The 144,179-nt window shown below is 42.2% G+C and overlaps 1 protein-coding gene and 1 non-coding gene across 2 annotated transcripts; one reads left to right on the top strand and one right to left on the bottom strand.

Annotated features, from left to right (window-relative positions):
- Positions 1-21,494: 21,494 nt before the first annotated feature.
- trnaa-ggc lies at positions 21,495-21,568 on the top strand. Its single transcript has one exon. It is a non-coding gene; the product is annotated as a tRNA-Ala (tRNA).
- A 28,368-nt stretch (positions 21,569-49,936) lies between these two features.
- On the bottom strand, positions 49,937-132,723 carry LOC103183751 (BTB/POZ domain-containing protein KCTD16). The gene is given in 5 exon segments (XM_042340049.1): positions 49,937-50,385; positions 130,691-131,165; positions 131,167-131,467; positions 131,532-131,645; positions 132,719-132,723. Coding segments are annotated over 5 exon segments (1,344 nt in total).
- Positions 132,724-144,179: the final 11,456 nt, after the last annotated feature.

The following is a 144,179-nucleotide window of genomic DNA, read 5'->3' as shown; positions in this document are numbered from 1 at the left end:
GACCCTGTTCATCTCCCTCTCAGGTTTGGTGATCAGACAAATGTTGAATTCTGTCAGAATGACCAGATTTTATCAGAGCAGTATGGTGAGCAAAACAAATGCGCGTAAAATGTACACACACTATAACCTGCAATCACTATTAATACAAGTAATCAATGTAGAGTCATTGTCTCTGGGTGAAAGACATGGAGAGTCTCGTGGAAAGCTGGCTCGCTTGCCAGAATTTCACGGAGGAGAGGAAAGTGCTGTAACGTACGTACCTACGGTATGTAAATGTTACTTTTATTCCATTCTCACGGGATAACGTGCCAGCTGACGTTTTCAGTTCTCTTTAGGTGTAGCGTTTCATCATCAGACAGTAAGGTAATATTCAATTTAGTGAGATCTCCTTCTCCGCAGGTCTCTGGCTGTGGTACCTCTCCCTAGCCACTCGGTGGCACAACTAATATCGCAGGTGCACACGACAGTCACAGCAATTCTCTTTGCCTTATTTTGGCTTTACGATGTAAACACAGCCAAGGTGGGGTCCTCTGCAAACAGAAATAAATTTGACAGCTTCAGTTCAGTGTTTTGAAGCGGCAATAGCTGCCGCAATTATAGTTTCCGTTTAGGAATTATTTGGTGATTGCTACGGAATGCAGACCGCAAGTTCAAGGCACAGCAGAAGACAGACTAGCCAACTGGCTCGCCTGCAGGACTTGAAGGGGTATAATATAATCCTTGCATTTGATATAGCACCTTATCACGTCTTCGAGACGTCTCAAAGCGCTGCACAGGATATTCTGTAACGTGAATTGACTGTGTGTTTCGTGGGCGAAAAGCGGGGTAGACCAGGGATGAAGATTCTTCCCACTCAGCTTCCATTAACCCTGCAGGACAAAGCCCTAGCGTGATATAGCGTGGTCCTGGCTGGACATGCAGCAGGAATCTTGCCAAACAGTGCTCTCAATGGTAAGCCTCGCAGTCTTGGCTGGTTAACCCTAGCAGTGCCCTAATGCTCACTCTGAGATCTCAAAGACTTGTTCCTCAGCGTCCTGCACCAAATGCTCTCCTCCAGGGCGAGATTCCATTCCAGACACAGGAGCCTGGTGATGGGTTTCTGCCTTTGCCAAACACCCTCAGACTACAACGAAAATCTCACAACTTCAAATGCAGAGCCTGAAGAATACGGCTGTGATGTGCAAACGGGGAGAGACTGTGTGAATATCGGTGATGTGTCTCCCACTGGATGCTCTCAAAATAACAGCATCGTAATAACTAGATCACCATATAAAACAGACAAAAGGCAACAAGAATATACAATGGTGCAGAACAAAACATTTCATAATGCAACATCAGCTGGGACAAGACATAAGCTGTCAGACATGGAGCCAGGAAATATAGCACAAACCCATGCATGTGCATCAGAGCAGAGCCCCAAAAAACTGTTCTACTCCGTCCCAGAGGCATTATCCTGAAGAAACAGTCACAGAATCCAAATGGTCTAAAATTAGTCCTTAAAACTCCGAAAAACAATTGTTCCACATTTAAGATTTCACAGGAACTGCACCTCCAATTTCCTGTTTTATCCTGATTCTAGCGAGGAAATATTCAGATAGAGAAGAGATGAACGGTCACAATAGGTGGACGCTCAGATGAATAGCAAAACGATCATCTTTTCTATTCCCATCTCCTGGGAAGTGGAACGACTGTTTAAAATGAAAGTGGCGTCTTCAGTGGCGGTGATTTCATTGAGAATTTCAGATTCCTGCACGAGACAGATAACTCGCTTCAAAAGGAATGAGCTCGAGCATGGAACGAGTTCTCAGGATTAAAATACTCTGGATCCCGGGTACTGTGTTTCATTGGCACAACAGAGCTGAAGCTGGCTGCAGGCAATTATGCTGTTTAAAATGGGAACTCGTTTCACCCACAAAATATACAGTTAATTCACTTTACAGTATATCCTGTGAAGCGCTTTGAGACGTCTCGAAGACGTGATAACGCACTACATCAAATGCAAGGATTATTATTATTATTATTATTATATGGTCTAACAGTGCAGATATGCATAGAGCACGACCCAAACTCGGCTGCAGAGACTAATAATCCTGCATCTTCCTTCAAAGTCAGGCAGCGGATGGAAGCAACAAACAGACCGGTTCATCACTAATGTGCTAGATTGGATTTAGTGCGAGAGGAAGTTGATGCATTTTTAAAATAAAAAGGAACGGTATTGATTAGTAGATACTTTGGGCATCTTTCCCAATCGTTGGTTCGCATTGGGTATCCAGGAGTCATACAAACTATCGAGTTCTTTGGCTTTGCGCTAAGGGAGGTACAAATGAGCTGCCCAAGGTTGGAACAGAGATGATTGGTTCCAATTATAATTATCTTAATTGTTATTATAATTATAATAATTATATTTATAATAATTATAATAATTACTGAACCAGCAATTATTGGTGTCTGGGCAAACTCAGAGATACTATAACAGTGGTTCATGTTGGAAATGGAAAAATCACACTGACCAAATAAATAGGTGCTATTCTGAGGATGAGGTGAAAGTCATCGAAAATACAAGAAATTTACCCATCGTCTCACCTGATCTGAGTACTGCAAGTTCACGCAATGCGTAACCAACAACAACAACAACAAAATTACATTTGTATAGAGCCTTTCACGTCAAGAGGACGTCCCAAAGCGCTGGAGAACCAATGTTGAACACCTGAGGTATCAACAACAACAACTTGCATTGATACAGCGTCCCAGAGCCCTGACTCACACCCCTAAATTCGAAGTTTTTTCCCAAAGAAAAAAAATTTCAGAAGAAACTCGTTTAAAAAAAAAAATCATTTTTCATGTTCAGCAACGTGAATTCAGTCCTTTTTTGAAGCAAAACATTTTGTTGCAAAAATCACAGTTCAGTTTCATCTGGAAGAAGTGACTGCACCTGTCAGGGATAGTTAAAGCAGATTAAACTTCATTATTTGTAAAGCTATCGTCGTGTCTCAGCTCCACTTGAGCGCATTGTTTTGCAAATAAAATATTTATTTTGCATTTAGAGATTTATGGAACTCAACGTCTAATTTATGTACTGAACCAGCCCCGACTGGGAGGTGGGAGTAGGCTGCAAGTAGATTGGTAGAGGTAGCCCAGAATGTTCAGTCCTACTCACGTGTGTTATCAGGTCATAATAATAATAATAATAATCCTTGCATTTGATATAGCGCTTTTCACGTCGGGAGGACGTCCCAAAGCGCTTCACAGAACACACTGTAAAGTGAATTGACTGTATATTTGTGGGCGAACGCGGCAGCCGATTGCGCACAGCAGCGTCCCCCACAAACAGCGGCAGATTAAAAATGACCAATTTATTATTGTTTTTGGTTTTGGAGGGATTATTATTAGGCTCTGTGTGGAGTAAGGAAACTTGCCCAACTTGCAAGCGTCAGGTAAGGATTTGAAGGCGATCCGAACTGCACTGAAAAGAAAAACAAAGGGTTTTCAAACAATGTCGTTACACGTGGAATTTGATTTGAAAAACCAAAGGTTTTGTGATCCGTACAGTGCGAGGAAGCAAGATGCTTCATTAAGCAGAAGCAAAGTGTTTGACACATCTCAAAGCTGGAGAGAGACAGTCACCTTTAAGCAGCGAATGACTGGTGAGATAAAATCTGGGCAGGATAAGATAAGAATAGCAAGACCTCTTTTACCATTTCATTTATCTCCAAATGTCAGGAGCCTGCTGAAGATTTTTTTTCACAAGGCATCTGCTGGTAGAGATTATAGAATTAAGGAGAAGGGAATTGGAGGCAGCGAGTTGAATAACTGTGCGTGACAAGAGGGTTGAACGTATTCTGGCAGGTTTAAGAACACGTCAGAACTGCAAACAGAAATCATTCACCGAATGGACATGGCTACAAAAAGTAGTAGTGCTCTGTCCTTCACCAATAGTTTTCAAATGAAACGCCTTCAGAAGAATTTAGGAAAAAACCTTCTTTGAAAAATCATGAAAGTGCCGTGCTTTAAGAATCCAGAGTAAAAGCCTGGAGACTATTTTTTAATTAAATGATAACACACCTATCCCTTCAAAAAAATAATAGTCATGATTTGGTCACTTCAATCCACGACCGTTTGTGGGGACGCTGCTGTGCGCAATTGGCTGCCGCGTTTCGCCCACAAAATATACAGTCACTACACTTTGCAGTATATCCTGTGAAGCTCTTGGAGACGACTCGAAGACGTGAGAAGGCGCTATACCAAATGCAAGGACGAAACCTTGGGCAAGTTTCCTTACTCCACACGCCTAATAATCCCTCCAAAACTAAAAACAATAATAAATTGGTCATTTTCAATCTACGATTGTTTGTGGGACATTGCTGTGCGCAATTGGCTGCCGCGTTCGCCCACAAATATACAGTCAATTCACTTTACAGTGTGTTCTGTGAAGCGCTTTGGGACGTCCTCCCGACGTGAAAAGCGCTATATCAAATGCAAGGATTATTATTATTATTATTATAAGGATTATGATTATTACTAACTGATACTCAAGCTGGAAACACTAGAAATGTATACTATTTTCTTCTTCAATATAATGAAGCTAAAATAGCTACATATTAAAAGCCATCTCCTCTGACTCCCATTATTTTACTCACAATGCATATGCATTTAAGCCATTAGTTTGGGAATGCTTCTCGTTATGTGTGCAATCTGGCTTTCGAGCACCCACGGTACCATATGGTGTCAGGAGCCACATTGATGTGAAAGCCTCTCTTGTGTGGCAACAGTACCAACCCACCTGAGGGAAGCGGAGAGTGTGCTGGGAAGTGATAAGAATTAGCATCAGGTCAAGCAAAGCTGCCTGAGTAAAATTCCGGAGCGTGGTTGCAGCTGGATAAATTGCACAAATTGCAGATTGGACTGTGCTAAATCTTCCTTTCTTTTAAAATAAAAATAAAAATAAAACCCGGCTGTTCGTGTCAACAAAGAATCCGAATCGAAATTCACCGCGGAAAATGATTTCTAAAGGTTCACATTCTCATTTGTAAATTTGCCTGAATCTGTTGCTAAGTTCGGAGCCTTGGCTGATGATCAGTGCTGTTTGTCACACAGGTGCATTGACTCTCTGAAGCTAACAAGCATCTCTGTGCCCACAATCCAGGAATAACTGAACTTTAAATCCCCCCTCCACAACCCTCATTTAAATGTGTTTTATTTATTACCCACCATGGCTGTTCGTGTGACATTGTCATCCACAAATTGACTGCCATGTTTGTGAGCAACGTGTACAGTCATTACAATGTAAATGAAGATACAGCATTTGCATTCAGACAGTGCCTCTCATGTCAGGATCATGTCCCAAAGCACCGTTGCTTTTCCAATGACAAGACCTGTAGCCAACCTTGTCCTCGACTCTGCTATTGTGATCCCAAACCTACTCCGCGGAGGTGAATGAAATCTGCCTGATAAAGAAAAGCAAGAATTGTGAGGGGGGAGAAAACGAATGCATTCCTGATTTCCTCTGCCGAAGCTGTTAAAATGGAGGGATAAAGGGACTGGAAACACCCGAGCTATCCTTGTGGATGAACAAACCAAGAGTCACAGTCGGGTGAACGACAGAAGTAAACTTCAGTCAAACTTACCGATCACATAATGAATTAACTCAATTAGCCTCACAATTAGATTCCCAGTTGTTGCCATAGTGATACGTGTATGGAACTGGAGTTTGATTGGAATTGTTAGCGAGAATTCTTTGAAATTGATGCACTTTTTTTTTCGTGGTTTTTAACACTTTGCTGGATTCACCCGTGTGTTCTCATACTCTGTCTATGCTGCCACTTTATTCCCAACAACAACAATAAAATTACATTTGTATAGAAAGAATCTTCTATACACCTTCTTTAAAGAAACTTCTTTACAAGAAACAGCACAGTGATGTGGTGAGGTAAACTTGCTTTACGCTGTCTGTCTACACAGTATTTTATTCGGTCAAAGAAACTGGATTGTGACCTTAAGATGGAGTTAGGAACAGGATTCATGTATTCTCAGTCCCCATTTTAAAAGAATTAAATAATAATAATTTGGTCACTCAATCCACGACTGTTTGTGGGACACTGCCGTGCGCAATTGGCTGTTGCGTTTGGTGCACAAAATGCACAGGCACTACACTTTCCAATATATTCTGTGAGGCTGACCCTTAAGCAACTCTTGCAACAACTTGCAACACCAGAATCTCGAGCCATTGATATCTCTATAAACCAATGCGGCTGAGATAAGTTATGAGATAAACTCTCCGTTCGAGAGAAACAAAAGATATATTAGGAGGTGGACGGTTCAATTAAATGTCATTGAACGGCAACATTTTGGAATGATCTTTGTTATTGATGTTTTGCCCCTGTAACGTTGATAAAGTAGGCTTGCACATTGAAAGGCTCAGTCAGCAAATTGTCTCTCAGTGAAATTGCCGCACTATTTTGCAAAGAACAAGCACATTCCAAGTCTGAGGGCATCACAGTTAGCAATTCCTTCCTAAAAATATTGTCCCAGGTTTGACAGGCATTCAGTCCTGTCTCTGCTGATAACTTTAGACATCAAACTGCGTTAAGAGACCATCTCTGTGGTGTGAAAGCACCTGAAGTAGGTCCCAAGGGTGATAGTTACACAGAGAGAGAGAGAGAGGGAGAGAGAGTTCAAGACTGAATCATTAATTGACTGGTGAAGCTGATATCAGCTGTTTGCTGATATATTTGCCTTGAAGCTGAAGTAGCATCCTTGTGAGATGAAAATCACCAGTCTTTGTTTGTAAAGGGATTTATTTCGACTCTAATTAACTTTGATTCTAATGAACCTAGGTTCTGTTGCATGTTTCCAACAAAAAGAAGCTGTTTGTTAATACAAATTAAAGGTGCAGTCTGGTTTCCGAATATCAGCCTGGGAATTATATAGCTCGAAATAATCTCCCAGCCACTCGAAAGAACCTGCAGTAAGACCTGTCCAAGTTTGGTCAGCTTGTTATAACAGAAATTCAAAAGGACATTTGCATTATCTATAATGTAGGAGACAGATAACACAATAGAAAAGGTGAAATTAAAGTTCAGACACATTGAAGGTGCTGGTCAGGACATGATTAAACCCATTTGCCACTTAAATTGGTCTAAGTCTGAGAGACTGACACATTCTGTTATTGACGTTGTGATTTACATGAAATTGTTTTTCGCTCACAGATTAGTCTCGTCAGCATTGCAGCATGAAAACTCTTCGCTTGTGCTTCAAACTTATCTGAAAATCAAACCAGCTTTCCTCTAGAGGTTATTTGTTCTCCCCCAAATGGCCTTAAGCCAAATCCCTGACTGTCCAGCGCCTTGGGATGTCCTCGCGACATGAAAGGCGCTATACAAATGTAATTTGTTGTTGTTATTTCCAGCTACAGTAGTAATGTGTTTTAAAAGTCCTTGAGAAAAATATATTTACAGAGCAACCTGCTTTATTTCTTTGGGAAAGCAGATTGTGATCTCGCAGTCTCGGCTGACACTCTTATGCAGCACCAGGGGTACGTTCCATTGAAAGAAGTGTCAGCCTTCAGTTGAGATGTTAAACTGAAGTCACAAATGTCTGTTTGGGTCAACTTTAAGATCCATAACATTATTCAGTGATTTGGGCCAACAATCGGACAAAATTGGTCGCTCACTTTTTTATGGGACATTGCTGTGTGCAAATTAACTGCTCGATCATCTACAAATACACAGTCATTTCACTTCAGAGTATTCCTGTGAAGTGTTTTGAGACATCTCGAAAACATAATAAGGCCTTATATCAAATGCAAGGATTATTAAGACCTGTAGAGTGATGAACAAGGGGCAGAATCGCATGTGATTTTAGTTTATTGAATCACCTTGTAAAGAAAAGGCAATCCCAGATCAATCAATACTTTAGGATGTATCATGAACATTTACCAGATGAGTTTCTTGAAGACCATACCTCTTTAAAGCCTTATTTTCTATTGATTTCTTCTTTTATATTTCTGTTGAAATAATTAAAGTATTAGACAATTAAGAGCACAGATGTTTAGTGGGCTGCCCTTTATAACAAGGACACAGACCTTGAATCAATCCAATCCTCGCTGTTGAGATGAAGGTCTTCCTTCTGCCGTTTACAAACCTTCCACAAATTCTCAGCAGATGCTGTTGGGACAATATCAGCAGCACAAAGCAGACTGTGCAAATCTGGGGCAAATTGGAAATCTCACTCAGAGAAGTCACAGAGATGGCTGGTATGGGATGTGGAAATGCAATTTAAGATCCCCCGACACTGATTTGAAAAGAGAAGGGACTTTTGCCCAGAATTGAAGGAGTGTTCCGAGTTTGGAAGTTAAGAAAACATGGAAAAGCTTCATGGGAAAACAGTATTGAAGGAGTTTTACTCTGCACCTCTCCTATGAAGGCACACTTGATCTGTGTTTGATGAGGCAGTGCCTCATCTTATGGGGACTGTAGAAAAATCTTTGGGTCAATACCATGCTGTGCCTTATCGAGGACTGTTTGATCCTGACAATGGATAGACTGCTCAGGCCCTAGAGGTGGTGCAGAGGAGAGGAACAAAGATGATCCCGGGTGTTAGAGAAATGATCTCTGAGCGACAATGAGACAAGCAAGGGCTCTTCAGCCTTAGAGAGGGCAACTCAGAGGACTCCTCATAGAGATGTACAACGTTTAATACGGGATTGAAAAAGCAATGTATCATGAAATTAGGACAAGAGGACATGGGGTTAGAGGTGTAAAGGGCAATTTCAGGACAGAGACCAGGAAGTGTTTCTTTACGGAGAGGATAATCAACCATTAAGCAAACAGATTACCAGGAAATGTGATTGAGGTCAGGACACTGGACTCATTTAAAAAAGCACCTTGATGCGGTGACGGGTGATACCTTGATGTAGGATGGGCATTTTCAAGCGCCCTAGGGCGCTACCCCTGTGTGAGGAGCGCTATATAAATGCAAGTTGTTGTTGTGTTCTGGAAACATTGAGATTGTTTAGGATAAAACGCCTTTTTCATCCAAATCAATCCTGTGATCTTATGACAATGCTCTATTGCCCAGGGCTAATGCCATGAACGTGAGATTATTCGCTATTTCACAAATCTAACTTGTGCTCTGTGACTCATTAGGTCTGTACAACATGTAACAACACAATGACATTCTCTAGAGGTTATCCCTCCTATCAGCTGCATCCAAATAGATTAAAATCTCTGTAAAAGATTAAAATATCTGTAAGTAGACGAAGGGACAATGGATGTTGGTCACTTTTATTAATTATTTGAAGATTTAAAATCTTGTGTTTGTTTAAAAAGGACTATAGTTTCTGATAATGTTTAGTAGGCTGTTTTATGATCATTATTTATTAATGCGGAACGAGAGACATCTTTTATTGGTTTTATGGTTTGAAGCGTCGGGTGGGAACATGATTTTATTTTCCAAAAACATTATATTCTGATCAGGGCTCCGAGTGGAGTTGAGATGGATTCGGGAAACAGGGGATGGTGCTAGCGCTGATCTGCTCACTGCTTCTGAGGTCCTACGGCACATATACACAGCTAGAGGCACAGGTTGAAGGTTGCTGATATTAACACGAAAGCTGTAGGTCCCAAATGTAAACCGCTATTTGATAAAAAACTGAAAATCACCAGCAGCACTAGGCTAATCATTTATTTACAGTTAGACTTCCTCCGTAGCTACCTTTGACTGAGGCACAAATAACTGAGCAGGCCTCTGCACACCGCGATTCTAATAATAATTATAAATAGATTTGTTTTTAGGACATTGGCTGAGTGATTGATATACCACGGTTCAGGATATCTCTTCATGACGTTTCTTCACGGCTTGAAATCCCTTTGGGAATTGCAGTGAAAGACATCACACCAATAGCTTGTAAATGATTGATTGCTATTACATTTCAGTAACCCCTCCAGGTTTTATCCCGTTCAAGTTCCTATCAGTCCCAGTACCACACAGACATCAAAACATAGCAATAACAGTTTGGGGAGAGTTTTAATCTGGAGTCCTGTAGCTCAGTGGTTAGAGCACTCGCCTCGCAAGTGAGAGACCAGGGTTTGATTGCCAGCAGGGAGAAACCTTGAGCAAGTTTCCTTACTCCACACGCCTGATAATAATGCCTCAAGAGAGAGAAAAAANTAATTTGTTCACTCAATCCACGACTGTTTGTGGGACGCTGCTGTGCGCAATCGGCTGCCACGTTTTGCCCACAAATATACAGTCAATTCACGTTACAGTATATCCTGTGAAGCGCTTTGAGACGTCTCGAAGACGTGATAAGGCGCCGTATCAAATGCCAGGATTATTAGGATTATTATTATTATTTGGAGTACTGAATGCAGTTTTGGGGCATGACACATTACTGCAGAGATTCACCAGATTGCTATCTGGATTGAAGGAGCTCAGCTATGAAGACAAATTGAGCAAACTGGGCTTGTACTCCCTTGAAAAGTGAAGGTTGATGGTTGATTTGATTAATGTGTTTAAGTCAGCCAAAGGAACTGAGAGAGTGGATAAGGAGAGATTCTTTCTATGATTGCAGAGTTCAGAACAAGAGGGAATAATCAAAAGTTAGAGTTAGACCTACTGACTGTGAAATTAGAAGATGTTTCTTTGCTCAGAGTTGGCGGATTATGTTGTCTACCAAAATCCCATGAAACAGTTTTCAGCAGGCCGGAGCATGGCTTTCAATGAATGAAAGTAATTCCTGGCTTTAAAAAAACCTCGCTCATAGCTGTCAAAGGCTTATATAGTTTATGATAATAATAATAATCCTTGCATTTGATATAGTGCCTTATTACATCTTCGAGACATCTCAAAGCGCTTCACAGGATTTACTGTAAAGTGAATTGACTGTATATTTTGTGGGCAAGCAGTGTCCCCACAAACAGTCATGGATTGAGTGACCAAGTTATTATTTTTTTTTTCGTGGCTGATAGCATCATTCCAAGTAAACCTTACAATCTTCTCCAAACCTTTACATTGCTTTAACACTGGTCACTGTGTAATCCTTACTGTGGGAGGACTGTACTCTAATCATATAAATGAGGTGTCTTGATATTTGTAGTCTTCAAACAGACTTTCTGTAGCTCATTGCCTTTATTCTGGGCTCCCATGTGGCGTCCGGCATCTATCAAAGGCCATAGGCATCTTCCTGACATCCTATTTGCATGTCATTATCTCAGTAGGATGCTCTCCTCTGTGACCGCCCCATTCTGTGGAAGCACATCTTCTAAGGTCATCAGTTTTATCATGTCTTATTGCACAGAAGGGTTGGGTCAAAGCAGTTAACCTAAAAATTTGCAGCTCGATCTATTACCGTCTGGTGTGCCTGGACCACAGCCAGCAGTGGTGATGTAGGAAGGATATGTGATGGGCATCCATGTTTATCCATGTCTGTAAATGACAGTGTACTTGTTTTTGATATATAATATGTGCTTTTTTAATGAAACTGCATATAAATCATATGAAGTGAAAAGCTCAAAAGTGCCGGTTATGTGTTTCTAAAGTGAGGTATAAACAACAGGAAAGAATTCACATTTTATAGAGTCTTATCACATCAAAATATCTCTAAGGGTTTTGCAGTAATTACTGTCAAGTGTAGTGTAATTTTTATTGACAGAAGTGGCATTGATTTGCGCGAAGTGTCCCACAAATGGTCAATGGCCAAATGACCAAATTCATCTGGAGGATGGTTGACAAACTTCCGAGGAGAAACTCCCTTTTCTTTCCAAATGGTTTCACGGGTTTGTTAAGGTTTAGCTGAATCAATCAAATAAAAAAATAATGAATTGGTCACTTCAATCCACGACTGTTTGTGGGACGCTGCCGTGTGCAATTGGCTGCTGCGTTTCGCAATATACAGTCAATTCATTTTACAGAGTATTCCGTGAAGCGCTTTGAGACATCTCGAAGACGTGATAAGCCGTTATATCAAATGCAAGGATTATTATTATACGAGAACTGCAGAAAATAGAAGCTTGTTAATTAGGACACTTTGATCAAAATGAAGTTTTCTCGGTCAAATAATGGCCGCAAGGCAAAATACATCAATGTTTCAATTGAAATGCATTGGAAATCAATGGACATCTGAAGCAACCTCTAACTAGGAATATCCCAGTTGGGTTAAATAGGAGGGAGTATTCCTGAATATTGAAATCACTTCTCCTCCTTTAACTAACTTCAATAAATGAAAAGTCCTTTGAAGATACATTGGGATTTGACGTAATTCAGAGCAGAATTATTCTCTCTGGGGATGCATACAATTTGAGCAGTAACTGGGTAGTAAGTACATATGGTTACCTTTCAACTGAGTCGCATTTTTCACATTCTCTCAAGAGAAATTCCCACCAATAATAAGCTAACTCAGGGAAATAAAAACATTTCGGTGATTGTTTTCTGTAGCTTAATTACATAAGTTAAGCTGCTTAACGGTAATTAATGATAATTAATTCCAAATCGTTCCATCAAAATAAATAGAAAATAATTTGGTCACTCAATCCACGGCTGTTTGTGGGACTCTGCCGTGCGCAATTGGCTGACTGATGCATTTCGCCCGCAAAATATACAGTCAATTCACTTGACAGTGTGTCCTGTGAAGCGCTTTGCGATGTCTCGAAGACGTGATAAGGCGCTGCATCAAATGCAAGGATTATTATTATTTAGCATTACATCACAACCCATTGCTGATTCCTCAAAAGAAGTTGCCTGAGGAGGAGTAGGAAGAACTGGAGAGGATCAATATCACTAACACTGCGGTATCAAGGTCATAACTCAGCCAGCAGAAGAGAAAGCTTATAGAATGAGTCCTAGGTTACAAGATCTGCCACAGGATCAGCTCATCAATCAAAGTCACCCCATGTGGCACCTTGAAAACACGAAGGATAGATGAAAAGTCTTATTCACACAAATAATAATCCTTGCATTTGACACGGCGCCTTATCATGTCTTCGAGATGTCTCAAAGCGCTTCACGGAACATACTGTAAAGTGAATCGACTGTATATTTTGTGCGAAACACAAAAACATAAATATTGATAACAATGTGAGACAAGGAATGTAAGAGAGCCTTGAGCGGGTATGCTGTTATTTTAGGAATTTTTTCTGCATTTAGTGGACACCAGTAAGTTGCACGACTTACGTTGAATCTTCTGGAAAAAAATAGTTTATTTTGCTATGCTTGACATTTTTTTACACAAAAAAGAACTATTCATCATTTCAATGGATGAGAAGTTGTTCAGTGATATAGCCTTGTGTTGGCTAAGCCGCAAAGGTGTTACACTGATACCAAGAAGTATAAAATTGATGCACATGTAAGCTTGCCTAGCTTGTTGGATTTCTGTGTAACAAACTGAAATCCTGTTGTTTTTGGCATGGGGGATGAGCTGAAAGATTGACTGATCCTGAGAGGGGGGGGGGTTGTGCCTGTGAAACAAGGCTGAACATTGCTCAGGGCTGGAGCTGAGCTCAAATCTGAAGGCGTAATGATCCCTGCAAGATATCCGTTGAGTTCCTATGGAGGATTAGGGTTGTTCGTGAACAAAGGCTTTGGCTGAAATACAATATAATGCAAAATTACATTTGTACAGTGTCTTTAACGTCAGGAGGGTTGTCCCAAGGCGCTGGAGGAATAAACCCAAGGAGTAAGGGGATAGGGCAAGTGAGGACTTGGAAACTATTCACAGAATCACAAGAGTGTTTTTTTTTAGGAAAAAGCCCCTTTGCTCCATTGGATCTCATCCCTCCAGAATATCCACCCATCACAAACCGTCAAGCTGTTTTTTTTAAATGAATCCAGTGTCCTGACCTCAACCATCCTTCCTGGCAATCTGTTCCAGTCGTTAATTACCTTATCATCCATAATGTGATAGGTTCTACCTGAATAAAGCTCCCCCTGGAATTTTCCATTGCTTGTGGAGAATCATTCCAGTCAATTTTATTTAATGGATTTTTAAAAAAATAATAATTTCAGATAAAGCGGGCCTGACATCAAAGACATAAATAAATGATGATATAGCTCTTAATTTTCAGATACTGGGATTAAGACATAAAACTGCATGAAACGCTCTCCTGTGCTGGTTTACGGATTAACTTAATTTTTGTCTCCTGGGAACTAGTGGGGAGAATAAACAAATGTCCAATTTGCAAGAACATATGGGCCACAGACTGCCTAGGGCAGAAGCGATATTCATTCAAATTGCCGTCTGAGGAAATGGATTTTCATTAACTAAAACACACTGATCATATTCATATTCACAATTCATATTCCTCACTTACTCTGAAAAAGATTAAAACCAGTCCCAGTGCCTTATCATAAAATAGTAATAATAATTCTTGCATTTGACATAGCATCTTATCATGTCGTTGAGACTTCTCAAAGCACTTCAGAAATAAATTGAATTCACTGTTTATTTTGTGGGCAAAGACGTGATAAAACACTATATTAAATGCAAGGATTATTATTATTATTATATTGATATAATAAGAGAAAATTATGACATTTATTGCCAGGAGCTGCACATCATCTATTTACAAAAAGTGAGCGCTCATCAAATAGCTACAGTACTTAAAAAGGAACATTAGTGCAAGGGTTCAGGAATTGTAAGTACTCAGACTGAGATAATTCCCTGCTAATTTAGGAATGTTGGAGGATGGGGAGGGGTGTCAATTAATTTACTTTTTAATTAGTCTGGTTTCTGAGATCCTCTGTGCCCTTTCTTTCTCCATTGAAGTCTATTTTAGCTGTTGAACAGTGAAGTAAGCGGATGTTCTGGATGAGATTCACCAAGTGGATCTGGTAGAATGCCTGAGTCTCTTTGAATTACTATCACTCCGGCTGATCTGTTTATAGACCTCCTGTTACTATGAGATACATCTCGAGTACATGGCATGAGGTGTATCTCTGGTGAATTGTACCAAATTGTACAAACATTTCATCCCCTGCACATCTCCAGCTCTCGGACACGTTATTTTATTAGGACGCAGTTCGTAATGTGGAGTCCTGTGGCTCAGTGGTTAGAGCACTCGCCTCGCGAGCGAGATACCTGGGTTCGATTCCCTGCCAGGGCGAAACCTTGGGCAAGTTTCCTTACTCCGTGCGCCTGACAATAATCCCTCAAGGAAATAAATAAAACAACAATTTGGTTACTCAATCCAGGACTGTTTGTGGGACACTACTGTACACAAGTGGCTGTTGTGTTTCGTCCCACAAAATATACAATTAATTCACTTTGTATCTTGCTGTATCTCAACGCAGGCTGATGTTTTACCTGTAAATTCACATTGATTGTGAAACATCGCAATCAACAACAAGAACAGCAACAAGATTTCATTTATAGAGCGCCTTTCACATCGGGAGGACGTCCCAAGGCGCTGTACAGTTGGGTCAGGACCCGAGCAGGAGGGAAATGGTCAGGGTGAGGGGAGGGAAGGGAGGGAGCGAGGAGGAGGGAAATGGTCAGGGTGAGGGGAGGGAAGGGAGGGAGCGAGGAGGGGGGAAATGGTCAGGGTGAGGGGAGCGAAGGGAGGGAGCGAGGAGGGGGTAGAGAGTCGAGAGGGGAGGTGAAGGCACAGTTGAAGACAAAAGTCGAGACCGGCCTTGAAGGAGGAGAGGGAGGAAGCGGCGAAGGCACTGGGGGATAGAGTTCCAGAGCCTCGGGGCTGAGAGGCTGAAAGCCACCGATGGTAGGGCGGTTGGGGCGGGGGATGTGGAGCAGACCGGAGCCGGAGGAACGGAGGGTACGGGCAGGTAGGTAGGGGGATAGTAAGTCGGAGAGGTAGGAGGGAGCGAGGCCGTGAATGGCCTTGTAGGTGAGGATGAGGATCTTGAATTCGATCCTCTGGGGGATGGGGAGCCAGTGAAGGCAAATGAGGGCGAGGGTGAGGGCGAGGGTGAGGGCGATGGTGTGAGTGATGTGTTCCCGAAGCCTGGTGCGGGACAATACATGAGCTGCAGAGTTCTGAATGACCTGCAATGTGGAGGGAGGGCCGGGAAGGCCGGCGAGGAGAGAGTTCCCATAGTCCGGCCTTGAGGTGATAAAGGCGTGGACCAGAGTTTCAGCCGCGTGAGGGGTGAGGTAGTGCCGTAGTCTGGCGATGTTCCGGAGGTAATGGAAGGCGGTGCCAGTTGTGGCGCGGATATGAGGGAGAAAGGACAGCTCAGGGTTGAACAGAACCCCGAGGTTCCTGATGGCTTTGAGAGGTGGAGAGTGCGGCCTTGGATGCTGACGCTGTCAGCGCCTGAGGTGCGGAGGCCCTGACGTGAGCCAATCAGGAGGGCCTCAGTTTTGCGCACGTTGAGCTGAAGAAAGTTGTCTCTCGTCCAGGACTCGATGTCGGACAGACAGCTGTCAGGACATCGGGGGTCGTGGAGTTGAGGGTAGAGGAGGAAAGGTAGAGTTGGGTGTCATCCGCATACATGTGGAAGTTAACCCCATGTCTGCGGATGATGCAGTTGGTCTAACGTGACAAAGTTAATTTACCCCAAATCAATTTTTGAGTCCATCTTCCTATCTTTTTATCTCTTACTATTGTTTTTGCCTGTTGCAGGAGATTTATATCAACCCTGTGACATAAATGGCTGATGCGAATCTCTTGTAAGTTTAATCTCGAAACTCGCAGCAGACTTTGAGCGCAGCAGGTTAATTTAATAACTCCAAGTGCGTGAGCAGACTCCAGATAGTTCTGCGTGAAAGTCTTGGGTAAAACCAGGGTCATCCAGACAGGACTCCATATATGAACAAAACACAAAATACCGCAGATGCTGGAAATCTGAAACAAAAACAGAGAGAGCTGGGGAAACTCAGCAGGTCAGGCAGCATCTATGGAGAAAGGTCATGGACCCGAAATGTTGACTCGCTTTCCTTTCTCCATAGATGCTGCCTGACCTGCTGAGTTTTCCCAGCGATCTCTGTTGTTGTTTCAGGACTCCATACATTCTCAGCGAGGTTGCAAGCATTAGGCAATGACATTTTCCTCACCAGAAGGGAGTAGTTTCTACTCCGTGTCTGATTCATCTCAGTAGCCCAAGGGAGGTGTGTCTAGTTGAATCACAACTTCCCGTCAACAACCTCTCACCCTGTGGGCTGTGAGAGGCAGAGATTCCCGAGATCCATCAATGGCAAGTCGATTCCTTGAAGTCCATCGCTCCGAGATGCTAACCTGCAGGAAACATGCAATATAAATGCAACTTGTTGTTGTCTTTCGCTCGCTTTTTTTTAATATACTTTCAATTTCTCTCTCTCTCTCTCTCTCTTTCCATCAGGACTCCCCAGTGATGACTATGGCTTAGGAGGTTGTCAGAAATGGGACTCCATTCCCACAAGAGGTAATTCAGCAAGTCAAACCCAACAAAACAACCACAGCCTTTGATTTAATTGCCCTCAGGGGCAAGCTGAAATATTTTCAACTCAATTAAGACGTTTTCCTTTGTAGAAACCCATTAAGTCTCTGAGGCCCTTTGCTTTGCTTGGCAACCTCGGAAATGTTTGTTTGACCCCGTCACCGCTATAGCAAGGATTCTGTGTGTGGTTCTGTTCCGGAGTTCGCGACTAGAATTGAGAAATTTATGGAAATGGCACTGAACGTTACATTAAATAAAATAAAATACGAAAATTTGTCAACGAAATTTCATCAGTCTCGCTCCATCGATTTTCTTCTTCCCATCTTCTGCCGAAAGGAATTTAATTATTTTTCCTCGCGCTGGAGTTCGGTGCCAAGGGAGGTATTCAACACAAGTGACCATTATTTATGTGTAACACTTGACAAAATATTTCTAACACAGAGGGATAATCAACAGCTGTATCCATTTATCAGGATGGTTAGTTTAATAATAATAATAATAATCCTTGCATTTGATATAGAGTCTCATCACATCGTCGAGATGTCTCAAAGTGCTTCACAGAATATAAAGTGAATATAAAAGGTTCATTTGAGGAGATAGATGGGACCTCAGTTTAATGTCTCATCGAAAGGAAGGCACCTGCAACAATACAATGTTCCCCCCAACACTGCTTTGGACTGTCAGCCCGAACGATGTGACTTCAATGTCCCGATGTGGGACTTGAGCCCTCAGCCTTCATCGCTCAGAGACAAGAGTGCTACCAAATGAGCCAGGCTGACATCTAAGAAAATGCACAGTCACTCCGCATTACAGTATATCCTGTGAAGCACTTTGAGACATCCTCCTGTTATGAAAAGCATTATATCAAGTATCAGGATTTTTATTATTATTTAAGAAACAGCCAGATGCAGCAATGGGAGGACAGTGGAGTTGGTATTCTGGATGAATGAAATCAAATGGAGCAAAGTGGCATCTTAATCCAAGCTCGTAGCAATTGTGATCATGCACTTCCAGCACAACATCATATTCTCTTCCTTGCACGGCACCACATAAATATAAATATAATAAGTTGTTGATATCGATCTCTCGTGGCTGAGCTGGTTGGGTAGTGGAAACAACAGCACCACAAATATTCCGCAGACAATTGACGATTTTTTGACGGGATTTGTGACTGAATCAGTCAGGACAGAACATCCGGTCTAAAATCTCCACTTCGGGTTCCGTCATGTTACACTGCTGGGTCAGTTTGCACGTAGCTCTCTGTGCAATGCAGCATAGTTAGTTTAGAGTGTACAGTGTAATTAAACTGACAATGTGATTAAAAGGAGCTTGCATCAATAACGGTATGTTCCGTCGTTTCAGACGCCTGTCTCTACAGGTTTACTCTTAAATAAGAACCAATTAAAAATTTCAAATAATTATTAAGTGAATTTGCTGCTACTTTGCAGCACAACCTCAAATCCCTCACACGCCAAAGCAGCTCTGTGCTACCGTCTCACAGTTGTTTATTGCTTGAGACTCTCAGTGGTGTTTGCTTGTCCTTATTCATATCTCTCTCCCTCTCTCTCTTTCTCTCGCTCCCTCTATCAGTCTCTCTCTCCTGTTTTTGCCCACCAACACACAGTCACTACACTTTACACTGTATCCTCTGGAGCGCTTTGAGACACCTCAAAGACGTGATAAGGCGCTGTATAAAACACAAGGATTATTATTATTATTATTGCCCTCAATCCACCCCACCATTTTGTGTTCTACATTCCCCAGATTTGACATCCACTTTGGTGATACTCAAACCTGAATTCCCTGTTGATTTTATTTAACCGTCTGGACCACGGAACCGCACAAATTCTCATCGCTGAAAGTTTGCTCAGATAATGTTCATTAAAATGCTGGAGTGAAGCCACTAATGTTGAAACAACTGTGTCGTTTAAGTATGGAAACGGGGTCATATACGGATAACATTATCAATAAATCATCATTTTCTTTTGGGAAAGGAACCCAGAGAGACCAGCGACTGACACTTTCCTCGCTAATCAAAATGTACGTTTGAATTCCAGGCCCATTTGCGAATACATGAATTGATCACATCTTCTGCATAACTTTGCAAAGCTGTCTTGCGAGGCTGGGTTTCATTTCCCTCCTGAAATGCAGGTAATAATAGTAATCCTAGGATTTCAGATTTGATATGATGCCTTTCACTTCAAAGTGCTTCACGGGGGTTTATTGTAAAGTGACTGTGTATTTTTTGTAGACGAACGCAGAGGCCCATTTGTGCACAGCCATGTCCCTCAAAACGCCAGGCAGTGGAAAAACACTCAGGATTTTGGAATTATTGTGTGCAACGCTATGCACTTTGTCTTCAAAGCAACATTGATGTATCGGAGACTGTTTAGAGAGATGATTTGAGCTCTCGTGCTATGAAGAGAGAGTTATAACAATGACGACAACAACTTGCCCCTCACACAGGGTAGGGTCCCAGAGCGCTTTTTAGAAAGTTTAAAGTTATAAAGTTGAACTGGTTTTGCAGTGGAGAAAACAAAAAGCGCTTGGGGACGTCCTCCCGACGTGAAAAGCGCTATATCAAATGCAAGGATTATTATTATTATTATTATTATAAAATGTGAGATGGTTATGATCTGAGCAGAAACCGAGGAAAGCCTAAACACAACTTGCATGGGTTTAAAATGAAATAGCCACAAAACAAGATTAGACATTGGAAGAATTTTTATCCCCACGGGTAATAAATATGTAAAGCGGACTCTTGGAAAAAGACAGTGGATTATTCAAGCAATTGTGTGTCAATTAAAGGGAAAGGAAAATTGATTTAGAAGGACTTTCTGCTCAAAGGTTCATCCCTCCCTGACATCCACATCCATGTTCCTCATCAAGACACTTCAAAGCACTTCATAGGATTTACTGTAGATTATAACAACCTACAAATATAGTCGTTACCCTCTACAGTAAATCCTAGGAAGTGCTTTGAGATGTTTCGATGGTATGATAAGATCTTCAGGCTTATGGATCGTGACAGGCTGTTTCAACTAGTTCAGAACAGACAAACCAGAGGACACAGCCTGCGATCGGAGTGGGGGGTAAATTCAGAACGAATCTACGCCAACACTATTTCAGGGAGCGAATAGTAACCCTGTGGAACAGGCTCCCCAGGGACACGGTTGAAGCAGGAAATGTTGATTCCTTCAAACACAAGTTAGACAGTTTTCTTTTAAGAAATGACATGATGGGATACAGTAACGTAGGTAGTTTGGGACCTATGTGCAAGTGACCGCCAGGAAGGTGGAAAGCGAACTAAATGGACGTGGGTCTTTCTTTCGGCTGTCATTTCTTATGTTCTTATGTTGCGATCAGAAGCATTATTCCTGGCAACTCATTCTGTCAACCCTCTCTGGCAAAGAGCAAGCAATCAATTCAGGACCTTCCTCGGCGAACACACACAGTGGGTGACACATTTTACCCAGAGATTCATTGGGGAAGGAGTCACAGACTTTATACATAAAAAAANTTGGCAAACCTTTATGTTTGTTTGCCAAACTGCTGACGTAATAGTGGAATCTGTAGCTGTGCCAGTGAATAAAATTGTAATCCCTTCACTTCCTCCTGAAATGAGCATGATAAAAGTTAGACATGACTGTTCCAATTTGCCTATCTCCCAACTGACAAACATTATGCTCCTTTAAAGTGAATTGGCACCAAGTGATAGGGCCCATGTTATATCAACCTGATTAATGTCAGAGCAGAAGTAGACTGTTTCACCTCTCAGACAGACTGCCTTTAAAATATTTATACAGTTGAGTACCCATATATATTTCCGCTGGGCTGCAGAAACCTTAATCTTTTAAATAAAATACAAAAACAACTAAATAGATCGTCTTTGAGTGCAAGACTGGAAGCTGCGTTGCGAAACATTGTTATTTTGATTAATAGTGATTTGAATGTTTTCAACCAGATAATGTTTCTGTATTTTTATTCACCGTGATTTGAATATCCTCTGCTGGATAATTGCACATTTTACTAATTACGGTTTGAATGTTTTCAACCACATGATATTTGTGTAATCAAGGAGTAGAATAATGACTGTATTATGCATTCGGTCCAGAGTTTGTTAGTGGAGCCCTGTAGCTCAGCGGTCAGAGCGCTCGCCTGGCAAGCGAGAGGATCTGGGTTCAATTCCCGGGCAGGGTGAAATGTTAGGCAAGCTTCCTTACTCCACACGCCTGTGTTTACCTAGCAGTAAGTAAGAACCCCGGGTATAATAATCCCTTCAAAAAATTCAGTCAGTTCACTTTACAGTATATTTTGTGAAACGCTTTGAGACATTTTGAAGATGTGATAAAGTGCTGTATCAAATTCGAGGATTATTATTACTACAGGGTGGGCAAACTGGGAGGATGAGAAGAAACGTAGCGAAGGGCTTTAATCCAAATTGATCTTGTGATCCCGTGAGGAATCCATTACCTCTCTCACCCTCAGTCAATCTCTTTGCACAATAGGATTGACAAAAAAGTACCGAGCAAAGCAATGGCAATGTTGTGGAGTCCTTAATGAGCTATTCTGACCGAGTGGAATTGTGGAGATAAGAAAAATAATAAGAATAATAATCCTTGCATTTGATATAGAGCCTTATCACGTCTTCGAGACGTCTCAAAGCGCTTCACAGAATATACTGTAAAGTGAATTGACTGTATATTTTGTGGGTGAAACGCAGCGGCCAATTTCGCATGGAGGCGTCCCCACAAACAGCCGTGGATTGAGTGAGCAAATTATTAATTTTTTAAGGATTAATATCCCCGGAAAAGCGATCGTCCAATCGACAAGCAACCGGGTTCCTACTTACTGCTCGGTAAACAGAGGTGTGTGTGTGGAGTAAGGAAACTTGCCCAACCTTTGGCCCTGCCTGGGGATCAAACCCAGGTCCTCTCACTTGCGAGGCCAGCGCTCTAACCACTGAGCTACAGGACTCCAGGAGGTAGGAGTTATTGTGTTGAACCCAGCACCGGACCGGATTCCAGTTTCTTACCTGGCAATCTGCTGGGTTGTCAGTTTGATGGATGTCGTTTGTAACTCTTTTTAGAGCTGTAACAACAGGGAGCTGCGAATCAGACACCTGAAATTATTAATCTTGCCAACTTCTCTCGCACTCCATCTCGTGACACGCGGTTAAAATAAGAGTTCCCTCGCAGCAAGTCAGGCTGCAGTAGAGAAACATTTGCGGTTTAATGGGATGGCAAGCTACAGTCTAATTTGGCTAATGGCCTGTGATCCACCCGTGAGCTATTTTCTCTCTTGCGAAGAGAGACAGCTACCCAATAATCTTCACAACTGCTCGGATCACGCCCTATTCTCCCCCAAACCTCTTTTATCGCACAAATTGACTCTGTGTCCTGAACATTTAAATCACTCTATCAGCAGGCTCCAGTGGGTGGATGTGTATTCAGACAGCTGTCAGCGCACTGAAGGGGATATATGACTTGCTTTTGTTCGTCTGTCAGAGTGAGCGGAGAATGGATAGCAATCACCAGTACCAATGATGCACCCGAGCTTCCCTTATACTGTTCTCATCCGCCTCCACATATGCAAACGTCAACACTTTGCATTTGATACAGCGCCTCATCACGTCTTCGAGACGTCTCAAAGTGCATCACAGGATACACTGTAAAGTGAATTGGCTGTGTATTTTGGGGGCGAAATATAAATTTTCACCAAAGTGAAACAAATTTGCTTTTAATCAATCGTCACATTGCTGTTTGCGGAATGGCCCAGATCGGATTCGCTGCTGTGTTTACCTGTGTAATGGTCGCTACGCTTCAAAATAACTCAGTGCGACTTTGAAATGCTTGAAAATCTTGCGAGATGCTAAGGTGTTCCCTCAAATGCAATGATTAGTATTTTGGTCTGGTACTAGATGATGTATTTGGTGCTTTTCTCTGTATGACCCAGAAATATCTGTTTATTTTGGTGATGTGTCCAGGGATAGCCTTGCATTTGAATTGCTGCTGATCTTAAGCACTGTTGGCTTCGGTCTCGGTTTCATTCTTACGGATTCTGTATATTGTTTGAGTTTCTCATTCGTTGAGTGAAATGGCTGATTTTTCCGTTTCCTGTTGGTTCAGTGGACTGTGGTATGTGTTTTCATATGGTTCATTGCAAGCGCTACTCGATTCCTGTTGATCCATCGAATCAATCTCCTTAACTTGGCTGGCGGAATTGGGAATAACAAGTTTAATGCAGTGCATCTGATTCCTGAATTAGGGGAGAAAGTTTGAATGGGAAACTCAAGTTCAAAGTAGTGATGTCAGGAGATTGCAATGAACTCCTTTTTACCAGCCTGATATTGAATGATTTTGAACGGTCCTGTTTGCATTATAAGCTGGATCTGATATGATTCAACGTAATAAATGTGATTCAGTGAAATACTCAAGGCATTTCCTGCGTGTGACAGGCATTATGTAATTGTATATTGTAATATACCACTCACTGCATCACACTGTAATGTAATAACCCATCATGGAGTTTTATTGGGTGATGTGATATAAATGCAGTAGCTCATCATGCGTTATCATAAACCACTAAAAATTTCACTCTGTCCATGTATCAATGTCACTCTCAATCCTGAAGTGCGTTGCTGTCTTGGAATGCACGAAAAAAAGCACATGTTATTCTTTTTTTTGATGGGCACAAACGATTTGTGTTGCTTTGCTTACTGTTTTTTTAATCATTTTACCGTTTTTCAACCCCACGAAAGGGTTGTCATGGCAAACAGCAATGAGCAACCAGAACACTTAAGTGAAATGTGAGTTTCAATCTGCAGGGACATTAGAATGATTTACCTGGATGGCACCAGGGAATATTACGGTTTGCATGTGACTCTCGCAAATTATTATCCAATCTGCAATGCCATTATATCTCCCGATGTCATATTTTTTAATCAGGTCATTCTTAACGTTCAGCAGCGTTCCGAGACTCTGTCCTGCCACCCAGGGCACGATACGAACGCAAGTTGTTGTGCTTAACGATCTGAAGCTTAGCAGCTTCCTCGTGACATCGAAACTGTTTTCGATTCATTTCAAAGTCATTTTCTTCATCCATTTACACAGCGATTCCTCACACAGGGTAGCGCCCCAGAGCACTTGACACTGGCGGAGCCTGGGGCAGAGCGAGGGGGGAGGTGACCGTAAAGCACAGTCACAAAGGAAGGTGTTTTAGGTGGGATTTGAAGGTGGGGAGGGAGGGGAGGGGGCAAGACGGAGGGATTGAGGGAGAGAGTTATCCTTGATAGCAATCAGGAGAGGTTGGGGGGGTGGGGTGGGGCGGTTAGGCTGGCAACTTGGCAATTGTATACTTCAAATGATGCATGCAGCCTCTTACTGCTGGTATATAAAAAAAACTAATTTACCTGTGGTTTGAATTATCACTTCATTAGACAGACTGTTCAGTAGAGGATAGAGTGAAAGCCAAGAGATGAGATCTTATGATAGTCTTCAGAGAGACGTGCCTTCTTTTGTCAAGTGTTCTGTTTGTTCTTGGAGATAATAATCCCACAATCTCAGGCAGTACTTTAATTTCATTCTGAAACGCAGTGACAAATACGACAGTCAATTTCACTGTGATATCATTCTGCTGACCGTTGAAATTGCTGTTCATTCTTTTGAAATAACATGCCGGTTAAACATATGTTGAAGTGTAACTGAGTATGACAATGGGATGGGTATACTTGGGGGAGTATGACATTTTAGCCAGACATTCTTTTTGTCTTGCGCTGAAGAAAGAAAAGAATAATAAACAATCCTTGCATTTGATATAGCGCCTTGTCGCGTCTTCAAGACGTCTCAAAGCGCTTCATAGAATATACTGTAAAGTGAACTGACTGTATGTTTTGTGGGCGAAACGAATAATTTAGCCACTGCTGTCTGCCAGACGGAAGGAAATTGGACTTCCCCATTTAACTCCAAACCTTATCGTTTGCCTCAATCTTACAAAACTACGTCTTTTAAAACCAACACAGTTCAATGACAGACACAAGTGTGCAATAATCCTTACGTTTGATATAGTGCTTTTCACATCAGGAAGACATCTCAAAATGCTTCACAAGAAATACTATAAAGTGTAGTGACTGCATTTCGTAGGCAAAATTGCCTTCGCTTTTAAGTACGTGTAAATCCTATAATTAGAGGGACACCTTCAAATTAACAAAATGGAAAGCAACAAAAATAATTCTGGGACTTGGAGCGGTAGATTTGGAAGGGACGCTCGCAGACTGAATTTACTTTATTTTTATTTCAAGACTTGATCAAGATTTTTAAACTTTAAGAGCCCCGCTGTTGTGTGTTTGTCAGGGTGATCCATCTCTGTGTCTGGGTGCCACAGATGTGCAATTCACATTCACAGCCTAACTTTCTGATTGAATTTCTGGTCTGGGATTGACAGGACCAATTCCACAAAGTAGCCTTCTCAATCCTCAATCTTACAGAGTCCAGGTAAATAAATGTATAAGAATTCGCTGGACAAAACAAGACTAAGGTCCGTCCAGTTCGCCTTCCACCATCCTGGCAGTCGCTTGCACATGTCATGTCCCAAACTATACACCGTATCCCAAGATATTATTCCCTAAAAGAAATCTATCTAATTTGCTTTTGAAAGAATCGACCCGTTCTGCTTCCACCATGTCCCGTGGGAGCCTGTTCCATACATTTACTACTTGCTCACTGAAATGGTGAAATAGAATACTGTAGTGTAGCTACAGACCTGTGAGTCTTGTTTCAAGACTGCAGTTACAACATTGTCTATATCTATATATATATATATATAAATGTGGTACCATTTTAAAAGGGGCCCCCACTTTAGTCAAGAAGCAAACAGAGAAAGGATTCCCCAGAAACACAATAACAGCACGGAAACAAATCCTCACAATGTCTGTACGTCTCGTCATTAGGGACAAAATGATCCCAAATTCTTAGTTGATCCAAGACCAAGAGAATGTTTCTTCGAGACATCTCAAAGCCCTTCCCACGACACACTGTAAAGTGAATCGACTGCATGTTTTGTGGGCGAATCGCTCTTCCGTCATTGGCCTCAGCTCAGCGCCAATTGTTGTTACTTTGGCTCTTTTTCGCTCTTTAACTAATTAGATTTATTTGGCTGAAATTATGCTATTAACTGCTTCGTATTAACATTGAGCTTCTCCACTTGGTGCTCACTCATTTATGAAATCTTTTGGTCATTACTCCATATCAACCGCTCTTTCTCATTGACTTTTTAATGCTTGCCTTCTGTCATTGCTGTTGCCCTAGTCCCCGTGACCTTCCCTCATTTGCTTTCTCTCATTAACATGCTATTACTAGAATTGGCAGCTTCTCATTGCTGGGGCACTCCTGCCATTCTATTGGCATTATCTTTCACAAACTGCTGCCGTTCAGAACGCTTTGTCTAAGCTCCTGACCGTCAGTTGGTTGAAACGCACAACTGTGTCGCAGTTAACTCTTTACTAGACTTGTCGAAAGGTGCTTTATCACCAAAAAAAACACCTGTTTCACTCTGCAACCATTGACATACATTGAGGCAGACGTCTCAAAGCGCTTCACAGAATACACTGTAAAGTGAATGGACTGTTATATTTTGTGGGCAAAACGTAACCTCGTGACTCAGAGGCAAGAGTGCTACCAAGTGAGCCAGTCTGAAACACGGACGCGAGTCTGATAACAGCAGAGAAATGGTTTAAAAGCAATGGAACAGACTCTAAAATGATCGTTCAAATCTGTGAACTCCTGTGTGCAACAGGATGTCCTGGCCTCCGACCCTTTGCATACTTTAAAGGGCAATTTGGATTGTCCTCTAGCATCATCTGACATGGCAGCCAAAGAGATGCTCTGCTTCTGCTCCTCCGCGAACACGAACATCATAAACCAAACTATAGAGAGAATAAATTCTCAGCTGCTGCTGCTGATGGTAAAATGAAACTACAATGCCACGCGAGCACAATGCGTTGGGTTTTTACATTGCCTGTGACTTGCTTATCAAATTGACTGCACAACGGAGCCCATTCTGCCCACCCCCCACCCCCCACCCCTGAGAGAGCAGGGTAAACATTTGCCTTTCCATTCATCCCTATTGAATCTAATGTTGGCACCAATGGAACTTGAGACTGAGAACTTGCCAAAATAAAAGCGTACAATGCATGCTGGTCTTGATTAGGCCACAGGGAGAACATGTTTTTGTTGGTGTAAACCTTGCAAACAACATTGGCAGGAGCTCAGGGGAGAATTTCACCCAGTAATCCAAAGCTTCTTGGTCATTAAATTACCTTTGGTGGCACTGAAACCTGGAACTCTCTCTCTCTCTTGCTCTCCCAAAAGGCTGTGGATTATGGTTGGATCCATTCACATCTTCAAGACTGTGGTGGATAGATATTTGTTAGGTCCGGGTATCAAGGAATACGGGCGCCAAGGGTGGGTAATTGGACTTGAGGTACAGATCAGCCATGATCTGAAAGAATGGCGGAACAGGCTCGAGGGGCTGAATGGCCTCCTCTTGTTTCTACTTAAAATCGGGGCACAAAGACGAAACCAAAACTGTTAAATCAGCACCGGAGAGCTAACTGGTTAACGGCTGCATGCGGTGAGGCTGTGATAGCTCAGTATTACCTTGTCGTGTGTTTATCTTTAATATTCTGAAGCACATGCTCTCTTACTTATATCAATCTGTCACATCTGGATCCTCCCTTGAGGCATTTTAAGTGCAATTTTCTTAATCATCTCTACAGAAGTAGATGAATAAATGACACATCTGTTCGTGAGATGTTTCACGATCCGCCCTGATGAATGTTTGGATTGGATGGCTGCGAAATGCGAGAGAAAAACATGCATTTCATTCTGGAAAATGTGCAACTGTGCAAATCAGATGAATGTAATAGCAACATTCACTTGTGGATAAGCATGAAAGCAGAAGGTTATTAAATTCAGACCCAGCCCACTTGTTTGCAGAGGGCATCATTAGCCTAACACTATCAGAATACTATGTTAAACATTCAGATCAATGGCACTTAGTTCTGATCTTCCCTTTCGGGCCTCAACAACTGCCTCTGAGGACCACTTTGAAAGCAGCGTGCGAAATAATAATAATAACATCAATGATAATGATAATAACAATATAATAATCCTGGCATTTGAAATAGGGCCTTGTCAACTCCGTCAAAACATTTGAAAGTGCTTCGCAGGTTTTAGTGTGGAGCAGAAGGACCGTGTATTTCTTTAGGTCGATCAGGCCAGCCAATTTGAGCACGGCAATGTCCAGCAAACGATGACCAATTGTATCTGGAGGATTGTTGGCCAGAACGTAGGGAGAAACTCCCTTCGCCTTTGAACATGGAAACTTTAGCTTCCACCTGACCAGACAAACGGGGCCTAGGTTTGACGTTTCATCTCTCTGGCACCTCTGACAATGCAATGCTCTCACTGCGCTAGAGTGTCAACCTACACCATGAGCTCAAAGTCAATCTCAAGCCTAGGGATTGCATCGTTTTTGCCACAAGTCTCTAAAGCCATTTATAGCCCATCTCACATTAGCAGGCATCAAAACACAGTATATCCTGTGAAGCGTTTGAGACGTTTTGAAGATGTGATAAGGTGCTATATCAACTGTAAAGATTATTATTAGTTTTATTAATAGGTCCATCCATTCGCAGGATTGAGGCACCTGTTTATACATAACTTTGTGAATCTTACTGTAGACCTTGGCATATGGTATGTTGCTGGGCAAACGTAAACCTTACAATTTCTCCAGAAAATATATTAACAATAACAACAACAAAATTACATTTATAGAGCGCCTTTCACGTCGGGAGGATGTCCCATATTGAGAGCCATAACTTTATTCACCGCCTTTCCTATCAATGTCTTGATTTAAAGAAACAATATCTGTAAGTTCTGAACAGTTCACAGAACTCTACATCACCTTAAATAAAACGTTTCGAGTTTGATATAAACCTGAGCTATTTACACAGTCCTGCCCACCTCCCATCGTTGTCTGATCAATATTACTTTGCCTCGCTCATTCCACTTTCTCATGGAAGTCATGTCAGTATTTACTTCCAATTCAATTCATAACAGGTTTAGAGAAACTGGTGATTTATTCCCAATTGTACCCTACAGCCCACATTGGCTGCTGCTCACATAACTTTCTGGGTTGTTAAATGTTTGCCATAAACTATTAAGTTCTTACTCACTTCATCTTCGTTAATCTTAAACATCATTGGGACACTGCTGTGCGCAATTGGCTGCCAAGTTTCGCCCACAGTCAATTTACTTTGTAGAATACTCTGTGAAGTGCTTTGGGACATCTCGAAGACGTGACAATGTCCCATTCCGAAGGCAAGGATTATTATTATTAACATCCCTCTTCCCTGTAGCTGCTTTTTCATCACCTTCTCATCCTGCCCACCCCGCTCTTCCTCTTCTCATCCTGTCTGTCGTTCTCCTCCTCTTTTCTCCTTCTTCAACCTGTCTGCCTTTCTTCTTGAAATCCTCTTTTGTTCCTATTCTCCGCCGTAAAATTCTAATGCATTCTATTGCGCTAGTGCATTCCCTATCAAACAAGAGTATTTGCACGTTGAACCTTTTTATATAGTAATAATCCTTGCATTTGATATAGCTCCTTATCACGTCTTCGAGACGTCTCAAAGTCCTTCACGGGATAAACTGTAAAGTGAATTGACTGTGTATTTTGTGGGCTAGTGTCCTGGATTAAATTAAAACTAGGTCGCAAAGGGGAAAGTGCCAGGATTGTACTTCACCATATTCTCTGGATAAATTTTAATCTGGGTCCCAACACGGGAAATGGACAGAATCTCACACCTTCTTTAATTCTTGAGCTGGGATTTGGACAGAGAGACTGAGGTGGAATGAACAGCGCAAAAATAACAACAACAATAATAATAATAATAATCCTTGCATTTGAGACGTCTCAAAGCTCTTCACAGAATATGCTGTAAAGTGAATTGACCGTATATTTGTGGGCGAAACGCGGCAGCCAATTGCGCACAGCAGTGTCCCCACAAACAGTCGTGGATTGAAAATGACCAATGTATTATTGTTTTTGTTTAGGAGGGATTATCATTACGCGTGGGGAGTAAGGAAACTTGCCCAAGGTTTCGCCCTGCCGGGAATTGAACCATCTTCAAGTTCATCAGTCATTAAACCTCCAACAGGGTGCAAACTGTTAACTCCTGCTGTCCTGCAGAACAGTTACGCAAACGCCTGAAATCCCACTAAATGTACAGCAGCAGAATTAGCTGAAACAGCACAAGACACGTGGCAGCAATATATAACATCTGGGAGAAAATGCTTCCAATAAATCTAGCTTTAATTGAACGTGGCTTCAAATGAATAAACTGAAATTGTGAAATGATTCTAATCATTGGAAGTATTGCCCGATTACAGATTCTATGTTTCAGTCACAATCTGTGCACCAGGCTATCGCGCTGACGGGTAATTGTGTTTCTGCGGGGTAGTTAACAAGATTTAAGACAACCACCCAGATCTTTTTTTCTCTTTACAATGCAACACAATGCAATTTGCATACACAATTTATATGTGCTGGCCTGGCACAGTTGGTAGTTCTCTTGCCTCTGAATCACAGGATTGTGGGTTCAAGCCCCTCTTTTTAACCAAATTCTTCTTGGTTATTTTTTTTATGAATTGATTGTTACTCCCAGAAAAGCGATCCGCCAATTGACTAACCACCGGTTTCCTACTCACTGCTGAGTAAACAGAGACGCGTGGAGTAAGGCAACTTGCCCAATGTTCCACGAGGCCGGGGAATCGAACCCAGGTTCCTCTCGCTTGTGAGGCAAGCGGTCCTCTGGCACCTCTGAGTAAGTGGGATTGCGCTCGGTGATTCTTTTAAGAGGAGGATGATTTTTATGGAGAGAAAAAAATCAGAATGAGGCATTCAGGATAATTCAGGATAATTATCTGTGTCAAGTCCAGTAGCTAGGATCACTCCACGTCCACTATGAACAGGGAGCAACGAAATATGGGCAAGAAAGGACTACAGACAAAAGGAAAATTGCACAGACCGATACATTCTTGATTTATCTAATGATTTTGTGTAGTCGAGAGCTGATCCTGTCCCACAGTAAGGGAACGTTAATACAGTTATTGTGTTACAGTGTCTGGGGAAAAGAGGCCAGTAGTTCGACCATTGCAATCATGTTTATCTAACCACAGAGGTATTCTCCCGCGAGATATTGCTTTCCGAAGAGATGTTTCCTTAAGATTACTCCATTTATAAGGTGGAGTGAGAGTAATGTGGACACTTTCAAGAGATCAGCGGGTGTGATGCTTTCTTGAAACCCATCTGTTTCAATTACAGAAGCGATTTGAGGCCAGCACTAACCCTATCTAATTCATATTGAAACGGCATCGCTGTGTACATTGTTAAAGACCTGTACCTCCTGCAGTGTATTATGTGAGTAATCCAACATTTGGGAATTTCACAGTTCGCTGGTGACATCGGCTCAAGTGAGTTGGCAAACATAGAGTGGCTTTGTGGGCGAAACGCGGCAGCCAATTGCGCACAGCAGCGTCCCCACAAACACTCGTGGATTGAGTGACCAATTTACTTTTTTTTAAAAGGAATTATTACTCCCGGAAAAGCGATCCACCAATCGACTAACAAGCGGGTTCCTACTTACTGCTGGGTAAACAGAGGCGTGTGGAGTAAGGAAACTTTTCGCCCTGCAGGGAATCAAACTCAATATCTCGCTTGCGAGGCGAATGGCCTCACCTCAAAGCTACAGGACTCCATTGTGTGATCTACCTATCAGTATATGTTCTGCAGCACAATCTTATCAAACTACTATCACATGACATCCAGCAGTCGTCCAAAGTAGACTGTACTAACTAGGCCAATAATAGCAGTAATAATAATAATAATCCTTGTCTCTCTGAAGACTCCCAAGTAATTGAAGTTATCAATAGTTTCTAGAGATTCAAAGCCTATTTAAAATCTCTTATTTAGAGCATTTTATGCCACGTGGGCAAATGCTTGTGGGTTACGTGTAACGACAATGGAAAGGTAGCAAGCCTCGGAGAACAATTTTAGCTAAGAGGAAGCCCTTAAAAACAAAATTATGGAAAACATTGGCACAAAGGGATTGAATCTATCTCTAAGCAAAGCAAGAGAATCAAAGAGCATCAGAGAACAGTATTTCTGCAGATATTGTTTATTCTTTTCCAATATGCGAGAGGTTGAAATACCAGACACGTATTTCTTTAAAGTATGAAATCTGTCAGAAGTTGTAAAATGTTTTCCGTGAGGGCTACCTGCGGCTAATTGATCTCCGAGGGGGAAAAAAAAAACCTTTTTAATCAAGGCATCTGCAGTCAGCCAATGTACGCTCTGGCTCCTGAAGGTTTGACCTTGAGTGTGTTCTGAGCAGGTGGGTCATGTTAGAGAGGCCGATGTTAAATTGATTAAAATTGAGCCCAAGCAAAAGAAATCACAAAAAGATGATGAAGCTGGTTTATAAACGGACTAGAACTCCCGGTTAGTGAAAGATAGAGTCGTCAGTGAGAGAAAATGACTTACAGGACGCACTTTAGCCTCATCTGTTTGTCAGACTCCGCCGCTGTCAAGCACTCTGGGATGCTATATCAAGGCAAGTTGTTGTTGTTGTTGTTTTCTATGGGAGCGCTGTGTAGTAACGATTTTAAATGATGGTGATTGGAATTTCAGGCGGAACGATGGATTTCCTGACACTTTGATAATCCCGGCGGCAATAATAATGATCCTCGCATTTGATACAGAGCAGACAGTGTTGAGAAAGTGCTTGCCAGAGTTTCTGCAAAGTGTAGTGACTATGTATTGGTAGCTGAACGCAACTGCCAATTGCCCCACAGCAGTGTCCCGCAAACAGCCAAGTTGAGTGACCAGTTTTATCTGGAGAAATTCCATTCTCTTTTCAAATAGTATGGATGGGGTCTTTAATGTCCACCAGTACAGGCTGATCAATGTCTCATCTGAGGGAAAGGCATCTCTGACAATGCAACGTTCCCTCCAACACTGCACTGGAATGTCAGCCAGGACTCGGGATGTGAACCTTCCGTTCCAGATGTAAGAGAACTACTCACTGAATCAGAAAATTTTCACTCCAGAAATTTAGATGAGGAAAGAGGAACAAGAAGCCTCCTATACAATAGGCCCTGTTGTTCCACAGTATCACAAAAAAGATCCTGATTACTGATATTCTATACACATTTCCTGCTAACCTGTGTTCCTATGCTCTCTGCTTCCTCTAAGACGTACCATTTGTTCTCTGGAGAATTGTTGCCTTCCCATCGGTACCTCTGCCTCCTTCATCAAACGCAACCACGTGCAATTAGACAGTCCCCTTGGCGTGGAGTAGCGTCCTGGAGCTCGGCCAAACCAGAGGGGCAGAATGGTTTTGGTGACAGGTTTCGTTAAACCGGGTTTGCCATCTGGAAGGTTCGATCTGTCCTCCTGTTGGTCAATGCTCCCTCCAGTGGCCCAAGTGAGAACTGATGACATTTTCTCAAATGGTCCCATTTACTTGAAGTTACCGAGTAACGAAACCTGGTTCCGTTTTCTTTTTGGTGCTTTAGCAGTTTGTTCACAATCCACTACATATTTTTCGTTTGTGCAGCCTGTTTCCCGTCGGGTTGATGTGTCCGAAGGTGCTTAACAATACTGGCTTGGCAGCCAACAACAGCAAAAAATGACATTTACGCATCGGGAGGATGTCCCGAGGTGCTGGGCCGTCAAGGATTTGGACTCGAGTGTGTTTGGGATCAGGTGGGGTGGAGAGCAGGGAGGGTAGGGGTAGGAGGGTGAATGAAGGCTCAGTCGAAAAGGAGGGTCTTGAGAGCAAAGGTGGATGGAGAGGGGAAGGATGTCTGAAACGGAGTCAAAGAGGTCCTGAGATGGACCGAGGTGAGAGAGGGAGCGAGTCAGAGGGACTATGTGTACAATATGTATGTACATATCATATGTATATGATTATATTGGATGTGCTTGTGCTTGCCTGACGTTTACAACACATGGGAATGGGGCTTAAATTTAGGCACATCACTTCTGAAGTGTTTGGAGAAAACGATAAGTTGCTTTACCTTTCTGGCTTGGGGTCAGTCTCTGCCACTGTCAAGCGCTCGTGAAGGGCGCTATATAAATGCAAGTTGTTGTTGTTCTTGCGCCAAACAAATGTTTGGAAAGTCTAGAATCGGGCATTATTCCTACACTTGTTGACAAATCTCACAATGACGTTAAAAGTATTCAGCAAAACATCACCTGCACCAATGTGGATCAGGCCTGGTGTAATCAGCTTCACTCATTAACCAGCTGTATTCAAACCGGTTCCCTCAAAAACATCAGCAATATAAATTAAGAGCAGAACAGGAGAACTAAATGACCTCTTGGAATGGTCACTGTAAACCTCTCCGCCGTAGGAAGTTTTAATGAAAGGTTCCACGTTCACAAAGTTAATGAGAATTTCGTAACAAATCAGAATGGTATGGTGGAATTATTTAGCAGCTGCTGTATTTGGTGATTAAGAGTTAAAGGAACGTGTTCATCAAAAATTTATTTCCAACTCTTGTGATATAAAAGTTCTGGCCTAAACCAGCAGATTAGGCCCCTTGAGTACACTGTGAAAGTGGACCAGCTGGTTCTACCTTAATGGTTACCTTGAATGCATTGTTCTGAATGCGCACATTATACAAAGACGCAATTATAATGTATTTATGGAGCTAAAGAAAGGGTGCAGCGCTGTTTAAACTGACACACAACAAGATGCTCTCAGAAGGCAAAATACTGCAGATGCTGGAAATCTGAAATAAAAACAGAAGTCGCTGGGAACACTCAGGCAGCATCTATGGAGAGAGGAAAGCAAGTTGACGTTTCAGGTGGATGACCTTTCATCAGAACTGCTCTCAATGCGAATACGTTAATGCCAACAGGATCCTCGAGATAAAAGAGCAGGAATATGTGATTGTATGTCGCATAAACACTTAGCTAAATCCAGGAGGTGAACACACAGGCAATCTGAAGGATTGACTGTTTGGGATCAAATTAACAGCAAATACCCACCGAATGTAGTGCAATACAGAAGCAGTAGTCCAGTTACATCAAGATAGTCCTGAATTAGAGACATTAATTCAGTGCTGTCGCTCTTCAGATGAGACATTAAACCGAGATCCCATCTACGAGTTCAGACCAGTCGGGTGTTAAACCCACGGCCAATATTCTTGTGTCCTGACCAACACTCCCCAAATAAACCTGGACATTCACTACATGGTTGTTTGTGGGATATTGCTATGCTATGCACCAAATTAGCTACTGCGTTTGCCTACAGAATACACAGACACTGCACTTTACACTAATATCCTGTGAAGGGCTTTGAGACGTCCTCCCTGTACACCAAATTATTATTTTATTATTTAATACAATTTATTTATTTATTTTATTAAATTTATTTATTTATTTAATACAAAGGCATTGAAAAGAGCCCAACCTCATGTAACATTGCATTGCGTATTGTGTGAGGAATTATTCTCTCCCTAGGAGGAGTTAGGACATCCTCCCGATGTGAAAAGTTCTATACAAATGTAATGTTGTTGTTGTTGTTTCTGCAAAATGATTAACCATAATGACATTCCAAGAGTATGACAGTGAGGTGCCATTTTTTGAGGGAAACAAGTCTTCTCAGCTGACAAGGCACTGTCCATCTCAATAAAGACCCTTCATATGGATGCTCATTATATATAGAATGGTAAGACTCCTGAGATCCACGTTTTCCTAGAGCACAAATATTGGCAGAATGATTGACCAAAAATGAGAAGGAAATGATACTCAGAGCTATGTTACATCACTGGGTTAGCTTGGATGGTAGTGAATCCAATGGATTAACTCTGTTTGCAAGCCAACAATTCAATCTATGTTTGTTCCTACTTTCGATGACTCGGGCTAGATTGCTGGAAACTGGGCCCTAAACTATCATCAAAGAAAGCGAAATGTGTTTTTCTCGTGGGCTGAACAGGAGAATCGATTCTCCAGAGGTGAATGCAGCAATTTATAAACTGGTTATAAAGCTTGTGATGCCATCCAATTTCTACTTCCCATTTACTGTTTCAGTGTTGATCATGAACACAGCTGGTTATTCAGCTCTACCATAATGTTCTGATCCAGCACCAACACCTTCAGATAAATATTTTACTTTGGTACTCAACCTTTTTATGCTTCTAAATATAAATATAAACATACTGAAACAACAGACTGTCATCTTCCATTGTTTCAGTATTTTCAGATTTAAAGCATTGAATGATTGAATATTATTTACTGAATTTGACCTGTATTACTGATATCAGGCCTAGGGGTACAGGCTGAATGCAATAAAAATCCTGTTGATCAATGACAGGAACATTACGCCAGTCACAGGCTGGAGGCACATTATAATCTTGGAGAGCTTGCAATGTGCTTGAGTTTGAGTTGCATCATACCAGAGCTATGAATGGATGGTCATAAAATGCTTGCTTCAGTAGCTGATTGTGAACTGAATGTTATTTTTCTTTTTAAATACTGTACTAGCTTTTTTTCCGTCCGTCCGTCCGTGAGTGAGTGAGTGAGTGAGTGAGTGAATTGAGTGAGTGAGTGAGTGAGTGAAGCAGAAACGCACAAGAGTGGGGAATTGTTAAAAGACCAAGCTTCTGAGTGCTAAGGGAAGGGAGATGAAAGCTTTTTTTAATATAAATGTTTCACTGATTAAATAATGAGTTCAGGAATACTTTATAAGCGTTCAAGAGAGGTGACCTATATCAACTTATTGTACCAAAAAACTGCAGCCCATTAGTGAAGAAAGCGTAACACGAACATGTCCTTGTCAATGATGATTACTTGATATAAACGACACCACGAAGAGCACAGTAAAGGTTATCAGTACATACAGTTAGAGATTTCGCTGTAAAATGCTTCCACACTACACTGTTTCGATTAACATGACAACTTAGCTCAACTGCTACACATTGCTGGCTGTGTTTAAGGCGGGACATTCGTCTGGGAGTATTCCTCGTGTTCGATTCGGTATTTTAGCCCTCTGAAACCTGCAGAAATATCCCAAATAAAAAAGGGATCAAACACTCGGGCCAGTTTAGCTGTTTAAGGCCCAGTTAAGGATGTTTAAGTCTGGAAGTGATTAACTGTGCATTGGAGAAAAGAAGGCGCCTCATAAAGATAGTGATGGCATTTGCATGGAGCTGGAGTTAATACATTTAACAAAGAGGACAATTCAAAGTGTTCCTAGTGATGCCAGAAGTTAGAGAACAGAGTTCCGTCTGAGATGCAGTCTGGGGTGAAGGACGCTATATAAATGCAAGTTGTTGTTGTTTTCTGCCCAGAGCGTACTTGTAGGGGAAAGAGGTTAGTTTACCAAACCAAAGCAAGAGAAAAAGGAGAAAGAGAGAGTGAGCCATTACTGGTAGACAGACCATATGATGGCACAACTAATTACAGCGTGACACCTTTATGTCTATGTGAGTAATGGCCAAAATTGTCTGTAACTGTTTTCCAAGAGAGTTAAAGCCAACTATCCTCACATTCGATGCTTTGTTTGTTCCAATTATTCGCACTTATCTCTCAGCACAGCTATTCATCACACCAAGGTCTACATTTACTCTATGCAGCATTTCAGAGTGTCCACCATTCACCAATCATTGAAATTCAGTCTCAACGTTTAAGGCTTGTTTGCTGTTGTTCTCAAAAGAGACTTACAAAAATTAAGGATGTATTTAAGAATTTTCTAAATCCTGCATGGTATTAATAATAACAATAATAATAATAATAAGCCTTGGATTTGGTATCACGCCTCTCACAACCGGAAGACGTCATAAAGAGTTTCGCAGGATATATTGCAAAGTGGAGTGACTGTGTGTTTCGTGGGCGAATGCAACAGCCAATTTGTGCACAAACAGGGACAAAAACAGAGATCGCTGGGAACACTCAGCAGGTCAGGCGGCATCTATGGAGAAAGGAATGTGGGTCAACGTCTCGGGTCCACGACCCTTCGTCAGAACTCTTCCCACAAATAGGGAGTGAATGCATGACCAACTGTGGGATTGTTGGCCAGGACAGCGGGAGAGAAACATATCCTGTCTCTTCTCTTTTTGAATAGTGTCATGGGTTCCACCTAATAGCCTGTGTGAGGGAGAGGTGAGCAAAAGCCCAAACAAAGGCTATTAAACAGTTCTTGCAAATATGTCCTTGAGTCATTTCCTACTAACAATTCTCTTCTCCACAGCTGGATTGGCAGACTGCCTTCATTTTTTATACCATCCGATTGGATAATAAAACCTTTTACGTGCGAAAATCTCATTATTGCAAGTGTTCCCATCAACGGCTGTATGAGCCATATTGCTCATGCTGCCGAATTAATTGTTCACACGTGTTGTTTAAGCACCTCGGCTCTCACGTGATTTCATTCATGTTCCTCAAACATAGAAGTTTACAGCACCATGATGGGTTTTGATAGAGTAGATAGGGAGAAACTCTTTCCACTGGCAGGTGGGTTGGTAACCAGGGGACATAGATTTCAGATAATTGGCAAAAGAACAAGAGGGGAGACGAGGAGACATTTTTTAATATCTAGAGAGTTGTTACGGTCTGGAATGCACCGACTGAAACGTCTGCAATAAGAACTTTCAAAAGGGAATTGGATAGGGGCTCGCAAAGGAAAACATTGCAAGGATATAGGGAACGAACCGGGGGGGGGAGTGGGACTGATTGGGCAGCTCTTCCAAAGAGCCGGCACAGGCACTATGGGCTGAATGGCTAAAAAAAAAGCACACAATCTGTTCTCAACGAGTCCAGCGAGTGTGATATCGTTGTTGTACAAATCACGTCAAGTATGACAGTCAAGTTACAGCCAGTGCCTCAAAAGCACATTCAGTCCTTGACACCAACTCACCTTAATAGTTTGGCTTCCAGTGAGCTGGAAAGACATTAAAAATTAAAAGATTTATTTCCCAGTTCTAGTTACTTCTAGTTTTAAATATTAAAGCGCTAGAGTGGTTGACTGCCGACCTCTGAGCGTTTTCTGTGTATGAAAGGAGGAAGGAGCAGTCTTAAAATCTTTTTATTCTGCATTCCAATCACTGAGAGCTCAGAATCGCAGCAGAACTGTTTTTACCTGGGAGATGAAGCCACAAGTCTATCACCAGTTTTGCACATGAGCCTGTCAATGTTCACTAAATGAATATAGCTATATGTATTATTCTTCGCAGTTTATCGCCACTAACCAGCTACTGGCATTGCGCTGCAGACGTCCTATCATAATGTTTAGAAAGATCCACATTTAATTTTGTTCAGTTTAAATATAATATGGTGAATGAATGGCCCATTTTTTCCAACTCTGCAGCAAATGTCTTATGTTTCTATACTGCAAATGAGAGCCACATTTGAAACGGTGCAACCCCATATTCATTCTCATTAAGTGGTAAATTTGATGTCATCTTCCTCAATCTTCAGTCAAAGGATCCACGTGTTGTGGATATAAATATACAGTCCACAAAATGCGCAGTCCACAAAATGCGCAGTCCACAAAATGCGCAGTCCACAAAATATACCGTCCACAAAATATATATTTTGCCCACACAATATACAGTCAATTCACTTTACAATATATTCTGTGAGGCGCTTTGAGACGACTCAAAGACATGATAAGGCGCTATATCAAATGCAAGGATTATTACTATTATTATTATTAAATCATCCCCATTGCCTGAAAACCCAAGAGATTTTTTGTGACACTTCCGCCCACCGACCCTGGGAAACCAAGACCATAAAGAGTTCTCCGTTGAAGGAGATGATTTATCCCAGGACAGAATTCTGCAGGCGTGGACAAGACTTTAGTATCTCGGCTAAAAAATTTGTGAATCGTGAGGTTTGACACAGCGACAAGAGGATGGGCAGCGCATAAGAGGGGAGGAAAGAACATTTTCCAGTTCCCAGCTTTGACGGCCACTCTCTTCCCACTGCCCTCCTATAAATTGAACTGGCTAATCTAGATTCAGACATATGGTTCATAAAAGCCCTCACGGCACTTTAGTATTGCTAATTACGTGTGGTTATTGCCCAGCTGCTAATGCTCAAGATTCAGCCTCACTTGTGATCGTAAGAAGTATTCAATGAGGACGTGATTCATTTTTATTGCTGTGGCACATAGGAATGAACCGCTCAACATACACAAATGACTGTGGCGATTAACAGTTCGGAAATGTATATTGCAGATTATATTTCACACAGTCTGGACTGCAGGTTTAGTGAATCAATTATAAAGATGAATTTCCACAAGGCCAAAAATGAAAATAAGTTCTAATTTATGGGTTGTGCTAACCTTGTATAAAATCCGCAGACGCTGTAATCCTTTCCTTTGTTTTTTCGTGCAGAAAAATGAAGTATTTCCCTCCTTACACATAGTTTACACGTGGTTAACATAACCTGATAATTAGACCACAGTGCTTACAATAAAGGGGAGGGGATAATAATAATAATAATAATAATAATAATAATAATAATAATAATAATAATCCTTGCATTTGATAGAGCGCCTTATCACGTCTTCGAGACGTCTCAAATCGCTTGACAGAATATACTATAAAGCGAATTCAATAAAAACTTTGTGCAATCGTACAATATAATAAATAAGAAAAACATAAGAAATTCTAGACGAAAAAAAACCAAGTTCCATCTAGTTCGCCTTCCACCTTCCTGGCAGTCGCTTGCACGTATGTCCCGAACTACTTATGACCTGTATCCCGTAATGTTATTTCCTAAAAGAAAACCATCTAATCTGTGTTTGAAATAAATGCAAGTTGTTGTTGTTGTTTGTTGTAGTACAATACGATACAACATTTACATTGATATCGTGTCTTACCCTCCAGAGAATGTCCTAAGGCGTTCCTAGCTTGGCACCTGAGCTCAGGGTGTTAGCCGAGGGAGGCGGAGAGGAGATATATGACCCAAGTCAGGGTCGAAGAGGAATGTTTTGAGACAAAACTTGAGAAAGGTGAGGGAGTGAGTGAGTGAGACAGAGATGTAGTAGGGGCAGATAGACTAAAAGCCCGTCCTCCAATGGAGAGGTGGGTAGGGGCAGGGACATGACCCAGGCTTGTGCCCGCTGTGCAAAGGGAACGGACGAAAGGACATATGCAAAGGACGAAACCTCCAACAATATCACACATCCCCAGCACTGCATTGGAGTGTCAGCCTATACTATATCAGTTCCAAGTATATACTGTATATATATATATATATATATATATAAAAGTTTAGGGTGTGAATGGATCGCTCTTTCAAAGGGCCAGCCCAGACACAATGCACTGAATGACTTTTCTTTGTCCTGTAAATTTCTTCTATAGCTCTGTTATATTTCTATTACTTCCTTTCTCATTGTAAGGCTTTTTTTTCCCTTTTTCCATGTCTGCTCTCTTCTGTCGTCTCAAACACAATTGAACAGATCTGACCCGTGGCACCTCATCATTGCCCAGTCGATGGCAGCTCTTAAAGTTTCTGGAATGTTCTGTCACATTATCACAATGCTCTTTCATCCCCTGGATCCTTTTATTCACATTGTATATTCAGGCTTGCGCTAGTTAAAAGATATGAATGATTTCACCCCATTCAACCACAGTCACAAATGCAAACCCATATCTTTACGTCATGTAAATCTCTCGAGTAATGTTGGAGAACATTGACATTGCTTTATGCCGATTCACAATGCGGAAAGGATTAATCGACAAAACCTAGCGTTTTCAAGAGATTGATCTAACTAATGCTGTAGCACAGATGGAATATAGCTAGTTGAACGAGGGGTATAAATTTTGGAAATGGGAGGTAGAGATTGCAGCTTCTACCATTTCTACCAGTAAAGTACCATTGCATTATTCGGCTGTTTCTGTAAGTGTAAAATATTATATTCTTCCATAGTAAATGGTCATTGACCACAGACTGGCTCACAAAGCATGATGGCCTGTTTGTTATCCAGACAATGAGAAAATAATCGTATCGTCATTGACATTTAATGCCTGTTTGGAGGTAATAAACAAAATAAATAGATATTCAATACAGGCTCCTTAATGATGCTTTGGCAAAAACTCCTTTAATATAGCTAATAGAACACTGTCTTTGAATCTTACGAAGAGCCCTAAGAAGTGTGACTTACTCAGATAGCATGCAGGAACCAAAAATCAGTCGTAATCTGTTCCCACTCTTCTTTATAGTTTGTCGCTATTTCTCCCACTGGGAGCTCCTGTTCTGAAGGAAGATTTATCTGTGCCTGATTGATGTCATTGGGTCTGTATTGTTCCTTTACTGTGATTTATTCTAGTTTCCAACAGGCAGGAACTAATAATACAAAGTGCAGATGTTCCTGTTGCTCAAAAGGACTTTCTACTTCGAGTTCGAGTGATTTTTCTTCTTTAAGTTAAGATAAAGTTTCTGAAATCAGTATCAGGTTGGTTTTCATTAATGACTGCCCTTGAACTTGGTGACTGCCTCGTATCTTGCTCCTTCCCAAAGGCTCCTTCCCATTGATTGGTGAGTTTGCGCATGTACACCAATAACTTGGATATATCCTTCACCGAGCACATCTTCCAGACTATTGTTACATGAAAAAAGGACGAGTGTTTGATACTAACTGTCCAGTATGCTTAACACGACAGAGTCCTTAAAAACGTGCTATAATTCATGTCCTATATTGTCCAGTTATCTGCTTCTAATTTATCACCCTACTAAAAATTATTCTTTGCTTTCACCTTAATAAAAGGCTAACTGCATTTTTGCCTCTTGCTGCCTCCAGTGAACAATTCCTTATCGTTTGCATTTGATATTTTACTTCAGAAGCATGTCTCTAAGTGCTTCAGAGGATTTACTGTGAAGTGTAGTGACTGTATTTTGTAGGCGATTGTGACAGCCAATGACCACAACTCTGTCCATCTAGTTTTATCCGGAAGATTGCTAGTATGTACATGGTTCTGAACTTTTTGGTAATTTACCTAAGCTCCTCAGATATTGTAGCTTTATAACTTAATAATAATAATCCTTGTATTTGATATAGGGCCTTATCGCATCATTGAGATGTCTCAAAGCGCTTCCACAGGATATTCTGTAAAGCAGTTCGATTGTATATTTGGTGGACAAAACCCAGTAGCCAGTTTGCCCACAGCAGTGTCCGACAAATAGCCATGGAGTGAGTGACAGATTTTATTTGGGGGAATGTTGGCCAGGATTGATACTGGGAGGAACCCATCCTTAACATCCATCTGAACTGCCAGAATGGGACCTCAGTTTAAAATCTCATCCGAAGGACGGCACCTCCAGCAATGCAACCTCTCTCCCCCGGCACTGCAATGGAATGTCAGCATAGACTCTATGATTCCAGGTCCCAATGTGGCGCTTGAAACCACAACCTTCTGACTCAGAGACAAGAGTGCCGGGCTAACTCAGAAGCTGTACAGCATGCTGTAAAGATCGCTGATGGTACGGGATTATGTGTTAGCCCAACAGCCCAACACACTTCTGCTTGAAACAATTAAACCACTGCCTAAAGTTCCCTGGCACATCGGGGGATTCAATGTGCGAGGCAGCTTTATGCAGTGGTTTAATATTCAGTACGTTCATAGTTCCCACTTAGACACAGAGACTAGTGTTGGTACTGAGTCCTGGAAATGAGAAACCAGTGCCTTTTAGGGAGGGTTTGCTGTCAGACACTTAATGTCCTGTGTTTGGGATGAACATGGATCCTGTAGTAACGCATTAAAAAAAACATTAGCTGCCACATCTGTTCCCTTCCCCAGAATCAAATTGAATCACTGGTTAAAGGGAGCTTGCTTATTTAAAAAGATTTTCTGGAGGTTTCACTGGATCTGTTTTATATTTCCTTTCACCTGCTGTCAGTCAAATTTGTTCCAATACATTAATCTCGATTCCTTCTCTGTGCCACTGATGTGCAGCTCCTTATTTCCCAGTGCAGAGCGCAGAGGAAGAAAACCTTTCATTTCCTTACCAATCGCAGAAGCTTCTGCTGCTCTGGGTATTGATGACGAACTCTACTTTAAGCAGCGCAGTCTTCCTGAACCAATATTTAAAACGCTTTTGAGACTTTGCACTTGAAAACTGCTGCTTTTGTGCAAAAGCATCCAGTCTGTCAATAATACAATAACACAATAAGTTCGCCTGACATAATGCAGAATTAAAACCCTGGCTTTAGACTGTCACAATTACAGAATATATATTACAACTCTCGAGGTCCGAAATTCCTCTTAATATCAGTAGTCATGATGAAATTGATTCGTAAATTAATGCAAATCGGTCATAAATTTCCTAGAATTTTTTTTGTTACCAGAAATATTTCCACTTTATCATTGAAATTCCCTTAATTGGTTGCCACAAATGGGTTCTTTATTTTCAACGACTGCTGCCTTCAGGCCTACAGTGTGTGATGGATAGTCGAAACTGAGTGTTGGGAAATACAGCTCCTATCAGATCATCCTTTGCTGTTAAACAGAGGAGTTTCCTCTCATTCACTTTGCCAGCCTCGACAAACCCTTGTGCAACAGGAATCAAACCTTAGATCCAACGCTACTATTCATAACAGTGTTTCTCTACAATTTTTGATACCACTTCACACTTATCAGCTGCTTGGAGACACACGCACCCATACAGAAATACGGTGACTTCTTTTTGAAGACTAGCGACATTGAGAAAACATCAGCTCATCTCCTCCCAGAGATGGACACAGCAGATACTCGCTTTCAACACAAAACAGCTCTTCAGAATGTTTGAACAGCACACATCTGAAGTCCTATTTCTGGATGTGGTGGCCATTCTTTCTTCGGGCATTTTTGATGTCGTTTTCAACAACATTCAAGATGGAACAGGCTTCCATCAAAAATGGAAGGGGGTAGCAAGTGAGTTCTCCAGCCAACGTGGAGGAAACTATGGCATATATATATAATATATATATACCATCAGCTGCTTAGCAGAGGTGGGTAAGAACGAGTCTTCTCCAGCTGAACTGCAGGCTATAAGCCGATACTGACCAAGAATATAAATTACCTCAAGTTACCCCTTCGCCAACACTCACACACACACACACCGCTCAGAGCTATAGTCTCTTCGATTTAAATTATAACTATGTTCACAGTTCAATGACTTCAGAGATACTTGGAAATTGCTTTATGACTCTGGTGGAAAGCTTGCCATGTTTAAAAGATCCACCCTCAGTAGTTCATAAAGAAAATGAAATTCCGCCTTTGAAAAATTGCAGCTTCACAACATACTCTTTTGAGACTGATAGTGACACCAAAGTCATAAGGCTAATAGCATTGTTTACTCTTTATTTTTAATTTGCCAACAATTTTTTGCAACCATCTTTCAAGTTAACTGCCCTTCTTAAGAGCAAGATCCTTTGGTGAATACTTTATACGGTACTTATGTGTCTAAGTTCTATCAAACTGCTAACATTTTGTTTAGCGAACGAAATTTGCTGAAACTGTGCCTTTTAAAAAATCGTTCATGTGGTCTGATATTTGTCGGCCTTTTGTCATTCACTTTATGGTTGTTTGTGGGACGTTGCTGTGTGTAAATTGTCTGCCATGTGTGCCCACATAATACACAGTCACTTCACTTTACAATATAATCCTATGAAGCACTTTGGGACGTCCTCCTGACCTGAAGAGCGCCTTACCAAATGCAAAGATTATTATTATTTATAATAATAAAAGTAACCTAGTGAGCTGTGTGTAAGTTTTTCAAACTATTGGGGACTACTTAAAGACTGTTGTGCAGGAGACTGGTAACAAAATATGTAAAGGAGACTAGCTGTTCGGATAGCTTCTGAAAGTAACCGCATGCCCAAATTCTATTTCAACGCTTCTTCCTAGACATCAATGATCAACTTGTACTCCATCCTTGAGGAGTTCCTTCCCTTTGTATGGAGTAGCTACGTGACAGGACATTATGAAACCCTTGAATTAGGCTCTTTGCAGGCTAATCTTTGCAATCAACTGCATACGGGGGAGAATGAATGCTCTGTACGAAGAAACTAGTATTATAGAATCAAGACTACGGGAGTGCAGAAACATTTATGCTTTCAGAAAGAGTTGCCACCCTTTCAACCGATGCGAAGAAAATCCATACATTTCCACGTGTGAAATAAAAGCTTGTGCCACATAAATTGTAAAGTTATCGGAATATTAAGATGGTAACGTATAACACATGCGTGTCAGATCAACTAATTTATTGATGTGAACCAGTCCTTGATTGAAACATCTCCAAAAAGACGGGAAAGTACAAACTAACATGTACTTCACCATCCAACCTCACCTTCCCTTACATTGTAAGGCACAACAAATCGAGTTTTCATTGCCTTTTTCTAGAAAAACATCTGAATCTCTATTTGGGTTGATTTGGCTGTAAAGGTGTTCCTGAAGAAACAACAGACTTGAGAAAATTGAACAGGATAAAACGGGACATTCTGGTAAAAGTACTGAACATTGGAATGGCAGGACATTGTCTCTACACAGAGGGTCTGTCACTGTGGATCATCCTCATGCACATCACGGTGCCGAGTATGCAGTGCTCTAAAATCACGCTACAAGGAACAAGAGGCTCTAACAACCCGTGTACATTGTAGAATCTACCACAAATGTTGCTGAAGATTTGGCCACACTCAAGAAGATCTGGCCATTTGGCCCACGTGTGCGCAATTGGCTGCCCCGTTTCGCCCACAAAATATACAGTAAGGCTCTATATCGAATGCAAGGATTATTATTGTATCCCAAATTATTATTGGGAGGTTACTTTAAGATCTCAGTTGTTTAGATGGGTGTGAGTGATTCGAATAAACCGAAGGAAGTATGTACTCTGAGATGCTATCCTGCGTGAAGGGCAGCAATAAATGCAAATTGTTGTTGTAGTATTCCCTTTTTACAACATGTGACCATACCTCACGGTGTTCCTAGCATTCAAGTAAACCTGAATATCAGGTACATTGAGATCCTTTTACCTTAAGGTAAATTACTTTCAACTGCAGTACAAAAGCAGATCTGAATGCTTTGTGTATACTTTTATTTATAAATATTGTGCATTTCCTTATACTGTATGTTTAAATTATACACATTTTCAACCGTTACAAGCTGTCTGTCACACATTTCTTTCGTGTCTGTAATTTACAGAAGAACACAGTGCAGTTCCACAGATATACCAACCAGTTAGACGGAGATATGCAAGGACACGGTGCAATTACATCACCATCATTCACAAAAAAAGCCAACTTACTACCAAATCCAACAAGTCCAGTAGCCGAAAGATGGTGATCTGGTGGTCATTGTGTCCCATTAACAGTCTGACCTAGTTTAGATGAGGTCACCATCATGAACACTTGGAGCTATTCTTGATAGCACATTTTTGAAGGGCATGTGTGATCCTGACAGTCAGCTGGGTTCAATCTATGGCAAGTGACTGCATCAGCTTAGACTGTCGTTAAGATGCTGCCTGGAACATCAATAGCACTGATCCCCAATGCTGGCCAATCTCTTATACGTGCCAGGTGATGCCATGATTCCGATAGAAATCATATCACCTCGATCGGAAAATTGACACAATTTGCTTTTCTCACTAGTAGGTAAGAAAATAGAAGTAAGATGACACATGCCCTTTCATTGATGGGGGTGTCATCGCCATGCAAGGGAAGGGAAGGGAAGGGAAGAAATCCGACATGAAATCGCACCATCCATCCACCCAACGCAAAATTACATCATGTCATTGCAAGGTTACAGGATAATGGTAACAAGTTTTCCAAACAACCGGTCAGTGTGACGATGTCCCCAATGTACCCTTTAAGGCTGTCGTTGTCTAGCTGGCTCTTAGATTTGTTCATTTTGCAGAAAAATTAACGGTGTAAAGATCCCTTTCCTGTCGTAGCGTTAAAAGATTCAAATCGAAACACAGAAGAGAATAACGAATGATCCTTTTTATTTGAAAGAAATCAACCCTCTGAGGACTGGAGACCCTATTTGAACATTGAGATTTCGCACTAAAATATTTGGTGAGGTGCACGGATGAGAAAGAGCCCAGCAACACACATGAAATGTGACTCTCATTACCAAACACTCTGCAACAATTTGGATTTGATGATTTATATCAAGGTCAGACTTGGTGCAAAACACTAACGACAGTCCTCAAAGGGTTTCATTTCATGAAATTAACCTAAGAATTGATCAGTAGATAAGGGACCACCACCAAGGCAGTGAATAATGGAAGAGATGAACATGTGCTTCAATAGCCCAGACGGGAACCAGTATCGCAGAGTTCTGAGAGAGATGCATCTCTGAGGAAAGTGAATCTCTGAGGAAAGAATGTGAGTGGGTTTAAATATTGACGACCCAATTACAACATCACACAGTGAATACTGAATCTCAGAGTTACACTCAGATACGACAAGTCAGTGCAAATCCATTTGTTTTTACATCGAACATATGCTTTATAATCCGGGAAAGTAAAACAGCAATTGCTGAGCAGCCGGTGAATCCCGAGCGTAGGAACACACCTCAAAGTGCGTGGGAACCTCTGTAACAGGCTACGAATTGGTATCACTCACATGCAACAGCACCAACCTCTTCTATCGATAGACTCTTTTTCTTGCGATGTGACACCAAGAATGAGAAGACTCGCATTGCTTTGCTACGTTACATCACACAAGCTCACCGTGTGTGTTCGTTCGGTGCTCCTGGGGCAAGAGAGAGACTTCGGGAAAGGAACATTTAGAACTGAATGAAAGCTTTTTGTTGACGAGAGCGACCATTCCTTTGTGAGAGAAGATAACCTTTGTGTCATATGACAAACACCAAAGCAAAGTCTTTGCAGTGAATAGCACAGTAATGCACAAAGGTCCGAGTCTTGGAGTAGGGAGTGAGCACTTCAGAGATTAGAGGTTAGTTTACCACCCGCCAGACTTTGGAATAGAGTTGACAACTTTTTTCTCTCTCTGCTTAGCAATTTTTCCTGAAAAGGCAGCGCGGGTACCAAAAGACCTCTTTTCCCCACTTATTTCTGAGTGTTGTGATGCGTGCACATCAGTTTTTTTCTAAGGTTATCGATAGAGTTCACCAGCAGCAAAGCAGAGGTTTCAGAACTCAAGCCACGACCTCCACCCCTCCAGCGCCTTTTCTTAAGTAGCTTCCAAACTTGGGGATGGGTGGCAAGCATCCTCTGGAGCAGTCAGAGCCCGAGAACAAGGAATAGTCTAAGCCTTGGAAATGGGAGCTAAGAGAGAGAGATGTCCAAGTTTAGAAGCGTTGAGGATTGGCGTGGGGTGTGGGTGGGTAGACGGGAACCAGGGAAAAGTCTGGAGTCCGGGAAAAGTCTGGAGTCCAGGAACACTCAGCAGCTTGGGTGGGTGGGTGTTGGGGGGGAGGGAGGGTGAGCCCAGAAAGAGAGAAGAGGGAAATGGCCCGAGCATGGGGTGAGTCCATGCAGGGACCTAGTTTGTTCTCTATAGATGGTATTTCCGCAGAAGATCCATCTGCCAGGGGTATTTGCGTTCGGGGAATCTGTCAGGTATTTTAATCTTTAGAAAATCCTGGATGCATTTCTCTAGCTCTTCCTCGATGGTCATCTTTTCTTTGCCTTTCTTCTTGCAAGTGTTGGACTCGCGAGACCCGCTGGTCAGTGTCCTTAACAGGTCGCTTTTCCTGCGGAACTCGCTCTGCTGAAGATGCTGCACCGGCCCCTTCTTGTTGGCGCGATCGAGGGTCTGGAAGTTGGGCTGGCGGGTCACCGGGCCGCAAATGACCGTCTCCTGGGGGGAGCTCGCCTCCGACTGGCTGTCGCAGCTGGAAGTGGACAGTTCGTTGCAGGAAGTCACGCTCTCGCCATCTTTCTCACCCTTGTTGCTTCTGCAGCCGCAGTCACACTGGGGCGAAGGCCACCGGGAGGAACTTCCTGAGGAAGAAAAGAGAATCGTCTTTAACACAAAGCCAGGAGGACAGAGAGTATCTTGTGCGAAGCGCTTTGAGACGTCTCAAAGACACGATAAGGCGCAATGTCAAACACAAGGCTTATTATTCTTATTCAACGTGTCGCTCTGACAGATGGTAAACAGCCCGAGGCTCCCTTCAGGGACTTGGCCCCAAGTTGAGCAAACTTCTTTTTTATGGGGGAAAAGTTTCCATGACTCGTTTGAATCAATGCATAAGATTTTTTAAAATGTCTTCCCCATTTGTCCTCTCTGAAACGGACCGATTCGGGCAAGGAGCTCAAGGGCTCCACAGATAGGGTGCCTTTCACTTAGCGGAAAGGTCTCAAAGTACATCACGGAGACAAGAGTGGTAGTCAATGCAGGGTGTGAGATGGGAAAGGAAAGCAAGAGTGTAAGACCGAAGTAAGCAGATCGGACTTTGTCTGGTTTAACATCTGAAGCCACGAACCACTGACAATGCAGCTTTACTTTAGTATTGCACTGGAGAGTTAACAAAGCTAAAATCCAGACATGGAGCCTGAACCAGTTCAACAGATACAACTAACTGAGCCAATCGGACAGTACAGTAATGGGTGGCCGAGGGTAGACAATAGATTCATTTAAAAACCTGAGAATCTAAAGAACGTACATTATCAAAGATCTCCTGCCCCGCTCCCGCCAAATAACCAGCATGAATTTTATCCTAACTGCAGTTTTTGATCTGAGGACTGAGCTTCCATTTCCAGTGGTGAATGTGTTACACAAACCACCTTCACTCTCTCACTCACAGAAGGTTTGACAATTGTTGAATGAACTCCTGGAATACCTACAGTTCAATTAACATAACAAGTGGTATCAGTTGGGACCATACATTTAATATGACTTATGCAAACTTGAATAGAATAGAAACTCTTGAACGGGATTTGGGCCATTAATAATAATAATAATTTGATACAGGACCTTATCACGTCTTCGAGACGTCTCAAATCGCTTCGCAGAATATACTGCAAAGTGAATTGACTGTGTATTTTGATTAAACAATTTTGTATAGATCAGACTTTATGCGAGTTTTACTGGACTCCATGTCACAGTCACTTACGGTACAAATAAAAAGGGTAGAGACTACATTTCCAATTATGCGAACACCTGTTTCTGCCAAAATATTATTAATAACCAAAGTGAAACCTAAAGTGAACGAGACATGTTGCCCACATAGAGTTAATATTTATTACAAAACCTCCCAGAAATCCCTCGCTCCAGTTTCCATTTTATTCATTTCAGTTATAAGTCTGATTTATCAAACTTTGGATTGCCGTTGATCTCCATATCAAATATCCTACCACGCTGACACAGTTTTTTTCTCCCATTGACTGACTGTATTGTAAAATTGCCATTCATTTGTGATTCTGCAGGTTGCAATACAACAATATCACTTGTCACATCTCACCTTCTCAATATTCAGCAGAACACTCAGGATTTTCATGAATAAACTCAGAATCGTTCAACTCAATTCACAATTCTTTTCCATTCTATTCACAAGCGTCCTCATCAGCTAAACATTTATCTTGGGTCAACTGACAAAAATATTAATCGTTGCATTTTGAGGATAGAAGGATGTTAACTTAAAATAATTTAAGGGCGTACATATAGTGGTCATATTCACTCCTTAAATGACTGCATAAATTCATCACCAGTCATTTATCACTGCCACAGATCCTACGAACAGCTAGCACTGTGCAATTCGGCAAATATTGATGTTGAATTCTGTCAGAGAGAGAGTATGGGAATTTCTTCATTGTACCTGACCTAGAAACATCTGATGCTGTCACTATTCACAGAGATGAAAACATTTCCATTTCTTAACACTGCCAACACTCACTCTATAATGAGTACCTTCGGTACACAGCAAAAAAAAAAACCTGCTCCTTTATTATTATTTTAGAATTGAATAAAATCAATTTTAGTTTTGGAGAACAGCACAGCTGGATGCTGCTCAAATATCATCAAACTATGAATATGGATTACTTTTAAAAGTGTTTGTTTGATAAAGAATAAATTAAGGGTGGTGTGAATAGATCAAGGTTCTTGCATGAAACAAGTATATTTGTCTGGAGACAAAGCATCTATCTTTTGTTGTTATAGGACTTGGGAATTTGAATAGTAAATTAGCATTGAACGTATTGATGTATTGCATATGGAAATGGCACATGAGCTCCAATTATATTAATTTCTCTAATCTCTTCACTGCGTCAAAGGAGAAAATGTTAAAATATAAGGGCTCTGTTTATAGACACTGTTGCTGGTCCTTTACGAAAGGTGACAGAACCAAAGAAAAACTTCAACAGACGTGAGATACAATTCCAATTAATGCTTCATACGTGACCTGCGTACAGTAAGAAGCTCCCTTTGATATTCAAATAGAATATCATAATTCAATATTTCAATAAAATTTGAATAAAATAAGGAAAATGCATGTTAACAAGCTGAAAAAGTCTCATTTATAAAAATAAATATATTTTTTTCTCTTTTTTTTTGCTCGGCCAGGTGTCTGACACGAGCCGAAACCCATCACCGTGCTTAAGGGTCTCCAAACCCAGCTGAGAATTTCATGCCACCACATATGACTGTGGCAAATCCCATTTTCATGAAATGACTGCAACGTAATCTAATCAGCACGTGTCCAATGAGTGAGAAGGTAGGTGTGTGTCTATTAGGAACTGGAGTTCAGAGGGATTGAAATCTGACGTAATGAGGGCAGAGTGCTGCTATAGCCAACCCCTGTGAGTTAGTAGCACCCCACACAAATCAACAGCCCCCCACTACAGCCCTGCCTTCAGACCTCGGGCATTTGTTTATTGTGCATTTAGTTTCTGCTGCTGCTCACGGTTCTCCATTCCACAGCACAGGCAGGTCGGATGCAAACTGTTGAAAGAATCTAAGTCACTATTTTTCAGTCAATCTGAGATGGATGAACCGGAGTCTAATGGCTCTGCTCACTGTGGGCGATCACCGCTGACTGTATGAGATAGAGTCACAATGAAGCCATTAATTACACCCCTTTCACTTCTTAATCCAACACAGGTTTGTCAAAGCCTCGTATTTCCCGATTTCCCCTGCAGTTGATATACAGCTCTTGTCATTCCCCAGTGGATAGAATTGATTCACTGGTCCTTTAATCGTGTTCAGACAAAGCACATCTTCAAGCCTATCTGCAGCGAATTTAAAAAACTACAGATACAGCGGAAAATCTTAGTTGTGTATCAGTCAATAAGGGTAACCTAAAGAGACCTTCACCACCACGAGATGCTTTCATCACGGTTTGAACTTCAGTGATGAAAGTATTAGCAATCTTCACAGTATGGTTACAGTGAAACAAAGTACTCTCTGATGCAAACAGATGTACTCCTTAAGTACACACGGAGCATATACACATGGAGATCAAAGGATATTCTGCTCTTCGTTATCTATGTGATTGCTTCATGTTGACAGATGTGTAATTTATTTATTTTTGAAGGGATTAATACCCCCGGAAAAATGATCCGCCAATCGACTTACAACCTGCTGGGTAAACAGAGGCATGTGTGTGGAGTGAGGAAACTTGCCTAACATTTTGCCTTGCCCGGGAATCAAACACAGGTCCTTTCGCTTGCGAGACGAGTGCTCCAACCACTAAGCTACTTTAAGAAGAGTATCTGGATTCATCGCCCCCTAGACATAGTGACCTCTGCACAAAGTACTCGGAGACAATCAATTATGGGAGAGAATCTAGGCACATCACTTGAAACCTAATGGAGCCAGTCCAGACTCAATGTACCTTCTTCCTTTTTGTTCTTTGCTAAAGGTCACTCATATATTTTGTCCACCGACGCTCTCCTTCACAATTTATACATGTCCTGAGGCAATGGCTTTTATTCTGTTACTAACATATGTTTTTATCAGTGGTGTGGGGAAGTAGCAAAACACGTCTGATTAGATCACAGTAAAGTGATATCAAGGTTTGTTTCACTGCATAATAATAACCCTTGCAATCGATATCACGCCTTTACACGTCTTCGAGACGTCCCAAAGCGCTTTGCAGAATATACTGTAAAGTTAATTGGCTGTATATTTTATGGGCGAAACGCGGTAGCCAATTGTGCACAGCAGCGTCCCCACAAACAGTTGTGGATAGAGAAAGAATGTGAAAAGAAAGAATAAATAACAGGTTTTATCCCCAAATCCCACCAATTTGGCAGTTCTCACGATTATATAATTTGACCTCTATTTTTGTGTCGATCCAAATGCAAAGGATTACTATTATTTGCTCGTATTTCGGGCTTTCACCTCCAGCTTCACAACCTTTGTCTCATCCCTCCCGGCTTTCTCCATTAGCAACACCACTATGTCCATTTCTCCTCTGAACTTTAGTCTTTCGTTCCTCCGAGGCTTCAACAAAACTCATCCTGCAGTTGAAACAAGTTAGTAGAAGGGTGAGCGAGGCCAACACACCCGATAAGAAACAGCGAAATGCTGTAATGGCAGGACGGTGGGGTCGGTATTCTAGAAGGTTGAGATCAAATGGGTTCACGCAACAATAATCCACCTGGTAACCCTCTGAGTAATTAAAGTACCCTCGGTGTTCAGTTGTGCTGGCCTAGAAGTTGATCTGTCAGATTCCTTGTAGATCAACTTGGCTGACGTTCCTGTAAAAGATGTCAACTGAGCAGCTCACTGATGAGAGCACGGAGCTGAAATGGTGAATTTGAACAGACTGGGAGATGTACAATAATAGCTACGAGGCAAAATGCTTCCAAAACTGTAATATCTTTACAAAATGTTTGCTCCTGGGAAAGGAGTAAATTCTACTGAAAGCTCTTCCCTTTCCACCCCCACCCTTTCCCTCAACACATTCCTTTTCATGTCCCGTCCGGATTTCAATGTGTCCTTTCATAGTTGCATTAAATAATAATAATCCTTGCATTTGATAGCACCTTGTCACGTCTTCGAGACGTCTCAAAGCGCTTCACAGAATATACTGTGAAGTGAACTGACTGTATAGTTTGTGGGCGAAACGTGGCAGCCAATTGCGCACAGCAGCGTTCCCACAAACAGTGGTGGGTTGAGTGGCCAAATTATAATATTTTCGCAATAGAAAATATAATAATAATGAGAATAAGTACAGGAAAACCGAGTAATTGCACCAATAATTGGATAATTACATTGGTTGTTGGATAATTACAATAATTAATATAAGAGAAGCGCAATGGAATGTTGAACGTTCAGAATACTCGCTGAGCTAACTCAAAAACAAAATTGACATGTTATAATTTTCATTTGCCGTGAAGAGCATCCAGGCTGTATTCCCTTCAAAGTTTCGAAGGCAATCTCCTTTGAAGATTACACACCATGAATGTGTTTATCTAACACACAGCACTAAGGAAAATGAGTTTCAGGAAGAAGGTTTATAATCATTAGAATGTCGAATCGCACAGTCGTATGGAGCCCACAGAACAAAGCTTTTCTCGCAGAGTATTTACGGAACACATCTGAAAATAAATACACTTCACGATATTCTACGGAGCTGCTGGCTTTCCGCGTCTCATTCCGCCTGCATCAGTCAGCGATTGCTATCAAACATTACACCAATAGTGATGGTATTTGGGGAAGTGCTACATGGGGCTGAGCTAAGTTGCTTCCCCATCCAAAATCTGTGGTTTCTTATTGCTTCAAAAAATCTTTTAGGCAGCTTGAGCTGTTATCTGTTGCAACACCTGTCACTCCAGTTCAGGTTGAGCCGGATTATGTTCTGATAAGCATTTATGTTCAACATAAACCTTTCCCAGATTTGGGGAAATCGCAAGAACCAGATTTTCTTTTTTTGACATTACAAAACTGCATTCGCTGTTTTCGTGCCCCCCCCCCCCACCCACCCCCCCAAAAAAAACAACACCCGGTTTGTCTGGAAGTACATATCCTGCAGAGACGTCGCACACACGCACAACAACAAATCACATTTGTATAGCGCCTCTTCACGTCGGGAGGACGTCCCAAGCCGCTGACAATACAGGAAAATAGGAGAACACAAACAATACAGGAAAACAGGAAGAGCGTGGGATTTTTTGCTAATAATAATGATCCTTGTTTTGAGATAGCGTCTTGTCGTGTCTTCCGGACATCTCAAAGCTCTTCACAGAATACACCGTAAAGTGAATTGACTGATGCACATGTCTACCACGTTTGCCAACAAAAAATAGTAACTGCACTCGACAGTAATAAATGAGAACTCCTTCAAGAAATATTGATGTGATGAAGCACTATAAAAAATGCTAATTCTTTCCTTATGGTCAAAACGTCAATTGAGGAGCTTTACTCCTTACTTAATCTGTGTAAGGCAGAAGCTTTCAACCGTGTCAATAATTTCTGACCTGTTATTTCCGTTCACACTGGTAAACCAGTTTCTATAGAATCTTTCTCCAGATCGTCCAGAGGTTTGCTGGCTGTGAATTTGTTTTTCAACAAGTCTCACTGTCTTTAATTCTTTTACTAGGGTATAGGCTTGAAGCAACACAATTGCACAGATACTTTCGTTCACGATTTAATCTTGAGTGGATCACCCAAGGAAGGAACTCATTAGTTCATCTTTTTTATATGATTCAGTAAAGAACATAAGAAAGCATGAAATGAGAAATAAAACCTATTCAAGGTAAAAAAAACTTGTTCCTTCCACAAAACATATGGAATCCAGGCTCTCTCTATCACTAAGTCTACCCAACTCATTTAATCTCCAAAGAAAAGTTCCTCAAAGCCTCTACTTTCCCCCAAAGGAAATTCAGTAAAGTTCTGCAGCAAGAACTGAACCTTACATCTCACAGCATATATATCTTTAGCCAAAAGGCAAAATTCTGCAGATGCTGGAAATCTGAAATAAAAATAGAAGTCGCTGGGAACACTCAGCAGGTCAGGCAGCATCTATGGAGAGAGGAAAGTGCGTAAGAGTTTCAGGTTGTTGACCTTCCGTTCCATAGATGCTGCCTGACCTAATGTGTGTTCCCAATGACTTCTGTGTATATATCTTTACCAACTGTCTTCCAACCAGTCTTAATTTCGAGGCCTTTTTTTGTGTGTGTAGGTTTCTTTTGAGAACTACAGAAAACCAAGTTCAAGCTTAAGACTGAATACAACAATGTTTGTTTGACGTTTCAGCAATGAAATGCTGCATAAAATAAAGGAAATCTACATTTGGTGGAACTCCTCTCCGCATATTCCAAACCAAATTTAATTATCTCTCTCTGTATCTCTTCAAACATGTTTGTGATGAGATATATATCGCTTCAAAGGATTTAATCGACAGTACTAATTTGGTTGTAGTTGGGAGGTGAAACCACAGTGTTGCATTGTACAGGGTGACCAAAAAGTCTTGATACCAGTTATTTTATCTAAATAAAAACAAAATATCATCATTTCTTATTATAAGACTTATTAGACATTGTAATGGTAATCGCAACCATTTGATCACCCTGGTAGTATTGTGATTGTGCTGATGCTCTAGAATTCTGCTAAATCACTATTTGGATTAGTCAGATACTGGAAATAGAGATTAATTAAGTCAGAGTCTTTGAACGATCAATACAAAATGATTTTCCTTGGCCACGGCATCAAAAATGATGGTAATATATCTAATAAGCATGAATTCTGAGGTTAACTTGAATCCAGTGATGCTCAAGATAATGGTTTAGCCTCCAGTCAAAACCAATGGTACAATGTTAAAATCCAGGATAGAAATTCGGTGTTTAATGTTCAGACTCTTAATGTCACGGAACAAATTAATTTCAGTCAGATAATGCTTTTGACACGACAGGTTAATACTCTGTGTGCTGGTAAGTTTTGCACTCTTTAATAATGTGTACATGTTTTTCAACCTCTAATAATAATATAGCTTCGAGACGTCTCAAAGCGCTTCACAGAATATACTGTAAAGTGAATTGAGGGTGAAAAGCGGCAGCACAGCAGCGTCCCACAAACAGTCGTGGATTGAGTGACCGCATTTTTTTTTGAAGGATTATCGCCCCTGGATAATCGATCGCCAATCGACTAACAAGCAGGTAGTGATTTACTATTTGGGAAACAGGTAAACAATGTTTCGCCTTACCCGGGAATTGAACCCAGGTCCTCTCGCTTGCGAGGCGAGTGCTCTAATCCACAGGATTCCACTTGTTAAGGACATTGCCCAACGTGTGACTAAATCAGATTCAAGGCAGAGGTCCCAGTTTCAATCCGATGTATGAACTCAGTTAGCCAAACAAACTACTTCCGTTTCTGGGCACCTGCTCTTGTCTGAGATGGAATAACATCTCCTGGGAAGGCTGTACACCAAATAGCTATCGGATTATCGTCAGTGGTCCGGGTCCAGGAAGGAGAAGATATCAGCCCGCAGTTTCCATGCTTGATCCCGAACCGCAAGGCTGACACATTGAAAGGGATTGACGTAACAAAGTGATGTTAGCTCCATCAAACTGCATCATCCAGCGTGAGTCACTGCATCAGAACAGAAGTGGAAAATAGACGGCACAACAGAACAATAGCAAGTTAATTTCATGGGAAGTTTGTCTCACAGGAGAACTCCCTCACTCTGTGTGTGGTACAGAGCAAAATCATTTAACGCTAGATTGCTTTCTTCTGCTCCAAAAGGAGAAAATAGACTTGCTGGAATGTTGGTATGATGTGATTAAAATTATGAATATCACTGCAATCCATTCATTCTTTAATTCATCGAGGTTAACAGCAACAGCTCTTACTAAATACCCAGTCAATCCACTTTACAATATGTTCTGTGAAGCGCTTTGAGCTGTCTCAATGATGTGATAAAGCACTATATCAAATGCAAGGATTATAATAATAATAATAATAATAATAATAATAATAATAATAATAATCCTTGCATTTGATACAGCGTCTTATCACGTCTTCGAGACGTTTCAAAGTGCTTCACGGAATATACTGTAAAGTGAATTGACTGTATATTTTGTGGGCGAAACATATATAGACTATTATTACTAACCAGCAATGTGATGTACCACTCTGGCCAGTTAATATTGAAAAGGGGATGATACTCTCTACATTCAAACACTACAGACTATAAACTATAAACCTTAAGGTTAGTTTGAGGTCCTACAATAATGCTTTGTTATCGAAGACTGTTTGTACCTCGATACAGGAGGAACTTTGAATTAAGACGGATCTGCTTGTGCTTACTTTTCCTTTAATTACTTTTTTATTGATCTCTCGTGAGAATAACGTACAGTTTAAAATGAGCAACACGGCAGTAATCCAATCTTGGGATTCAGGTAATGTCAAAGTAGAGTTCTAGCCTTTTAGAAATGTCCCCTGAATCTGGAGCTATCCATTATCATTCAACATTTGATGGATGTGGAGGATTTTAATGCCAGTTGAAGCTAAAACAATGCCAAGACATTGCTTCATTGGATTTATAAACTAGATGTTGAAGGATGGGATCACTTGACAGTGCATCTGGTATTACCGGACGTTTGAAGAATCAGTCCCAATATTCACTGATTTAGGAATCAATCAGATTTATTGTGGTTCAATTACGAGGCCTCTACATTTAGAGAGTTTTTAAAAATGAAATGTCTTACCAGTGATCATTGTACTTTGGTAAATTGTGCGAAGCAACACGAGGAGAGTAAAAACGTCATCATTTGGCTGCCGCGTTTCGCCATGAATTATACAGTCACGACACGTTACAGTGTATTCCGCGAAGAGCTTTGAGACATCTCGAAGACATGATGAGGCACTGAATCAAATGAAAGGATTTATTCTATGCATCAATTGCTATCAATGGCAAGCTATGTGGATTTAGTTGGTTAGATTCCAGCTGTACCTCAACACACACACTTGCTAACCTGGCCTAATACTCTCCAGAATTAAGTAAGCAGGATACATCTCTCCAGGGAGAGAGTGCGCAATCCATTCCAACAAATATCTCTGGAATTTCCATGTCAGATGGGATGCGTGGAACTCTCAGTCTGGTTTGCATACTGTTAAGTATGGCGATGGGTTTCCGCATGTGTCAGACACATCATACACAAAAACAGACAACAAAGAGTGGTTTCAAAACCTGACAACAATGAGTAACTCTCAACATTTTACTTTTTTAACAGTCTACACTTTGTCAATGGAGTTGATGTATATCCGTTTTCCTGCCAGCTCTACCACGTCTCTAGACGGATTGAAAAGAATAAAGGTGAAGAATGGCGATGTCTCTTTCCAACTCGCTGCGAAAGGACAAAACGGTTCTACATAGTTCTCTTATTATTATTTTCCTGGAAGGACCAACACATCATTCAAGGCTCCCTCTGGCACCCAAGGTATATCTTCTGCCAAGTTCGGTTGGAAGTGGAATATAAACTTTGATATACGACGCAGAGAAATGGAAATCAAATTGACTCATTGCATCTGCGTTTTGTGCGCGACTTTGTTGCTCACTCCCATTACTCTCAATCCGTTGTGTGAACTGATTCAAATCATTCCTCGTCACTGTTTCAAAGGTAGATGCAACAGTTGGGGGGCTGTGATGGTAACGTTGTCAGAAACCCCTCAAAGCCAAGTGAACCCTGGTGAAAACGTGACACAGCCATCTCTTACCCTTAACATGATTCCTTCAAACACAGATTAGTTTTTTTTTAGGAAACAACATGATGGGATATAGTCACATAGTTAGTGCGGGACATAGGTGCAAGCGACCGCCAGGAAGGTGGAAGGCCAACTAGATGGACCTTGGTCTGTTTTTTCGTCTAGTTTTTCTTATGTTCTTATGTGTCTGAGGTAGCTCAGGCTCCAGACGTTTGAGCAAAGGCAGGAGATGATTAGAAATAGTCATATTATACCAGGCACCAGGACCTCAGGCATAAGCAGCTGGTGGCTAGTGCTAGAGGGGGTTCAGCCGGACCCCACCCACCCCCACTCCAAATCTGTCTACGCCTAACCTCTTTGAAGGCAGCTGGGAAGGGAAAGTAACTTCAACATAATTCCTATGAATTCACGGCGTCCAGGCATTTGGGCCTGGACTAGCTATAAGGTTTGTACAGTGCATGATAAATTCTGGCATTGTCAAAGCAGGGCAGCTCCTAAACTGGTTTTGACTGTAATATTCCATTGAGGAAAGCTTGGAATAGTTGCGGCGCAGAATGGCTCCATATATCATATGCAGGAGTCTCAAAGAGACTCATTTACACAGAGTTATCTTGATGTCTTCCGCTGCCTTGAGGCATTAGTTAGCGGCACTCTCATCTCTGAATCGGAAGGTTGTGCAACTTTTTTCTGGGTGTGAGGCGTTGCTGGTATCGATTAACCGCCTTGTTTGCCGACATCACAACAGTGATTTTTGTGTGAAGCACTCTGAAAGGAATTTGTGGAAGGGTGTGATATTGGATGCAAATATTATGATGATTAATAATAATGACGTGGCTCAGTTTGAATTCAATCGAATATTTAACCCTTGATGAGTGAACTGACCCCCACGCTACCCCCCCCCCCAATATTATGGGGATATTGATCTGCTATTTCAGTATCGAGGCTCTTTGCCTTGCTCTGACTCGTGGTCAAGCTCGCTGATCTTTTCATCTTTGCTTTACCTACTAAAACCAGGTTCTTACAAAGAAAAGTTTTCATTGTCAGTGCGGTGTTCTCAGGCAAAAGGCATGCGTTTGAAACAATTGGTCCCAGAAGTAGCAATAACTATATTACTCGCAAGTCAGGGATGTATGGATTAAGTACACTGGAAATCAGGTCTTGCTCACAGCTGCTCCGCTGATTCAGTTAATAAGGCAACTGCCCAGAGTAATTCAGACACAGTACTTCTCATGTCTATGCTGTCACCGATTTTAACTGGGGCAGCAGTAGGAGCTTACAGTCGGATTCAGTGTCCTGGGTTCTGAATGGAAAAATCAGCCAGAGCTCACTCTCTTGATTCCTATCCAGTAATCCAGCAAGGATCGTGGAGTCCTGTAGAGTAGTGGTTAGAGCACTCGCCTCGCCTTTCCGAGGGTAATAAACCCTCAAAAATAATAATTATGATAATAATTTGGTCACTCAACCCACCACTGTTTGTGGGAACGTCGCTGTGCGCAATTGGCTGCTGAGTTTCGCCCACAAAATATACATCCATCCACTTTTACGGTGTATTCTGAGAAGCGCTTTGAGACGTCTCGAAGACGAGATAAGGCACTGTATCAAATGCAAGGATTAATATCGATATGTTGTCTGGGCGTCCACTTGATCAGCCGCAGCACAATTTTCAGTGTTGCTCCCTCTACTTTAATGCTGACCAGTGAACAACAACAACAGAATAATGTTGAGCAAAATGACCCATGACAAAACAAGTAACCAAATACTTACAAATAACCAAGCCGTTAGTGAGAACTTGCGTTAAATCACTAAATTAAATGATTTTGCACTGAATGACCTGCAGCAATCAATTCCATTGCATTGAGTTGCTATTAAGTACTAATACTTTCAACATTTTGTGTATGTGAACCATTTTATACAGCAGTAAAATAGCAGTTAATGATCCTGGATTGCAGTAAACACTGAGATATTCCCTTTGAAATTTGCTTGGCTTCAAGTGGCCTCAGATTCCACCATAGTCAACACATCCTGAAGCCACTGTCTTGGTAGAAGAACAGACTTTGCTATCACAACAAGCAGCAGGGAATCTGCCTCGTTTCTATGGCAGACACACAAGCAATTTAGTTGAAGGACATTTGGAATTAATTAGAAAGATGTGTACATTGCCTCAAGCGTCTATAAAGCACTGTGCTGAATGTAGTTTCAATATCCATTCAACCATCCATCCATCCATCCTTCCACCATGGTGTTCTCTTCAGGAAGAGACTGTGTCTATTTGGTGCTTGAAGACTTAAGGAAAAGCGTGACCGGTCAAGTGACTAAATGATGGAGTGAAAGATTGAGAATAATTCTCCACCATTCAATGATTGCAGTATACTTTACAGTATATCCTGTGTATCCTGTGAAGCACTTTGAGACGTCTCGACGATGTGATGAGGCACAATATCAAAATACAATACAAAATTACATTTGTATAGTGCCTTTCACATCGGGAGAACATCCCAAGATGCCGGAGGAAAGAATTATAATTATTATTGCTGTTGTTGTTGAATGGGAAGGTGATGGGCTCTAACTCGGATTTCATGTCTCCCTTTTATGATCTGAAATACCAAATGAAGTTCTTTTGTAATACTGGAGAAAGTGTCTAATATCTATGCATCCAATCTTTACTGCAGTAGTTTGATTTGGTTGGGTTTAATGCCTGGTAGATGCTGGCATCAAATTGACTGACACTTCTGTCTTTTTGCATCTCCATTTTCTCCATCTGTGCAGCCAGGAATACTGCCAGAGATTTCTCTGAAGGGATACATCGTTGATTTCTGTGATCTTAAAGGCACACGACCGCAAACAGGGCTCGTGAAACAAAATCCTCAGCTGATTTAAGGAGAAACATTGTACACTGTTCAATAATAACCCTCTAAACCCTTTGTTAAGTCGAACTCTTTGTTAATGAGCTTCCATGTGTGCATTGCCATTGACTCTGAGGCCCTTTTGATATCGGGAGACAAATGGATCAAAGAACACTTGATCAAACTGGAGTGCCCTGAGTTCGAGAACCAGGGCTGACTTTCACTGAAAGTTACTTGCTTTGTTAGGATAACTTATGTTGCTTCTCAGATGTCTGTGTAACTCCAATGAGGCATTCTTTCTTCATAGACGAAGGGAAGGTTTGACATCCTAATCCCATTTGAATCATAACTTACACTGGCAGACACAAACATTGATCCCAAAAAAGGTCCTCTTCACCGGACTGCTTCAATCCCTCCACCACCACCACCCCCACACACATATACACACATGTATACTTACACGCTAGATAGATATTTGGGGAGGACAAGTTTGCAGGGCTATGGGGAGGGAGCGGGGGAGTGGGATTGATTTAGTAGCTCTTTTTTAAAAAGCCGGCACAGACACGATGGGCCGAATGGCCTCCTTCTGTGCTGTATAATTCTGATTCTATGACATATACGTACACATACACACACATACACACACACTGAGGCACACATACACACACATATACACACACACATACACACATACTAATGCGCACACAAACACACACATATTAATAATACATAACACACATACACATATATAAATACACACGCACACTGGCGCACGTACAGCGCTGAGAAACCTGCAGGAGGAGAAAATTAGAAGAAAAAAAAAGAAACTGCAATGAATATGCATCAATTCAGTTTATTTTCCACTGAATAATTTCCTCGTGTTCTGAAAATGCAATAATCAGCTTCCAAGCATTGCAATTGCAACTTCTCTTATCCATTTTGTGGAGTCCTGTAGCTCAGTGGTTAATGCGCTCCTCTAGCAAGCAAGAGGACCCAGGTTCGATTCCCAGGTGGGTCAGGACGAAACCTTAGGCAAGTTCTCTTACTCCACACACACGCCTCTGTTTACCCAGCTGTAAGTAGCAATACAGGAACCCAGCTGATTGACAGATTGCTTTCCGTGGGTAACAACCCCCCCACCCCACTATCAGCCCCACCGCCACCCTCACCTCCCCCCAAAAAGAAAATTGGTCACTCAATCAACGGCTGTTTGTGGGACATTGCTGTGCTCAAAATCTAATAAACTGGTGCTACGGGCTCGATGGGCTGATTGGCTTTTCATGTGTTCCTCTTTTATTTGTAGATACTCAGGGCTCCTAGTGGGTAGAATTTATAAATATTAAGATCACATTTAGGGAAGAACCTGCACACTAGCAGAGATCCATATGTTGTCTATTGTTACACAAGGCTTCCAAGATTCCTGTGATTGAGAACACTAAGTGTTCCTCCAAGAACCATGGCTACAGTTCAGTTCTAATGACATGATGTCTGCTGTCATTTTTAGCTTTGCAGTGGGAGGAAGACAGATGGCCATTTCACAGAGCTGGAATGAGCAGAATAATTCAGGCCATTTATTCCTTCCAGGATATTAACGTTAACAGTTGACGGATAGAGATAGCGATTTTACTCTCAGGAAAGGAGCATCAGGCATGAAATCAGGCCTAGACGGTGCAGTTGTTCAGGATCCTTTTACTCCTATCAAGAACCAGGCTTTGAATCTAGTCTAAAGGTTTGGGGACACAAATGTGACGTGGAAATTGGTGTAATTTCTACAACACAACCTGTTGTGTTACAATAACAACAACAACAATAAATTTGTATAGTGCCTTTCGTGTCGGGAGGACATCCCAAAGTGCTGGAGAATCAGTGTTTCGGATCGGAGCTGGGGGTCGGGATCGGAGAGGGTGGAGGGCAGGGGAAAGGAGGGTGACCGAAGGCACGGATGAAGAGGAGGGTCTTGAGTTTACCAAGCAAATACTAACAGTGAGAATCCACAGGACTAAGTAGTGAAATACAATACAATATCCTTTGGATTTGTACGACCTTTGGATTTTTACTATTTCACATCAGGAGGACATCTCAATGCGCTTTGTACAGTTGGCTGGGCATTTTTGTAGGGGGTGGTGGGGGGTGCGGGGTGCAAAGGTGGGTAAGATGACCAATAGTTGGTCAAAGAAGTAGGAGTCGAAGGAGGGAGCGAGGTGAAGGGAATGTGGGATGGAGTTCCATAGGGTGGAGGCAGAAATGCTGAAGGACCGACCGCCAATGGTGGGGCAGGGCGGGCAGGGAAAGTGGAGCAGGCCAGATCCCGCTGAATGGAGGGGGCGGTCAGGTTGATATGGGGTCAGCAGGTCACAGGGGTAGGGAGGGGCAAGGCCATGGAGGGCCTTGAAGGTGAGGAGGAGGATTTTGAAGTCTATCCTCTGGGGGATGAGGAGCCAGTGGAGCCAGGTAAGTGTGTGGGTGATGGGGTCATGGAGCGTGGTGCAAGAGAAGACATGAGCTGCAGAATTTGAAGGGGAGGGAATCAAGGAGGAGGCCAATCAGCCCACCGAACCTGTTCCTGCAACTCGGTTGCCTTTTATAACTGTAGGGATTTTATTATTCAAGTCCAAATCGTTGCTGACTGGCGAACAGCTCAGGAAGCACAGTTGCTATAGGAACAGATTCCCCAAATTATGTCAATGCTACTTGGAAGAAAGATTCCTTAAAGCCAACCGCAGAAACAGAAATAAAAGCCACGATTATTTTAAAATGAAACGAGGGCTTTCAATTCACAAAACCAACTAAAGACTATGGAAGAATGCACAGGTATAATGGAACAATCATTCAAATCCTCGATAGGGGTAATTTTTTTGGTCTCAATTGGAAATTGAAGCACAAATACTGGATATATTGTGTAACTGAGGTCCTAGGTGAGTGCACTTGAGACAGCTGCAGGTTAGGACATCTCAACACCAAGCCACTTTGACTGGCAAATGCAAGAGAGCAGAAAAATAAGCCTTTCTCTAGGATGAATGACTTTTGAGTCCAATTTTTCTAGAAAAAAAATCAGCACAAATTTCTTCTAGGAAATAACCGTCAACTCAAAATAACCAGTTATTTGGGTGTAGTTAAAGAACGAATAAACTCCCGATAGCTTTACCAATTAAAACTCAGAAATCACATCTCTGACCACATGAAAAGTTTATGGACCTTGGATATTGTTCAGACATTGGATGTATGTATGTCCACCATCTACCACTGGTCAATAAACTATTATAACAAAATTACTTAAAGAAAGTCAGTCCAATAATCCCGTCACTTCACACAACAAGAACTCACTCTCGTGCCGACAGTTCTTCAATACCATGAGTGCCGGTGAAAAGGTTCCTCTCAGTCTTGTATAATAAGGGACTGTCAAGACGGTGTGATTCTGGAGTCTATCGCATGCTGATTGATCGCACTAGCAAATCTTTTGTGCCCTTTATAAACAGTTGATGAAAAGATCACTGGCTTGAGAGTTGTCAGTGTGTGATCAGGACGCGATAGACCCCACAATGTGGACACTCTGGGTAAAAGCTGTCGATAAATTGACTCTTTCAGTCAGTCCTTTAACTTTCTCTTACTACTCTACACCTTTGACACATTATCTGGTCTTTATTGTTTGTCCCTGAACAATACACCATTCCCGGGAAAGTGATTCAGTCGATGAACAACACTGTTCTTTAGTCGCTTATTCCAGTTTTTCCTTCAATCCTCATTGTGTGAATCGACCACTACTAATAATAATAATCCTTGCATTTGATACAGCGTCTTATCACGTCCTCAAGTCGTCTCAAAGCGCTTCGCAGAATCTACTGTAAAGTGAATCGACCTTATATTTTGTGAGCGAAACGCGGCAGCAATTGCGCACATCAACGTCCCACAAACAGTCGTGGATTGAAGTGACCAATTTTTTTTTTTTTTTTTTGAAGGAATTATTACCCCCGGAAAAGCGATCCACCAATCGACTAACCAGGTTCCAACTTCGGTTTCTTATGCTTGCGAGGCGAGTGCTCTAACCACTGAGTTACAGGACTCCGCAATTCACATCACTTAAAAATCTATTGATTCCTTGCAAAGTTGGAGTGGGGCTGTGGGGCAACAGAGAGCTTGGAGCTTCTGAGGTTATAGATGTTGCCCGAAAAAAGGCATAAAACAGATGCATTTATGCCCAAAGCAATCGAGCTAAGGCTGAGTGTTCCTGAGTTGCTTTCTAATTGTTGTGCTGCGGTGAATTATGCCAAATATGAAATATTTCCATGCAGGATATGCGTATGGATTAAGGCCATAACAAAAGAGTCAGAACTCCCTGCTGATTCACCACTTAAGATGCATCAACAGGAGAGCACTCACTGTGGGTTATTTTATCCCACATTAAAGCACACTGAAGCTTCATTTAGAGTGCTGCAGCAAGCTCACTTGTGTGGATAGTGCTGCCTTACAGCCACGGCAATTTGTTCAGTGGAAGGATCGAGTGCAATTATTCACTCCATTCACAATTCAGCTTTTCCCTCCTCTCGTTGGTTTTGTGAAGGGGGTGAAATCAAATCCGAGGACCAAGACCACCACCACCACCAACAGCAGCAACAAATTACACTTGTACAGCGACCTTCACGTCAGAAAGACGTCCCAGGGCACTGGACAATCAGAGTTTTTCGGACCCGAGCTGGGAGTTGGGGTCAGGAGGGGTGGAGGGCAGAGAGGGGTGGAGATGGGAGGGTGGTCGAAGAAGAAAGTCTTTAACACGGGACTTGAAGAGAGGGGGAGAGACGGAGGGAATGCGGGATAGAGTTCCAGAGTGTGGGGACAGAGATACTGAATGCCTGAAGTAAATCTCCAACTGAATTAAAGAGGGAATCAAATGTTTGCACCATCCATCTGTCTGGAAACACGTGAGCTCCCACAGCACGGAGAGGCTTCTTCTGTACAAACCCTGGAGAAATAGTTCAAATTATCCTAAAGTGAACTCGATGACATCTGTCTGAGGTGGAAAGCACAAATCAGCTAATCAACAGCGTATGAAAGGTATTCCCCCAAGCAAACAACTGTGGAAAGAAAATAACGTCATGTAATTCTATATATATATGTATCAGGGAAGGAGCAGTCATTAGTGTGAAGGGAGTTTCTCCCAGTGTCCTGGCCAACAAGCCCCAGATAAAACCGTGATCATTCACTTCACTTTCTGGGATATTGTGAAAAATAAAAGATATTGGAATAACCTTATAGTTTTCTTTAGCAAATAAGTAACGCTGCTGCGTGCGATTTGCCTGCTGCGTTTCACCCCACAGAATACAGAGTCAATTCATGCGTGAGAGCATTGCCACTGCACTCCTGACTCAACTCAGACGCACAACCCTACCCAGTCCTTCATTATTACACTTGGGTTTACTCAAAAAGGAAGCTGTACACACAGAATACCAATTTGGGAGTTTCCCACCAAACCTTAGTTCAACACAGTCACTGCCGGTGATGTAATTGGTTCTTGGGGTACCCATGTCCACTGCTGACAAGCCCACGTGTGATATTTATTTGAATCCCGCAGGAATAGAGTCATCCCAATTTAATATTTTTTAATACTACCATCAAATTGATGTTGGTGAGGGCCTTGGGATGTCATCCTCCCGTGAAAGGCTCTATATAAATGTAATTTGTTGTTGTTGTCGAACAGTTTTCTGGTGCTGTTAAATTTGCGGCAGTGAAGCCGCAAACTGAATGGTAACATATCGAATCCTTATAATAATAATAGTAATAGTAATAATAATAATCCTTACATTTGATTTAATGCCTTTCGCGTCAGGGGGACGTCCCAATGCATTTGACAGGATTTATAGTGACTGTGCAGTTTGTACAAGTTGTTAAATGGTACACAGCATTGTCCCAAAAACAACCATGTTTATTTTATTTTATTTTATGTAATTTTATGTAAACCAGATTTGGAGGTGCCTCACAATATCAGTCTTGCACAGACATGCTTGGATGTAATCCACAGATGGTTCAAGTCCCCAACGTTTACTGTATGATGCCTACTCAGGGCTAGGAAATGGTACTTGCCAACAAATCGGAGGTAATTATTTTGCAGCTCTATTGAGCTGAAAACCAAAGTAGCTTGCAACTAACTTTAATGTGTTTCTTCCTGTCTCCGCTTTGCTGCGCTTCTGTGTCCAACGCCTTTTAGCCGAAAGCCTCATTCACTGACCAGCTCACTATCTATATCAGACTCGACCTATAATCCATTTGTTGAGTTTCAATTCAAGTTTGAAGCTTTACTTCTTTCCGCAAGTTCTGTTTTAATTGTGGAGTTATCGATTAAAGCGCTCGCTTCGCAAGCGAGAGGACCCGGATTCGATTCCCTGGCAGGGCGAAACATTAGGCAAGTTTCCTTCCTCCACATGCCTCTGTTTACCCAGCAATAAGTAAGAAGCAGGTCAGGTGATGGGTCGCTTTCTGGGGGTAATAATTCCTTCAAAAAAATAATAATAATCATAATTTGGTCACTCAATCCACGAATGTTTGTGGGACACTGCTGCGCGCAATTGGCACCTGCATTTCACTGAACAAAATATACAAGGCAGTTAGCTATTGACCGATATTACACAAGCAAAGTGATCCAATGGATCACCTTCGTGCCATTTAAACATCCTTGGCGTTTGTACTGTATGTAAATTAAAATGTCATCACAGTTGAAACAGAGAGAGATGATTTAAAGACTTCAAAAATAATTTTTTTATGTTGAAGCAATGTCCAATCTCACTGATAAACGAACAGAACAGAACAGGATAGAACAGTACTCAGCCGAGTTCCCATTGAGTCCACCGCACAAAATAGCCTCCGATGTGTTATTGTAGGGTTTGAATAGAAGGCAGCGTTCCATTCTTATACTGTATCTGAGCACAGTGCGTGAATGCGCCACACTGTAGGAATCATAGGAACTCGGGGTCGATAGAAAATAGAATCTTGACAAACTTAATTATTTTGTTAACAAATTTAAGCCGGGATCAGAATTCTATCAGCTCGGGCTAACAATAGCCAGTTTGCAAATCCTCGCCCGCAGTTCATAGAAACCATTTAATCAGCATCTCATTGCAAACAGCCCGACACAAATGCTGAACAAAAAAACGACTTCACAAAAACGTAATTAAATTCTAAGGCGCGCTCTGATCTTTCGGTGACATTGGAAGCGAGATTCCAAGCATTAGCAAATAGATAACTGGCAAATATTCTGTACTTGAAGAAGAATCTTGTATTAAAATGTATTACAATGGAATTATCGGATTTGGTTTGGGTTTCAGTGGAATTCTACACCTGAAGCAAATGTATAACAATTCAGATATTCAAAGATTTTTAAGCGAAGCTTAAAAATACAAACTTATAATACAAACTTATTGTGAGGACTTCTGTGAACCTAGAAAGGAAAATTTTTATTTTGCGGTCCATAACCTTTAACAGATCTGTTCAACAAAACACTGTCAAGGACTTTAGATATTAAACATATTAACATATCATTATTTTATCTAATTTTATGTAATATTTATATAACATATTAAATCCTATGAAAAGCCTCTTTTTTTTAACCACACTAAGAATGACTGTGAGCGCCAGTCTAGACAACGTGAGTTCAAAGTCTCAACATGTGTCTGGAATCCTTCTGACTTAGAGGCAAGAGTCCTTCCAACTGAGACACCTCACGTTTTACAACAACAACAATTTGCATTTGCACACCGCCCCTCACGCAGGGTAGCGTCCCAGAACGCTGTCATTCTACAATAAACATCCTGCTAACATTTAGGTGAGGATGGTCCAACTGGCGGCCCAAGGGCCGCATCCGGCCCCCGGGCACGATTTTGTCCGCCCCCTCCCACCGCCCCCACCTCCACCCCCATTTCATTTGGCGCACACGTTCCCTCCATAACTCGTAAATGTTACGTTTCTGGAAGGGAAACACAAAAATATTGCCTATGCAGCTCGTTGACGTTCTCAATTTGGGCATCCGGCCCTCGGCAGCCAAAAGGTTGGACCTTGCCCCCTCCCTGATCTAAGTAAGCAATGACCTTAAGTATTTTAAAGACCTATGGGCAAAAGCTCCACCAATAAGACCATTTAGTCTTGAAATTTTAGGTTGCGCGCAACTGTGGAAAATTCTTAAATTCAATCTTAATTTAGAAGCCAGATTTGTGCAGTTTTTTAGAAAGAACCGGCTTCCCAATTAAAACTAAGTCTTAAGAATTTTCCACAAATTCTTCCACACTTTTGTGTGATCTTAGAATTTAAGACAAGTGATTTTAGTGAGTAGGATTAGAAGGAATTCCATCTCTATGGCTTATGTCCCTTCCCAGTTGATATTAGTTCAATGAAAACAGAACCAATTGTAGGAGCCTATCAGTCAAGTAATCAGCCTCGGAATCACATCTGTCACTCCTTATAACCTTTGTAATGCATCAATATCATTTTAAAAACGCTTACTCAAAATTGCACATAATCACCTGTTTAAAATAACCTGTTTCACCTTGTAATTAAATGCCCTCAAGAGATATCTCAGGATTTGATTAACCTTCTTGGTAATAAATCTGCATTGAGTGGATCATTCAAATCATTTAGTTTCCCAAATTTTGCACAGCTGAAAGGCTCGCGTACGTTCTTTATTAAGTTGATGGATATTAAGTTTTCATCAATCGCTAGCTAGTGTGTGAGTGCCTGCTGTTTAAAATCTGAGGCACAGCAGCAAACAAATGGAAGCAGGATTTTTTTTGTAAAAAAAGAGAAAGGAGTATATTGAGGCTTTTTGCTTTAATGATCCTGATTATGAGGGCAGCCAATTCTGAGCTGGCACTGGCAGAGCAAAGATCTAATCCACACACTTTTCAGATAAAAATAATAATGATGATCCTTGTGTTTGATATCAAATAATAAAAATCACTGCATTTGATACAGCGCCTTATCAGTTCGTCGAAACGTCTCAAAGCGCTTCACAGGATTTACCGTAAAGCTTAGTGACTGTGTGTTTCTCAGGTGAACACAAAAGCCGATTTGCACAGCAAATGCTCCACAGACATCCCTCAAATGAATGGTTAATTTTATCTGGGGACACTAATATATCGCTTTTCGGGGGGGGTTCATAATCCCTTCAAAAAACATTTTTATAGAATAAATAAATAATTGATAATAATATGGTCACTCAATCCACGACTCTTTGTTGGGACTCTGCTGTCTGCAATCGGCTGCCACATTTCGCCCACAAAATATACAGTCAATTCACTTTAAAGAATATCCTGTGAAGCGCTTTGAGACGTTTAGAAGACGTGATAAGGCACTATACCAAATGCAAGGATTATTATTATTATTATTATTTGAGCCAAGGGCGGCTTCACATTCTCCTCTTTAATTCAGTCGAATCTATTACTGTCTTGTCAAACACTCCAAGTCATTTATTATCCTATAGATAATAGTCAGATTTACATTTGTTAAGCTTATAACATGCTTGAGGGTTTCAACTGATCCTTCGAACAGTGAGAGTCAAGCTCATTACCTAAATAGCATTGCACAAATAGAAACAAACAGGTATGATCTGGTAGCCATCACCAAGACATGCTTACAGGGAGATCAAGGGTGGGAGCTAAATAGTATGTGGCGTATAGAAAAGATAGGCAATGTGGTGAACGAGAGGGGGGGTGGCCCTGGTAATGAAGGATGGGATAAAAACAGTAGAGAGGAAAGATTTTAAATCGGAAAAACAGGAAGTAGAGTCAGTATGGGTAGAGGTACGTAATAACAAAGGGCAGAAAACTCTAGTGGGAGTAGTTTATAGACCCCCGAACAGCAGTCACAGTATCTCTCAAGGTATAAATCAGGAAATTAGCAGAGCATGTGGTAAAGGAAAAACATTAATTGTGGGTGATTTTAATCTGCACATAGATTGGGGCAACCAAATTGGGAAAAGTATGATAGAGGAAGAGTTTATAAAATGTATTAGGGTTCATTATCTGGATCAGTGTGCGGAGGAGCCAACCAGGGAACAGGCCATATTAGACCTTGTTTTGTGTAATGAAACAGGGCTGATCAGCAAACTGGAAATTAAGGCTCCTCTAGGGCAAAGTGATCATAATATGATGGAATTTAGCATTAAGTAAGAGAGAGAAGTAGTTAAGTCCAAAGCAAAGGTTTTAAATTTAAGTAGAGACAATTTGCTGGTATGAGAGAGGATTTAGCCAAAATAAACTGGGAAATTAGACTTAAGGATTTGACAGTAGACCAGCAATGGCAGACGTTTAAGGAGATGTTAGAGTTCATTGCAAAAGGTTTAGAGTACAAGAGTAGGGAAGTCTTTCTGCAATTGTATAGGGCTTTGGTGAGACCGCACCGAGAGTATTGTGTGCCGTTTTGGTTTCCTTATTTAAAAAAGGACATACTTGCCCTCGAGGGGGTGCAGCGTAGATTCACTCGGTTAGTGCCTGGAATGAGGGGACTGACCTATGAGGCTGAATAAACTGGGGCTACATTCTCTAGAGTACAGAAGAATTAGGGGAGATCTTATTGAAAGATATAAGATTCTTAAAGGGCTGATAAAGTAGACACTGAGGGTCTGTTTCCCTGGTGGGAGAATCCATAACCAGGGGTCACAGTCTGAAAATTAAGGGTCAGCCTTTTAGAACAGAGTTGAGGAAACATTTCTTCACTCAGAGGGCAGTGAATTTATGGAATTCACTACCCAGAAGGCTGTAGATGCTCAGTCCTTGAACATTGTCAAGGCTGAGACTGATAGATTTTTTAAAAATAGAGGGATTAGGGGATATGGGGACAGGGCAGGTAATTAGAGTTAGATCTGAAGATCAGCCATGATCTTATCGAATGGCCGGGCAGCTCGAGGGGCCAAATGGCCGACTCCTGCTCCTAATTCTTATGTTCTAAACGTTGAGTTTGCTATACTTTACTCAGCTGGTTTTGTTGGTTCCTGATATCCGCTGCCATTCGTCTTGCAGTTTGATTTTGTTTCTTCCAATTTCACTCTCACGAATTTACAATCGAGTTTGAATATCCGAGACCTGACGCAACTCCTATCATGTAACATCTCACGGAGTCCTTTAACTCGTCTCACAACCAAGAGGAATAGGGTTCGATTCCCGGACAATATGCCTGAGATTAGGGTTACGCAACAATGTTAGACAGAGCAAAGCGGACTTAACCCTGCGTTGACCACGAGCAGTACCTGAACTGCAAGAAGAGTATACGAGATTAACTGCCATCACCATGCTAACTCCTTCACACCATTCCCATCTCCCGTTTCATCAACACTGACTTTCCCAGAGGTATTATGTGAGAAAACCGCACACGTTTGAAACAAAGGATTCTGTTAGCGAATGAATTTGTTCCACCTTGTGCTACAAAAATGCGAATTCATTTACAGGGCAGACTGAATAATAAAACACTTGATGGACAATATTCAGGCAGAAATGTCATTCCAAGGAGCTTTAAAAGAGTCACAAGTGCTCCGTTCAGTCGGAAGCAGGCTGTGAGTGCTGCAGAATCAATGCAACTCTTTAATTTACATAACAAGAGCTACAGGCAAAATGATCAGCGTAATTGCAAAGTATCTGAACGCTCTGTTATGCCACTCTGATTCAGAAACACTGCAAATCCAGCTGCTGCATCAAGGATGGTGCTTCACAGAGCTGGGTTAACAGCAGCTAAGGGGAAAAAAAATTAAAACTAAACCCGATAGAAGACAAATTACAGATACTAAAAGTATCGATGCTCCAAAAGTGAAGAATAGTAAAAATAGTATATACATTTTTGTTTTAAAAAGGGTTTATTACTCCCGGAAAAGCCAACCGTCATTCGACTAACAACTCGGTTCCTACTTACTGCTAGGTAAAAAGAAGCAAGGGAAGTAGGAAACTTGCCTAATATTTCGCCCTGCCCTGGAATCAAACCCAGGTCCTCTCACTTGCGAGACAAGTGCTCTAAACCACTGAGCTACAGGACTTCATCAATCTATTAGATTTGTCAAGCAAGACTTACCTTTAACGCAACCATCGAGCACTAATATTCTCCTAGAGATTCATTTCTCTGCTCCCTTTAACTATAATCCGGTAAAAAAATATATTTTATGGAGCTGACACTTGCATCTGAGCAGACAGAAATATTATGATGGCTGTTATCATTATAATTAATAACATTCTTGGAAGACAGAAAGTCCCTTGACAGTTGGCTGTAATAGCTCACTTTCCTATTTACTGGACAACAGCAATGCTATAGCGTAATAGTAATAATCCATGCATTTTGATATAGCGCCTTATCACAGCTTCGAGACATCTCAAAGGATAGACTGTAAAGTGAATTGACCGTATATTTTGTGGGCGAAATCGCACAGCAGTGTAGGATGATAGGAAGTGCCCAACAGCACCAGGTTTACTATAAATCTTTGCAAATTAACACAAAACTTGAAAAAAAATGCTTCTTCCATTTGTATCATTATGCTGATTTAGAGAATATCAATAACATAATGGTATTCTGACCTATTTTTTATTATGTATAAAACATTGATTAATTTGCCATGCACTTCCCCATGAACTCAAAAAACATAAGTCTTGTCTCCATGAAACTGAGTATTGATTATGATTAATGATGACAAATTATTCCAGTATGCTAATTGGACCTCATTTGCTTATGGAAATTAATTGTTCACCAGAAAACAGAATTCTTTCACAAATCCAAAACTTCTTGTTACGAAATATGCAGGATTCATAAATAATGCTAAAATAAAGGCAAAAAAAATATTAACTAGCCTTCGTTTTTAATAATAAAATAATAATAATCCTTTTGCAGGATTAAAGTGAATTTACAATCAATTCACTTTACAGTATATTCTCTGAAGCATTTTCAGATGTCTGGAAGACATAATAAGGCGCTACAACAACAAAATTACATTTGTATAGAGCCTTTCATGTGGGAGGACGTCCTAAGGCACTGGAAATGTAAGGATTATTATTATTATTATTACATGACAGGAAAGGCGAGTAGCTTTGTATTTATTTAAGCCATCTCATCTTTTTAATTATCACTTTGCAAACAATCAGATTTTTTGTTCTGACACTCAAATGGCAAGATTATTATGCCAAAAGGGGTCAAATGTATTAAATTTCCATATTCAAATTATATTAATTACAAAACAGAATTTTTCATTTCACATATAACTTCTAAGTAGCTTTGTGAAATGTAAAGGGCAAGAGGGCAGAGTAATTGTTCTGTGCAGCAAGGCATAATGATGGATTAAGATAATTAAATATGATTTACACATTTAAATTGGGATAATCAGAAAACAAATATCTCCTTATCTGCACATGTGATTGTATTTACTGTTTGATTCTGTTATTATATTAGATACAACTTAAAAAATAGATTCAATTTAAAAATGCAAATCAGATTAGTTTGGAAAGGATAAGTTCCCAAACTAAAATATTACAATAGTCCTTTATATATGCCAAATATCCAGCTTTAGTTATTCAACCAATAATAATAATCCTTGCATTTATATACCACCTTATCACATCATCAAAACGTTTCAAAATGCTTCACAGGAATTTACTGTGAAGTGTACTTACTGTGAATTTATAGGCAAACAATGCAAGCAATTTGCACACAGCGATGTCCCACAAATAGCCATGAAGCAAATGAGCAATGTTATCTAGAGGATTGTTGACCAGGGACCTCTGGAGAAACTCCCTTCCCTTTTTGAATCATGCTGTAGGGTCTTCAACATCCACCCGAACAGGCAAATGGGACCTCAGTTTAATACTTCATTTGAAGGACGTTATCTCTGACAAAGCAGCGCTCCCCCAGAATTGGGATGAAGTGTTCACCGACATAATGAGTTAGTTCAAAGTCCTGATTGCAAACTGAAACCTGCCCCGGTCCCTCTTAGAGTATCATTCAGGGTTTACTCTTTCCATTCCGCTTACAATTGTGTTTACTTCTATAAAGTCCCCCTTATTGATTTACAGTGATATCACTGGCAAGTTAACCAGGTTTTAGCTGGTTAGACTCCAGCAGTTACCCCAAGCCTTGGCTCTTGCCAACCTACGCCTGATATTTTGCGGAATTAGGTAAGTAGGATGCACCCCTCCAGGGAGAGAGAGAGAGAGAACATTCCAATCCAACAATCTATCTCCTTGGGATTTCTATGTGTAGGTGGGATGTATGGAATTCTCAGCTTGGTTTGGAGACTCTTAAGCGCGGTGTTGGGTTTCCGCAAGTGTCAGACACCCGGCCGACCAAAAAAACAAAACATCCTAAGGTCTTGTTCAGGGTTTACTTCCTCAATCCCATTTACAATCGTGGATACTTCTATAAAGTCCCCTTTGAGATGTCTCCTTTCAAGACTAAAGAGCCCTGGCTCGTTTAAGCATTGGTCGTTCCTCTAACACTGGGGCTTATTCTCGTTGCTCTCTCTCTACGTTGCCTCTGTGGCCCGTACAGCCCCTTATGCTGTAGCAAAATTGGTTTGTTTTGAAAGCAAGCACAGTATATGTGTGTGTGTGTGTGTGGTGTGTGTGTGTGGGTGGGGTGTTGGGGGAGACTAACATGCAATCATAGAAATGTACTGAGATGGGGAAAGTGGCAATTCTAAAAAGTACCTTTGAAGCACAAAACGGCAAAGAAAAAATGAGTCACAATTTGTAGGAATTATGTCGGTTTAGCGAGTGCCCTTATTGTGATGTATGGGGTCATTTGAGAGTTGCCGGGCCAGCTGATTTCTCAGGTCGCCGCACAATAGCGAGGAGCTCGCTGCAAAGGGATATGCACGAAAACAGCAAATATGCTTTTGATTCCGATAATAATGATTACATCTTGCCCAATTATGTGGGCGGTAGCTAGCAGGATTAAATTGTTTCTTTGGTGGAAACATCTATTATGTCATGTGTTCAGATCTGAACAGCCATGTCGCACAAATAGCCATTGGCAATTTCTGCTGTGTAATTAATTGCTCTGCACCCAAACTTGCAATCACAATGCAAATCAGTGAGTTCTGGGGATATCTGCAATCTCTATAGAAATAACAACAAATCTCAGTAAGACCTGGAGAATTTATCTTCTGGGTGTAATCGATAAACCTCCAAGCCTCATAGTTCCTGAGGTATGTTTGTTTCAAGAGCAAATGAGATAGATTTCTGCTAGAAAATAATATCTGGGGATACCGTATATAGTTCGGGACACGACATGTCAAGTGACTGCTGTGACGGTGGAAGGCGAACTCAGTGAACCTTGGTCTACTTTCGTCAGCAAATTCTTATATTCTTACGCGTGTTTGTCTACTTGATAAAGCAATGGGTCGCAACAAGAGTTATAATAAATGAAATAATATAATAATAATCCTTGCATTTGATGTAGCGCCTTAGCACGTTTTCGAGACGTCTCAAAACGCTTCACCTGAATATACTGGAAAGGGTAGAGACTGTGTATTTTTGTGGCCGAAACACGGCAGCCAATTGCATCCCACAAACTGTCGTGGACTGAAGTGACCAATTAAGGTACAGCATTGTACACCACAAATGAGCACAGGCCTTTGCTTAGCAATCAAGGCTTGTCAAAGATGGTGTTTTACTTTGGATTTTAATCAGTTTGTTAAGAGTGAGGAAGTGTTCTCATGATCAACACTGAAACAGTAAATGGGAAGTAGAAATTGGATGGCATCACAAGCTTTATAACCAGTTTATAAATTGCTGCATTCACCTCTGGAGAATCGATTCTCCTGTTCAGCCCACGACAAAAACACATTGCGCTTTCCCTGAAGATAGTTTAGGGCCCAGTTTCCAGCAATCTAGCCCGAGTCATCGAAAGTAGGAACAAACATAGATTGAATTGTTGGCTTGCAAACAGAGTTAATCCATTGGATTCACTACCATCCAAGCTAACCCAGTGATGTAACATAGCTCTGAGTATCATTTCCTTCTCATTTTTGGTCAATCATTCTGCCAATATTTGTGCTCTAGGAAAACGTGGATCTCAGGAGTCTTACCATTCTATATATAATGAGCATCCATATGAAGGGTCTTAATTGAGATGGACAGTGCCTTGTCAGCTGAGAAGACTTGTTTCCCTCAAAAAATGGCACCTCACTGTCATACTCTTGGAATGTCATTATGGTTAATCATTTTGCAGAAACAACAACAACAACAACATTACATTTGCATAGAACCTTTCACGTCGGGAGGATGAGCCAAGGTGCTGGACAATCAGTGAAACAACTATATATTTCTGGAAGCTACTGAAAGCCAAATCTGGCCTGGGCTAGTCTGTTTGGGAAGCCATAGATTTAGACAGTTTACTGATTGTACATCTGTCACTTTCAGACAGTGAAACAGTGGATTGCTGAGATGATGAGCCAGGCAGGATAATAGCTAAGTGCGTCATCGTTTCTGATGGTTTTACTGCTATTTATTTTCGATCAGTTGGGATCATTCACGCAATGTTGTACATAGCCTGGGAACAGTACATTTGACATTGTCAGGAAAACCAGCTACTTTGTCCCAAAGGTGTCAACAAGATGAACTGTGCAACAACTCAGAACTGAGAATCCATCCCCCTTTGTAAGTATTTCAAAAAGAATGACTAATTTTCTTTAAACAAGTGAAGACGAACAGATAAAATATTGTTGAAGGGATCGGTTCTCTAGAATTCTATGGGTCTCCAAAGTCCCATTTGAATCCTGTGCCATTTGAATAATATAATAATATTCCTTGCATTTGATACAGCACCTCATCATGTCTTTGAGACGTCTCAAAGGGCTTCACAGAATATACTGTAAAGTAAATTGGCTGTATATTTTGAGGGCAAAATGTGGCAGCCAATTGCAAGAATCCGACATACATTGAATATACTGGTCATTCACTTCAGGGCTGATTGTCGGACATTGCTGTGCTCAAATTGGCTGCCACGTTTGCCTACAATTGGACAGTCACTACACTTTACAGTCAATCCCGTGAAGTGCTTAATATGAAAGGAGCTATAACAAATGTAAAGACTTTGTATTAGTATTTAGTGTGGGACTGAGGCAGTGGCTGATACAAACCACCAAAGTGGGCTTCTGTGCCTTTTAATCATTATATACAGAGGCAACTGAACAGCGTGGACATATTCGGAATAGACATAATCAGTTTTCTTAGCCGGAGCAGCAGTTTGACAATAAGCAGGATTGACAGGATTTGCTCCATTCATTTATAATGTGACTGAAATGTACAGTGAGACAGAGGTACTTAGGCAGCTCGGCCGAACAGCCTTGTCCTTGGGTATGAAATATTTAACACAATCTAACTAAAGAACTCCCTTAGACGCACATCTCTTACTTGCCAAAGGGCACAACTCTACTTTCCTCAGATGGTTGAACATTGAGAGTTCTATTCTCTATGACCCAGGAAGCAGTAACCCTTTCACCAACTCAGTTTAATGAATACTTTTGAATAAAATGCCACCATGATAACGATAAATATCTGTGTCACCGAATGTTACCTTTCGCAGGCTATCATCCTGTGCTTCTTTTACGTTCTGTGATTAATGGCGACATTAAAAACAGACATGTTTCAATGGAGGTTGAAACCAGAGAGAGTTTGAGAGAACAGAGGGAAGCCATAATGGTGAAAAAGAATGTATTGCTATTCAAGTCACAAGTAAGTTGGGTGATCAGAAAGATTGAATAATTGACACGCAAGAAAAGGTCATAGATTTGCACCTGTTGGGTGAGCTTGTGTATTTTGGTTGAGTGGCCCTGGAAACTCCAAAGCTTCTAGTGGAGTGGCCTGCGCTCTTGACGTGTTTATCTGCCAAGGGGAAGATGAATATCTGAAGCAACACACTTATCAGTTGAAACCTGCCTTCAGCCAACTCGTTGGGTGCAAAATTAATGGCCGCTATGAGCCATTTATCGGCAAGAGCCGATCTGGAGAGAATGCTTGGAATCTTGGAGGAAAAACTATTAATCTTCACATTCGATACAGTGCCTTTCATGTCGGAAGAATGTCTCACAGCCCTTCACTGGATATACTGTGTTTCACAGTAAAATACTGTGTGTTTTGTATGATGAAAGCAGGAGCTAATTTCTACACAGCAAGGTCCCACAAACAGAAATCAACGCCCAACTTTATTTGGAGGATTGATGGCCAGGACACTGGGAGAGAGAAATTCCCTTCCCATTTTGAATAGTTCTTTAACAGCCAATTGAACAGGTAGCCAGGACTTCAGATAAACTTCATCATTGTATTGGATTGTCAGCCGACACTATGTGAGTTCAAAGTCCCACCATGGGGTTTGAACCTATAATCCTTTGACTCAGAAGTGAGAATGCTACCAGTTTTAAGTTAGGTTGCCATAGTCAGCAATAAATAGCCACAGTTTTCCAGAAAGTCATTATTTTAGGGTGATCCTAATTGACTACCTACATTTCAGTTGTTGTTTGGAAACATCCAAATTATGCAATACAGGGTTATTTAAATTCTAGTTGCAATTCAGCAGATTTCTGCAAGTAGGAAATCAGAACAAATTGAAGTTCCGACTGAGATGATTTTCAGCCAGGTTAGGCTTATCTATCGAATTTGTAACCTGATTGAAAACGCTTCTCAAGAAGGATAATGGAGGTGAAAGAGGCTAACTTTTTTTAACCATTATCTAGATAAGAGCCTAGAATACCCTTATCTAGAAACCAAGTTGAAGAAGGAAGGTGTTATCATTGCATCTTTGTCCTGGCAGATTTTATACCTTTTATTGAAATATCTAAACAAAGGGCATTGATCGCGGTACGAATCAGTGATTTCTTGACTTTTTAATGTTTCTTCCCCCAAGTGATTTCACTATTATTGAACTGCTGAGAGCCCTACAGTCAGAGAAACGAGTGTAAACAGAGATAACGGTGGATTTTACGATTATGAAATTGACATCAAATTGACAAGGAGATCATTAGACCGGAGATGGAAAAGGCATCGGGGAAAACACTATATTACAGGGGTGGAATTTTCAGTCTTTCGCAAGAGAGAACATAGTCTGACCCATTACCGGGGAACAGGCAATCACATTCGCTACGTGTATGATTAGACATATTTTCAGCAGTTTCTGATGGGTACGTGCAGGTCTGTGCTGCGTGAAATGGGCAAAGTAATATCAGGACAGAAACTCTGTAATTTAAGGTGTTCCATTAGAGCTGAAACAGATTCACTTTCTCAATTCAGGGGAAGAATAGAAAGGGCAGAGTAGCTGATCTCTGAGTCTGACACACAAAAAGTCACCAGTGTCACAACTGGCCTCTCATCCTGGAGTTTTAATGCGACTCTTACGGTGCTCTTACCATTAAATAAGAAAATTCTAGTCGAACCTCGTGGTACATTGTTGTGTTTCCCTGTTGTCGTTCACATATAGGATAATAATAATAATAATAATAATAATTTGGTTACTCAATCCACGACTGGTTGTGGGGACGCTGCTGTGCGCAATTGCCTGCCGCGTTTCGCCCACAAAATATACAGTCAATTTATTCCGCGAAGCGCTTTGAGACATCTCAAAGACGTGATAAGGCGCTATATCAAATGCAAGGATTATTATAGTGTCTCCAGGAAGGTGCATTGTCAGAATGGAGAAGTGTGGATGAAATCCTCCTTACAGGAGTTTTGAGTTGGCCGTTTTTCAAACAGGAGCATTGAGAGAACAGCGTCAGCGTAAAAGAAGAACTTAACTCTTTCAACACTGTGTACGCAGGTGGATTTGTTGTTGCGTGGGTCGTTTATGTTCTTCTCTGGTATATTGTGTGAATGCAGTGAATAAGTTGCACAAAATCTAAACATATCATGTGTTTTGGTCAGGACTGAAGTCCAGTTGAGATTCACAATTCTAACTGCTTTCTTTTCTCCTTCTTATTAATAATAATACTCCTCACGTGCGATTTTGCACCTTTCAAATTGGGAGGATGCCTGAAAAAGCACAACAAGCACTGGATTTACCTGAAAGCGGAGCAAATATTTTTGTAGGGAGCCACAGCACACGGCAACGTCTCGCAAACAGCCACGAAACGAGCCACCAATTTTATTTGGGGGATTGTCGGCCACAACATCGGAAGAGAGGAACTCCCTTCTCTTTTCGAATAGTGCCGTGGGATAATTGCCGTCCACCTGAACAGGCAGACAGACGGGATCTCAGTTTAACGTCTCATCTAAAGGAGGTATCTCCAACAATGCAGCACATCTCCAGCACTGCACTGGTGTGTCAGCCTCAACTAAATGAGTTCAAAGTTCCAATACGGAGCTTGAACCCACAACCTTCTGAATCAGAGGTGAAAGTGCTGCCAAATGGGCCAGGCTGACACCTGACATCAGATGAGTTCCTTATTTACAGGCTCTTAGTTGTATTCATTGGGAACATTGACCTGGGGTCTTGTCATTTCTTTCCCTCTCTTTCTCTCGCTCTCTCTCCCTCTCTCTCTCTGAGTACTTTATGCATTTGTAACGGCTGAATGCAAACTCGATCATTCCCCTGTGTTTTAAAGCCTATTCTGCACCTTAACTGTCATCGTTCGAGCATTGTCAAGTGAAGCTTTGTAATGAAGTGAGCGCTTTCTCAATTATGTGGGAACATCAATTTACATGAAGCAGCCTCAGAACATTTTGTGAAATAATCACGTTTGCTTCACAAAACATAAATACTGTAAGCTGTATCTTGAGCCCAGTTGGTCCTGGGGTAGATTTGAAACGTGTTTGCAGCAAATATATAAATATAAATATACGAGTAGACACGGTCAAAGAGGAAGGTCTTCAGGCGTGACCTGAAGATGGGGAAGGAAGGGGCAAGGCGGAGGGATAGAGGAAGAGGGTTCCAAAAACGTAGCTGAATATAGACCACCCCAGTCCCCACATTGATCTCTGATGCAGATGAATCTAAGTCTGGGTGGCATTTGCTGCTTCAGGCCACAGCTATTAGTTATCAGCTTCACTTTGATCCTCTAGATATTCTGCAGAAAAATGTATCTTCCTGAGCAAAGTATCTGACCTGACTTTGCTGATCATTATCGAGAATGGAATGACTCCTCTCTTGCGCAGGAAGTCGTTACTGATGGCCAGATATTACATCCTAATTGTGGAAATGTAATCAGGGCCTTGTAGCGTGTGCAACATGAGATTTCTCAGCACGTTGAGCAAGTTTACTCAGCCCCCTGTGTGCAAATCTGCAGCTCGACTGATAATAACATGAAGACACAGAATATCCAAAGTGATCATCGGGAGAGACAACACATATTCAACTACTCAGAGCTCACACGAAGAAAGGCCAGAGAGGGAGACCATAACTTAAAATGCATTTAAAAAGATCGATTTAATTCATGTCGAACTCTGCCCCTCAATCCCTTCGCCTTGCCCAACACCCCCCGCCACTCCCCATTTTCCAGTCGCGCTTGAAGACCTTCCTCTTCGACCGTGCCTACGGTCACCTTCCCCCTCCCCCTTCCCCCTGGCTCGGCATTGGACTCCGCTATTGTTAAGCGCTCCGAGATCCGAGATGCCGCTGTTGATTATAGATTTCCGACGCTCAGGTCAGTAGTTGCTCGGGGTGACTAAAAGGTTGTGACACCATCACAATGTCTAAAAAGCCTTTGCCAGAGAAATGATGATAATTCTCAGTAATTATTATTAAAATCAGCGGCCTCACGACTTTTTGGTCACCCTGTATTAGTTAGGAGCAAAGTAAAGCTCTACCTATATTTCCCATCAAGCGTTCCAGGTTAATGCCTACGGATCTATCCTTGCATTGTCAGTAAATCTGCTGACGCTGGTAGCCTAATCCCCCAGTGTCAGTACTGAACACTCATGGGTTAGATGAACAATAACATTTCTTTCCAACAGAACATTCCCTGATCGATTTTCGTATGCAGCAGATACCAACCAGCAAAGCTTTCTTTCTTTCTCTCCATTATAAAGTGCTGTAATGTATCTTAACCTAAATCTCTGGCTCCGTGTTTCTCAGACAGAGGCGCTTGTGGTCTCCCTGAATGAGACTGACCCAGCAATATCAATTTATATCAAATCCACGCGTTTTGTAGCAACAGTTAATACACTCTTTATTGTATTATAACACTGCCGCTCAGCGAACACTGGCTTGTTATCTCTTCCCCTGCCCTGCTCTCTCCCACCTTTGGGTGATCTTACAGCCATCCTGCACCCCCCACCCCCCCCACCCCCCTCTCTGCAATTCCACCCTGGTGTACCCCCAACTCGCTCCCTACCTCCCTCTCCTCGTTTGTGTCCGAATCTCAAGACATACCTCATTGACCGCACGTTCAGTCATCTTTTCCCACCCCCTTCGACTCAACCCCCCATCTCAGGTGCCCAGCCAGTGGCGTTAAGCCCTTGGAGACGTCCTCGCGATGTCGTATAAAAGTGAATTGTGTTGTGTTGTTCATCCTTGAAGCGTCCGCGCACAGGCTCACTGAAATTCTTAGGTCACTGCCCCCCACCCCCAAAAGTGGTGTGAGTTGACAATCAAACAGAGCTGCCTTGGGGGGAGACACCTGATTTAGAGAAATGAGCTGCGAGTGTATTTCCCAGTCTACCTGCAACATGAGACAGATCTGCGCTGAATAAATATACGGGTATTCACTGCTACACCATTACATGTAAGCATTGATCTATCGCAAATAATCAATGATCCACATAACCCTAAGCTTCTTCTTCGAAACAGAATCATATCGGAGTCTAATTTACTGGCATTTCGAATTTAGCCTCGTGCAGTGGTAGAGCTCTCGCCTCTGAGTCAAAAGGTTGAGGGTTCAAGGCCCGTGTCAGGACTTGGAATCACCAATAAGACAAATTTATCTTGGGATTTGATGGCCAAGACTCCAGGGGAAACTCGCTTCTCTTTGAATTAGCGCCACCCGGATCTTTAACGTCCATGTGAGTAGGCAAACAGGACCTCGGTTTAACATCTCAAATCCAAAGAATCGCAACTCCAACGATGCAGCAGATCCCGAGTACTGAATTGGACCATCAGCCTCAAACCATGCGAGTTCATAATCCCGACATGAGGCTTGAACCCGCAACTTTCCGACTCAGAGACAAGAGTGTATCTGACTGTTGCAATGAGCACAATAAATCCGGTTTAGGAAGAACCACAAATTAGACCCCATTAACATGAACGTGAACATGTTTGAAAGCACAAACATCTCACAGTGCAATTAATTGTTCTTATTTTTTGATTTCCCAGGTCGGAAGAGGGAATCCAAGATAAGTAAGAAAAAATTAAAGATGGTTATTATTTGCAACTAAGATGAGAAAAGGTACAGTCATCACATTTTTAAATCATTCCAGTCCTCATTTTGCAGGTGATTATTTCCAGGCAATTACAGAATAATTATAAACTGTGCAACTCGTGAGAGTTTAGATTCTGGTGGAGGTATTTACTCCAGACAACAAACAAATTAATCACCACTGGAATTATTTGCCAGGATTATTATTATTTGCCTGTATCTAAGCCTTGTCCAACTGGAGATAGCTTTAACTCTTTAATGATTGCAGTAATGGTTCTGCAGCAAAATACAAAAGCATTTATTTTATAGATTTTATATTTCTATTGCACAGGGAGTGTGAGAGGAGTCAGATTGAGGGCACATCATTTTTGTTACTATTACACTTTTGAAATGTAATAACCTGGAATCACAAAGTCTAGTACTGCAGACATCGCGGGAGATATTTATATTTATAGTGACCCATTAGCAACCCTTGGGGTGGGGAGGGGGGGGGGTGCCTGTCGCTGCCATTTCCATTCCATTGTGTGGTTTGGTGTTGCTGTCATTTCAGGCATTTTATTTCATTTCATCTTACAGCATCTTTGTGGAGTCCTGTAGCTCAGTGGTTAGAGCACTCACTTTGCAAGCGAGAGGACCTGGGTTTGATTCCCGGGCACGACGAAATGTTGGGCAAGTTTCCTTACTCCACACACACGCCTCTGTTTACCGAGCAGTAAGTAAGAACCCGGTTGTTAGTCGATTGGTGGATCGCTTTTCCGGAGATAATAAATAATTCCTTAAAAATAATAATAAATCGTCTCTTCAATCCACGACTGTTTGTGGGGACGTTGCTGTGCGCAATCAGCTGCTGTGTTTCGCCCACAAAATATACAGTCAATTCACTTTACAGTATATCCTGTGAAACGCTTTGAGACGTCTCGAAAACCTGATAAGGCGCTGTATCAAATGTAAATGCAAGGATTATTATATGATTGTGAATGTGTAGTGACTGTGAAAGCGCAGGCAAATGCAGCAGATGAAATAGTTGACAATGGAATGCTTTGCTCTGCGTCTCTAACTCATGTGATCGCTGACCCGCGGGTGATCGATCCTGACACTGGATGAGAACAGTTGCAAGACTGTCTCCAGAATTGACATCCCCTCGCCCTGACGAACATAGAAGTTCACTGAAAACATGTCTATTTAAAAATTAAGAGAAGAAATCTGTGCAAATCACAAGGCTGCTGGCACAACTTCAAATGACATTGTTTATTTGGGTTGAAAAACAGTTCTTTCTGGCAATTGTTTCTTTCGTTTAACAGGTACAAAAGACAGAAAGACAAGTGTCATTTCATTGCTTGCTTCACATGTAAGTACGTACAGTAATGCATTGTGCTATTCTGGTGCAAATGTCATAATCTCCTTTTCAGCATCAGAAAGACATATCAAAACGCGTTGTATCAAAAAATAATTGTTATAAAAATCTTTCCCCCTTTCTGATCTCAAAAGGCATCACCCAGACAACCGCTGACAATTCAACACATTTTTTTTACTTTGCATGGTCTGCAAGTCCTGCATGATTTTCCACTTATGGAACAGCAAAAATGGCACAGAATGACTTTTTACTCCAATAATTTCTGAGCGTTAGGAGATTTGGCACGTTTGTGCGAATCCAGCCCCTGAGGTTCCTGGCTTTTAGGAGTTCAAAGCTGCCAGAAAACAGGAAGCTTCAAACACTCATCTACTAATCTCACCAGAGCTATCAGGACAAGGGGCTGAACAGAAATCACGGGAGCAGAACCCCTTGCTTCTTGTGAGTTAAAGGAACATTCTGTGCAAAATGTCTATTTTCAAGGTAGCTCAGAACATCCCCTTTATCCACAAGTTAAAGCAATTTATATTAACTTTGTATAGTGAGACCACTTTTGGAACATTTTTTTGTGGAACCTAAATTCAATGGGACAACGAATTCTAAAATCAACCACCAATAATCAGGATCATCAGAGGTTCAGCAAATGTTGCCTCAGAGCGTATAAGGCAGCTACAGCAAAATAGGTCAATGTGTCGATTGAGTCCTTCATAAAGAATCTAGAGAAATATCTCATACGGTGGTAAAGATGTCTGGAAACGTGGCTGGAGGTACGTTTGGAGACGTGCCTTAAAAGAGGAAAGGGTAGAGTTCCAGAGAGCAGATGGTGGGGTGGATAGAGCAGGGAATATGAAGCAGGCCAGTGTTCACTTTTGTGTATTGTACACACATCGTTGCAATATAAGACATGACAACTTACATTATTCAAACACTGGAGATAGTAACAAAAAAACGTATTTCTTTCTTCTAAGCACTGTTCCTGTTCTGTTTTGTACAATTCTGCATTGCAGACTAATTTTCTGATAAACTGAGAAAAGAGTTGAAAAGGGTTCACAGTGAAAATGTGTTGGAACAATCAAATGTTCTCAAATTCTCCTGATCCCCAGATAATTCGACAAGTTCTTTGTATGAAATGAATCTCCATCTTAAAGTAAAACAATTGCCTGGATCTTTTATCCTGATTAAATTAAATCGGATGGATTTCCTCCTCTTGACTGATTGCTTTCTGTGTCTGTGCTCCCCTGCTTGCAGGGTAGGCTTTTGAAACGAAAAAAAAACAAATTGAAAACTTAAAAAGCGTAAATGCTTTTTAAGCAGTTAGCTCCTTTAAACTTGCAGAGCGCATTAGAGATGAAAGATCAGCAATCATGTAAGATCAATAATGTTTAATAATCCTTGCATTTGAAAATGCAAATGCATATCACGTCGTTGAGACCTCTCAAAGCGTTTCACAGAATATAGAAGTGGTTTGACTATGTGTTTCATAGGGAAAAGTACTGATTTTTAGTGTTCAAGTAATGTTTGTAGCATTCTGATATTCTTGCTTGTTGGGGATCATATCCAATATAACTTCTCAACTCTTTAAGCCTAAGCTGGATCTGAGTTGGAGCATTTCAGGATCAAAACATACAGTCAATTCACTTTACAGTATATTCTGGGACGAGTTTGAGAAGTCGAGAAGATGTGTTAAGACGCTGTATCAAATGCAAGATTTATTGTGATTTGTGTAGAATTGCCTGCAGAGTAAGCCAAGTGTTGTGTTGCATTGCTCGCACTCCCAAAACTCTTTCTCCTCTCCAGCTGCTCTGGGGCAGAAAATCAGCTATGGCTCCCAGACCCCGGTGATTGACGGGCAGCAATGTGATGAAATGCCATCAGCAAAGTGACCTGTAGCAGTTTGTACGTGACTCCAGTAAAAACGGAATCATCAACAACTTGCAAGTAAAGTTAACTCCAACCTGTCCTTAGAGCCAGGGAACAAATGTGTGTGCCTTGAACTGTGGGCTATGTAACTGTGGGCTTTTGTTACAAGGTTAGTCATAGCAATTTAATAAAGGCCTTCCAATTTTAATCCGGCAAAAATCACGAATAAATGGGGGCTCACTTGTTAAAGTTGCCCTCGCTTGAGCATGGCTATGTGCATATTTGCAGATACTGCATCTAACTCAGTTCCACCTCTGTGTCGGAAGCCACACAATGAGCTTGCTGCGGTAACGTCATAATAATAATCCTTGCATTTGATACAGGGCCTTATCACGTCTTCAAGCGCTTCACAGAATATACTGTAAAGTGAATTGACTGTAAACTTCGTGGGCGAAACACGGCAGCCAATTGCGCACAGCAGCGTCCCCACAAACAGTCGTGGATTGAGTGACCCAATTTTGTTAAAAAAGGATTATAACCCCCGGAAAAGCAATCCGCCAGTCGACTAACAACCGGGTTCCTACTTACTGCTGGTAAACAGAGGCGAATGGAGTGAGGAAACTTGCCTTAGGTTTCAACCTGCCCGGGAATCGAACTTGGGTCCTCTCGCTTGCGAGGCGGGTGCTCTCACCACTGAGCTACACAGCAGACCTGTACAACCTGTCAGAATGGTGAACCTGCAGAGATGGTTCTTGTTTCGATTGCACACACACCTCAAAAGTACATAACACTCAAACTATGAAACATTCTCATCATTAGAGGCATTTGTTAATCCTATATAATAATAAGCTTTGCCTCCCCACAGGTCCACAGATGACTCATGAGCACTTAGATCTGGTGATGGTGACTGGATAATATCTGACATCGGTGCCAGTCTTTGGTACTCCAAACCACTGTTTATGATTTATAACTATTAATATAGTATTATTTTAATCAGGTGAAAAATTGACATTGGATCATTATGTTAACACTATCTGTTTCCCTTTTGGTTTTCTAGTTCTCTTTTCTCCTGCGATCCCTGGCACATGATTAAAGACATTTTAGATGTCCAATTATAGATATGAAGAGATAATGAGCCTGAATTTTTTTTTAATGAATTCATCATTTTTTTTCTCTGCTTATCTGCAAATTTTGTTTTAATCCAGACAAATTTTAACCCGTGCAATTATCTTGGATCCACTTCGGCTTTTACAAGTCTTTAGATTTTATATCACAGGGCTTACAGCTACAAAAAAAATCCTCTAAGGCGCTTTGACATGTTTTGACAACACGATAAGACGTTGTATCAAATGCAAAAATTATTATGATTATCTGCAAAATTGCTTTTCATTTCATTTCAATTAAGATGGAGCACAGTTCAATTCTGAATTGAAGCATTCTGTAAATAAATTATGTATTTATTTTATGGATCGTTTATGGATTATGGATCGTTTCGCCCACAAAATATACAGTCAATTCACTTTACAGTATATCCTGCAAAGTGTTTTGAGACGTCTCGAAGATGTGATAAGGCTCTATATCAAATGCAAGGACTATTATTATCATCAAATTATCTGATAGACCTTCCCACATTAACACTTTCAGCATTGCGTCTCTTTTCAAGGAAATCAACATATCCTTGTACTGGATGTCAATTTCCATTGGGGATGTGCAGAAATGTCACTTGTCAGAAAATAATGGTTCAACCTTGTATCAAATCTATTAAAACTAGCAAAATAATATATATCTGCCATCTTCTTCACAATCCCACTACTCAAAATTGGTCACTCAATCCACAACTCTTTGTGGGACGCTGCTGTGCGCAATTAGCTGCCGTGTTTTGCCCACAAAATATACAGTCAATTCACTTTACAGTGTATTCTGTGAAGAGCTTTGAGACGTCTCGAAGACTTGATAAGGCGCTGTATCAAATGCAAGGATTATTATTATTAGTATTATTATTGTTAAGATTCTTCCTCCCCTCAAAATCTTGTTGACCATGCCTTGGACACCATCTTCAACCCTCCCTCTTCCTTTCCATTATCTGTGTAAAGTGGTCCAAGATGATACGCTACATGAAAGGTATTACAGGGTGACCATAAAGTTGTGATAACTACCCTATTATCAAAAAAATCATCATTTCTTTAAGAGTTATTAGACATTGTAATGATATTACAACCTTTTTGTCACCCTGTACATAGGTTCAAATTATTGTTGAGTCTTTCTAATTGCTTTAAGGTCTTTTGTAGAGTTTGAACATCACTTATCCCATTATTTGTTGCTGAAAATGCCTCCGATGTATTAGTGGCTCCCTGGTCTCTGACATACAGTAGTTTATTTCAACTGAAAGTATTTAGGGAGCTGGAGGATTTTATGCAGAGTTCAAGAGTTCATCTTTCATACAAGCTATTAATTTATTATGTTTTTAATCTTTCCTGACACCCATGTGGTTACGATTCAGTCCATTTACATATGAGTAAGTGTTGGTAATATTAGCCTGGTTTTATAATGTAAAGCAGAGACCTTTGCACCACTGAGGTTCTGTTGTGTTGGCTCACTACGCAGGGTCTAATCTCACTCCCCCTCCCATTCATTCAGGTATTTTATGAACCTTCAAAAAAGTGAAAGGCAGAAATCCATTGCGATTAGAATCCAGACAACTTCGGTCACAAATTGTGGTGCTGTCAAGCCAGCTGCTGTGAGGTTCGCTGATAATAATAATAATAATAATAATAATAAATGTTCATTGCATTTGATATATAGCGCCTTATCACGTCATTGAGACGTCTCAAAACGCCTCACAGAATATACTGTAAAGTGAACTGACTGCGTATGTTGTGGGCGAAACGCGGCAGCCAATTGCACACAGCAGCGTCCCCACAAACAGTCGTGGATTACTATTATGATTATTACTATTACCGATGACAGAAGTACAGGCCAACCTCTTTAGAATGCCAACTATTTGCTTGTAAGTTTGCTCAGAGCGCAGGTCAACGGTGGGCCCACAATAGCCCGATTAGCCCGTTTCCCATCCTAAAAAGCAATCAATTTCGAATTTGGCGTGAGTTGCGATTGACATGACTTCCCACGTGTCTTCACGAAAGAGGCGCTGCACAGCGAGAGGGAAGTGACGTCAAGTCACACAGAAAGTGATATCGGTGATGACCGGACGACCCGGAAGTCAGCTATGTGTCGCGATCCGCTGAGAAATTGGACCAAGATGGCCACGGTTATAACAGGGTTGTCCTGTGTAATGAGTTCCTCGCATTCTCTGATGTACTCGTATTTTGGAATTGAAAGTTCCTTGCTTAGTTGGTGTGATTCGTGAGTCAAACTCATTCAAATAACCCATTGCTTTTCAGAAAATATCTGCCACCGAGGCCCTATGATGTCGTTAGATCCCGAGCGCTAAAACCCAAATAAATTTCGAAAATATTTGTTTCCATTCAGTGAAAAAATGGCTCACGCAAAGTGCCTGACTGGCAATCCATTGTACACGCGTGTTTTATCTTCCTTTGGAGATGCAGATGGGAATAAAGTGACACTTCTGGTAAATCACGGGAACGGAAGACAGCTAGTCTAGCTAAGCACATTTCTACTGACACCATCTTTAATATGGGACAACCACACCACCTTATTTTTTTTAAATTTAAAATAGTCGAGAAGGTAAAAAAAAAAACGGTTGATCATTGCACAGCGCAACAGATGACATATTACGTGCCCGCCAAAAGTCAATCTTTTTGCCTCATCGCTCGTAGGCAGTCCATTCCCACTACAGTCATTTTAATATTGTGTGTATGCAAGAAATTCTCTACCAGTGTACAAACACAAGACACACAAATGCCTACCTGACTTACTGTATCACTAGAACCCCATGTTATAGGAAATAATACCTGACGCAGAGCTTCCTGATTCGAGCTGCATTATGCTTTGAGACGTCTAGAAAAGGAGTTACATCAAATGCAAGGATTATTATTATTAGAATTATTATTAGCAGCTGGCAAGTAATGAAATCAAGCCAAACAGGTCACATGGAGCACCAGTTTAGCTGTCTAGTTAGTCCCAAATAAAACCTGATTGGAACAGAAGAATGCTTTTAGCTCAAACGCAAATAGACTGATGAGTCCGTTGTCATTTGAGCCAGAAGTGTAGCGTTACCTTTTGTGTGTTTTTTTGGGTGGGGGAGGAGACAATGCCATTTAAACGTTGGTTAAGTGCTACGGGGATATTCCGCGGTTGTCCCAAAGTAGGCCAAAGCTACTTGTTGGAAGATTGATCATTCCACTCGAATAGTCTCAAGAGATGTGAATCAAGCACCTTGTGGTCAGGGAGAGCCTTTTAATCCTCAGAATGCAACAAACCCATTCAAGCAAACTAGGCTGTGGTATCATCTGAGCATCCTGAGAATGTTGAACATTCTCCCTCCCACTCTCTCGCTCGTGTTTTTTTTCAGTAGTCTTTATTTTGAACGGGGTAATTCTTCCTTCCCTCGATGGAGGTTTGAGGAAACGTAATTGTCTTTATGTTTCATGAAAGCTCCCAGTGTTCTGTCCAACATCTGTAGTGTTCTTTTGTGTGTAAAACCCAGTTATTTGTACTACAACAACAACGACTTGCAATTATATAGTGCCTTTCACGCAGGGTAGTGTCCCGGGACGCTTATATTGCTGTTGCCGACTACACAGAGGACCGCCATAACTTCAAGCAGAAGGTTAGTCCATGCCTTACTGTTTGTCTTACGGACCTCTATATGATACATATTTTCTTTAAAAAAAATAAAATGTCAAAAATTTTAAAATGAGATATTAAAACATATAGTAGAGGTCTAAATAGCCTCCTTCACCATGTACACACGCACACACGCACACACACACACAAATACGTATCCTCGCACCTGCACAAGGCTCCATAATAGGAGTAATTTGCCAACAGGTACAAGCAGGAGAGCACCCTTGGGTGACAAGATCAAGGTCAGTATCAGCCTAGCACCAAAGAGGACAATCGGCCAGTGGTTATCCTGAACCTAACTCCAGCGATGATAGCAGTGCTGTGTTGCATTGCCCAGCCTCTTTAGCCTTCTACAGAGCAGGTTCCTCAACAAAGCCAATGAGACTATCAGGAATCCAAACAAAACCAGTAGCAGATATCTGAGCCCAGCAGATCCTGCCAGAACAAGCTCAATTCACTACCCCACTGACCAGCCTCCCCAAGTACAGCACTTCACAGATGAGCAGTAAGCATAGGTACAACCTATGCCTCTAGGACAAGCTTGGATTACACAACTGATGGAAATATTACAGTTAATTGAGTTCAGTGCATCATCATTCTCACAACGTATCTATTCTTCACATCTACAGTGTGACTGTTAAACACAGGTCACTAATATGTACTACGCAAAACCAGAGTATCACATTGAAGTTCACACGAATATTTTTTACGTCTCTTTCCGTGATCCTCTGTCCCTGATTGATGGGTTTCAGTGCAAGTCCACATTGAACGTTTGTCCCCAAGTGATAGCTTGGATCAGCAAGGACAATCCACTGGACCATCCAATATAGTTTCGCGCCTCAAGGAAAGGTTTCAGTCAGAAGGGAGAAGAGGAGAGAACCAGGAAGTGTCCCACAAACATACTGGACATACATAGAGTGAACATAAGACAACTCTACCACCAGAACAATCAGGAGATACAGGGATTCAGGCAGAACTCAGAGTAAACATCCATCAAGAGTTTCAGAAACTCTGGGGGGAGATTCAGCAAGGATTTCAGGAGATCTGAGAACTTGCAGCATTCCACCCGATTCCCCTGAAACAGCTAGCAGCCAATATGCAGGAGTTGGCGGCCCAGATGAGAGCTTCTCTTTGTCCATAGCTGGTGAGTAGGGCAGAGGCTGTACCAGCAGGACAGTCCAGCAGGTTCTGCTTCACAGGGGTGCACACAGAGTGGTGGGTAGACCTACAAAAGACAAGAGGATGGATCTGTAAACTTCGAGCAGAATACCGTGAATGTATCTTTTTGTTTTTTAGTTGCGCTATCACGCTTAAGAACATTATTATCATGTTCTTCAATGATAATACTGTACTGTGCTCTTGTCATTTCAGCTACCTAAGTGTGTGCTGGACAGCCTTTGTGTGGGCGAGGGGTGGGGTGGGAGCAACTAATATAGAGGTTGAGGAAACAATTCCGTTTCATTTTGTTTGATATTTACGGACAGGGGATCGTTTTTCTTTATAAAATCTGATGGCGAACATTTCAGGACATCATGTCATCGTGACATCATGTGATAGTCTAGACAGTGAGTGTCGTTAGACAATTCCACCAGATGGCATCACAGCTGTGCCCGATCCTGCCCTCAACCAAAGCCCACACACGCACACTCTTCAACAAGGTTGACGAAATCAGCAGAGGCAGCAATCCTGATCGATCTTCTCCAGTCCAAATGACTGGAGTGAAGAGATCACACGCCCCCAGAATGTGTCATGGCACGCCCTCACAACAACGGAGGGTTATAAGGAGGTGATCGGAATGGTAACTCTAACCACTAAACAAATGCATGATGAATGAATTTAGCCTGGGATTGCTGACCTTATTGGAGGAATTGTCCCCCTTTTGAAGTTCATCACTGTTGAAGTTGGTGGCAATGTTCCACATGACACAAGATGGTAGAATTGGCTGTACTTTCCAGAGGTATATTGCTAAACACCCAGCGGAAACATTGAAATCATCCTTCGAAAATCCCAAACACGCTCATTAAATATCTGATGGTGTATTTGCACATCACATGGTCACCCCCTTTACTAGTTGGCCCAAGAGGGGGAACTGTTCATGTGAAAGTCTAGACAGCGATGGTCAATAGAGTATTCCACCAACCATGCCTGATCCTGCCCTTAACCAAAGACCACATACACGCACTCTCCAACAAGGTTGTCTGAGTCAGCAGAGACAGCAATTCTGACTGACCTTCTCATCCATAACCCAAGAATACTAAGGCAGATTATAGCACCCAAATCAAACACAGACTGGGACTCAAACCTGCCCACTAAATCATCGAGGTCCTACAGCTGAGTGTTGCAGAGGAATGCTTTTTTGTTTTGGTGAAGTTGCATTTTTGAGTCACTATCTTTTGGGAGATGTTCCTGACAGAATTGAAGTATTGTCTCGTAGACGTAACTTACTGATTTGGCCTGAAGTCGGAACAGTTCCCGCAAGCTTTGTTTCTTCTTCAGGTGCTAAGCGATCTTCTCTGTCCCTCTGCCTGTCTAACTGTTATGACAGTAGATAGTAGTTTGAGATGTCGTTTCAGGCTGGAAGATGAGTATTGATACCAGATTCGGTGATGTGTAGCTTCTTTAACAACTTGGATGCCAATTAGTAGTTTAGGATTTACCGTCCATGAATATTTAGAGGATTCAAGATGCCTTCGGACCCTGTAAGTTCAATGAAGCCTTCTGATTATGCATATTTTTGAAAGATTTTCCAGGATAATATATTGGACTGGCTTGTAGACATGTGTTTTTTAATGCAGCTACGTTCAGTGGTTCGCCTGAACCCGATAACCCAAAACAAAATCGCACCTTGTCCTAGACTGAAGGAAGATAAGAGTAGAGGCTGACAAACCCATTATGTTGCATCGCATCGGAATTTCCCTTTAATTTGACATTAATAATACATCTCTCCTGGTAACAGGAAATGCTTCTGAGCGATGCAATCTCAACCAAACCAGCACTTGTGTAAAATGTGCATGTGTAGAATTCACAAGATGACAAAAGAGGTTCAAATGAAGAAGGAATTCTGGCCTAACCCTACCATCTTCCCGTCAAGCTGTTTCCTACATAGATGTGAAGGGGATAGCGATTCGATGGATTGTGAAACAACCAGTCCACAGTTCTTTTTTTCGGTAATCATGAGGCAGAAGTCTACTTTTGAAGGGACAAGTTGGATCCAAAGCCTTCTTTGCTTTCAAAGATCCTTTTTCTATCACAAGACTAATATCAAAGTGCTGAATAATCCTTGAGGCGCACATTCATATTGCCTCATGTGTGTGCCTCATCAGCACATTGGAAAAAGTGTTGAGTAATTCTAACCAGTGATGTTTTACCAACTACCATTGTTCACAAGTACTGAATAATCCGATGAGAAAGTTTCACATCCACACAATACGCAAGTAACCTTTGCAGTCAGCATTTTAATAAAGCATGCAAACCATCAGGATCGTTCACTCGAAGAAAGACTACTGCATTCATTTTGCTTCAACGCTGCAAATTCTCATTTGAAAACAACTCACCAGGATAGTTCCACTTCCTTTGAACATACCATACTTATTCATGGTAAACGGGGAAATCACTGCATTGCATCATGCCACCATTCTGGGTTAGCAGATAGTGTAACATTTATCAGAACTCCGATGATTTTAAATCGTTCATCAGCTGCAGCGAGATTTGCTAGTCCATTGGCTGTGATGAGATTTTGTCAATTCATTAACTGTCGCAAAGTGCAGAGGTATAATTGCTGCAGTTATCATGCGTTCTGCTGGTTCATTGGCTGCAATAGTTATATCACATCATTGACCATGTTCTTATTTCATAGATTGCAATGAGTTTATTGTTGCTCTGATGGTGAAAGTATTTTTCCTGGTTCACTGCATATCTGATTCAGCGAGTGCCCCGACAAGACTGTTATGAATCAATGCTTGTAATCAGCTGAGTTACAGGAAATGATGTGCTTTCTCTAATTGCTCTTTGCTACGTGCAACTTCTCCAGCTGGAGTACCTGTTGAAAATTTACAGTTCTATTGTTTTGATGCTTTGATTGTATCTGTAATTCAGAATAATCACATTTATTCGTGCACTTGGGAGAGTTTGCAATGGTTCCCCCTGAAAGAACATTACAGAAAATTGTCTGTATTAATCCGGCGCTTGAGAATTGTGTATCTTTAGTGGGTGGGTGGGTGGGCAAGTGGGTGGATGATGGATGAACGAGGTCCTCATTCTAATGCACTAGACGTGGATGGATATATTTAAACTCCCCCTGAGATTTTAATAGGTGGGAGTTGGATTGTACACCTCTGGGGACTGCCTGTACACAGCTCCACCCTATTTGGGATCAGCCACACAAATAAACCAAACAAACAGTCAAAAGTGGTTTGGCCGTCCAATGAGTGTTGTTCCAATGGCAGGAAAATGCTTCTCAGACTCTATCCCGTGCAATTTATTTGTTCCATCATAATCTCCGTGCATTTCAGATCATTTCAGATCAAAACAATGCTGCGAGTATTGAAGAAGATCATTCCATGTTTGGTGAGCTTTTTCTAAGATTTGTTGTGATAGATAGATAGATGGTTTCTTTTATTAATTGATACCAGAATAGATCATTTTAAGTTGATAGAGAGGACTTGCAGTATAAAAGTGCAAACTGCCTTTATAAATCATTTCACCTTTCCCTAGAACACAGATCTGTGCTACAGAAGACACTATCCCTTCAGTTCCAAAGGCTATATGTCTCATTGACTTAAGCAAGTGCTTCAGGGAGATGCCTTAAATTGAGGATCTGCCATCACTGCTTCAGCCACACTTTATACCGATTCACAGAGCTTGTGAGTAGCTCAATATTTATACATGATGAAGGCAAACCCTTCTGACACACTAAAGGTATTAAACAATGAATTCAGCAGCTGTTGATTCCAAACAGCTAATAAACAACAACAACTACAACGACAACCGCCACAACTTGCACTCAGATAGCGCCCTTCTCTGTGGACGACGTCTCGGAGCGCTTGAAACAACCAGCAACAATGACCACTAAGCTCTCCGTTCTGCAAGGACACCATAGCTCAAGGCTGCTGTATATATACGTAGAATTTCAAGGATCATTACGGCTTCCCAATCCCATGAATATTTACATGTACATTAAGAAGTGAGCAAATATTTCAGAAACACTTGAAGGAGCAAAATGGAAATGAAAACGAAATAACACCAGCAGCTAATGATTTTTCAATGAGGTGTAGCTCCTCATTAGATGTGTTACAAAACTGATGCAATTAGCGCCAATCTGTCAGCATTAGAGCCACATTGTGAAATCTTCCTTTTGATCAGTTACTATTACGATTTTCCTCCAGTTGATTGCACCTATGACCCATTAATTTTGCACTCTGTAGCTTTAATTTTTGGAACTAACCACAGGGTCTTGGCGAGTTTGACATTTATGGCTGAACGTCATTACAGTTGCTTATAGCAAAATGGTTTTAATCTTTAATCGAATTAATGTGAGATTCCCCAGGAAACCAGAATGTCTGATGCTAATGCAATATTAAAAGACTAATGTTATCCAGGTCCATTTGGAAATTAGGGGTTATTGTTCGCTAACAATGAATTTTGTGTTATAAGCTTACAATAAATTATCCATTTATCAGGAGGGGGCATAACATTCACTGCAGCTCGGACTAAAGGGGACAGGTTCAGGGTTGTGAAGGGATGTATTTCTTTAAATATAATGTGAGTAAGCAGCTGAACAAATTATCTGGAAGGATAATATCGGCCAGACTGCTGCAGTCAGGTAAAATGCTTGATACTGTAATCAGAAGGGGATGCAAGGATTAAATCAAATGGGTTAAAGGGCTTTCTTTCTTCGAACCTCTCTTGCCGTCTTGTGAGCGAACAAGGCACAATAACTCTTTGACATTAAACTGTTGCCATCGTCTGTTATGATAATCCTTGCATTTGATCTAGCACCTTATTATGTCGTCGAGAAAGCGCGTCACAAGATTCACTGTAAAGTGCTGCGACTATGTATATTTTCTGGGCAAATTATCAAATTATTCACAAAAATACACGGTTTAGACTTAGAGCATCATCTGAGGCTCGACTGCCTTCCCATGAATGCAAACACGGAGAAATCTGTGAACGTTGGAAAGAGAAAAAAACAGAGATAATAGAAATCCACAGCCAGTGAATCTGTATCTGAAAAAGATATATATATATATACGTTGGCCATGTCAGGTGTCACTCTTGATAGGATTTGATGCTTCCATTGGTAGAATCACCAAGTTTTCTCAATTCATTGATAATAGAGCCACAGACTTTGAGCATAAAAGTAATTGGCCTTGGACTAGCTGGTGTTGATGTTCATGATTGCTAATTTCAGCCTCAAAATGCTGAACATTACTGGCATTGGCTTTCCCCCATTCACTTCTGCGTGTGGCAGGTGTGTTGATGTCCGTTGGGTTGCACAGCTGGAGGGGATGTTTCAAAGCACATCCTGAGACGATGTGAGACCATTTGCCTTGTTTTAACCAGTGATGTCAAAGACCTAATTAAATGTGTCCGTTTTCCAATCAAATGCCCTTGAGATGCAGCCAAGAATTTGTTTAGCTTTGTTAATAGAAGATTCACATCGACTGGAAATCTACCACAGAATGAATAATAGTCACGCACAGATCTTTTCCCTTCGACTAGAGCAACTTTCCAAGAGTCTGTACATGTTTTTCATTTGCCACTCAAATGTGCATTATCTTGCATTTATTAAATCAAATCCATCTTGCCACTTCTATGCCAATCTGCTGAATTGGTTTAGATCCTCTTGAATTCTGTTTATCGGCCATCTATTATTCATTTGGCCACATCATTATGAATAATCGTATTTGATTATACAGTATTACAGTATTACAAGAAGTCCTCTCTCCCAAGTCATTTAGGAGCAGTGTGAATTATCAGGGGACTCATAAGAAACCATTACAGAATTCCACTGATCTCTGGCCCATAAATGGAGCTTTTCCATTTAGTACAGTACCACTTTCTGCTTCCTATTTTCAGTCCAATGAGCAAAAGATCAAATGCCGCATAGAATGTGATGGAGCTGTCATGCCAAAGAAACCCTCTGATGCATTACATTAGGATTGGACGTAAGACTAAATGGATGTTATGTACTTTTACTTTATTTATTTTGGGGGTACACAACAACAACTTGCACCTGTATAGCTCCCTTCACGAGGGGTAGCGCCCCGGAGGGCTTGACAGTGGAGGAGTCTGACCCCCGAGCCAGGGGGAGAGGAAGGGGGGGAGGTGACCGTAAGCACGATCAAAAAGGAAGGTTTTTAGGCGGGATTTCGCCCACAAATATACAGTCAATTCACTTTTACAGCATATCCTGTGAAGCGCTTTGAGACGTTTAGAAGATGTGAAAAGCACTACATCAAATGCAAGGATTATTATTATTATTATCTGAAAGTGGGGAGGGAGGGGGCTAGGATTCTTATTGCATTATCTCATACTTTCCATGGATAAAATTGCTGACTGCCCAACTAGTGAGCCTTGGGATTCTTAACATTGTGGTCCATTCATTGCTACAACAACAACAAATGATATTTATCTTAGCACCTTTCACATCGGGAGAACGGTCCAGTGGTTGAAATTGGTTTTGATTTCTTCTCAGCTCGGCTGTGAGGTGAAGCTATATTTGGGTTAAGGTTAAGGAGGTAGGGTTTAAGTGTGGATGTCAGATTACGACTGGTATTCATTACAATTGTAAAATTTTAAATGGGATTAAAAAAGTAAACCCAGACGAATACTTCAGGGTGCAACAAGTCAGTAGAACAAGAGGACTTAAGCTTAGAGTTGTAAAGGCCAATTTTTTTTATTCCTAAGGTAACCAACGACTGGAAAAACCTTGCCAGAAAATTGTGATTGAGGCCAGAACACTGGAGTCATTTAAAAAGGAGCTTGATGCTGTGATGGGGGTCAGTGGCGTGGGTGTTGTGGAGTGGTTCTTCGTCCAAACCACTGTTGCGAACTTGTGAAGTCCATACTCTTTCCTTCTCCCCCCCCCCCCCCCCCCCATCAAATGGAGACGACAACAACTTGCATTTATATAGCGTCCTTCACGCGGAGTAGCGTCCTGGAGCGCTTGACTAACATACGAAAGGAAGTGAACGGTCACTGAGTTGGTGCTGTATTTTTGTTTGCTCTAATTATTAACCGGCAATAGTTTTCTTGCGGGATCACATTGAGTCTTGAATCAGATAAAGAATGGAAAAGAAGAAATGTGGTTACAATCTGATCACCCGCTGATTGATGTAATAGCGTTATACTGTTACAGTGTTTGTTTAGTTCTAACTAAACTTCCCTTTGCTCTGCTTACAGAATTGATAATACGATGCCAGTTCTATCCATCACACCACTGCTAGAATGGCTTTCTGTCAATTACAAATGAATAACCCGAACTGTTCATTTTTCTTGGAATAAACAGTGTGTTCCTTTAAATAAACCTTTAAACCTCACTTTTTTGTCAGGTTAATCAAAAAGATATATGTTCCTGTAGTCAATGAAGACAGAAATACTACATTTCCACTTGGTGTAATGCAAACTCACGTTCCTGAGTTATTGGAACGCTAAAAGGAATTGGTTGCTGGTGTATCCTGTTGTGTTTTGGTGTAACTGGCGACAGACTTCCTCAAAGGATATTTAATAATATTAATAGTTTAAATTTTAAAACAGCGATTTGTTTTCCAAAAGGATCTTTATCATGTTAATAACTCTTCAACTGGAGTTTGTTGGAAATGTCTTGCTTCCCCTAGATATGCTGAAGTAGATTCTACAGTTAATAGTTCATTTACAGATTCAAGCCTTTCAAAGGCTGTGATTTGATTTAAATAAATGCTTCTGAAGATAATCCATAATAATACTTTAACACATTGAAAAGGTATTCAGAAATGGTCTTGGTCTATTTCGATGCTGTACAATGAAGTGAGTTACATGGGATTGATCAAATGGAATGAATTCTCTAAGCATTATTCAACAATGTTAATATTTAATGTATTGCACTTTTCAAATTGTGAGTGATAAGCAGCAAAATAATGAGGTTTTAAGCACTGACAATTGATAAGGTGGGACTCCCATCACAAAAAAGTAAGGCTTTACGTTTAACCATAGACTTCAATGAGCAGTAAATTACTTTCGATCTCCTGGCATTTGATATTTGAGAGTGGAAAGTGTTCCCTTCTCATTACATATTTTCATTGAAAAAAAATGCCTTTTTTTCCCCCAATAATTCAAGTCTGAGTCCTATTCCAATTTTCTCTTTCCAAATGCAATTAAAAACGCATCAATTATTCAGAGAATATTTTAGTAAATAATATGAATGCATTCTATAGTAATTCCTTTTTAGGTGATTCTAGAAAGGGATCCCAATGAGATCCTGGCAGTTTCTGATAATTGTGGAGAATTTCGCCCATAAAATAAAATAAACAATCTTTACAGTAATTCTGTGAAGCGCTTTGAGACGTCTCGAAGGTGTGATAAAGCGCTGTATCAAATGCAAGGATTATTATTTATTATAGAATTTAGTGATTCTCTAAGTAGCTTTTCTGCTGTTCTTGTGCGTCATTATCTCATAATTATTTTTTAAATGAATTAAGAAGATTACTTATGAACAGAAAGTCTCATTACCAACATTGTGTCTTTTCTATTTCTTTTTTTTAATTCAATCAAAGTCAAAAACTAGAACCGCAGTTTATGTAATCAGTTCAATGCTGAGCTCTGCATTGCTGGATCGTTTTATTTGAAGTACTTTTAATTGAAGTATATATCAGTGGGTACACAACATCGGAAGACGTAAACCATAATGACTTGTGGGCATTGCTCACACTAATATGCCTTCACCTCTAAGACAGATTTGGATTCAACTGAGGAAGAATAATAATAATAATAATCTTTGCATTTGATACAGCGCCTTATCACATCTTTGAGACATCTCAAAGGGCTTCACAGAATATACTGTAAAGTGAATAGAATGTAAATTTTGTGGGCGAAACACGGCAACCAATTCACACAGCAGCGTCCCACAAACAGTCTTGGATTGAGTGACTATCATTTTATTTTTTTAAGGGAATATTACTCCCGGAAAAGCAGTGAGAGTTCCTCTCTCTGAATGAGATTTGTTATGGCACAGTGATAAAACATTGGCTTTTTTATTATCAGGATCTAGGTTTAAATTCAGCCCTGGTGATGAGTGTTTATTTCTGATGGAAGGCAGAGTGGGACAGTGCATCAAAAGAAATGTTCCTTCAATTTGACCACAGTATGGACAACTTGGTCTCTCACATCCCGGTCATTAACACTAGTGAATTCCTGGTTACAAATTGAACACAAAATGCAACGTTCACTAGTATTAGCGACCAATATATGATGTCCCCCCCACCCCACCTCCACAGTGAGCTTTTTCTCTCTCTCGTACATTCTGTCTAGATGTTGTCCAACAACAATGAACCTGAGCTGAAGATGTCCGTTTGCCTCCAGGCAGCGACTTGCTAATGTCTTCCTGGCTCATCAGAACTATCTCGATGATGGCAATTTGAATCAATGGGAACGTGTCTTGTTAAAGTCATTTTCACTGGAGCTACAGAGAGAGCATTATCCTAGTTCACTGGGACTGGCTTGACACCATCCCTTATTAATGAGAATTATCTCGGCATTATTCTATCTCACTGAAGCTGGATTGACAATGTCATCCGACATCATTCAAGTCACCTTGATGGTTTGTTTGACCAGTCTTCAATAATCAGCCGAGGCCTTGCCAAAGGCACTGGTTTTGTTGCTACTTTAATTTCAGACACAATATTTATTTTGCAATAAGTGTGGCTGATTGCTTTTTATAGGAAAGACAATGGAATGGAATGCAAACTCTCTCTCTGGAGGGACACATCCTGATTACCTAATTGCGGAGAGTATTACAGAATATTCTGTAAAGTGGATTGACTGTGTATTTTGTGGGTGAAACGTGGTAGCCGATTGCACACAGCAGTGTCTCACAAACAGTCCTGGATTGAAGTGACCGAATGATTATTATTTTTGTACAGGGATTATTACCCTCGGAAAGCAATCCCCCAATCGACTAACAACCGGTACACCAAATGCGATGATTGTTACTGTTGTTAGCATGTTCTCATGCACCAGCGATATAGAGGAAATTGACCGAAAGCAACTGCACTGATGGAATCTGCAGCCATCTCCATAGTCTAAGCCAACAGTCATTGGCAGCTCAAAACTCCCTCAATTCAAACGAAAACTGCTGCAAAGAATTTAACCAAAATATGTAGCCAACCATAAGAGTCCACGGGGAGTTTTTGCAGGATATAATATAATCTCGCGATTGAGACTTAGTTATTCTTTAATTGTTGTTATTACAGCCTGACAAAAAAAAAACAACTTAGCTTGACGTTACCTCCCCTACTGCGATAAAACACAGAATATCAGATTAAGGGCTTCATCTAATTAAATGAAGCAACAAGCAATACTCACGAGCAGAGTATTAAAACATTGTTTGTAAATCCAATTAAAATGTGACATTCTGAGAACAGTCTGGTGGTGATAACATTTGTAATTCTCTCAGTCTCTTGACCAGACTTACTAGTAGGAGCCTCAGTCAGCCGTGATTTTAAAGCTATACCGTTCCTGTCAATGTTTGATCTGAATGTTTTAATACTGAATGGGGAATCAGTGAGAGGAAAGAGAAATGGAATTCAACGGTTTTGCTCTTTTAAAGGGTCAGCATAGACACGATGGACCAAATGGTCTTTTTCTGCCGTGTAGATTTCCATGGTTCGAATGTCAAGATGTTCAAACCCATTCCTGAAAGTGTTGCTTCATTTGTGAAAACGCTGTGCGCAATTGGCTGCCGCGTTTCGCCCACCAAATATGCAGTCAATTACACTTTACTTTATGAAGCCTTTTGAGACGTCTCAACGATGTGATAATCAAATTGTGGAGTCCTGTAGCTCAGTAGTTAGAGCACTCGCTTTGCAAGTGAGAGACCTGAGTTCAATTCCAGGCAGAGGGCGAAACCTTGGGCAAGTTTCCTTACTCCACACAGAGCCTAATAATAATCCCTCCAAAACCAAAAACAATAATAAATTGGTCATTTTCAATCTACGACTGTTTGTGGGACATTGCTGTGCGCAATTGGCTGCCGCGTTCGCCCACAAATATACAGTCAATTCACTTTACAGTGTGTTCTGTGAAGCGCTTTGGGACGTCCTCCCGACGTGAAAAGCGCTATATCAAATGCAAGGATTATTATTATTATTATTATTATTATTAAATGTAAGGATTATTATTATTTTTTCCCTAGAGCTTTAATATGTTTTTCACGTGCATCTCTAAACATTAAATTAAAAGTAGATTGTATTTTAAGAACCTTATTGCTAGAAGATAATCTTAAATCTTAATAGTGAATGAGGAAACATGCCTGTATTTGTGAGTTATTATGTTGTCTTTCCAACTTTGTGTTTTGTTCATTTCTAAGCAACTTCCAGTGCATTGTACACCAATACAATTCAGATTTGTTTTCCTTAACAAGCTTTAAGTTTGTTGAGAGTCTGTTCTGCACACAGTATCCACTCTTTCTCTCATATTAGTCAACCTTAAACATATGCCTTGTAGTTCTGCTCTCATGTTCTAAATCAAATAGCTTGCTCACTTTAAAGACATGGATCGTGTCCTTGGGCCCACCTTTTGCATTAAGAACAAGTTTAATTCACCAGGACTTTGTCATACTGGGAGCTTTGAAATAATTCTCGTTGTTTTTCTCTGATGCTTTTCCAAAGCTCCAATATCCTTTTGAAAGTAGCTTGCCCAAAACTGCACTCAATATTTCAGATCCCTGGTGATCTATACAAGCTCAGAATAGCTTCCTTTCAACTTAAGAGTGAAATGGCTCCCCGCGTAATCGAGTATTCGATTAGCATTATTGACAAAAGGCTACATTCACATTGACTGGAGCGCTTCAGAGAAAGCGCAATAATCTCAACCAAATCCTTTTCCTTCTCCGCCCCATCCAAATGGCACCCCTTTGTTCGTGTGCATCTGTTAATTTGTTTTTTTCTTGTGCAAAAAAAAACCCAGTTATCGACGATGAAATCAATCTTGTCACTTTTTGGCCCATCTTCATTGTGGCGTTCGCCAATGAATCAACCACAGTCTTTTCAGAGTTACTAAATTTCAATTGTTTGATCAGCAGAGCTGTCAGAGTCACCATTTAATAATCTCTTTTGGTTTAAATAGTATTGAACCCGCTGGAGCAAACCACAGAATCCACGTAAAGTGTATTGACTGTACATTTTGTGGCCATTTTCTGTACACGTAAGAAAGCAGCCTGGCTTTCCTTTGCAGCCACAATGAAACAAATCCTGATGACAATTCACCTTTAAGGTGTGACTGACGAGTTGTAATGAATGTTATGTTGCCTGTTTGAACAAACCGAGGCTGAGCTGAAAGATTGACAGGCTCAACCGGTCTTGTCTTTCAGCTGTTCAGTCTACCCTCAACTTGGCAAAAGTGCACACATCTGCACATCCGCTACCACTTAATTATTCATGAAGCTCACTTACTCCCGAACTGATTCTGGTGACTCACTTTGGTCTTTCCTTCAAACATATCATGAGTCAAGACGTCTCCTTGATTAACGTGAAATTGCCACCAACTAAAGAGGAATCGTGCCGTCATTTAAAGGTGCATGCAGTGGAAAAGCCACTAGTTAATGCTTTACACGCGATTCAAACTCTCATGGAGATCCAGTGTATGATCCGTTACATTGTGTGACGTAAAGGGTCACGTAAAAGAGGATCTGTAGATTAAAAGCCATAATGGGGTCAAAATACATTCATACCAGTGTCTAAAATTCAGTGGTAATAGGTTGATACAACATTTATGGCTCAAAATGTCATTAAATTGCTACTGCATGAAAGTTGTACGAGTAAGATGTAACTTTCCGCAATATGACCATTGCAGGAGACTGAGTTCTATGTTCCCAGCAAACCCGACGTCACCATCTCTGTCAATGAGTGGACAGCGTGAAGGGCTCTATATAAATGTTGTTGTTGAGTATTGGAATGGAAAATGGCACCACAGTCAAATGGAGCCAAAGTAGGGACCTCCCGAAGAAAAGCCAGGTTCAGCCATAATACTGATCCTTGCATTTGATCTGGTGTCTTTCACATCGGGAGGACATCTCAAAGCGCTTACAGGATATATTGTGAAGTGGAGTGACTGTATAGTGTACAGTCACTACTGTTTGTGAAGCACCTTCACCTGTAAATGAACAAGGGATAATCCTGACATTTTGACGTCTTAACACAAGCAGAGTCAATGATATTTCTCCTCTCAATTTCTCCCTCTGTTTAGCAGTCTCTCTCTGTGCCTGTCTCACTGGCTTTGCTTCTCCGTTGCAGTTACATTCTCCACGACAAAAATCAAAATGGTAAGGAACTATTTTAATCCCTTTCACCAGACCTAATGGAGTACCTTTAATCGGGCTGGCATGGCTCATTCTGCAGGTGAAGAAGAAAATAGAAACACAAATACAAATAAAACGGGAGCAAAAAAGATTGGTTCCGAAAATAACCATATCTCATTGGGTATCAAACAGAAATTGTGCTGGAGCTGTCTCATTTAATACATTCAAAGCAGCATGAGGTCTGTTAACTAGTGATTCACATGTTAGATTCATCTCCCTCAGCATTTAACTAAGGAATTCACAGTGTCTTAAGAACAAGGATGGAAACAGCAAATATTCAGTCAATTGTGAAGCACTTTGAGACGTCTCGAAGACGTGATGAGGTGCTATATCAAATGCAAGAATTATTATTATTATTATTATCTTAATATTATTAACCACTGAGCTACAGGACTCCACTTAAGGACTTACGAAGAAATTCCACCTCAGTCTATGTAGCCTTTTAGAGTGTCTAGAATTCGGCAATTTCTTAAATCTAACTTTAATTTCGAGGTTGTTTTTCAGTAAGGTTTTGAGGTTTCAGTGAATTTCAACCCCAATCAATAAGCAGGTATGTATGTGCTCATGGTTCAGTCATATCCACTTATGGGGAAGGTAAGCAAGTCTCTAAGATATCAGCTGGCTCGGCAGATCACAAGACCAGCCTGGATGAAGAAGGCCCTTCTGATCTGATCTCTCCAGAACACCCACCCAACTGTTCCCCAGTGTGTCCTCCTGACCAGGTATATAATATACACACATCATTGCTACCCAGTGCTAAACACACACACACGTTTGCCCTCACTGTACGCAGCACCATGCCCATCAACTCTCTTTGGTTGTCAATAGTTTAGCAAAGTCAGTCATCAGTTATTTAGTGAAACAATACACTCTGCACAGCCTAATCAAGCATGAAACCAATTAACCACTTTCCTATTTGTTGGTCTTGTCAGTTTAAAAACACAGTGGGTTTGATTTCCCCAGCAGACTGAACGTTTTCCATTGTAAGGCAGACACTGCAACTGGGGGAAAATCCCACCTAGGTCTAGCTTCATGTAACATTTCAGAGCAAACATTCTGAAAAAAAAACCTTACTGGAAAACAACCTCGAAATTAAAGCTATATTTAAGATAGTACCGAATTCTAGACACTCTAAAACGCTACATAGACCAGGTTCGGCCCACAAAACATGCAGTCAGTTGATTTTACAGTATATTCTGTGAAGCGCTTTGAGGTGTCTTGGAGACGTGATTAGACGCTAAATCAAGTGCGATTACTAGTATTATGACTATTATTATTAAACACGCCCAGAAAGGTGCTCAAGGGGTACTATTTTCATAGATGGTCACCTTATTCGAAGGGCTCAAATTTACAGTGGGCAATGTTCAGAGAGATGTCTGGGGTTCCAAACTGCTTACATTGATTACAAACTGTCCAAGGCAGCTCCTTTATGGATTTCTCTCCTAACACTGGGAGGACCAACAGATAGCTTACAAAAGTTTTCAACTGACCTTGACTTTGAAAAGAGATCTTCCTCTTGGAAAACAGCCTAGATAAAGACCCAGAACAGGTCATAAAACTCTCTAGCAGGGTTGTGGAGGCTGGAGAGACACGTACAGAAAATGAATGTGTCTGGCACTTAGCAATGAATCCACAAGAAAAGGCAATAGCTTCACGGGACGTTATTTTCTCCTCTTCGTAAAAAAAATGATGCGTGAATATTGTCAGGACGTTTGTCGATATTTCAGCCGTACTCAGTCTATTTAAGACAAAAGTTTCCATTTTCTTCCAGTTATAGAATAAAACTTTTGCAAACGAGAATTACGGCTTCATTATTCCATTGTCTCTGACGCTTGCCAAGCACACACGTGGGTGTAGGTAAGTATATTTGAGTTTGATGATGGTGAATCACAAATCCCAAGATGACAAAGTCCAATAAAAAAGCATGACATAATAATAATAATAACAATAATAATATTAGTTGTGTTTGATATGGCACTTTATCATGTCCTCGAGACATGTCAAAGCACTTCATACTGTAAAGTCAATTGACTGCAGGTTTTATGGGCCAAACGCATTGCGAATACGTCAACTTGTGTCTAATATTCTCCAGGATTGGATAACAACCACAACAGCAACAACTTCCATTTACATGGCGCCCTTCACGAGGGGTAGCGTCCCGGGATAAGTAGGGCCAGACCCTCCAGGGAAACAGCATCCCATTTCAAATACAGGGAAATTTCCGTGCAGACTTGGCATCTATATGTGGAACTCTCAGTCTGGTTTGGATACCTTTGGCACTGACATTTTCACAAATGTCAGACGCCCAGCTTCCTTCTGACGAGACTTGACGAGACTGTCTAACAACACGGTCAGGTCTTTTTGATGCAAAGCGAATAGGCCGGTGGTATAGGAGGCCTCCAGATTACACTCAGTGGCAAATGTGCACTCAAGCAGACAGTAGTCGACCATCCATAACGGTACAAATGAGTCATATTGTACAGTATAATGGATTGCTTCCGAGTTGGCTCCCTCGGGCAAGAGAAGCTAACATTGTACTTACAAACCAATGTAACAAGGACTTAAGCCGCTGTACCTGAACTGGAAGCGCTTAGTGTTGCAGATTAGAGGCCATTTGATCGTACCTTTGCTGGACCTCTAAGACTGTAAGTCCGCTATTAAAAGAGTTGTTAAATGTAACTTAGTTGAAAAGAGTAGGGAACTTCTCCCCCCCCCCCCCCCCACCCCTCACCCACCCGTCCTTTGCAATAAACTCTCACATAAAATTTAACATTCGCTTTGTGGCTGTTTGTGGGACATTACATGGGCGAAGAGAAAGGTCTTCAATTTTGATTTCGATCAGTCACAATCACACAGCACAGCTTTTGATGCAAAGCAAAGAGGCCAGTTGTATAGGAGGCCAAGTAAATTACGCTCACTCAATTATGCCTCCATACCGGGGGGAAAATGAGTCATACAGCACAGTATAATGTAAGGTGATAAAACACAAAATCAAATGCAAAGGCTATTATTAAAATGTCAATCATCGCCTCAGAACACTTACAGTCTGGGCTGATACTTCATTACAATCCTCCCAAACAGAAGAGCCGTCCTTCAGATAAGGCGATAAAACTGAAGATTCCATCTGCCTATTCTTCAAATGATCATTAAACGACTGGCAGCACTCTTCAACAGAGAAGGGATTTTCTTTTGATGTCCTCCAGATAAATTAATCATTCACTCCGTGGCTGTTTGTGGGCCTTTGCTGCGTGCAAAATGGCTGCTGCTTCATTACACTTGACTCTAATTGCTGCGAAGCACTTTGAGATGTTTCAACATGAACGCTTTCCTTCTTGACCTTCCAGCAGTCAGTCCTTCTGACTCCTCGCCAAAACTGGGACAACACTTTTCGTGAATCCTTCTTTCTGTTTCTGTCCCTCCGCCAAATGCCATGGAGGCTTCAGCCACTTGTCCTTGCTACCTCTCTTGCTACCTCCCAACACTCTGGAACTCTCTCCCCCAAAAGGCTGTGGATGCTCGATCCATTCACATTTTCAAGACTGAGGTGGGTAGATATTTGTTAGGTCAGGGATATGGGGCAAGGAAGTTTAATTGGAGTTGAAGTACAGATCAGCCATGATCTTATAGAATGGCGGAACAGGTTCGAGGGGCTAAATGGCCTCCTCCTGTTTCTATGAAAACCTCCTCAAAACATACCTCGTCAACTGTATGTTTGGTTGTCATCTTTTAAACTCTTCATTTCTCTGCTCACTGTGCAGGAAAAGGGTTTTGAGATGTCCTTTTGCTGTACCTTACTTCTAACATAACATAACATAACATAACATGTAGGAGCAGGAGTAAGCCATTCGGCCCTCCGAGCCTGCCCCGCCATTCAATCGTGGCTGATCTTCTAATCTCACTCCAGCTAATAACCTGACCCTGCCTTATCCCCATATCCCTTAATACCTTTTGCAATAAGAGATACATCTATCTCAGTCTTGAATATGTTCAAGGACTGAGGCCCTTTGGGGTAGCGAGTTCCATACATTCACCACTCTTCTGATGCTCCTTTGTGTAACCACGAAAGAAAGCAAATGCAGAATGGGAAACCGAAGACAGAAAGTGCACAGTCACTATAATATATTCCGTGAAGCGCTTTGAGACGTCTTGAATTATTATTATTATTACTCATCAGCACATTGCTCAATAATTGTTCAAGAAAGATAGGGATCAGCAAGATTCCCAAACTGAGATAAAATGGGTCAGGTTTTCCCCAGAGTAGGAGAGCAGGAGTTAGACTCGCTGCAGAAGGTACAAAACCTTTACTGATTGGACTGAATTCACATTGCAGAGATGCTAAATTTTAAATATTCCCTTTTATGCACAGCAGTGTCTGTATGATTCCGTTCTGTACCGGAGCCTGACCAGATGCCCATGTGTTTATCCTTCTACCTTTTCAGGGCAGCACTAGTGCAAAAAGGGTGAGAATTTTTGTTGTTGTTGTTCTTTGGAGCCTTGGAGTAATGTTTTCAGGATTACGCTTGAGCAAAATCACGCCTTCTTAATCCTTTCTTTTTGAATCGGGAGGTAAAACTGCGGCCACTTTTTTAAACTACAGTGACCTGGAAATGTTCATTGCTCGCTAATAACCTTCTGATAACATTTCATACGGTAATCGATCTTGGAAAGTTATTGAAAAGCCTTTTTGGGTTAGTATCCGGGGTCCGTGAAATGTGTAATTTGAGAGCTCAAAGGACCTTCAGCACTCAAAAGGTTAAACTGAAATAGAACACATTATGTTCACACTCAGCGTCCTGTTTATAGCCTTAATTTCCTTTACGCTATCTGCATCAATGCAGCCTTCTTAAACTGTATCTCCTACCATTACGCAAATAAGCTTTTCTGACTTCTGGCCAGAAATTTTGGGGTGGGTTTTTTTATAGTCTGAGATTTTGTTGCAGAAGAGCATTTTTTTTTTCCTTTCCTGTGAGCAAGGTGTTGAAAGGAAAGTGTCTGCTCCTAGCAAATCATTTCTGAATTGTTGTCGTAATTTCATGTCACCTATTTCAGCTTTACTGACGGGTTACAAATGGCAGTGATTACATGTACGCCTCTAATGTACAACTTATCGTGCAAGGGCTCTCAAAAATACCAGATAACCTTTACACTTTCAAACCCAGTCCTTTCTGTTTCCAAGTGCTCAGATCCCGTGTGTCCAGCTGGTCAAGGTTTAGCAAACACAAGGCTTTGTACTGTTAGAAATGCTCAAGTTAGAATGTTTCCATTTTCAGCAGATTGTCCTCCAAGGGGATAACCTCTTTTGCGTGCAATTTGTTCCTAATTACCACACTGACATGCGTAGGATGCGTTGCTAACAGTGAATGGTGCGCAGGACAAATAGGGGACCATTGGACAGTGAGTGAATCACAAGGTAGTAATTCAATCAAGTGGCTCTAATGCATCCATAACGGAGAGAGCAAAGACTGAGGATTTTCTGAATATCAGAGTGGACTCTGATTTTGAACTGCCGCCTGAAATTGATGACCAATTATTTGCCATACTTTACGCAAAAGAGTCAAGGGCGGTTGCTTAAATAAGAGGTTTGTTTTGGATTTTGATGTGTGACAACCATCGAGGCCAAACAACCACAACTTGCCAACAACATCGAGGCCAACAACAATAACTTCTACAGCGCCCTTCACAAACGATAATGTCTTGGAGCTGTACAGTGCTCTAGTAACTAGCAATAAAGGTGGTAGTTAGAAAGATGCTTCAAGTGAACCATCGCACGGTGATACATTCAGCCCCTATAATGCAATAGAGAAGTGTAAATTTCCAACACAAAGTAGATTATCCATCGATAAAACTCCAGCCCGTACATTATAAAGCACTGCAATAAAACATTCCAGTTCGACAGTGTCTTCCCATCCACGTGAATTCACAACAATCTTTCTCCTGCGTCTCAGCTCTTTAACTTCACAGAGTGGCAGGACAAAGAAATAAAGCTTTTTCACGTGCTTAAAATCCAGTCTATATCATTCTTAGGATTTATTTGCTCCACTCCCCTCAACCCCACTTTCCATTTTTTAAGTTATGTTCTTCTATTTTTCCACTCACTCCCTTCCCCCTACCCCATAAAGTCTCTAGACAGACACATCAAATACCCATCAATCCTGGCAAAACATGGACATGATATAAAAAAAAATTAAACTAGGACATACTGGGCATCCAGTGAGCTCGGGAGCCTGGTTCTGCCTTAGAGATTGTGTAAGTTGGACTCAGCTACAAACATCTCTGCCCACTTCCAGCCATAGCCAACTCCATCAGATCAATCAACAACAACAACAACTTGCATTTACACAGCGCCCCTCAGGCAGGATAGCGTCCCAGAGCGCTTGACAGTGGTGGAGCACTATGCCAAGTCGGGGGGGGGGGGGGGGAACCGGAGGCACTGGTCGAAAGGGGAAGGTCTTCAAGCACGACCTGAAGATGGGGAAGGAAGGGACGAGGCGGAGGGATAGAGGAAGAGTGTTCCAGTGTTTCAGGGTGCAGTGGCTGAAAGCGCGGCCACCGATGATAGAATGGAGGGCACGAGGGGTCAAGCACAATCTGCACCAAAGCCACGTTCCTGCCCCAACGCAGCACACATCATAGGAAACAACTGCTGACAATGCTCCCCGTCAGCCAGAAGACATCAGAATATGTGTATTTTCCTGTTCACGGTTAGGAGGCACATCTCACTCTCTCTGTGTGCTCTAACACATCAATATGACATCGCTAGGAGAGTCACAGGGAGCTCAGCTCTCACATGCAAGTATAAGATTAAAACAGATAATATTCAAATACACACAATGAAACATTAAAAGGTACAACATCTGAATCAAAGTTCGCACCCCACAGCCTGTAGTGACGTGCGTTCAATTCGGAAACGTTCACAGGAAACGTGGTGTAGCAAGGAAAGTGTTACAGTTGTGTGTAGTAGAAGGAAAAGGGTTTAATGAATCCAGCAAGTTCATTTCAAACTCTCCCGTCTAATAGGCGAGTTTTATTTTATAACCCGTTCCCTCCAGCCTCGTGGACAACCAGGCCTTGGTTTGAAAGTTGCTGGAAAGTAATTCCAACCACATGAACAATTTACATTTATTTGGCACCTTTCGTGTCGGGAGGGAGTCTTGAAGCGAGGGAATCTGGCTTCACACACACTGATAGGGAGGACAAGCTGGGTGGGTGGGTGGGTGGGTGGGTGGGTAGGAGCTGAGGAGAGTAGGGGAGAGGGGAAAGGTGACAGTAAGCATAGTCAAAATGACAGGACCAAAAATATTCCAGGCTCTTACAGCAAGTCAATAGCAGTAGAATTTCGATCAATCCCACATGTTATTTTGAGTGTTTAATCTTAAAATTCAGAGCTTAACAGCTCAGAAATCTATAATGTTTGATAGCAAAGGTTCGGTGGGGTTTATAAAGTTAAGTATATTGTGGTTTAGATTTGAATTCTGTTGAGTTGTACCCTACAACGTGATAAACATTGTTCAAAACAGGTTCCAGTTGTGAGGTTCAACTTGTTCCTAAGATGGACACTGTGAATTCTTGGAGGACTTAATGGACATTATCTCCAGTCTGAGCCCTTTTCCCCCATTTCTAATTACATTCTTTCGCCAAATTAGTTTTCAAACCAAATAGCTAACTTTCCACCAATTCCTTAACCTAAATCTTCATTATGCACATAGTAATAATAACAATAATAATAATAATAATCCTTGCATTTAGTATAGCGCCTTATCACATCATCACAACGTCTCAAAGTCTTAACGTGAATTGACTGTATATTTTGTGAGCGAAACACGGCAGCCAATTGAGCACAGCAACGTCCCACAAACAGTCGTAGATTGAGTGAACAATGATTATTATTACTTGGGGAGTTTTTGAAGGGATTATTATCCCCGGAAAAGCGATCCACCAACCCATTAATAACCGGGTTCCTACTTTCTGCTAGGTGAACAGCGGTGCGTGGAATAAGGAAACTTGCCGAACCCAGGTCTTCTCGCTTGCGAGGCGAGTGCTCTAACCACTGAGCTACAGGACTCCCATTCAATAATATTATTGAATAATAGTTCTTGTATTTTAAAAAAAATACGTTTCTCACATGATGTTTTCCAATGCAAAAGGTGTACATTGTGACACTGGTCTGTGGATTCAGTAAAGGCTCTAATTGCTAAATTACCAATTACCAATTTTATTTGGCTCCGTTCATGACAAGGGAGACATTATTTTTGAAGCACAGAGGACAGACTCTAGTTTCAATGTTCTGGTGCAGACAAAGCATGAAAACTGTAGAGAAAGAAAATAAGTGGGCTTTGCACCGAATGGGAAAAAAAATACACAAAAATAAGGAGATGGCATGAAAGTTTTGAGTATATTTGTGGATGAAATACCAGCTCCAACATGGACAGCATTTCTTGACTGATATGGTTGAGATGTGCTTTCAGTGTTAGGCATAGTAGGCAAATTAGTCAGCAAGATACAATTAAAGTATTTGCGTCTGACAATTATTTCATTGAAACGGAAAGTAATACAATACTGCTGTGCGGGACCCTTATTATCCTGCCATTTATTTTAATTTGAATCATTAGCTTAAAACATCACAGAAGAATCTAACCATTTATTATTCAAATCTGCCTTTTCCGAATGGCTTCCGAGCAGGCGACAAGATCATCTGTTTCCTTTCAGAGTAGGTGGGTTACAACCCGCTGGCAAATTTCAGGGTATATTATCCATTCGTTGGCAGAGAGAAAAAAAAGGTCTTTGGAAATTATTTGAAATTCAACATTATGGGATATTGCCGTGACGTTAATTGTACGGTTCGGTAATATGGCAGAAAATAGTTGGCGCATCCTTTGGAATATTTAAAATGCAGATTGATTCACAGCATGGAGCCTTCTTATTGTCAGCAAATGCAGCATGATGTATTCTGCAGGCGTGTGAACTGCAGTACGATTGAGTTCTTTGCCTTCATTTAGGTTGGTGTGAAAAGTTGGATCCGACTGTTTGTGATATTTCAGCTCTAGATCAGAATATCACAGGATTCAAATCTATGTCCAGGTGATCAGCCTGAATGAAGTCACGGAAACATCAGCCTTAAAAGTTAAATTGGATATTAAATACGATATAAATTGCAGACAATGTACTATTTTCACTGTTAATTTTGTGCTTCCATTGACTCCTGTGGCTGATTTTATACAATTAACATTTGAAGCCAGCTCTGTGGGAGTTAACCAGTTCATAAACCCCAAACTATTTATCATTGCGGATTATTTAACAATAATAATCCTTGCATTTCGCATAGCATCTTGTCATAAGCGAAACGTCTCACCGTACTTTACTGAGTTTTGTTTTCCTGTAAAGTATAGTGACTGTGAACTTTGTGGATGAATCTCATTTTCTGCTCAAAAATTCCAAATCTCTAACCTTCGAGAATATTCAGATTAGCAGCCTGTGTGACATTTATCACATTGACTGGGCTGGAGCATCATTAAGTGTTATCTATACTAGATATTTTGCATGCATGCCTCTCACAATTTGTTCAGCATGGCGGAGCATGGAGTGTGGTTGTGCCTAATAAATTATTGAATTCAAATCCTCGGCCTAATAGCACACGTTATTACAAACCTCATTTAAATAAAATATGGGCAAATTATAGCAAATGCAAATAAAACCCTTGTCACTTCCATTCGCCGAATGCAGCCCAGTTAATGCCGTAAAGGGGGATTAATTCTTCTTCTTGTTAACGAAAAAATAATAGATTTGGAAATTTGCACATTAATTAGATCTGAACACGCACTTTGTTTTCGCGAAAGTCGACTGCAGTCAAATTTCGTTTTATTCATTTCTCAAACCTTTCCAACACCGATCGAGGGAAACCTTGCAGTTCATTAACTGTGTGGGGGGAAAAAAATGTGCGGCGATAATGAAATAGTTCATCGAACATGATTGTTCCTGTGGCGCTATAACAAAAGGAAATGTCACCTATGGGAACCTAACCAGTCAGGGTTGAACAGTGGAGATATGGGGATGGAGAATCTTTGTCATTATCTTTGTGTGTGGGGAGGGTGGGGGGGGGGGGGGGGAGAGAGGAAATCGAGGAGAAATTTTGCAGAATGTTACCTTGAGATTAAATAGCATAACTTTTATGGCAGGATAGATTGTATATGGTCTTTGGAAGGAGTGAGGTTAATGGACTGAATGTCATTTTTTCTCATAGCATATTACATTAAGAGTCCTCAATTAGCAATTCATTAGCTCGCAGTGCCAGCAGCCTACAGGTTAGGATTTTGGCTTTGAAACCTTAGCCTTTGCACGTTTCATTCTCAACCTCACCAGGTGCACTGGAGTGAGGTTTCAGCTCCAAGCCTTCAGGTAGTCAACTTTGCAGAACTATATTATTGGCTACATTTGAGACAAAGAGGCATCTCTTCCATTTCTACCACTCCCTTCCCTTGCTGCCAATGTATGTTGTAGTCATGGAAACATCCACAGCTCAGTCACTTACTGTCTCACTTGAGGGAGGCTTTGTGTAGGCATCCATTGCGTATTATCCACCCTCAAGGATTCTTCCTGAAAGTCCACTAGGTTTCATGGAAGCAGCTGTGAGGAACTTGCATGAATGATCGTGCGTGGAACCTGATGTTCATTTGAGATTGCTGTTCCTGTCACCGACTGGCTGGCAGCAAAAACTAATTGGGATGAAAGTCTTACCTGACTAATTGCTATCAAGATTCTAAGTAAAATGGATCTGAGGCTGTTTCAGCTCAATTCCTTGAGGGCACAGGTTCTGAGATTGGGGGTTAAGGTTTGTTGCTGAAACTGAATACAGGGAGATCTTTTTTTGCCCATGATACATTGATCCTGACACAGAATTGTTCCATCGACCTGCAAAGAATGCATTGTGTTCATTCTGACCCTATGAGTGTTACGAAACGGTCTTGTAGCTTCAACCAGGTAGGTCAGCGATTGAACACTTTCCATCCCAAATGTGCATGAGGTGGGGAGTGAAGGAGTGGGAGCCAGTATGTTGTAGTACACAATACACAGTCACTACATTTTACAGTAAATCCTGGTGAAGCAATTTGAGACATCTGCCTGATGTGAAAAGCACGATATCAAATGAAAAGATTATTTCTATTGCTTATAAATTCCCAGGAGGCAAACTATAACATCCTGGAACTTTGGGTCAATACACAGGGCTTTACATAAATAAGACCACTTAGTTGCATATCCTACGTTTGATATAGCGCTTCATTTATCACAGTGTTCAGATATCTCAAAGCACTTCACATCAACCTGCATGAGCAGATGAGACCTCGGTTTAACATCTCATCCAAGACATATCCTCTCCGACATTGAGGCGCAGACCACATTATCAGTCTACACGATCTGTGGGACTTGACCCAACAACCCTATGAACGACCCAAGTACCCACTGAGCCAAACTGAAACTAACCCAAGCAGGCACACCTTTGCTGATAAAGCCCTTGTCAATTGGACACTACAACTGACTGCTAACTGTGGATAACTGTGGATAAGTGATTTTTTCTTTTGTATGAACCTTGGTCTCCATCTGTGCATGAATAAACCCAACTACATGTTGCTATGCCACTTCGCTGTTGTCAAGGAAACATTATTTTGTGAGATTTCAGTGGTCGGGATGCCAAGGGAAACTTGCCATGGCTTAGGTATTGGAGGCTTCCAATAGCTCTGCCGACCTCAAGCTCTCCCCATTTCACGTCCCAAAGCTCTAGTTAGATGTGAATTCACTGTACAGTATATCCTTTGAGGAGTCTCAAAGACGTCATAAGGAGCTATATCAAATGCAAGGATTATTGTGACCCAACTCTCGCCAATAAAGTGATGCATGTTTCTACGCAATATGAGGCTAAAAAACAATATCACACCGCATTTTTTTTTCTGTAACCCAATCTGCTTTTTTCTTATTAATAGTAATAATAATAATAATAATAATAATAATCCTTGCATCCTTGAATTTGATATAGCGCCTTATCACATCTTCGAGATGTCTCAAAGCGCTTCACAGGATACACTGTAGTATTGTTATTATTATATCCCAACTTTTGGAGTGAAAAATTAGCAGAAGACTAGCTCAAACCATGATTGCACTTGAGAGCACGTACCTAAAATTATCAGGCACAGTGCTGTAGAATTAGTCTTTCAATGAACTGATCTGCCAGAAATACAGATGCCGAGAACTACAGTGGCATCTGCCAATCTTAATTGAACCATTATAGCATTAATATCCAGAGCATTGTTATTCACAACGAACAAGCACCCATCTTAAAACCTAATTACAGTTCAAAATACGGGACTTCAAAATAACAGGTAAGCAGAAGCTTATCTATGGGTCCCCTGTGCCATTGTACAGACACTCTTCATTACAATTTTATACAATTTTATACAATGCAATGTTTTGGATTTTTTTAACAGTTCACAAATAATAAAATCATTCTCCTCCACAAGCCCTGAAGGACACAATGTTAGTTATACTGTGGGGAATTTCAGATTGGCAGTCGAATTTCTTGCTTCTCCTTCGTGCAATGCTCACTGGGGAGACTGATATCACCGCAGCCCGGTTTCCTACTGAAATGTTGCAAAGAGACAAACTGGAAGTTTGTGCTACCTCTGTGAGCTGTTTCACAGTTCAGCTGAAGAGCAAGATATTCTGCCACAGTAGTGTCATCCCATTCACAGCATCAAACTCACGAAGGAGGCTAAACGTGAGTGGATGCTGGATCCATTCATATTTTCAAGACTGGGATGGAGAGATGTTTGTTAGGTCCAGGTATCAAGGGATACGGGGCGAAGGCAGGGTAATTGGACTTGAGATACAGATCAGCCAAGAACTTATAGAACGACGGAACAGGCATGAGTAGAGTTTGTTTTTTCATTACTCCTAGCAATCGAATTTTAGGACCTTTAGTGTTGCCGCTCCTACTCCTGCTTTATGGTACAAATGTTATTGTTTACAAGAGAAATGACATGCTGTGGAATTTTGTCCGTTGCAGAAAGTTACACAAAGAAACATTTAGGCCGCAGCCCTTTAAGGCCTGATGGATTCACCAAAGCGTTCCGGGAAGCTACCCGCCCTGGGTGCGGCACTATATAAATGCAAGTTGTTGTTGTTTCAACACTAATAAAAATACTCGAAAGGATCCTACAATGGGACACAGCAAGTCATCTTGAAGATATTTCCAGTTATTGGTTAAATGTCCATTATCAATTAGCGGGAGGTTTCATAAGACGGATCTTATTTGAATTACATTTTTCAGTCAATACAGGTCCGTATTATCTGTCCAATGAATGAAGCATTATATGTACACATCTGCATTTTGCTGTACAGTCAGGACTGAGTGAGAGGATGAAATATGTGTATAGCACTGTACTAAGCTGGCTTTGATGACAAGATGATTTATCAATATTACATTTCCAATTAACATTGCAATAGATGTATCAGTGCGATCAATCAGCATAGACCTGAACAACAACAAACACCGTTGGACTAACTTTCCCTCTTATACTCACAGGACATCACATAAACGTACCTCTGTTAGTTTACAAGTTGTAAACTTGTCTACAAATAAAATCCTCTGCAAAGCATCCTGACCCACAAGTTCCTAGGTGTTAGAGAAATTAATAATAATATAATAATAATAATAAAAATTAACTTGGAACATTGCAATTCTTTTGTTCCCCCACCACTGCCCCTCTCTGCTGCAGACAAGTGTTGTAAACTTCATTGAAGAGTCTCACTCATGAGAAAGTAGTTAACAAGGTAAAATGTATGAACCACAATTCTGAAAAGTATTACACATCATAAGCCAAAGAGCACAAGCTTCACACAAAGATGCTCTCCTTCCTAGCAGGAAGAAGATGCATTCTAGTGTGAAATTGTTCCCCAAGCACTAACATGTCGCACCTTAATGCATGTAAGTCTCCTAAAAATGTATCAGTGAAAGAGAAATAAAGAATATTTGCTGACTCTCAGAGTGTGTCCTTCACAACAAATGGACAGCTTTCATGTTGTCTTGAAACCCATTATAGACTGACATTGTTATCGTCTGTGTGTTCCCTGCCATGTAATATTTACAAACAAGAAGAAAAACAAATAATAGCAATCCTGGCATCTGATACAGCGCCTTATCACGTCTTCGAGACGTCTCAAAGCGCTTCACAGGATACACTATAAAGTGAATTGACTGTATATTTTGTGGGCGAAACGCGGCAGCCGATTGCGCCCACAGATAGTCGTGGATTGAGTAACCAATTTATTATTTTTTTTTGATTTAACGGATTGTTACCCCCGGAAAAGCGATCCGCCAATCGACTAACATTCGGGTTCCCACTTAACGCTTGGTAAACAGAGGCGTGTGGAGTAAGGAGACTTGCCCAACGTTTCGCCCTGCCTGGAATCAAACCATGGTCCTCTCGCTTGCGAGGCGAGTGCTCTAACCACCACATGGAACAAAGAAAGTCCCTCCAGCCTAAAGCTACCAACAGATTATGCAGAAGAGTCAGTGTCATGGACTCTCCCCAACTTCCTTAATCACTTCAGTCATCAACTAGTGTAGCTCCCCCTGAACGTCAAGGCAATGCTCTGGCATATCAATCTAACATGGCAGGCTCTGTGATTCGGTCGTGCCAGCTGCATTCCATTGATCTCACTTCCAACAGCACAAAATATACTGTGAAACTCCAATGGGAACAACAGAAAATAACCTTGGAGCAGAGGAAATTGAGGACTTTTAATGCGAGAGTCAAGGTATCAATGGAATAATAATGTTCCTCAACATCTGATCTGTTCGAGGTGACGTCACTGTGTTCCTCAGTGACCCCAGTACACATGTCACTGTCCATTAAAAAGGAAGGAGGTTGGCAGCCACCACATGGCCTGAGAAGTCTGGCAATGGATCGGAAAGCAAGCGGAAATCAGCCCTCATTGCCCTTCGGAATCATGAATGGTTTTCCTTAGCGGATCCTACCCCCTACCCTCCTCGCCCCCTCCCCACCACCAGCTCGGGTGCGAATCTCCGCCTGTCCAGCGCCTTGGGACGTCCTCCTGACGTGAAAGGCGCAGTACAAGTGTCATTTGTTGGCTTGTATTTGGTATCAAATCGCTTAACCTCCGGCACAAAATGGAGGATGCAAGCTGCAAGTTTATTTCCAGTTTGCAAAAGCCCCGTTTTCGCCCCCCGATAACAGCCCAATAAAAACTCTTTTCGAGTAGCGCCACAGGTTCTCTAAACGTCCACCTGAATAAGGGCAGCAGGAGTTTCCCTTATGGCGAAAAATAAAAGTGGCCACTGGCAAAATTAGATACGGTGTTCATCTAATACTTGGAAACCATCAGGCTCGGCTGGGTTCAATAAAATTCGATAAAATATCAATATCCGTCATGGTTTATGATGCTCTGCAATCAGATCCGAATAAATTATTCAGTACAAAAAATTGATTTTTTTTTAAAACAATATGATGCCAGAAGGTGAAGAATTGAGAAAAGAATGAATTAAAACGCAGCCGGAGTGTCAGAAATGGCATTTCGATGTCCTCAAAGGTGAACAAGAGGAAGAAAGAGCAACCTAAAAATAACTGGAGCACTTCGCATTACTGTGACTCAATGACAGGTGTCTGAAACGCACACTTTTATACTCAAAATAAATGTGGATCCATTATCATTATAAAACATATAATAATCACTATAAAATATAATTGTAAAACGTCACAAAATTAATAATAATTTGGTTGCTCAAACCATGACTGTATATTCTGTGAAGCGCTTTGAGACGTCTCGAAGACGTGATAAGGCACTGTATCAAATGCGAGGATTATAATTATTATTATTATTACCATAGTCGATTTGTCTCTGTTTTGCATCCTCCAAATGCAAACAAATTGTTTCCAAAAAAAATCACTCAACATTGAAAAAAAAAGAATTATCTGAACATTATCTGAACAGAATCGGAACAAATTAAAATCGATTTCCACCGACTCAACTCCAGTCATAACATTCCCCTGAACCAAACTATGTGCAAGTTTCCCTTTAAGTCATTCTGGACTGAAGATGATAACAAGATGATTACTCTGTGCTGACAGAAGTTGTTCTGAGAGAAGCTACAAGATTGGGGTGACCATAAAGTTGCGGTCCCATCACGGTGTCTGCTAAACCTTAAAGAAATGTGGAGTCCTGTAGTTCAGGGGTTAGAGCACTCGCTTTGCAAGCGAGAGACCTGAGTTCAATTCCCGGCAGAGGGCGAAACCTCGGGCAAGTTTCCTTACTCCACACAGCCCTAATAATAATCCCTCCCAAACCAAAAACAATAATAAATTGGTCATTTTCAATCTACGACTGTTTGTGGGACATTGCTGTGCGCAATTGGCTGCCGCGTTCGCCCACAAATATACAGTCAATTCACTTTACAGTGTGTTCTGTGAAGCGCTTTGGGACGTCCTCCCAACGTGAAAAGCGCTATATCAAATGCAAGAATTATTATTATTATTATTATTAAGAAATGATGCTAATCATTAATTATTGTTATTCAAATAAATGGTATCACTTTTTGGTCACCCTGTATAAAGGTTATTTCCAGGAGAATGATAATGGAATAATAATAACAATAATAATAATCCTTGCATTTGATATAGAGTCTGATTACTTCGTTGAGACGTCTCAAAGCGCTTCACAGGATACACTGTGTAAAGTGGAGTAACTGTGTATTTTGTGGGCGAAACATGGCAACCAATTGCGCACAGCCAGTGTCCCACAAACAGAAATGGATTGGGTGACCAAATTCATATTTTTTTAAGATAATAATATTCAACCTAATACAATATTCAAATGTTTGATTGATTCCTTTAACTTGGGAGCACATTTCCGCTCGAAAGCCAATGGCACCCGCTAAATGAGACACAAATGCATCTCACTATTGGGTAGTAATTACCATGGAAATGTCATAAAACATTGCATGGCCCGAAATAGGCTTCAATGGAATGCGATTTTCCTGAGCATTGCAAATAAGTATAGTGTTACTAATACAGTAATTTCTCCTTCACGAATCGGGGTGGGGGTGGGGGTGGGGGAAGCCAAGCAATGCGATGGCTTCTGAATTACTCTTGACACTTTAGCAGAACATTGGGTTGCGAGTGGCTCGCAAAGGGCTTTGGGGCTCCTCGGCAAAGCAACACTCAGGACGTCTTGAATGGAGTGGGATAATGGGCGTTTCATTGGTAATCATTCCGGAACGAGGTTAGAGAATAAGTCATTGAATGCCACTGAAATATGAGCTTCCTGACGAGCGTGTTGTCAACAATCGATAAAGCACTTTAAACTGCACTAATGTGAGCAGTAAAATAATCAGGCAGCGCAGAGGCAGAGCTCTCGCTGAATGAGCGAGCGCTGCTCTGGCGAAGAATCATTTTCAGGCTCCGAGTCAATGCTCAGCGCTCAGCAGAAAGCACGCAATTTTCCCATCAGAGACAACAACATCATCACCAACAAGAAGTTACGTTTACACGGCCCCCTTTCGCGTCAGGAAGACGTCCCAAGGCGCTGGTCGGGGTCTTGAAGGATGGGAGGGGGAGGGGGAGGGGGGCCGAGACGGAGGGACTGCGGGATGGAGTTCCAGAGGGTGGGGAGTGGGGGTGCAGAGAGGCTGAAAGCCCGCCCGCCAATGGTGAGGCGAGACCACATGCGTGTCCTACCATTTCCTAGCAGGTACCACAGAATCTTTTCCAACAGAAAGCAGACTTATTGCACACCATTTCCATCAGAGAGAACACACACTCTCTCACACACACACACACACACACCAGACCATTCCCAGCAGGAAAAGCTAAACTACATCTGCTTCCAAACCACGGTCAGTGTGGCTCGATGACTCTGCCTGGCTTTCCTTCCCTCCTTCGTAAGCCCGTGGGGCAACAAAACATATGCTTGAATGTTGGTAACGTGCCCTGATAATATATTCTCCCCCCTCTCTCTCAGTCCCAATTCACGTCCCAATTGCTGGACCCTTGCTGTAGGTTGAGGCAGGTTCTCGGGCCACATCTGGCTGAGTTGCACTGTTGGAGATACAGTGAGTAGCCACTTGCACCAGTTACCAGTTTTGCAGCGAGAGAGGCTGAGGACAGCTTTGCTGATCGACTTTGGGTCCTGGATAAAGTCAATCCAACTTAGAAGGAGGATGGGATTGGATTGCAATCAGCCCCTTGTGTGTGTGTGCGTGCGTGTGTGTGTGATGGGTAGGGGCTGCTTAATCAGCCTCTGGGAACCACCACAACAACAACAAAAGTACACTTATATAACACCTTTCACGTCAGGAGGATCATAAACCCCAGCCCCAAACCCCAGCCCCAAACCCCAGCCCCAACCCCCAAACCACAACCCCAACCCCCAGCCCCAAACCCCAGCCCCAAACCACAACCCCAAGCCCCAAACCCCAGCCCCAAACCACAACCCCAAGCCCCAAACCCCAGCCCCAACCTCCAGCCCATTGATGCTTTGAGGCGCGAGTGAGTGCAACTAACCATCTGCAGTCCTGGTCCTTCAACCCGAACAAGACTCCTTCCCCTCCCTCAGCGTGAGGCTGGCAGATTGAGCCACTCGGAATTATATACCACAATCTTGATGTAAAAAGCTATTAATATTTCAGCGAGTCAGTCTTCACAGTGGCTCGGAGCTGAGCTGAGCTGAGCAGAGCCGAGCCGAGCTGATGAGAGGAAATTGCTGTAATAAAAGACTGTCAGTGGGGTGACTCGATGCCCATTCTCCGAGCCATACAGCAGCATCTCACTGACACACAAGGGCTAACTGCTGCACAGAATCAACTCGCTGCTCTGCCCCTCACAAGGTTTCTTTTCCCGCCGAAGTTACTGCGGCCGAGGGAGCGGCAGTCCGACATTGTGTGCATGTACATCAATAATAATAATAATCATAATCGTCCTAACAATGATAATCCCGGCATTTGATGCAGCGCCTTATCGCGTCTTTGTGACGTCTCAAAGCGCTTCACAGGACACACCGTACAGGAGATGTTGAACTGCTTCACCTCACTCGCTGCCTCGTGCGTACACACCCAGCGTTTCAACGCAACAGATTTACAGCCCACAAAACGTACAGTCAGTTCGCTTTGCAGCGGATCCGGTGAAGCGCTCTGAGGCGTCTCGAAGCCGTGATGAGGCTCTGGATCAAGTGCAAGGGTTATTATTGCAGATAAACTGTTACAGATAAGACAACGTGCGATCTACCCTTCAGTCCCAGGCCTTGTACCTGCCTCGCTGACCGGCCTCGCAACCTCACATTGCTCAGGTGTTATTCCACGCCATCTCTACAGTAATAACAATAATAGTAATAATAATTGTGTATACACAGGTGTACTCCAGGTGGCTTCTGATGAGAGACACTGTGTTGTGTGTGTGTGTGTGTGTGTGGGGAGGGGGTGGGAGTGTGTGTGTGTGTGTCTGTGTGTGTGGGGAGGGGGTGGGTGGGAGTGTTGCTCGCACCAGGTACAAACTAGTGGGCGCGATGGACTGTTAGTGGTTTGCTCCCAGTTTTCTGGGTCCTTGGTGGGGGGATTGCGGGTGGGAGGGATTGGGGGTGGGAGGGATTGGGGGTGGGAGGGATTGCGGGTGGGGGATTGGGGGGGGGATTGGGGGTGGGGGGATTGCGGGTGGGGGATTGGGGGGGGGGATTGCGGGTGGGGGATTGCGGGTGGGAGGGATTGGGGGTGGGGGATTGGGGGGGGGGATTGCGGGTGGGGGATTGCGGGTGGGAGGGATTGCGGGTGGGGGATTGGGGTGGGGGGATTGCGGGTGGGGGATTGGGGGTGGGGGATTGGGGGTGGGGGGATTGGGGTGGGGGATTGGGGGTGGGCGCAGTTCAGTTCGGTGTCGGGCTTCAGATAGGTGGGGGGCACATTTGGTGGGCACAGAGTGGAGAGAGTTGGGCACAGAGTGGAGAGAGTTGGGCACAGAGTGTGAGAGACACACACACACGACTGTTGGGTACAGAGTACGGGACACAGTCTGTTGGGAGAGGCTGTGAGGTACAGTCACACACACACACACACACAGATAAGAGGTGGGGGGAGGGGGTGATTGCTGGTTGTCGGGGGGGGGGGGGGGCTGCTGGATACAGACTGGGAGGGGGAGAGGAGGGAGAGAGAGAGGAGAGGGAGGGAAGGAGAGTAGGCAGAGGGAGAGAGGAGAGGGGAGAGATGAGAGGGTGGAGGGGAAGAGAGGGGAGGGAGGGAGGGGGAGAGAGGAGAGGGGAGGGAGGGGGAGAGAGGAGAGGGGAGGGAGGGGGAGAGAGGAGAGGGGAGGGAGGGGAGAGAGGAGAGGGGAGGGAGGGGGAGAGAGGAGAGGGGAGGGAGGGGAGAGAGGAGGAGGGGAGGGAGGGGGAGAGAGGAGAGGGGAGGGAGGGGGGAGAGGGAGAGGGGAGGGAGGGAGGGGGAGAGATGAGAGGGGAGGAGGGAGAGAGGAGAGGGAGGGAGGGGGAGAGAGGAGAGGGGAGGGAGGGGGAGAGAGGAGAGGGGAGGGAGGGGGAGAGAGAGGGAGGGAGGGGGAGAGAGGAGAGGGGGAGAGAGGAGGGGGGGAGAGAGGGGAGAGGGGGAGGGAGAGAGAGAGGGAGTGAGAGGGGGAGAGAGAGGGAGGGAGAGAGGAGAGGGAGGGGGAGAGAGGAGAGGGGAGGGAGGGGGAGAGAGGAGAGGGGAGGGAGGGGGAGAGAGAGGGAGGGAGAGAGGAGGGAGGGGAGAGAGGAGAGGGGAGGAGGGGAGAGAGGAGAGGGGAGGGAGGGGGAGAGAGGAGTGAGGGAGAGGGGAGAGGGAGGGGGAGAGAGGAGAGGGGGAGAGATGAGGAAAGAGGAGAGGAGAGGGGAGGGAGAGATGAGAGGAGGAAGGAGGAGAGGGGGAGAGATGAGAGCAGCAGCAGCAGTGGGGGGGGTGTGGGGGGTCGGACTGACTCACGGTAGAAGAGGTACTCGGTGTAGCTGCTCCACGCGCGGTCCTCGGTCCCGGTAGCCCCGGGGGCGGTCCCGGTAGCCCCGGTGGTCCCGGTGGCCCCGGGGGGGCCGCTGAGGCTGCAGTTGCTGCCCAGGAGGCTGAAGCCGGAGTCGGCGAGGGTGTCGAAGGCGCGCTCCAGCTGCCGGTGGCGGAGGTAGAACCGGGAGGTGTACCGGTCGGGGGTCCGGTCGGGGTCGCGGCTCTCGTTCACGTGGTCGCCGAAGACCTCCTGCAGGAGCCCGACCCGCCCGCAGGCGAGGATCCGGGGCACCCGCCGGAACAGCCGGGGGTCCGGTCCCGGGACCCCGTCCCGCCCCGGGGGGCCCGGGCCCCGGTAACCCAGAGTGATGAACCCCGCCTTGCGCTCGGCGCCCCCTCCCCCCCCCACCCCCTGCCCCCCCGCCCCCACCCCGGGGGTCGCCGCTGCCCTGCGACAGCTCGTCCGGGTCGTCGCTGTGAGTCGCCCCCGTCTCGTCCGGGACCCCTCCCCCGGGGCTCCCCCCCCGGTGGTGGTGGTGGTCCCGGTGGTCCCCCCGGTGGTCCCCCCCCTCCGCGGGGCTGAGCATCCGGACCAGGTCGGGCAGTTGGAAGTACTCCGCCTCCCGCCGCAGCCGCTGCTTCTCCGGGAAGAGCTCCGGTAACAGCACCGCGCGGTCCCGCAGGTAATCCAAGATGTAGCGGAACAAGAAGCCGTCGCGGTCGATGAAGAAGCGGCCGCGGCCGTCCCGGGCCATCTCCGGGCTCACCCCCCCCTCACCCCCTCCCCCACCCCCGGGGGGGGCGGACCCCCCCACCCCCACCCCGCCGGTGGCCCCCAAACATCCGACCCAGCACCGAGTTGGGCGAACTGGTCAGTGTGCAGAGCCGCGTGAAGTACACCTGTCCCCCCACGTTCAGCTCCACCACGTCCGGCAGAGAGCTGCCCCCCGGGTGGGGGGGAGGGGGGTGGGGGCTGCTGGTGCCCCCCGGGTGGGGCTGGGGCTGGGGCTGGGGCTGGGGGGGGTGGGGTGGGACTCCCTGGCGGGTGTCTGCAGAGCCCGGCACTCCCCCCCCCACTGAGAGCCATGTCCCCGGGGCTGGGGCGAGCCTTCCACCCCCCGGCGGCCACCCTCACACCCCCCCTCCCCCCTCTCTCCTCTCTCTCTCCCCTCTCTCCTCTCTCTCTCCCCTTCTCCCTCTCCTGGACTGTCTGTCTGTCCTCTCTCCCTCTCTCCCCCCTCTCTCTCTCCCCTTCTCCTCTTCTCTCTCTCCTTCTCCCTCTCCTGGTCTGTCTGTCTGTCCTCTCTCCCTCTCCCCCCTCTCTCCCCCCTCTCTCTCTCCCCTTCTCCTCTTCTCTCTCTCCTTCTCCCTCTCCTGGACTGTCTGTCTGTCCTCTCTCCCCCTCTCCCCCCCTCTCTCTCTCCCCCCCTTCGGCTTCCCAACTCCCAAAGTGCAGGGTCTTTAAAGGGTCTCTCCAGCTGTTGCTGCTGTTGTTGTTGTCGTTGCTGCTGTTGTTGCTGTTGTTGTTGTTGTTGTTGTCGGTGTCGCACTCGCCACTGAATGGCTTCACAGTTGGGCTAAGGTGGCGACTGTTGATTGACTCTCTCCCTCTGTCTCTCTTCCTCTCTTGTCTCTTTTTTTCTCTCTCTCTCTCTCTCTCTCCTCTCCCTCTCCTCTCTCTCTCTCTCTTTCTCTCCCTCTTTCTCTCCCCCTCTCTCCTCCTCCTCCTCCTCCCCTCTCTCCTTCTCTCCCTCTCTGTGTTGCTCGTTCCTGGTTTCTTCCCCTCTTCGCTCTCCTGCCGATGAATGAGAATTGTGTGTGTGTGTGTGTGTGTGTCTTTTCTCTCTCTCTCTCTCTCTCTCTCTCACTCACTCACTCTCCTCCTCTCCTTCTTCTTCTCTTCCTTCTCTTCTCCTCCAGTTCCCCTCCCTCCCTCTCTCTCTCTCTCTCTCTCCCTCCCTCCCTCTCTCTGTCACATCTCTGCCAGAAAAGCGGCTGTGAAGTGACTCTTACATCATCTCCCAGGATCACATCCCATCCCGCCTCCTATCCACAGCCCCACTTCTCCTCTTTCTCTCTCTCTCTCTCTCTCTTTCTTTCTTTCTTTCTCTCTCTCTCTCTCTCTCTCTCTCTGTGTCTGTCTCTCCCTCCTTCCGTCTCTTAACTTGGGAGAGAACACCTGAGAGCCTTCTTCTTCTTCTCGTCACTTTATTCCCAAAAGCTCCAGACTGAGAGTGATAGAGAGAGGGGGATAGAGAGCGAGAGAGAGAGAGAGGGATAGAGAGAGAGAGAGAGAGAGAGGGATAGAGAGAGAGAGAGCGAGAGAGGAGATGCAACCCTTCACAAGCGTAAGAAAGAGCAAATGGCAACGCAAATGTGTGTGTGTGTGTGTCAAGGGAGGGGGTGAATTAGTAGCTGTTTCACTGTAAAGTGTTCCAAAGAAACCATTTAGAACCAAATTCCTTCTGCTCCCACCGACTCCGGCTGTAAAGCCGCCTTTCCTCCGACAAACAAAAGGCAGCCGATAGCCCTCGCCTCCCCGAGGGCAAATGACGACGATGCCGATGATAATAACAAGAATAATAATAATAATAATCCTTGCTATTCGAGGCCGCCCGCAGCTTATCACGCGCCGTCGAGACGTCTCAAAAATAAACCCCTTCGCAGAACACACCGTACACCGTCGAGCGAAACGACTGGGGGGGGAGAATCGCGGCGACCACTTGCGCTCAGTCGATCTGTGGAGTGAAATCAATCACGGGGGCCAAAGTGTGACTTGACTGAACTGACCTCTTGGGGATGGGGGAGAGAGAGGGGGGAGTGGGGTGGGGGGGGGGGCTCAGTCTCTGAGGGACGAGGTGGTGGGTTGACACTGAGATTGACAACAAGGGGGGAATCGACAGCAGATAGGATCCCTCTCTCGTTTCTGTCCGTCCGTCCGTCTCCCCTTTCCTAAGCGAGCCTTCGACGCTCTCCCTTTCTCAAGTTCCAGGATGTCACGTGGTCTCGGGGACTTGCGTGGAGACACGACAGGGATCTGTGACTCTCTGAACGACGAGAGAATGAAGGCAGCCAAAGCGCCCGGAACGAAAATAACCCGTCGAATCCTCAGCTCCAGACGGACCGTAACCAGATCCCAAGGAGTGGCAGGCAATCCCTCCCGGCTCACCAGGACAATAACGATAATAATAATAATAATAATAGGATTAATAATAATCCTTGCGTTTGATATATAATTAATATTATTATACAGCGCCTTATCAGGTCGTTGAGACTCTTCTCAAAGCGCTTCGAGGGATAGACTGCAAAGTGAATCTGTGCAAGAGTCAAATCATTTGCTGTGGTGTGGGTTTTACCCGGGTTAAACCGTATTTTCACAACACCACAGCGACTAATCGTAGCCTCCCAATAAACGCTTAATCATATTAATGATGGCTAACGGTAAATATTAACCTTATCGGTAATTAATCCGTTCGTTATTAACAATGTTAGAGGCAATACTGGATTCTGCCGGGTTTCGCCCACAAAATACACAGTCGATTTGACGTGACAATACATCCCGTGAAGCGCTTTGAGACGTCTCAAAGATGCGACGCGGAGGGGGCCAGGATTATTCTTAGTATATATCTGATGTATTAAGCTACGGGCAGGTTGGCTGTTTCTCCTTCCACTGACAAGCAGTGAGGTGTGTGTGCGTGTAAAAAAATATATAGAGATCACAGTCTTCAAAACGTTATCCGGAATTGCTTCTGTGTGGGTTGGGAAATAAAAGGGGGTACTCTACCCTCCCCCAAGCAACCCCTTTCCCTCTATGGGGGGCAATGCCATTTACACAACCATTCGCGCCGGGAAAGGCAACAGATCAGTCTCGTTCGATGTTATATTCTTAAATATTTTTTTCTTTCTTATAAACTAAATGCCAACGCGGTTCCTTATTTCTCTCCCCCCAATGTATCCAAACCGCCGCCAACCACACCGTGTGTGGCTGACAGATGACTACAGCGTTTCATTCAAAGCGGGTTAGGAAAGAACATGCCTGGTCAGTCCTGCTCCTCACTCTGCTATCCTCTCTCTCTCTCTCTCTCTCTCTCTGTCTCTCAGTTTCTCTCTATGTGTTTGTGTGTGTCTTTCTCTCTCTCTGTGTCTCTATCTCTGTGTCTCTTGTCTCTATCTCTCTTTCTGTCTCTCTCTGTTGTCTGTGTCTCTATCTCTCTTTCTGTCTCTCTCTGTTGTCTGTGTCTCTATCTCTCCTGGCTCTCTCTTTATCTCACTCTCTCTCTTGTCTGTGTGTGTGTGTGTCTGTCTGTCTGTCTGTGTGTGTGTGTGTGTATTTCTCTCTGAACTACGCTATCCGAACGCCAGTTTATTCAGGACCAAAGAGAGCCCCTGTGCAGACACTCACCCGACGATGCTTTTGCAAATATATAGTGATATAAAAATGAGACACTCCCAAATTGGGACCCAGTACCCGGAGGTCGTACTGTCAGTCACAGCCCCGTCAGATCAAACCTGGACCAGTTACGCTGTCACTGATGATCGTTGGTAACCTACAGCGACGTTAACTCGGGGAAGCGCCTCAAAATGCGCGGTTGCTGGGTGTTGCGAAGACTTGGAGATGATGTTATCATCTCTCAGAGATGTGCTTTGCATCAGTCGTATTATTTCGCTGTAGTTATATCTGTGTATCTCTGTGTGTGTGTGTGTGTCTCTCTGTCTCTGTGTCTCTCTACAGTGAAAGTGTAAAGGTCTGTACTTCCATGGTCTGGATGCAAGTCTCTTGTCTTGTCAGCCTTCCACCTTTGCCTCGATAGAGGGGATGTAAAGGTGTGAGGGTCTGGGAGCCATTCGGATCCCAGGTACCACCACCACAACAACAACAAGATTCCATTTATAGAGCGCCTTTCACGTCAGGAGGACGTCCCAAGGCGCTGACCACAACCCAACCGGGCAAGCACAGCTCTGCCGCATTTCGCCCACAAAATGCGCAGTCAGTTAACTTTACAGTGTAATCGATGAAGCGCTCAGAGACGTCTCAACAGCATAATAAGGTGCTATATTGAATGCAAAGACTATTACGATTATTGTTAAAAAGCAGCGGAATGATGGCTGTAGGGCGGTAATCCAAACAGAACTGGTTTGAGACTTGGACAGTGATGGATTGGAAGGCAAGGAATGAAAAAGTCTGCTTGTGAACTGTTTTTCAGAGACAATAATTGAACACGCAGTGTGTATCCAAGCCCGATCCCTGCCGTGGTAAACTTTACCCGTCTTTACTCGCTGTACAGTACAGTACAGTACAGTGGTTGTTAGATTTCCTTAATTAATCATTTTAAAAATAGAAAAAAAACGTGAGCCAAAAATAATCGGATCCGTAAAAGAGATTTGCAAAGATGTGTGGGCAAAAAGCAGGGGAGTGGGACTGATTGGGCAGCTCTTCCCAAGAGCCAGCACAGGCTCTATGGGCCGAATGGCCTCCTTCCGTGCTGTAATATTCTATGATGTGAAAGCCTCGGTTCTCCTGCAGTCTCCGCGTCTGTGTGCGCGGATAGGAGGAGAGAAGTGCAGGCCATCAATCTTTGGGATTTCCGTGTGTGGATAATAATAATAATAATAATAATAATAATAATAATAATAATAATAATAATCCTTGCATCTGATATATTGCCTTACCACAAGGTTGAGACATCTCAGATACCATGAGAAAGAATACGGCAAGAAATCTCGGCTTGGGTTTGGAGACTCTGGAGCGCGGTGATGGGTTTCCGCGCGTGTCAGACGCCCGGCCGACCCCAGAAGAGAAATAAATAAATAAAAATTGCAGCGTGCGGGAGAGCGGGCAAAGGAGCGCCTTCACATCTCGGGCTGCTTAAGCAAAGTAGAAGCTCATTCACGGCTATTCATTCACTCGTGCACTTATACAGTTCAATTTTTAATGCTCGTGGAGGGCCAGTGGGACACTCTGTACTTCAATCACATTAAAAATGTATTGGTGGTTCAGTCCATTTCCTTAGAACTTATTTCAACTTTATTTTAAAGTTTATATCTCCACCCCCCACACACGTCTTTGCCCTGCTTTGCTGTGGCTCTACCTCCTTGAGGCAGACAGTCTCTCTCTCTCTCTCTCTCGCTCTGTACTTAAGCTAAATGGTTGCACTTTTAGTGGAACTCTTAAGTCAGAGTGGTTCAATTGCACATCAGTATCAATGGATGGTTACGAACCATCCCAGTTCCTGACACAGTAATAATAATAATAATAATCCTTGCATTTGATACAGCGTCTCATCACGTCTTCCGGACGTCTCAAAGCGCTTCACAGGGCATTGCTGTAAAGTGAACTGACTGTATATTTTGTGGGCAGCCAATTGTGCACGGCAGCGTCCCGCAAACAGTCGTGGATTGAGTGACCAAATTATTATTTTTAAAGTTTCAGTTTGATACCGCCTTAACGTCTGGAGCTGCAGCCTTTTGAGAGACCTTGCCTGCAGCTCTTTTGTGGTGATGTGCGCTCACTCTAAAGCCAGCGGAAAATGCCGAGACAGTCAGGACGGAACCGGTTGTAACAGCGAGAGCTTGTTAAATCCATTCTTTTTGTTTCCCTGTGAATTTCCTTTGCATTTTTACACAGAACGATCTGACCTCTGGAAGATAAAAATGGAAATGGAGAAAGCTTTTCATCAATAAACATAAAAGCACGAGTGTTGGGTTGCAAGTTTACCAAACACATCTCGTTATTCTCTCGAGTCTGTCCCGTAAATACATCTGGCTTTGAGTTTCAAGATGATCCAAATCTTTCGAGGAATCTACAGCTAATTAATATTGTCACGGCTGTTTCAGCTCCACCTCCCCCTCCCCACGGGAGTTCTTGTAAGAATTATATTTGAGGTACCAGAAAACCTAACTTTCTGGCTGATGTTTTGCCAGACATTCTGCGTTCATTTAATACTAGTTATAGTAATAAGAATATAATAATCCTTGCACTGATATAGCTCCTTATCACGTCATCGAGATGTCCCAAAAGTGCTCCACAGAATACACTGTAAAGTGTAGCGACTGTATATTTTGTGGGCGAAATTATCAGCCAAGTGTTAGCCTCGGTCAGTTGGTAGCACTCAGGCTTCTGAGTCAAAAGATTGTTGGTTTCAAGCCCAGTCTAACGGATACTCCAATGCAGTGCTGGGCAATCGCCCCTTGGCCGGCAGGTGCAGTCCTTAGGATGAAACATTAAACGGAAGTCCTCCCTACTTGTTCAGTGGATGTTAAAGATCCCACGTCACTATTCAAAAGACAAGGGAGTTTCTCCCCTGTGTCCTGGCCAACAATCCTCCCCGATAACATTTAACATTGAGAACTTTTTTGTACTGTAATGTTAATAATAATAATAATAATAATCCTCATATTTGATATAGCGCCTTATTGTGTCTTCGAGACATTCTCAAAGCACTTCACAGGATATACTGTAAAGTCAATTGAATGTACATTTTTGTGGGGTCCAACAAAACCCTGACTTTGAAAGTTTTTTTCTCTACAAATTTCTTTTTCTTTCCCATTTGGGTTCAAATGTAAGTCTTTGCCGCACAAATGGCTCCAGCCAGAGGCAGAACTCTGGGAACTGAAGGATGAGAAGCCAAAGGAAAATACGTCAAGGGTCTATTGTGTCTGTTACAGTAACTGTACTGAACACATATTTAACACTGGTACATTTAATTATTTCTCTAAGTATGAAAACAGAAAAGAGAGTCAGTGAAACATGAGCGCCTGGAGATAATAAAGGCTGGGTTTACGATCAAGTGGAAAGAAGTGTGTTTGTGTAATTATTATTGGCGGAATAGACTGGGGGCCGGAGAGAGTAGATGAATCACTTTGTAAATGAATGTTTCTGCAGCTAATGGGAGCAAACCTTCTCTCAGTCTGACACTCTCCCCAGCCCGCGGGGTGCCTCGGGTTTATCTGATCCAGTCTGTATGCTTTCTGAAATTTGCTCTATAATAATAATAATCCTTGCATTTGGTACAGCGCCTTATCACGTCTTTGAGACGTCTCAAAGTGCTTCGCGGAATACTCTGTAAAATGAATTGACTGTATGTTCGTGGGCGAAACGCGCCAGCCAATTGCGCACCGCAGCGTCCCACAAACAGCCACGGGTTGAAGTGACCACATTATTCTAAACATTTATTTTGATGGAATTGTTACCCCCGGAAAAGCGATCCGCCAATCAACTAACAACCGGGATCCTACTTACTGCTGGGTAAACAGGCATGTGTGTGGAGCAAGGAAACTTGGCTAATGTTTCGCCCTGTCGGGAATCGAACCCAGGTCCTCTCGGTTGCGAGGCGAGTGCTCGAACCACTACAGATTAGTGGTGAGCTACAGGGCTACCTAGCTGGAGAAGCTTTGGATTCCTAGCTTCTCCTGCAATAAGTACAGCACTGCAACGTGATTTTTAAATAGATAATTTAATTGTTATTGAATCCTGGTGCTGGAATCCATCTAACGGAGCCTGTGCTTAATGGGACTAAAAGCTTGCAGGCTTTTCTGTGTGCTGTGTTTATGTTACACAAGTGGCAGCGAGCTTATTATAGCACCTGCCTCGGTTTTGCACTTGAATCAACTCTCTGCTGCTTGATTCAGAATGGAATTCACCGGAACAGTTATTGCCATCGTGGCTATGCTCAGGATTAACTGCTGAAGAGAACTTGCTGGAAAATGCAACCATTTGTCACGGCAGTTTCTAACCGTGATTTTGATTAACGCCAGAAAATGTAAACCGGGGCACGGTCAGTCTTCTTAATGATGATAATAATAAAAATAGTATTTTTTCAAAGGGATTATTATCCCGGAAAAGCGACTAACACCTGGGTTCCTGTTTACTGCTAGATAAACAGAGGCGTGTGGAGTAAGGAAACTGGCCCAATGTTTCGCCCTGCCCGGGAATCGATCCAGGTCCTCTCACTTGCGAGACGAATGTTCTAACAACTAAGCTACAGGACTCCACAAATTATTCCTCTCATTACTGGCATTGTCCAAGGAAATGATGGTTGCAGTAATCTTTGCATTTGATATACAGTACCACCTTATATCATCTAAACGTCTCAAAGCGCTTCACAGGACTAACTGTAGATTTAAGTTTTGTCAGAAAAAGTGGCAGCCAATTTGTGCGCAGCAATGTCTCACAAACAGCCACGGAGTGAACGATCAATTTTATCTGAGGGATTTGTTGCGAGTGAATTGGCCAGGTGCCACAAAGTCGGCCAGCGTTCAATGAGCCAGCCTGTGTGTCCGCTCGTATAAATAATAAAACCCTCAAAACTATTGTAAATGTGCAAATCTTTTTCGGATAGTCAAGACAGTGTTGAAACGATCATGATGTCGGATTGTCAGATCGCATCTGAAATTACATCAATACATTTTAATTTTCATGAATTTCTTATGATTACGAAACGTGGGAGGCTGGATACTTTTATGGGACATTTAATTCATATAACTGTCCGGGTTTCCGTGAGGCAGAAAATCTTCTCTTCATTACTTTCCGAATCTCCTTAAATGATATATATGATCTGTAGAAATGATTCAATTAAACATGTGCTTTATATCTGTTCTGAGTGTTAGTGTTTGTTTTTTATTTAAACGAGGTCTAAGATAATCAGTATGTTCACTCTGTCACATTATGCAACGGGCAGATTCCTTGGTTGTTCCTTGAAACCCTACAATACAACTTTTAATTTGCCAACTCTTTGAATCTGTCAAATCTTCTAGTTTTGAGACGTGGACCAAAAACTACCCTCCTTCTCCCCCTCCCATACCGCTCCCCCTCCACCACCCCCCGCCCAAAATTTATAGAGACTGAGAAAAGTACTTGAGTGTGGATCACCATCTGCACAGAAGTAAGGAACTTTCCCATCAAATCAACTGAAGTATGAAGTAACTTTCCCATCAAATCAATGAGCGACAACATTTGTAGTGGTGGAGTAGAGCAAACACACAGCCCAGAGTTTTATGATCGGTAATAAGCAAAGCTAACAATACCATTAATAGCTTCTCTGCCATTCCAGGACGACAGACAGACAGACAGACAGACAGACAGACAGACAGACAGACAGACAGACAGACAGACAGACTGACTGACTGACTGACTGACTGATTGACTGACTGACTGACTGATTGATTGATTGATTGATTGATTGATTGATTGATTGATTACGGGAAACAGGAAATGGCTTCCGCGGTAGGGTTACTGGGACTGTGTTTATAATTATATAATAATCATCTTTATATTTGACATACTGCCTTATTACACCATTGCTGTGAAGTGTAGTGACTATGAATTTGTAGGTAAATCCAGCAGCCAATTCGCACACAAGAAGGTCCCGCAAACAGCCATGAAATTAATGACCAAATTTATCTGGGAGATTGTTGGCCAGAAACCCCGGAAAAACACCTTCTCGTTTATTCGCTATTTCACACCTCAAGGCGAATTCTTGGTTGAGTGGTGCTCCCGTCCCCATACTATCGTTTCTTCCACCTATTAATTCCAGAGATTGGAAAGGGAACATAAGATAAGGGAAGTGCCAATGGCTTCCCTCGTTGCAACAGTAAGACATTAAATTGATTTACTGCTGCAGAGAAACATGGATTCTAGTTATTATTAATAGGAAAGCCCCAACACCATTCAGTCAGGGACCATTTGTGTAATGAGGTATTAAAATTCATGTTTAGCAACAAGTACAGTCTCTAATAATGCCAACAGTATCTTCCAGAGAAGTTGGAACTGCCTTGTGTCTGGGGAATTCTAAAATAGACAATCTCCTCGTATATCATTTTTTGACTTTTTTGCCATTAACTACCTTTTTCATTCATTCATAGCAAAGCTGCTATGTAATTTCTCTCTGATATGGTTAATTAACCAATTGCACTGTTTTGAAATACATTTACACGAGATAAGGGACCTACTGTACTATGCAACATAAAATAATAATAATAATAATAATAATAATAACATCCCTTGCCTTTGATATTGTGCCCTATTGCATTATTCAAGTATCTCAAAGTGCGTCACAGAATTTACTGTAAAGTGTAGCTACTATACAACTGTAGGCAAATGCAGCAACCAAGTTGGGCGCAGCAATGTCCCACAAACAGCCATGAAGGGAATGACCAATTCTATCCGGAGAATTGTTGGCCAGGAAACTGTGAAAAACTCTCCTCTGGATTTCGAAATAAAGCCATGGGATCTTCACGGTCCACCTGAACAGGCAGACAGAAGGTCAGTTTAACAGCTCATTTGAAGAGTGACACCTCCGATAATACACCCTGCTTTGCACTGACGTGTCAGGCTTGACTAGGAGCTCAAATTCCTGATGTGCTCAAAGACAGAAAGACACAAAGACAACGGGAGGTTGATGGAAAGAGAGAGGCAGAGCGTGGGATTCATAAAGAAAGAAAAACGTTGATAAAGGAGAAAGAGACAGAACTAAAGCTAAGCTCAAGAATTTTAAAACCGGCTTTGTTCACGTTATCCAATTGTAATTTGGCATCTTTTGAAGTCTTATTACAGCCTTTTCTGAACACGAATCAATAGTGCATTGCTTAAATGTCAAGATATTTTTATAGTCTCCCAAAAAGTCTGTAGAGAATTGGATTCCCAGATCCTTGTTAGAGACCTCTGTGCATTTTCCATGTCCTGTAACGTACATATGTGCAATGAATGGAAATGCAAGCATTCAAGAGTGATAAAACTGATCATTGGTCTATTGGTCTGTTTCCTCCCTCTCTATAACCCCTGATTTCTTGAGTAAAATAACAGAAGCAACCTGGCACTCCTAATCCAACAATAAGGAGCTACCCCGAAAACTGTGACTCAATTTACTCTCATTCCCCACCAAAGTTGTTAGTTGATTGACGGATCGCTTATCAAGGGGTAATAAACCCTTCAAAAAATAAATTTTAAAAATGCTAAAACTAATGATAATTTGCTCACTCATTCCACGACTGTTTGTGGGGACGCTGCTGTGCGCAATCGGCTGCTGCGTTTTGCCCACAAAATATACAGTCAAGTCATTTTACAGTTTATCCTGTGAGGCGCTTTGAGACGTCTCGAAGATGTGATAAGGCACTGTATCAAATGCAAGGATTATTATTATTAGGGTTATTTGTGGAGTCTTGTTTTCACTCTAGCAGAGAAGGTTTGGGATAGAGGTCGATAGAGGTTTTTGTGTGAAACCACTAATGGCTGTTATAATGATAATAACAATCCTTGCATTTGATACGGCGCCTTATCACATCTTCAAGACGTCTCAAAGCGCTTCACAGGATATACTGTAAAGTGAATTGACTGTATATTTTGTGGGCGAAAAGTGGCAGCCGATTGCGCACAGCAGCGTCCCCACAAACAGCCGTGGATTGAAGTGACCAATTTATTGTCATTTTCTTTTGACAAGTCCTTGATAGCAATCAGTCAAAAGAGAATTGAGGGAAGTAACAATAAAGGTTATTGGGAAAGAGGAGGGGAATGGGCTCGAGCAAAGTGGCACTTGTACCAATGGTTGGAGCGAGTACCAGCGTAATAGACGGCTGAATGGCACCCTTCCTCGTTGTGAACGTTTTATGATTCTAAAGAGAAATTCCACGAGAAAAGCCACGTGGATCCAGTTTGGGGAGAAAGCTACTCGGGCAAATAATAAGCAAATTCATCAACAGGTTGGCATTTTTGAGTGGTATATAAATCATATCCTACGGCACTTGATCATCTATTATAGTTAAGACTACAGCTTGGAGTCCTGTAGCTCAGTGGTTAGAGCACTCGCTTTGCAAGTGAGAGACCTGAGTTCAATTCCAGGCAGAGGGCGAAACCTTGGGCAAGTTTCCTTACTCCACACAGAGCCTAATAATAGTCCCTCCAAAACCAAAAACAATAATAAATTGGTCATTTTCAATCCACGACTGTTTGTGGGACATTGCTGTGCGCAATTGGCTGCCGCGTTCGCCCACAAATATACAGTCAATTCACTTTACAGTATATTCTGTGAAGCGCTTTGGGACGTCCTCCCGACGTGAAAAGCGCTATATCAAATGCAAGGATTATTATTATTATTATTATTATTATTATTAGGCCCATGATAGAAATAATGAGCATCGGAAGCAAATAATCACTCTCGATGACAATAAATGGATGGATGGATTGCGTAATAGTTCCAGCAAAATTATTTTCTCTGCCTTAACCTGTGCTCGGTTTAGGAGCATTCGAAACACACACACACAAAAAACTATTTGGCAGCGATAGGATCATCACATGCAAAAGTTAATTAAGAAAGAAAGGTTTGCTAAAATTCTTGACGTGTCCAGCTGATGCACTCCAGCGCAGTATGTTCTGTAGCTCAGCACCAAGACACACTGAGGAGAAGTGAACTGAATCTGGGCGAATCTGTTCAGCCAGTTGAAAATGGGACGCAGCTGTACTCATGAATAAATAAAGACCTAG

This window comes from Callorhinchus milii, unplaced genomic scaffold (genome assembly GCF_018977255.1).
Source record: "Callorhinchus milii isolate IMCB2004 unplaced genomic scaffold, IMCB_Cmil_1.0 Scaffold13, whole genome shotgun sequence".
Lineage (NCBI taxonomy): Eukaryota > Metazoa > Chordata > Chondrichthyes > Chimaeriformes > Callorhinchidae > Callorhinchus > Callorhinchus milii.
This window is presented reverse-complemented; position numbering and strand designations above follow the sequence as displayed.